The following is a 144,179-nucleotide window of genomic DNA, read 5'->3' on the forward strand; positions in this document are numbered from 1 at the left end:
TGAGACCTGACACCCCTTTTCAAACTTGAGACCAAAGAGGGCTTTCATGCCTCAACACGAGACAATGCCTGACACCCCTGGAAAATCTATACAAAATGCAAGATCCCTGTCGCAACAAGAAATGGAAGATGGAATTTCCCCCTCAACTCCAGATGCGTCCCGATTCCCCTGCCACAACTCAAGAAGAATCCCAAAGTGTCTCTGGCAATGAGAAAGGAGGCCTGACATCCCTCAGAAACCATCAGAGGTTCACCGCCGTCATCGTAGTTACTCGAGTGGAACCACGAGTTTCCTCCAAAACATGAGGAATCTCACAAGATTCCACCTTCAATGCAAGATGATGCCCGGTTCCCCTACATTGCCTCCACAGCAATTCCGAGTGCCACATCAAACACGAACAGAGTCCCCACTTCCTTTATGGTACTCCAGAGACTCCCCAGGAACACCATCACAAGTCTAGAAGAACCCCAAAGTCACAACCTCAACTCAAAAGTGGTCCATGTACCCAAAATAATCTCGAGATGAGGGGCGATTCCCTTGCTTCACCTCGAGAGGAATGCCAATTTTCCACTTGCACATCGAAAGGAGGCTTCTCTCAGCTATAGGTATGTGAGAGGGACCCTGAGTTTGCTGCCTCAAGTGGAATGGACACCAAGATGCCCTGACTCGAAATAAGGCCAGGTTTCCCTGCAGTGACTTGAATGCAGGCTCGTCTTTCATCTCACATGATGAAGGGATGTCTGAATCCCCTGTGGAGACCCTAGAGAAAGCCCTAGTTCCCCGCCTCATCTCGACAGGGGACCTCACATCCCTTTGACTACTAGAGAGGAACGCAGAGTTCAATGCTTCAAAAGGAGACGATACCTGACTCCTCTTGAAAATTGAAGGGATTCCAATATCCCTGTGCAACTGGAAAGGGACCCTGGGTCTCCCGCCTCACCTCGAGAGGTGTCCCTATTGCCCTGCCAAGCCTCGAGGAGAATCCCGAGGTGTCCTTCGCAACTAGACAGGAGTCTTGACGTCGCTGAGAAATCACGAGTGTTTCAAGAGCATCCCCATCGTAACTCGAGAGAAAACCGCAGGTTCCAACCGTGACTCGAGAAAAACCGTGAGATTTCCCCCCTCACCATGAGATGAGGCCCAATTCCCCTGCATTGCCTCCAGAGCAATTCCGTGTTCCACATCAAACATGAACGGACGCTTGACTTCCTTTATGGAACTCCAGAGAGTCCCCAGGAACACCGTCACAAGTCTAGAGGAACCCTGAGGTCACAGCCACAACCCGAGAGAGCTCTGGGTACCCCAAATCATCTCGAGATGAGGGCCAATTGTCATTCTTTGATTAGAGAGGAATCCTGATGATCCACTCACACCACAAGCGCTGCCTTGTCTCACCTGTTGAAACTCGAGAAGAACCCCGAGGTCCCTGCTGTAATTTGAAAGGACATCATGTTCCCCCTCAGCTCGACGTAAGGACTGATTCATGGCAACAACTTGAATGGAACTCCGAGTTTCCTGTCGCAACACTAAGGGAGTTCTGACTCCCTTGTTGCACTTCTAGAAAAAGCCCGAGTTCCCCGCCCCATCTCGAAATGAGGCCTGACACCCCATTTCGAACTTGAGACCAAAGAGGGCTTCCATGCCTCAGCATGAGACGATGCCTGACACCCCTGGAAAATCTACACAAAATGCAAGATCCCTGTCGCAACAAGAAATGGAAGATGGAATTTCCCCCTCAACTCCAGATGCGTCCTGATTCCCCTGCCACAACTCGAGAAGAATCCCAAAGTGTCTCTGGCAATGAGAAAGGAGGCCTGACATCCCTCAGAAACCATCAGAGGTTCACCGCCGTCATCGTAGTTACTCGAGTGGAACCACGAGTTTCCTACCAAAACATGAGGAATCCCACAAGATTCCACCTTCAATGCAAGATGATGCCCGATTCCCCTACATTGCATCCAGAGCAATTCCGAGTTCCACATCAAACACGAAAGGCGTCTTCACTTCCTTTATGGTACTCCAGAGAGTCCCCAGGAACACCGTCACAAGTCTAGAAGAACCCCAAAGTCACAACCTCAACTCAAAAGTGGTCCATGTACCCAAAATAATCTCGAGATGAGGGGCAATTCCCTTGCTTCACCTCGAGAGGAAGGCCGACTTTCCAGTCGCACCTCAGGAGGAGGTTGCTCTCAGCTATAGGTATGTGCAAGGGACCCTGAGTTTGCTGCCTCAAATGGAATGGACAGCGAGTTTCCCTCACTCGACGTAAGGCCTGATTTCTCTGCAGTGACTCAAATGCAGGCTTGTCTTTCATCTCACAAGATGAAGGGATGTCTGACTCCCCTGTTGAGACCTAGAAAGAGCCCTAGTTCCCTGCCTCATCACCACAGGAGGTTTCACATCCTTTTGACATCTCAAGAGGAATGTGGAGTTGCATGCTTCAACAAGAGACGTTGCCTGACCACTCTTGAAAATCGAGAAGAATTCCAATATCACACTGGCAACTGGAAAGGGGCCCTGGATCTCCCTCCTCAATTCGAGAGGCATCCCTACTGCCCTGCCACGACTCGAGGAGAATCCCGAAGTGTCCCTGGAAACTAGACAGGAGTCCTGACGTCGCTGATTAAACACAAGTGTTTCAAGAACATCCCCATCATAATTCGAGAGGAAACCCCAGGTTCCCACTGCAACTTGAGATAAACCATAAGATGTCCCCCTCACCGCGAGATGAGGCCCAAAAACCCTGCACTGGTTCCAGAGGCATCCCTCGGTCCCCATCAAACATGACAGGTGGCTTGACTTCCTTTAAGCAACTCCAGAGATTCCCCAAGTACACCGTCACGAGTCTAGATGAACACCGAGGTCAGCACAGCAACTTGGGAAGCGTTCTGTATACCGCAAATCATCTCGAGGTGACAGCCAAATCTCATTCTTCGATTGGAGAGGAATCCTGATGATCCACTCACACCACAAGCGCTGCCTTGTCTCACCTGTTGAAACTCGAGAAGAATCCCGAGGTCCCTGCTGTAAGTCGAGAGGACATCGTGTTCCCCCTCAGCTCAACATAAGGACTGATTCCATGGCAATGACTTGAATGGAACTCCGAGTTTCCTGTCGCAACACTAAGGGAGGTCTGACTCACTTGTTGCACTTCTAGAAAAAGCCTGAGTTCCCCACCCCATCTCGAAATGAGGCCTGGCACCCCATTTCGAACTTGAGACCAAAGAGGGCTTCCATGCCTCAACACGAGATGATGCCTGACTCCCCTGGAAAATCTATACAAACTGCAAGATCGCTGTCACAACAGGAAACGGACACTGGCACTTCCGCCTCAACACGAGATGCGTCCCGATGCCCCTGTCACAACTCGAGAAGAATCCCAAAGTGTCTCTGGTAACGACAAAGGAGGCCTGACATCCCTGAGAAACCACGAGAGGTTCACTGCCGTCCCCATAGTTACTCGAGAGGAACCACGAGTGTCCTACCGCAACTTGAGTGAGTAAAACCACAAGATTCCACCTTTGATGCAAGATGATGCCCGATTCCCCTGTATTGCCTCCAGAGCAATTCCGTCTTCCACAACCAACAAGAAAGGAAGCTTGACTTCCTTTATGGGACTCCAGAGAGTCTCAAAGAACACTGTCACAAGTCTAGAGGAATCCCGAGGTCACTGCCGCAATGCAAAAGAGCTCCGAGTACCCCAAATCATCTCGAGATGAGGGCTGATTCCCTTGCTTCACATCGAGAGGAATGCTGGCTTTCCAGTCACACCTCAAGAGGAGGCTTCTATCAGCTATAGGTATGTGAGAGGGACCCTGAGTTTGCTGCCTCAAGTGGAATGGACACCGAGATGCCCTGACTCGAAATAAGTCCAGATTTCCCTGCACTGACTTGAATTCAGGCGCGTCTTTTGTCTCACAACATGAGAGGGATGTCTGAATGACCTGTGGAGACCCTAGAGAAAGCCCTAGTTCCCCGCCTCATCTCGACAGGAGGCCTCACATCCCTTTGACAACTCGAGAGGAATGCAGAGTTCAATGCTTCAAAAGGAGACAATGTCTGACTCCTTTTGAATATCGATAGGAATCCCAATATCCCTGTGGCAACTGGAAAGGGACCCTGGGTCTCCCGCCTCACCTCGAGAGGCGTCCCAATTGCCCTGCCAAGCCTCGAGGAGAATCCCGAGTTGTCCCTCGCAACTAGGCAGGAGTCCTGACGTCGTTGAACAAACACGTGTTTTGAAGGGCCATTCCCGTCGTAACTCGAGAAGGAACCCCAGGTTCCCACCGCAACTCGAGAAAAACCATGAAACTTCCCTCTCACCACGAGATGAGGCCCGATTCACCTGCATTGCCTGCAGAGCAATTCCGTGTTCCACATTAAACATGAAAGGAGCCTTGACTTCCTTGATGGAACGCCAGAGAGTCCCCAAGAACACTGTCACAAGTCTAGAGGAACCCTGAGGTCACCGCAGCAACAAGAAAGTGCTCCATGTACCCCAAATCGACTCAAGATGAGGCCCTATTCCCGTGCTTTGGCTCCAGAGCAATTCCATGTTCCACATAAAACACGAAAGGTGCCGTGACTTCCTTTACGCAATTCCAGAGACAACCCGAGAACACTGTATCTAGTCTCGAGCAACACCGAGTTCAGCACAGCCACTCCAGAAGAGCTCCCGGTACCCCCAAATCATCTCAAGATGAGAGCTGATTCCCTGGCTTCGAATCAAGAGGGATGCCAACTTTCCACAAGCACCTCAAGAGGAGGCTTCTCTCACCTATAGGTATGTGAGAGGGACCCTGAGTTTGCTGCCTCAAGTGGAATGGACACTGTGTTCCCCTCACTTGAGGTAAGGCCTGATTTCCCTGCAGTGACTCAAATGCAGGCTTGTCTTTCATCTCACAAGATGAAGGGATGTCTGACTCCCCTGTTGAGACCCTAGAAAGAGCCCTAGTTCCCCGCCTCATCTCCACAGGAGGATCACACCCCTTTGATATATCAAGAGGAGTGCAGAGTTGTTTGCTTCAACAGGAGATGATGCCTGACTCCTCTTGAAAATCAGTAGCAATTCCAATATTCCAGTGGCAACTGGAAAGGGACTTTTGGTCTCCCTCCTCAACTCGAGAGGCATCCCTACTGCCCTGCCATGACTCAAGGAAAATGCCCAGGTGTCACTGGAAACTAGACAGGTGTCCTGACGCCACTGAGAAAACACGAGTGTTTGAAGAACATCCCCATCTTAACTCGAGAGGATACCCCAGGTTCCCACCACAACTCGAGAAAAACCATGAGATTTCCCCCCTCAAAGCGGATGACGCCTAAATCTCCTGCATTGGTTCCAGAGCCATCCCGCGTTCCCCATCAAACACGACAGGAGGCTTAACTTCCTTTAAGCATCTCCAGAGATTCCCCGAGCACATCGTCACAAGTCTAGATAAACACTGAGGTCAGCACAGCAACCCGAGAAGAACTCCATGTACCCCAAATCATCTCGAGCTCAGGGCTGATTCTCATTCTTCGGTTGGAGAGGAATCCCGATGTTCCACTTGCACCAGAAGTGCTGCCTTATCTCACCTGTTAAAACTCGAGAAGAACCCCGAGGTCCCTGCTGTAAGTCGAAAGGACTTTGTGTTCCCCCTCAGCTCGACATAAGGACTGATTCCATGGCAACGACTTGAATGGAACTCCGAGTTTCCAGTCGCAACACTAAGGGAGGTCTGACTCCTTTGTTGCACTTCTAGAAAAAGCCCAAGCTCCCCGCCCCATCTCGAAATGAGGCCTGACACCCCATTTCAAACTTGAGACCAAAGAGGTCTTCCATGCCTCAACACGAGAGTCCCGATTTCCCTGGAAAATCTATACAAACCCCAAGATCCCTGTCGCAACAGGAAACGGACACTGGCATTTCCGCCTCAACACGAGATGCATCCCGATTCCCCTGCTGCAACTCGAGAAGAATTGCAAAGTGTCTCTGGCAACGAGAAAGGAGGCTGACATCCCTGAGAAACCACGTGAAGTTCACTGCCGTCCCCACAGTAACTCGAGAGGAGCCACGAATTTCCTACCTCAATTTGAGTAAAACCACAAAATTCCACCTTCAATGCAAGATGATGCCCAATTCCCCTGCATTGTTTCCAGAGCAGTTCTGTCTTCCACAACCAACATGAAAGGAGGCTTGACTTCCTTTATGGAACTCCAGAAAGTCCCCACAAACACCATAACAAGTCTAGAGTGACCCCGAGGTCACTGCTGCATTCAGAAAGAGCTTCATGTACCCCAAATCATCTCGAATAGCGAGCTGATATGCTTGCTTCACGTTGAGAGGAATGCCGACTTTCCAGTCGCACCTCAAGAGGAGGCTTCTATCAGCTATATGTATGTGAGAGGGACCCTGAGTTTGCTGCCTCAAATGGAATGGACACCGAGTTCCCCTCACTCAAGGTAAGGCCTGATTTCCCTGCAGTGACTCAAATGCAAGCTCATGTTTCCTCTCCCAACATGAAGGGATGTCTGAATGCCCTGTTGATATCCTAGAAAGAGCCCTAGTTCCCTGCCTCATCTCGACAGGAGGCCTCACATCCCTTTGACAACTCAGAGTTCACAGAGAGACAGACACGACTGAGCAGCTTAACTGAAATGAACTGAGCTGACTATAGCTTCTCCAGATTTTGGTCACCTGAGTTTCTATCCTTGTGCTAAACTGAGTGATGACAGTGTATTGAACAGCTAGGTCATTTCCAAATAAATTAAGCTTAGTGTTTAACAGGACACCAGGACATGAATGGGGAGACCAGCATGGATGCATGGACAACAACCTTGGTAACTAGACAACCAGTGGGAAAATACTCTCTGACTCAGAGAACTCAAACTGGGGCTCTCTGATAGCCTAGAGAGGTGGGAATGGGAGGGACTTGGGAGGGAGATTCAAGAGCGAGGGGCCACATGTACCCCTACGGTACATTCAGATTGATATATGACCAATCAAACCAATATTGTAGAGCAAGAATCATTCCACTGAAGATAAATAACTGCTCGAAAGAAAGAAAGAAAGAAAACCAAACAGATGGAATGAAATGAACAGAGATACAAACTTTGCAACCTGTACCCTATGGTACATTCAGGTTGATATATGACCAATCAAACCAATATTTTACAGCAAGAATCATTCCACTGAAAATAAATAACTGTTAGAAAGAAAGAAAGAAAGAAAACCAAACAGATGGAATTAAATGAACAGAAACACAAACTTTGAAACTCACACCATAATTCAATTACAAAAAAGAAAAAAAAAAAAAAAAAAAGACTATAAACATTTAAGAAAAACAACAGACCTCTCCATGACCTTTGGTCTGGTGATGAGTTCTAACACACAACAAAAAAAGCCAACTTTTCCAATTTGTGAATATAAGTTATTTCACACATTGTCTTCTACAGTTTTGGGCATTTACTCTGTGAAGGCCCTTGTTCGAGAGAAGCAAAAGACAAACTGGTAAATGAACCACTGACCACCCACCCAGGCCAGGCGGCAGAGAAGGGAAAACACTTCCAGGAGTCATCTTCCAACAGGAGGTCCTGGTCAGGACCAAGGAACTCACAAGCTACCAGCAACCAGGATTCTAGAGTGGTCAAAAAGAGATGGGAGGAGACACCAATCCAGAGGACCTACCAGTTTCCCAGGATCCTCTTCGCTGGAATTCATCTGGGCTGAGTGGTGCGTGTGCCCCCAGGAAGGATGTCAATTCAGAGTGACTGGCAAGAGACAAGCCAGAAAGGAACCCAATGACCATAAACCCTGAGACTGTGAGCTTTCGTCCCTTTCCCTCTGGCAAGAGCTGTTTCTCTCCCATTTCCCTCACCCTCCTGCACCCTGGGAAGGATGCACTCTGACTCCGGCCCACTTCCGGTTGCACCCCGCCCCTGGCCAAGCTCACACATAGGTATGCCGGCTGGGGAGCGACCCGCCCCCCAGGCGCTCTCCGTGCACCCCGCCAGCCCACACACTTACAGCACTGGCCCGCGGGCCTGACTCCTGCCGCCAGGTCAGACCCCTGAAACACCAGCAGATCCACCCCACAGAGACAATCCAAGCTTTTCATCCGCTGATCTGTCTATAATTCGGCGATCAAACTACCTCTACAGAAAAGAAAGATGACCTGACCTAGGACGGCCGGGATATTCTACAGAACCAGAGATAGCTGGTTACAGTGAAAACTGTTTTCCTCATGGAAACTGTAAAGCTGGTTCCTTTGCATATGCAATTATTCAAAACAATTCCTTCTTACAAAGGCCTGCCTAGGGCCACACATGAAGGGAATCCTTTCCAGGGTCTTGGGAGACTTCCCTAGTAGCTCAGGCTGTATGTATGTAAAAGCTTGGCACAGACAGTGCCGGAGATCTCGGTTCGACCCCTGCCTCAGGAAGATCTCCTGGAGAAGGGAATGGTAGCTTGCCCAACCCCATCCCCCTCCCCCCACCCCAGGCCACCACCGGCCCCAGTGCCCCAAAAAAAAGGCTCAAGGGGACATTTTAAATCTCAGGCAGAAAACTAGAAGATCTCTGTCTGTCTGTCTTTCTGCATTTACGTATGTCTCTGTGTGACTCTTCTGTTTTTTCTGGATATTGCTGAAGTTGTGAGGTCTTATCGAAATGGTCACAAGAAAAGGAAGCCCTTACAAATCAAACAGCTCTAACTACAAGAAAATATTGACCTAAATGAATTTCAGATTCACATGAACTGGCAAATAGTCAATATTAAATATCTAGTGGGTGTATATATATATATATATATATATATATATATATATATATATACACACACACATTTATATATATATATATACATATATTTTTAAATCCCCCACAACTCTACTATAGCCATGTCTAAGAGTCATTAACATGAAGCCCAAAATTGTCCTTGTGCCTAGGTTTATTATAAGTTAAAGATCACCATATTGTCATATCTGTCACAAACTTGTCAACAAAGAAAGTACCTCTAAAAACAATAACAAGGAATACTCCTCAAAAATGTAAATATGATATGAGCTTTTAGATAAACTCTTAACAATAATTATACTCTAAGATACCTGTCGATAATAGACTCGACTGAAGGCAGAGGGGAAGGGGACGACAGAGGATAAGATGGCTGGATGGCATCGCTGACCAGATGGACATGAGTTTGAGCAAGCCCCTGGAGGGGGTGATGGAGAGAGAAGCCCGGTGTCCTGCAGTCCATGGGGTCACAGACAGCCTCACACGACTGAACAGCCAAACTGAACTGAACTGAGCTGACAATAGCTTCTCCAGATTTTGGTCACCTGAGTTTCTATCCTTGTGCTAAACTGAGTGATGACAGTGTATTGAACAGCTAGGTCATTTCCAAATAAATTAAGCTTAGTGTTTAACAGGACACCAGGACATGAATGGGGAGACCAGCACAGATGCATGGACACCAACCTTGGTAACTTGACTACCAGTGGGAAATTGCTTTCTGACTCAGGGAACTCAAACTGGGGCTCTCTGATAGCCTAGAGAGGTGGGAATGGGAGGGATGTGGGAGGGAGATTCAAGAGCGAGGGGCCACACATACCCCCAGGGTACATTCAGGTTGATATATGACCAATCAGACCAATATTGTAGAGTAAGAATCATTCCACTGAAAATGAATAACTGTTAGAAAGAAAGAAAGAAAGAAAGAAAACCAAACAGATGGAATGAAATGAACAGAAACACAAACTTTGCAACTCACACCATAATTCAATTACCAAAAAAAAAAAAAAAAAGACTATAAACATTTTAGAAAAACAACAGACCTCTCCATGACCTTTTGTTATAGGAAGGGGGACCCCTTCCAGGGCCCGTAGTTGGGCTCTTGTCTAACACTCAGAAAAGAATTTTCCAAGGAGACATGTGCTGACAAAGCAAGAGATTTTATTGGGAAGGGCACCCAGGTGGAGAGCAGGAGGGTAAGGGAACCCAGGAGAACTGCTCTGCCTCGTGGCTGGAAGTCTTGGGTTTTATGGTAATGGGATTAGTTTCCAGGTGTTCTTTGGCTGATCATTCTAATTCAGAGTCTTTCCTGGTGGCGCACGCATTGCTCAGCCAAGATGGATTCTAGCGAGAGGGATTCTGGGAAGTGGACGGACAGGCAGGGTCTCCTCTCGACCTTTCCCGAACTCTTCCGGCTGGTGGTGGCTTATTAGTTCTGTATTCCTTATCAGGATCTCCTGTCATAAAACAACTCATGCAAATGGTTACTATGGTGCCTGGCCAGGGTGGGCGGTTTCAATCAGTGTGCCGCCCCTAACAACTCCCCCCTGAGATACTTCATACTCAAGATGCTTTTTGGGAATTGGGGTGGAGGTCTCTTTCTTCTGTAACTTCTTCCTGCTGTGCCTGGGCATAGGCCTGCCTAGCAGAGCAGAAGTCTCTCTCTACCTGATCTAAGTTGGGGTGTTCTGTATTTGAAACCAGCTCCCACCCTTGTAGTAACATCCATTTGGCTTGGAACTGCTGGAGTCTGCTGGAGATAAACTTTGTAAGGATTTGGAGTATACAGGGGCTAAATAGGAGGCCTAATAGGATAGTTATCACTGGACCTATGAATGGTAAGAGCCAAGAAGGGAAAGAAGGAGAACTCCATACACCTGTTGAACTTAAATCCCAGATCTTTGTAGCCTGTTCCAAAAGCCCCTTGATATCTTCTTGAGCCTGCCCAGACTGGTTATAATAAAAACAGCATTCTTCCTTTAGATATAGACAAGTGCCTCCCTGCAGTCAATAAATCTAGGGCCCAACGATTTTGTAGGACCCTTGCGGCTAGGGAGTCTAACTGGGATTGCAGGCTTTGGAGGGTCCTCACTGTTTTTTCTATGGATACAGCAGTGTCACTAGAAAGCTGCTGAAATTTATGTAAAGAAGTTCCCCCCACGGCAGCTCCTGTTAAACCAGCAGTCAGTCCTAATGCCAGGAAAATAGGGGTAAGTATTACTGCATGACGTATCCTCTGGTTGGTATATACTGATAAAGGCAAGGAGGTATTACTCCAGGCCAGATCTATGTGGGGCGTGACATACCCTATGGAGCAAGTTCCTGACCAAAAAGGTGGTAGGGATAAATAAGCTTTACCCCCACATGTGAAATAGGCACCATGACTATGTTTAAGTTGGGCAGCAAAATGGGTTTGCCAAAGAGGAACAGGATTTTCATCTGTCTTACAACTGGAACATGGCATAATGGAACAGGGGCAGTCCTTTAGCAGCTGGGAGGAGACTGTCACTCCACTTGCTGCAAAACCGGCAGCAGTGAGGGCATTTAGGAACGGATTTAAGTGTTGAGGCATCCTGGGTTTTGTCCTCAAGGTAGAGAGTATTTCGTTTGGGCTCCCACCATAGGGTTAGGTTTTCAGGGGTAGGTACCCCTACAAGGGAATAACAGGGGTCAGAGTTGCCCATTCAGTTTTGAAACCAGGACGAACGGGTGTGGTTCTTTGGTCGTCCAAAACAGAACATGGATTTTTGAGACTGGTTAATGGCATCTGAGGAGAGCCTCATGTTCGGGGATAGGTATAGTGTGTCGGTTCTGCCAGAACCTCTAGTTCCCAAAATTTGGGCTAAATCGTAATACCCTAGTGAAATTTCTAGGTCCCGGTTTTTCCCATCAGTTTCAACAGTGAAGGTCACCCCACATTGTGAGTTGTCTAGATTTCCCACTGACACTCCTGTTAGGGAGTGGCTTTTTAGACAGATAGGGAAGGTCACTTGGGGGATGTTAGTCAAGAGAGAAAATAAGGGCTCAGGTGGGATTGCAGATGTCATTGAGGGGGTAAATAGAGACAGTTGTTGCTGGTACCAAGGCATGAAGTTGTTTTTTTTTTTTTTTTTTTTTTTTTTTTTTTCCCTTTTTCCCAAAAGGCCATACTGCAACCAGATGGGGTGTGCTGAGTAACAGCCCATAGCTCGGCTGGAAGGGTGGGCCATTGATACCCTGGGACAGGTTGGACATACCCCCAACTTCTGCCATTAAGGCAGATCCAGCATGGGCTGGTTAGGTTGAGTTGAGAAGCAGTGTGGTTTGCAAGTGTAAATGCCTCATTTAGGGAGAGATTAATAGCCATACAGGGAGATATGATTAGAAAGATGAAGAACATCATATGATGCATTTTACTTATCTGAGGGAGAGTTGATGGGGTTCCGCCTGAACAAGAGCCTGAGATCTTCAACAGGTTCACAGGAATAGCTGTCCTCTGGCTTTGGAGTCTCACTTTCTGTCTCCCCCTCCTGTATGCCATAGGGTTTTATTCTAGAATTGTGGACCCAGGCAGATAGACCCTTCACTTTTACAGCAGTTGAAGTCACTAGAACAACCTGATATGGCCCTGTCCATTTGTCGGACAGCTGGTTTGGACTCCCTTTTTCTTGCCGGGTCTTTACTAATACTTGATCCCCTGGCTCTACCTGGGGATTTTTCCAGTCTTCCTGTGGTTTAGGGAGGATCTGTTCTCCATACCGTTGGAGTTCTTGTTGAAACCTTCCCAGGTCAGTTATATGTTTTAAGAGTGTATTGGCATTCTCATCAAAAAACAAATCAGAAGTTAAGAATGGACGTCCATACATCATTTCATAAGGACTTAACAATAGTGGCCGTTTGGGGGATGTCCATACCCTCATGAGGGCTATGGGTAGCATATGTGTCCACTTATTATGTGTTTCTTGACATAGCTTGGCCAGAGCCCTTTTAAGAGTCTGATTGGCTCTCTCTACCTTTCCTAAAGCTTGAGGCCTCCAGGATGAGTGGAGCCGGTATTTTATGCCTAAGCATGCGGCTAGGTTCTGGGATATTGTGGCTGTAAATGAGGGCCCATTGTTGCTCTGAAGTGACTGAGGGAGCCCAAACCTAGGCACTATCTCCTTCAGCAGAGCTTTACAGACTTCTGTAGCTCTCTCTGTCTTAGTAGGGAATGCCTCGATCCATCCTGTGAATGTGTCAATAAAGACTAGCAAATAAGAAAACCCTTGGGTCTTTGGTATGGCTGTAAAACCCACTTGCCAGTCCTCTCCTGGGTATGATCCCTGATGTTGGACAGGTTTAATTAGAGGAGGTGGCAAGGGTTTGGTTTTTGGATTATTTCTTAGACAGATATCACAATTCTGTGTGACCTGTCTAACAACCTTAGCTAACTGGGGATGGTAGAGAATAGGCTTAAGCAAGATTTCTAGATTATCTCTTCCAAAATGAGTGCTCTTATGTAAGGAGTTAGTAATTTTCCAAACCTGAGAGTCAGGGAGTATTATTTGGGCCTGATCAGTCTGAAACCACCCATGTGACCCAATCTCCCAGCCCCACTCAGCATATCGGTAATGTTCCTCTGGGGTATAATCTGGAGTCAGGGTTTCCTTGGGGAAAAGGGGGCAGATAGCAGTGGCAGGGGTAGCTTCCCTAGCAGCTCATCTTGCCTCCTGATCAGCTCTCCTATTTCCCTGGGCCTCTTCTTCTTTCCCCTTTTGGTGACCCTTGCAGTGGATGACAGCTAATTTTGCAGGAAGTTTGACTGCCTCCAGGAGCCTGAGAATGAGCTCTTTGTGTTTAATAGGAGAGCTTTGGGCACTGAGCATCCCTCTTTCTTTCCAAATTGCTGCATGGGCATGCAGAATGAGGAAAGCATACTTACAGTCTGTATACACATTAATCCTCTTTCCTTCTCCTAACTCCAGAGCTCTCGTCAGGGCAAAAAGTTCAGCTTTCTGGGCTGAGGTGTCTGGAGGAAGAGACCCACTTTCCTTAGTTTCTTCTAGGCTCACTGCAGCATATCCTGCTTTCCTCTCTCCTTTTTCTACAAAACTACTGCCATCCGTGTACCATTTTTCCTCTGGGTCAGATAAAGGTGTCTCTGATAGGTCCGGGCGAGAAGAGTATAACTCGTCTATGATTTGTATGCATTGGTGATCCAAAGGGGAAGTAGGGGGATCTGGCAGTAAGGTTGCTGGATTTAAAGTCTGACTTTAAATCCTTAACTTTATTTCTGGAGTGTCAAGGAGGGCTTGATATTGGGTGATCCTTCCCCCCTGTCATCCACCTATCCCCTTTAGTTTCCAAGACTCCTTGCACCTTGTGAGGTGTATACACTGTGGTGGGCTGACCCAGGGTCAGTTTAGATGCCTCCTTAACCATAAGAGTGGTGGCTGCTACTGCCCGGAGGCAAGTGGGCCACCCTCTGGACACCTCACCCAGTTGTTTTGAGAGATAAGCCACGGGTTGTAATACAGGCCCCATCATCTGCCCTAGCATCCCAAGAGCAGTTCCTATCCTTTCAGAAACATAGAGTCTAAAAGGCTTCTCCAGGTTTGGGAGGCCTAAAGCTGGGGCTATAATGATAGACTCTTTTAGGGCATTAAAGGCCACCTTGCAGGTCTCATCCCAGTTGAGTGGCTCTTCATCTTTCCCCCTTAACTTTTCATATAGGGGTCTGGCCAGGTTGCCATAATTAGGAATCCAGATCCTGCAAAACCCGGTCATTCCTAAAAATCCCCTAAGCTGTTTTTTTGTTTCGGGGTATGGGGTATTTAAGATGAGGGATTTCCTCTCGGGGTCAAGCATTCTTTTTCTTTCCATAATTATAAATCCAAGGTATTTAACTTGGGTTAAGCTAATCTGAGCCTTCTTGGGGGATACTCGATAACCCTTTTCATATAGGAAATTTAGAGTTTTAATAGTGTCCATTTGAGAGCTGGTAAAATCTGGACTAGCTATGAGCAAGTCTTCCACATACTGTATTAGACTACTGTTTGTTAAAGTTAATTCCCTTAGTTCTCTCCCCAAGGAAGTCCCAAAGATATGAGAGCTATCCCTAAACCCTCGTGGTAGTCGAGTCCAGCAGAGTTGTATGGTTTCTCTTGTTTCCAAGTCCCGCCACTCAAAAGCAAAGAGTTTTTGGGATTCAGGATGGAGAGGAATGCAAAAGAGAGCATCTTTAAGATCCAAGACTGAGAAGTACTTGGCATTTCCTGGGACTTTGGATAGGAGGGTATACGGGTTTGGGACTATGGGGTGGATGGGAACCACAGCTTCATTAACAGCTCTTAGATCCTGGATGAATTGATAAGATCCATCTGGCTTTTTAACAGGCAAGATTGGAGTATTGCAGGGGGACTCACAGCTGATTAGAATTCTGGTATCTCGGTATTTGTTAACAAATGGTCTAAGACCCTCAAGAGCTTCTGGTTTTAAGGGATATTGTCTTTTCCAGGGGTAGGGAGCATTTGGTCTCAGAGAAATCTTTACCAGTGGAACATTTATGGCTAGACCAGGGCTGGAGACATCCCACACCTGGGGATTGACCTCATCTAGGAAAGGGACAGACTCCTCCTTTTCTACCTCTGACTGTAAATATTCAGATACTAGACAAAGAAAATTATTGACTTCTACCTTCCCCCAAGTTGCTCTGGTTTGGAGGCAGCAAAGAAGGTCTCTCCCCAGTAGGGGAGCAGGGCAACCAGGGATGTATAAGAAGGGGTGGGTTCCTTGCCAATTTCCCACCTTACAATGGAGGGGCTTAGTAAAATTCCGGCTTTGGGGTTTTCCATCTACCCCATCACCATTTTAGTCTGGGAGTCTAAACGTTCTAATCGGAAAGGAAGAACGGAGAAGGCAGCCCCAGTGTCTAAAAGAAAGTTCACATCCTTACCTTCTATTTGTGGAGTCACCCAAGGGTCGAGAGGAGTGATCTGGATCTCACCATTTGCGGGGGGTTCTCGAGCCGCTGGGCACCCTCAGTCCCAGTCGCCCAGGACTAACACAGAGGGAGCAGGTGTAGGGGTCGCCATACACCTTCCCTTAGGGCGATATGGACACTCCCTTTTCCAACGCCCATCCTCTCTGCAGTAGGCACACTGGGTGTGGCTCAGCCGCGGTGGATTGTTAAGATCTTTTCTTCTTCCTTACTCTCCCCAGGACTCTTGCATAGTGGCAGGATGAATCAAGGCCAGGATTTTAGCCTGTTGTTGGGCCAAGGCCTGGGTCTGCCTCTCTATTCTCCTCTCTTTTCAGACTTCTTTTTGCTCCCTTCTTGCTTCCTCCTCCTGGTCCCTGTTCAAAAACACCCTATTTGCCTCCTCCACCAAATTGGAAATTGGGGTCTCTGATCCTTTTCCTAGTTTTTTGTAATTTTCTCCTTATGTCTGGGGCTGCCTGGGTTATGAAGGAATGGGCCAACAAAACTCGTCCTTCCATACTTTTTAAATCTGTCTTGGTAAAGTTTTTAAAGGCTTCTGTGATTCTGCCCAAAAAAAGAGCTGGATTTTCATTCTCTTCCTGTGTAACCTCTTTTATCTTATTATAATTAACAACCTTTTGCACACCCTGGGTCACTCCCTGTAGTAGGCAAGTAATCAGGTGTCTTAAGGATTCCTTTCCTGCCCTTGTATTAGGATCCCAGTCTGGCTCTGTTGAGGGAATTGCCTCTTTGGCAGGGGCCAGACTGACATCTACCCCACTGCCTTTCATCAGCCACTTTTCTAGCCTGATCTAGGATTTGAGCTTTTTCCCCATCATTACAACACTGGGTGAGGATGACCATTATATCTCTCCAGGTGAGGGAGAAGTTAAGGCTAAGACGCTCAAATTCATCCTTAAATTTTTGGGGGTTCTCAGAATATGAGCCCAATTGCTCCTTGCATTGGGTAATGTCTTGCATAGAGAACAGAACATGAGCGTGCATAGTTCCCCCTTGCCCATCTGGTACCTCTCTTAGGGGGCAGATTTTGTCTGAGGATGACCTTTCCTTCTGTGGAGGACAAAGCTTACTTCCTGATGGTAACCCCATGGGGGAGGGGACATATGGAGGAGGAGCCAAGGCGATTGGTAGTGACTCCCCTTCGGATGCCATGACTTCCGGGCCCAGCCTCGTGACTTCTGGGCCTAGCCTCCTAACTTCCGGGCCCGGGCTCCTGACTTCCGGGCGTGTCTGACCCTCCTTTCCTCGTGGCCTCTCTGCTGAAGCAGAGGAGGTCAAGAGAAGGTCAAGGGGATCTTCTGTTTCAGACCTTGCTAAAAGGATTTTGGAAGAGCATTTATCAAAGTCCTCAAACTTATATTTTCCCTTTTTTTCGGAATCCTGGTAGAGGGCAATAAAGGCCTGGACATAGGGAACTTCCTTGTATTTACCCTCACGTTTGCAGTATAGACTGAGCTGTAAAATGGTGTTGTGTCCAAGTGATCCTGACTGGGGCCTTTTTTCCCCTCCTCCCAGGGAGTAAGTAGGCCAGTATTGAGTACAGTATTTGATAAGTTTTTTTTTTTTTTTTTTCTTTTTTAGCCCTCCAGTTGGTATCCCTCGTAGTTGGCCAAAGACAACCAAATGGGGTGTCTAGAGGGAAGCTAGGCTTATTTCCCATTTTAGTGACAGTATAGCTTATATCTCATTTCCAAGGGACAAGTATTGGAGCGGATGCCTCTATATCTGACTCTAGAGAGATTGTAAGCTCTCTCCTGGTCCCAAAGGGCCTGATTGTATATGCACCAAAGGAAATGTTCAGTAGTAAGCACAATCAACGGGGCTGTAGGGCTGGTCCCAAAAGGTAAATTAACCCCTAAGGATGTATCTAGGGTGTTAATTTTCACCCAAGGCCAGGTGCAACTATACTGAACCCCGTCAATCACTTCCACGTGGAAGCACTCAGCCAAATGCTCAATTAAATGGCTGAATTTATAGGAAATAGGGCACCCAATGGAGGGCTTCTAATGCCCGATCATCTCCCCAAGAACAGAGAGCACAGTTCATGGGGAGCAGAGGGCGTAGCCTCTCTGAAAATCTCTTACAAAGACCCAGAACTTCAGGTCCAAGTATTGACAGAGTAAGCGGAAATAACTTGGGTCTTCAAAGAGAGGGAAAAGGTCCAGGTTGAGAGTAAAGGAGTGGAAAGAAACAGAAGGTCCAGGAGTGGGGGAGAGAAAGAGAAAAAAAAGGGGGTGGCCTTACAGACGTCTCCTGCTACCTGCAGGCACCCAGGCATTAAGGGACATTTCCCTGGGCTTCCAGAGAAGGGAGGACTGGAACTCGGCCCTACCAGAACCAGAATTCGAGTTCTCTGCCAAGAGGAGGTGATCAGTCTCCAATCCTCAGCTCAAGCTGAGGCCCTTCAACCAGATTCCTGCGTCCAAGACCAGGGGACTAGAAAAATAGGATAGGTTGAGAAGAGGGGTGAGAAAAAAGGGGTCAACAAAATCTCTTGTTCCTTACCCAGTCGGGGCACCCTGGCCAGTTGTCCGCGTCAGGAGGAGACCAGGGAAAAACGAGTCCCAGTTGCGGCCACTGGGTCAGATACGTCGGCAGGCGAGCTGGTCCTGGAGTACCATAAGCGGTCTGGATGTCAGCCCCAGTAGAAATGGGGGTGTCCCTTCGTGGTCGCCAGTTGTTGTAGGAAGGGGGACCCCTTCCAGGGCCCAAAGTTGGGCTCTTGCCTAACACTCGGAAAAGAATTGTCCTAGGACACATGTGCTGACAAAGCAAGAGATTTTATTGGGAAGGGCACCCAGGTGGAGAGCAGGAGGGTAAGGGAACCCAGGAGAACTGCTCTGCCTTGTGGCTGGAAGTCTTGGGTTTTATGGTGATGGGATTTGTTTCCAGGTGTTCTTTGGCCATCATTCTAATTCAGAGTCTTTCCTGGTGGCGCACGCATTGCTCAACCAAGATGGATGCTAGCGAGAGGGATTCTGGGAAGAGGACGGACAGGCAGGGTCTCCTCTCGACCTTTCCAAACTCTTCCGGCTGGTGGTAGCTTATTAGTTCCGTATTCCTTATCAGGATCTCCTGTCATAAAACAACTCATGCAAATGGTTACTATGGTGCCTGGCCAGGGTGGGCGGTTTCAATCAGTGTGCTTTCCCTAACACTTTGGTCTGGTGATGAGTTCTAACACACAACAAAAAAAGCCAACTTTTCCAAATTGTGAATATAAGTTATTTCACACATTGACTTTTACAATTTTAGGCATTTACTCTGTGAAGGACCTTATTCAAGAGAAGCAAAAGACAAATTGGTAAATGAACCACTGACCACCCGCCCTGGCCAGGCAGCAGAGAAAGGAAAACACTTCCAGGAGTCATCTTGCAACAGGAGGTCCTGGTCAGAATCAAGGAACTCACAAGCTATCAGCGACCAGGATTCTGGAGAGGTCGAAAAGAGATGGGACACTCCAATGCAGAGGTCCTACTGACTTCCCAGGATCCTCCTTGCTGGAATCCATCTCGGCTGAGTGGTGTGTGTGCCACCAGGAAGGATGCCAATTCAGAATGACTGGCAAGAGACAAGCCAGAAAGGAACCCAATGACCATAAACCCTGAGACTGTGAGCTTCCCTCCGTTTCCCTCTGGCAAGAGCAGTTTCTCTCCCATTTCCCTCACCCTCCTGCGCCCCCAGACGGACGCGCTCCCGCTGCTGCTTCTGGCTCTGCCCAGCCCCAGGACACTCCCGCTGCCGCTTCTGGCTTCGCCCCGCCCCTGGCCGAGCTCACAGGTGCAGTGCCTAGGCCTGGGAGCGGCCTGCCCCCCAGGAGCTCTCGGCGCGCCCCGCCCGCCCGCACACCCACTTTCAGCATGGGCCCGCGAGCCTCGTTCTTGCCGCCAGGTCAGACAGCTGAAACACCAGCAGATCCACTCCACAGAGACAATCCAAGCTTTTTATCCGCTGATCTGTCTATAATTCGGCGATCAAACTAAGTCTACAGAAAGGAAAGTTGAGCTGACCTATGACGGCCTTGATATTCTACAGAACCAGAGACAACTGGTTACAGTGAAAACTGTTTTCCTCCTGGAAATGGTAAAGCTGGTTCTTTTGCATATGCAATTATTCAAAACAATTGCTTCTTACAAAGGCCTGCCTAGGGCCACGCATGAAGGGAACCCTTTCCAGGGCCTTGGGATTAGTCCCTCACAGCTCAGGGGGTAAAGCTTCCCACCTACAGTGCGGGAGATCTGGGTTCGATCTTTGGCTCAGGAAGATCTCCTTCAGAAGGGAATGGCAACCCACTCTGTTATTCTTGCCCAACCCAACCCCCTCCAAAAAGGGGGCTCAATGGCACATTTTAAATCTCAGGTAGAAAACTAGAAGATCTCTGTCTGTCTGCATTTACGTATGTCTCCGTGTGAGTCTTCTGTTTTCTCATAATTGCTGAAGTTGTGAGTTCTTATCGAAATGGTCTAAAGAAAAGGAAGCCCTTACAAATCAAACAGCTCTAACTACAAGAAAAAATTGGCCTAAATGATTTTCAGATTCACGGGAACTGGAGAATATTCAGTATTAAGTATCTAGTATTTTTTTTCTGCTACTCTTCTATAGACATATTTAACAGTCATTAACATGAAGCCCAAAATTGTCATTGTGCCTAGGTTTATTATAAGTTAAAAATTGCTATATTGTTATATCTGTCACAAGCTTGTCAACAAAGAAAGTACCTCTAAAATAATAACAAAGAAAACTAAAAAATGCAAATGTGATGTCAGCTTTTAGATAAACTGTTAACAATAATTATACTATAAAATCCCTGTCTATAATAGTCTCAATTGAAGGCAGAGGAGAAGGGGACAACAGAGGATAAGATGGCTGAATGACATCACTGACTCGATGGACATGAGTTTGATCAAGCCCCTGGAGTGTGTGATGGACAGGGAAGCCTGGCGTCCTGCAGTCCACTGGGTCACAAATAGTCAGACATGACTGAGCAACTGAACTGAACTGAACTGACAATAGTTTTTCCAGATTTTGGTCAGATTTTCCTGAGTTTCTATCATTTTTCTAAACTAAGTGATGACAGTGTATTGAATAACTAGGTCATTTCCACATAAATTAAGGTTCTGAAACATTCACCACTTTACAGGACCTTCCTCTTACACAGAAATGAGAGATTTTTGACTATCCATGAATAGCATCTGGTGCCATCCTGAAACTAAACAATTTTATGGAATCGCATTGCCGTGCTCCCCTACAGTCCAACGGACTTTCACAAGGACATGATTTCCTGAATGTTTATTTCACAAAGTTATAATTGGATGACTGCAAACAATAAAACTAATAATATTTTAATACATAATATTAATAATACAGAGTTGGTCATTTTTTTTTCTATTCTACCATAGCCTACTGACTGGAAGTCAGTTTTAGTAACTACTAGTATCATAAGACCCTCATCAGTAAATGAAGATATATAGGAAAACCCATAGTATATCTAAAAAAAACATCAAAGATACAATGATGATTAAAAAAAAATACAGGGACATCTTAGTTGATATAGATACAGGGTGATTATGAAAGCACAGCCCACGATCAAGTACAGGCCATGGAAGCCTGTGACTGTCACAAGTGCTGACTTCTCCTTCATCTGAGGTTGTCAAAAGTGCTTTGTAAAATCCTCAGGTTTGCAGCACTTGTAACCTCCTGAAGAGACTGCAATCCAAAGGGTTTCTAGAATACCCTGACGATTTGCATCTACCAGGCTGTGGTGAGTTCAAGTAATACATTCTCCAGAGGACAGAAGACAGACATGTTGGGAAGTGGGAATGACTTCTACTGCACTTAGGGAGAAAGGGCATGTTGTTACTCAGCCTCATACAAGTATAGAAGCATCACCTCAGTGATGAAACCTTTAAAGGCTCGATAAAAATGACAAAGACTGGTAGGAATAAACCTTCAGAAGTGCCTTCTCAGACCTCCCATCATAAGCACAAGTGTAATAAAAACACTGAGTTTTCATGGTCTCACACAAAATTAGACTCACTTATGACAATGGCCAGAGAGGCTCCTATAAGACATCGGGGCTGGGCTTTACTGGAGGGTGCACATCGGTTGAGTGCATTGCTATGTGTTATGGAAATATGTGTTACTGGCAGGGTGAAGGCATATTCTTGAATAACACAGCAAATAACACTACAAATTCAAGGAACTTGGCTACAATGACAATAGCTGATTTCATGATGGCTACTGCTTGGTAGAGCTAGGATTGCCTCTCCCATTCAGTACCTCAATGGCCAGCTGTGATAGTAGCCATTAGTTTCTCACTGCAATTCTCACTTAGAAACCGAACCTAATACTTTTCATGTTGACTAGCGCAAGAACAGTGAAAGCTCCTTGGAGAAGCAAGTCAGACAGACGTGCTTCTGTTTTCTCACAGAAGCTGCTTCTGGCCGGTCCTGCTCACAGACAGATTGCTAATTCCAAATTTATAGACAGTGATGCAGATATTCTTTACCAACTGAGCCACCAGGGAAGCCCTAATAGCTCAGCTGGTAAAGAAACTATAAATAGGGAAGAGTGGGAAGGAAAAATGGAAACCTGTCATGAGGCCCCTGAAAATAGGGAACTAAAAACTTTTCAGAGATTCGAAGTCAAAGGGGCTAATATGACTTAGAAATGGAGCAGCAGGCACAAGCTCTAGAATGAAATGAAGGGCAGAATAATGAAATTAGGGAATATAAGATAGATACATGAAGATAGAACAATGTCAAAGTGAAGTCCAACTCTTGGAGAGGGAATTCACAGGGCCTGGGCCCCGTCTCAGGCCTGTCCATGCTGGTCGTGCATGGCCGCCTCTCCAGTGGACTCTGAGCTCTGCGCTAGTGTCTGTGGGAACGACAAGGGAAGGATAGGACCCCCTCCGCACAGGGGGACCTTGAAGAGCGTGTCCAGGTTACTCGTTGCCTAAGAGAAAACAGACACTCATCACCCCTGTCTCTGGACCTGTCTCTGGACAGGTCATAAATTTTTCTGTATCTATCAGAGTGTAACCTTGGGCTTATTGATTATTGGCCAATTGTTTAACTTTTTGAACACATAACACATGAATGATGGGATTATTGTGACTGTATTTACCCTTCCTTTGTTTATGTAAGTCTCAAGGATTTGGGGTAGTGAGTTCGGACACGGACACATGGGGTATAAAAGATTTTCACAAATGCTGGTCGGGATCCTTGGCTAAGAGAAGGCTCTGCTTTGGACCTGCCACTGTGATAAACTGCACTCCACTATCTGCATTGTCCTTCTGAGCAGATTTGTTTCCCAGAACTCATGGCTACAACACTCTTACAAAAAGTTTAGATCAAAGAATTAGGGAAGAAAATTAAGATATACTGACTGCTTATTTTGTCTTGCACTGATTAGGAACTTTATAACTACTTTTAATTTAATCTTCCAGGCTCCCCTGGTGGCTCAGTGGTAAAGAATCCACCTGCCAATGCAGGGAATATAGGTTAAGTCCCTGATCCAAGGAGATCCCACACGGCAGGAAACAACTAACCCTGTGTGCCACAACTATGGAGCCTATGCCCCAGAGCCCAGAAGCTACAACCATTGAGTGCATGTGCTGCAGCTGCTGAGCCCTGGAGCCTGTGCTCCACAAGAGAAGACACGACAACGGGACGTCCATGCACCACACTTAAAGAGTAGCCCTCACTATCCACAGCTAGAGAAAAGCCCGTGCAGGAACAAAGACCCAGCACAACCAGAAATAGATAAATAAACTGACTTTATAGTTTAGTCTTCCAGTTTCTATTTTCTATGAAATAGCTATCTCACTAAAGGTGATATTCAAATATTTAACAGTAGACAAATATTTAACAGCATAGACAATGAACCAGTCAGAAGCTGGCCAGAGCACCCCTGCTGAGCCAGGTATTAATCTCTAATGACTGGCTCCCAAGGCCACAGTAGGGATCTTGGGAGGGGTCAGGGCAGGCCAGCAAGCACACAGGAAACAGGCTCTAGACAAAGGCCATGCACTGTTCTTAAGAGTGAAATGATATGTACCAACAGAATATCAGCTCTCAGTGGAAATGTCCTCTGGGCAGGTTTAGACTTAATCTCCATCTTTACTTTATCATCTCCTTGATGCTTCACTAGCAACTGGAGTCTTGCCTGCTCTTGCCTGGAGTCCTGCTGCTCTTGCCTTCCAGGGGCAGTACCACTGCTACAGATGGTGGCTCCAAGGAGAGCAGGCAGCAGAGACTCTTGTTATCATTTGTCTCCTAATCCCTTCAGCATCCCCAAGATTAGCACACTAGCCTGTATAAATTTAGGTACATTTCTTTACTAAAGGCCTGGGAGCAATTACAGAAGGAAATTATAATGAAGGAAAGAAAGAGTTCAAGTTCTAGTTCACTTAGAGTTCTAGAGAAGACAGGGTTTCCTAGACATTTTCACTTGGTCTGCCCAGCACCCTTTCCCCAACCCCACACCATGGTGCCTTGGTTAAAGGTGTAGATGTGCAGCCTGTGCTGTGGGATTTGCAGTTATCACTCAGTAACATTGTAGCATTTAGCTACACCTCTCAGAGTCACACCTCTCAGAGCCAATATGGATTGGTTATTAAGACTGCTAATTTTATTAGGTGGGACATTGGCAATTTGTAAGAAAAAAATTTTTTTTTTTTTGCTTTGACTTGTAAATGGAGGTATTTGGGGAGCGGGAAATGATGTGGTGCTTGGAATTTGTCTTTAAACACACCCCAGGCCAAAAAAGGGAGTGCCAGTGCAGTGGTAGGAGAGGACAGATGATTGCTGAAGCAAGGCGAGGGCTACATAGAGTGGGGTGGGGTTTCTGTGCTCTCCAGAGTTGTGTGTATGTTTGAAACTTTTCACTAAGAGTGAATGAACCAAAAACAAACAATAAGGATTTCCGAAGAGCGTGTACATTTCATAATTGCAATTTATTTGATTTTCCAGATAGATTCCAGCTCTCATCCTATCCACTAGCTTCCCAAGACATTAACACGGATATTCCCTTTGACAAGACTTGCCAGGTCCAATGCTAGTGAGCACACTGGTCTGGATTCTGTCCATTCACTTCAGTTGCTCAGTTTTGTCTGACTCTTTGTGGCCCCATGGATAGCAGCAAGCCAGGCTTCCCTGTCAATCACCAACTACCAGAGCTTGCTCCAATACAAGTCCATTGAGTCAGTGATGCCATCCAACCATCTTATATTCTGAGGTCAACTTCTCCTCCTGCCTTCAATCTTTCCCAACATCAGGGTCTTTTCAATTGAGTCAGTTCTTTGCATCAGGTGGCCAAAGGATTGGAGTTTCAGCCTCAGCATCAGTCCTTCCAGTGAATATTCAGGATGCTTTCCTTTAGGATGGACTGCTTTGATCTCCTTTCAGTCCAAGGGACTCTCAAGAGTCTTCTTCAACACCACAGTTCAAAAGTATCAATTCTTCAGCACTCAGCCTTCTTCACAGGCTAACTCTCACATCCATACATGACTACTGGAAAAATCATTGCTTTGACTATATCAATCTTTCTTGGTAAAGTAATGTCTCTATTTTTAAGTATGCTGTCTATGTTGGTAAAGCTTTTCTTCCAAGGAGCAAGCATCTTTACATTTCATGACTGCAGTCATCATTTGCAGTGATTTTGGAGCCAAAAATAATAAAGCCTGTCACTGTTTGCATTGTTTCCCCATCTATTTGCTATGAAGTGATGGGACCAGATGCCATGATCTTAGTTTTTTGAATGTTGAGTTTTAAGCCAGCTTTTTCATTCTCCTATCTCAGTTTCATCAAGAGGCTCTTTAGTTCTTCTTCACTTTCTGCCATAAGGGTGGTGTCATCTGCATATCTGAGGTTGTTGATGTTTCTCCCGGAAATCTTGATTCCATCTTGCACTTCATCCAGCCCAGCATTTCACATGATGTATTCTGCATATAAGTTAAATAAGCAAGGTGACAAGATACAGCCTTGACATACTCCTTTCCCAATTTGGAACCAGTCCATTGTTCCATGTCCGGTTCTAACTGTTGCTTCTTGACCTGCATATGGATTTCTCAGGAGGCAGATCAGGTGGTCTGGTATTCTCATTTCGTGAAGAATTTTTCAGTTTGTTGTGATCTACACAAAGGCTTTAGTGTAGTCAATGAAGCAGAATTCTCTTGCTTTCCCTATGGTTCAGCAGATGTTGGCAATTTGATCTCTTGTCCCTCTGCCTTTTCTAAATCAGTTTTAACATCTGGAAATTCTCGGTGCATGTACTGTTGAAGCTTGGCTTGGAGAATTTTGAGCATTACTTTGTTAGTGTGAGATGAGGGCAATAAAAGTGACCTTTCCCAGTCCTGTGCAGCCACTGCTGAGTTTTCCGAATTTTCTGGAATACTGAGTACAGCACTTTCACAGCATTATCTTTGAGGATTTGAAATAGCTCAGCTGGAATTCCATCACCTCCACTAGCTTTGTTTGCAGTGATGTTTCATAAAACCGGTTGATTCATACTCCAGGATGTCTGGCTCTAGGCGAGTGATCACACCATTATGTTTATCTGGGTCATTAAGATATCTTTTGTATAGTTCTTCTGTGTATTCTTGCCACTTCTTCTTAATATCTTCTGCTTCTGTTAGGTCTATACTGTTTCTGTTCTTTGTTGTGCCCATTTTTGCATGAAATATTCCCTTGGTATCTCTAATTTTCTTGAAGGGATCTCTAGTCTTTCCCATTGTATTGTTTTCCTCTGTTCCTTTTCACTGGAAAGGATTCCAATGATTCCGATTCCTTTCCTAAGGAAGGCTTTCTTCTCTCTCCTTGCTATTCTTTGGAACTCTGCATTCAGATGGGCATAGCTTTCCTTTTTTCCTTTGCCTTTCACTTCTCTCCTTTTCTCAGCTCTTTGTAAGGCCTCCTCAGGCAACCATTTTTCCTTTTTGCATTTCTTCTTCTTGGGGACGGTCTTGCTCCCTGTCTCCTGTACCATGTTACAAATCTCCATCCATACTTTCTCAGGCACTCTGTCTATCAGGTCTAATTCCTTGAATCTATTTGTCACTTACACTGTATAATTCTCCCTGGAGAGGGGAAAGGCTACCCACTCCAATATTCTGGCCTGGAGAATTCCATGGACTGTATAGTCTAGAGGGTTGCAAAGAGTTGGACATGACTGAGCAGCATTCACTTTCACTTTCACTTTTCATTGTATAATTGAGAGGGATTTTATTTAGGTCATACCTGAATGGTCTAGTGGTTTTCCCTCTTTCTTCAATTTAAGTTTGAATTTTGCAAAGAGGAGTTGACGATCTGAGCCATAGTCAGCTCCAGGTCTTGTTTTTGCTGACTGTATAGAGCTTCTTCATCTTTGGCTGCAAAAAATATAATCAGTCTGATTTCAGTATTGACCATCTCGTGATGTTCATGTGTAGAGTCATCCCTTGTGCTGTGGGAAGAGGATGTTTTCTATGACCAGTGCATGCTCATGGGAAAGGCTAACTCTGTTAGCTTTTGCCCTGCTTCATTTTATAGTCCAAGGCCCAAACTTGCCTGTTACTCTATGTATCTCTTACTTCTTACTTTTGCATTCCAGTCCCCGAGGATGAAAAGGACACCTTTTTTTTTGTTGTTGTGAGTTTTGAAGGTCTTGGAGGTCTTCATAGAACCATTCAGTTCAGCTTCTTTAGCATTAGTGTTTGGGCATAGACTTGGATTACTGTGATAGTGAATGGTTTGCCTTGGAAATGACCAGAAATCACTTTGTCATTGCTGAGATTGCACCCAAGTACTGCACTTTGCACTCTTTTGTTGACTATGAGGGCCACTCCATTTCTTCTAAGGGATTCTTGCCCATAGTAGTAGATATAATGGTCCTCTGAATTAAATTTGCCCATTCCAGTCCATTTTAGTTCACTGATTCCTAAAATGTTGATGTTCACTCTTGCCATATCCTGTTTGACCACTTCCAATTTACCTTGATTCATGGACCTAACATTCCAGTTTTCTATGCAATATTATTCTTTTCAGTATCAGAATTTACTTCCATCACCAGTCACATCCATGATTGGGCATTGTTTTTGCTTTGGCTCAGCGTCTTCATTCTTTCTGGAGCTATTTCTCCACCCTTCTCCAGTAGCATATTGGGCACTTACCGACCTGGGGAGTTCATCTTTCAGGGTCATATCTTTTTGACTTTTTTTTTTTTTTTAATGTTTATGGGATTTTTGTTTGTTTGTTTGTTTTTTGTTTATGGGATTCTTAAGGCAAGAATACTGAAGTGGTTTGCCATTCCCTTCTACAGTGAACCACGTTTTGTCAGAACTCTCTACCATGACCCATCCATCATATGTGGCCCTACATGGCATGCTCATAGTCTAACTGAGTTAGATAGGGTTGTGATCCAAGTGATCAGTTTGGTTAATTTTCTGTAATTTTGGTTTTCATTCTGTCTGCACTCTGATGGATGAGGAAAAGAGACTTGTGGAAGCTTCCTGATTGGAGGGACTGGCTGTGAGGGAATCTGGGTCTTGCTCTGGCATGCTTAGTAAATCTGTAATCTAATTTTCTATTGATGGGTACGGCTGTGTTCCCTCCCTGTAGTTGGCTTGAGGCCAAGCTATGGTAGGGGTAATGGAACCTCCTTCCAAATGGTTTGTGCCAGGACTGTTGTATTCAGTGTCCCCACAATAGCCATGTTGACCCATGCCTCCCCTGGGGACTCTTGGACACTCACAGGCAAGTCTGCCTCAGTCTCCTGTGAGGGTCACTGTTCCTTTCTCCTGGTTCCTAGTATGCACAAGGTTTTGTTTGTGCCCTCGAAGAGTCTATTTCACCAGCCCCATGGAAGTTCTGTAATCAAATCCCACTGGCCTTCAAGGGCAAATTCCCTGAGGGTTCTCAGTCCCTTTGCTGGATACCCACATTGGGAAATCTATTGTGGGCCTTAGAACTTTCATAAAAGTGTGAGAACTTCTTTGGTATAATTGATCTTCAGTTTTTGGGTTGTCTACTTGGTGGCTCTATGATGGGGCTCACACATTGTGCTTCCCCAGTCTGCTGAAGCCACAGCCCCTGTCCCCACAGCAGGCCACTGCTGATCCATGCATCTGCAGGAGACACTCAAACACTCAAAAGCAGGTCTGACCCAGACCTATAACCATGTTTTAAAAATGTGACCAGTTTGCTGTCTGCACTAACTTGAATGCAAGAATCTCACTTTGAGGTGTTATCTTCCTCTGTCCCACTCTTTCTTAAGGGCTGTTAAGGGTTAATGTTATCTCCAAGGTGAAAACAGCCTTGGGAGGAGCAGCCTACACCTGGTGCATAAAGGCAAAGTCTGCAGGAAGAAGAGTTTCAGGGTGAAGAGTGTCAAGAGAGGTTTGTAGTTTGAGTTATCAGTCTCAAGGAGAAAAAAAGAAAAGTGAATCCTCATCATTTGATCATGGTATTCGGAGCCAGAGGCAGGGACCTTGGGAAAGTGAAGAAGAGAAAAAGAAAGAAAAATGTCAAAATAAAATAGGGATGTATGGGGGCAAGAGGAGGGAGAAAGTCTGAGAAAATGGGGTTGGGTGTATGATCACATTGATTTGCTGTTGTTGTTTCGTCTCTAAGGCATGTCCAACTCTTGCAACCCCATGGACTCTAGCCCACCAGGCTCCTCTGTTCATGTGATTTCCCAGGTGAGAATACTGGAGTGGGTTGCCATTTCCTTCTCCAGGGGAATCTTTCCAACCCAAGGATCAAATCTACCTCTTCTTCACTAGCAGGTGGATTCTTTATTACTGAACCACCAGGGAAGCCCATTCACGTGGATACTGGCCTCAAACTCAAAAATTTGCTATTCCTAGTGGAAAATGGAATCAGCTCAGTTCAGTCACTCAGTCATGCCTGACTCTTTGCGACCCCATGGACTGCAGCACGCCAGGCCTCCCTGTCCATCACCAACTCCTGGAGTTTATTCAAACTCATGTCCATTGAGTGGGTGATGCCATCCAACCATTTTGTCCTCTATCGTCCCCTTCTCCTCCTGCCTTCAATCTTTTCCAGCATCAGGTTCTTTTCCAATGAGTCAGTTCTTTGCATCAGGTGGCCAAAGTATTGGAGTTTCAGTTTCAGCATCAGTCCTTTCAATGAGTAATCAGGACTGATTTCCTTTAGGATGGATTGGTTTGATCGTGCTGTCCAGGGGACTCTCAAGAGTCTTCTCTAACACCACAGTTCAAAAGCATAAACTCTTTGGCTCTCAACTTTCATCATAGTCTAATTCTCAAATCCATACCTGACTACTACAAAAACCATAGCTTTGACTAGATGGACCTTCATTGGCAAAGTAATGTATCTGCTTTTAATATGCTGTCTTAGTTGGTCATAACTTTTCTTCCAAGGAACAAGCATCTTTTAATTTCATGGCTGCAGTCACCATATGTAGTGATTCTGGAGCCCGCCAAAATAAAGTCTGTCACTGTTTCCATTGCTTCCCCATCTATTTGCCATGAAGTCATGGGAGCAGATGCCATGATGTTAGTTTTCTGATTGTTGAGTTTTAAGCCAAGTTTTTCACTCTCCTCTTTCACTTTCATCAATAGGCTCTTTAATTCTTCACTTTCCACCATAAGGCTGGTGTCATCCTCATATCTGAGGTTATTGATATTTCTCCCAGCAACCTTGATTTCAGCTTGTGCTTCTTCTAGCCCAGCATTTCTCATGATGTACTCTGCATAGAAGTTAAATAAGCTGGGTGACAATATACAGCCTTGACATACTCCTTTGCTGATTTGGAACCAGTCTGTTGTTCCATGTCCAGTTCTAACTGTTGTTTCCTGACCTGCATACGGATTTCTCAAGAGGCAGGTCAGGTGGTCTGGTATTCCCATCTCTTTCAAAATTTTCCACAGTTTATTGTGATCCACACAGTCAAAGGCTTTGGTATAATCAATATGCAGAAACAGATGTTTTTCTGGAACTCTCTTGCTTTTTCGATGATCCAGAGGATGTCGGCAATTTGATCTGTGGTTCCTCTGCCTTTTCTAACACCAGCTTGAACATCTGGAACTTCACAGTTCATGCATTGCTGAAGCCTGGCTTGGAGAATTTTGAGCATTACTTTACTAGCATGTGAGATTAGTGCAATTGTGCGGTAGTTTGAGCATTCTTTGGGATTGCCTTTCTTAGGGGTTGGAATGAAAACGGAAATTTTCTAGTCCTGTGGCCACTGCTGAGTTTTCCAAATTTGCTGGCATATCGAGTGCAGCACTTTCACAGCATCATCTTTCAGGATTTGAAATAGCTCAACTGGAATCCCATCACCTCCACTAGCTTTGTTTGTAGTGATGCTTCCTAACGCCCACTTGACTTTGCATTCCAGTATGTCTGGCTCTAGGTGAGTGATCACACCATCGTGATTATCTGGGTCATGAAGATCTTTTTTGTATAGTTCTGTGTATTCTTGCCACCTCTTCTTAATATCTTCTGCATCTGTTAGGTCCATACTATTTCTGTCCTTTGTTGTGCCCATTGTTGCATGAAATACTCCCTTGGTATCTCTAATTTTTTTTCGAGAGATCTCTAGTCTTTCCCATTGTATTGTTTTCCTCTATTTCTTTGCATTGATCACTAAGGAAGGCTTTCTTTTCTTTGAACTGATCACTGAGGAAGGAGATATGGAATAGCTTCTGCCATATCAATAAACAAAGGATATCACAGTTGTCAGCAATTGCAGCCAACATGGAAGGTGAGCTAGTGATCCCTGAGGGTATTTTTCAGGATGGAAATAGTGCCTGCCATCTAGTAGCCATCAAACTGCAGCCATTCCCTATGGTGAGCCCTGAGGAAGCTCAGGATGTTAAAACAGATTACTGGCCCCAGATAGTTGAGGGGCACATCAAAGGAATAATTTCATTAAGCCTAGTCTCTCACATCTTTCTTTACATAGAAAAGCACTAAATTTCTCAACTTGGGATATCTGGTTTTCTTTCAGTTACAAAACATTTTTGACGTTCAGACTACCTACACTTTGTTGCAAAACTTCTATATAACCTGTCCCCCAGCTCCCTGCCTCGTCAGAACAGTTCTCTCAGGGTCACTTGAGCTGCTGTCTCCCGGACTTGAAGTCCCCAAAATTCTCACCAAATAAAACATAACTCTCAACTTCTCAACTCACAACTTCTAGGTTGTGAATGGTTTCTAAGGAGATTACAAATAAATATGTATGCACATGTATTTGTGTGCTATGTTCCGACTAGCTGGGTAATGAGGTGCTCTTTAAGAAGAGTGAAGACCAGAGTTACTCAAAGGTGCTCCCTTAAGAAGAGTGAAGACCCAAGGTTATTCCAAACTCCCACCTGGATCTGAGCCAGATCCTGGAGCAATATCAGGGAGGAGATCCTGGAAGAATGCTGCAGGTAGATTTTTCCCAGTGGAAACGGTGGCTGGAGAGGAAGCCCCAGACTCCTCCAGCCCGTGCTCTTCAGCCTCAGACCTACCTCACTGGGAGCAAGACTGCCCCGCCCAGCTAGCCTGAGCTGCAGTGCCGCCCTCCGCCGCCTGGAGGCAGCATGACCTACAGAGCGGTGTCAGCTGCTATCCCCACGCCCCTCTTGGCGGTGGCGGGCGGAGGCCTGCCGGCAGAGGCCGGCTCGCGGAGCCCTCGCTGATTGGCCGCGGTGCGGCTGTTGCCATGTTGGCAGAAGTGGCTTCTCTCTGCCGGGGTAACTGGCTCTGGCTGCGGCTGCCCGGTCTGTACGCATAGGGTCTTCCTTATTCCCCTCACCCGCGGTTGGCGCTGAGAGGCGGCGTCCGGCGGGATGGAGAAAAGTAGGATGAACCTGCCCAAGGGGCCGGACACGCTGTGCTTCGACAAGGACGAGTTCATGAAGGTGTGTCCGGGGGACTGTGCTCCCCGAGCCGAGGCGGGTGGCCTGTCTTCCTTTCCCTCTGGGGCCTCCTCGGGCTGCTGGGCCGCGCATGCCCCGGATCTGCCCCCTGCGGGACCTGGCTGCCTTCACAGTGAGTCTTTTGGCCTCAGGTGGGGCCGGGGCAGCCTGCTGTGAGAAGGCACTTCTGTGAAATGGTGCATAGTGACGAAAAGGCCTGAAGTTGTGGGCAAGTGGTTTTGAGCTAGGTTATTAATAAAAGCTCCTGTTATTCCCGAGCCCATTCCCATGCAGTGCAGTCGGAATTGCCAGATCCTGGGCAGACAGAAGTTTGTCGATCGCCGCCTTGCACCTAGAAGCTCAGTACGAATGTATTGACCAAACCTCTGGACCCACGTCTCTACCCAGGGATTAGGTGGGTGGAAAAGGCACTCAATCGAAAGTTCGTCCTTAACGTTCGCCTAAAGTTTCTGAATGGGATATTTAAAAGATTAGAATCTTATTACTGATTTTGTTGCAATACAACAAAGCAAACCATTGTGCTTCTCTAAAGTTACTCTACTTTTTATAAGGTGAACTTGAGGTTGGTCTGAAGGTAGAGAGTTGAAATATGATGGATATTAAAGGTTTATCCGGCACAGCCTTGAAAGTGTCCAAGATCTGAATCGGAGCTGGGAGGAACTTTGCATATTCTTTTGGGGGTAATGCTCTGGAACTGTACATACACCATCAAGAAATACAGTGATGCTTTATTTCTAAGGATTGGGGTTTTTGATACCACTTAGTGGCTGCTTTCAGTGTTAAAAAGTTAAATCTTTTGGCTCAGTAGACACTTAAACTTTTGAGCAACTGAATTTAAGTCTTACTTTTTTTTTTTTTTTTATGACTTCAAGTCTTAGTATGTCTTTTGCTTTTTAGCTTCATTAGTTTATCTTTTTGATGCTTGCATTTCAGTTCACAGTCTCTGGTTTTAAACAGTATTTACATCTGTTCTTTTTTATTGCTGAGTAGTATGTACCACATGGACTTGAACTTGGGAAAATTTGGGGAGGTGGTGAGGACCGGGGAAGCTGGGTGTGCTGCAGTCCACGGGGTCGCAAAGAGTCGGACATGACTTGGGGCCTGAACAACACCACATCTTCTTTATCCATTCCTGTGAACTTTTAGATTGTTTCCATGTCTTGGCCATTGCAAATAGTACTGCAGTGAATACTAGGGTGCTTGCATCTTTTCACAGGATGATTTTCTTCTGATATATGCCCAGGAGTGGGGCTGCTGAATGATATGGTAGTTCTATATTTAGTTTTTAAAGGAACTTCCATATTGCTCATCAAAAAGAGCCAAATAATGCCATTTGCAGCTACATGGATGGACCTGAAGATTATCATACTAAGTGAAGTAAGTCAGATAGAGAAAGACAAATATATCATTCACATGTGGACTCTAATAAAAATGATACATGCATGCGTGTATGCTCAGTCTTAAGCAACTCTTTGAAACCTCATGGACTGTATCCTGCCAGGCTCCTCTGTCCATGGGATTCTCCAGGAAAGAATCCTGGAGTAGTTTGCCATTTCCTTATCCAGGGGATATTCTTAACCTAGGGGTGAAACTCACATCTCCCATGTTTCTTTGCATTGGCGGGTAGGTTGTTTACCACAGAGCCACCTGGGAAGCCTGAAAAGTGATAACAGATGAACTTATTTACAAAACAGACTCACAGATCTCAAAATTAAATTTATGGTTCAATTGATTAGCCGTGTCTGACTCTTTGCAACCCCATGGACTGCAGCACGCCAGGCCTCCCTGTCCCATCGCCAACTCCCAGAGTTTACTCAAACTCATGTCCATTGAGTTGGTGATGCCATCCAACCATCTCATCCTTTGTTGTCCCCTTCTCCTCCCACCTGCAATCTTTCCCAGCATCAGGGTGTTTTCCAATGAGTTAGTTCTTTGCATCAGGTGGTCAGAGTATTGGAGTTTCAGATTCAGCATCAGTCCTTCCAGTGAATATTCAGGACCAGTCTCCTTTAGGATGGACTGGTTGGATCTCCTTGCAGTTCAAGGGACTCTCTAGAGTCTTCTCCAACACCACAGTTCAAAAGCATCAATTCTTCGGTGCTCAGCTTTACTTATGGTCCAGCTCTCACGTCCGTACATGACTACTGGAGAAACCACAGCCTTGACTAGCCGGACCTGTATGGTTACAGAAGGGGAGGCATGGGGAGAGGTGATAAGTTAGGAGACTGGGATTAACGTATACACACTACCGTATGTAAAGCAGATCAGCAGAGGTTCACTGTGCAGCACAGGGAGCTCTGCCCAGCACTTCAGTGACCCACGTGGGAGAGGAGCCCAGAGCAGAGTGGGTCCACGTGTGCACACAGACGAGCTGCTCTGCAGCACGCCTGGGACTGGCACAGCAGTGCATGCCAGCTGTGGTAAAAAAGTTAAGTGATGCAGTTTAAGAAAAAAGCAGTTACATCTGGATCTTCTCCAGTGTGGCCATGTCATTTTTATCATGCAGGCCATCTAGACCCAGGAGTAATGTACTCTTGTCCTTGTACAGTGATGTTTCTGCTAAACCTCTGTAATGAAGGGCGTCATTTGAAAGGGAGTACCACGTGAGCTTGCCGATCCAGAAACGCTTTGTTCCATCCGCTGGCTGAGAACTGTCCTGGAGCAAGGGTAGGAAGAAAGAGCGTGATGAGGCGAGGTGTGCTGAAAGAAGCCAAGGCACAAGCAGAGATGAGGGGCTTTGTTCTGTTTGGGAATCTCAGAATACAGAGAGCTTAGCCTGACCAACTTTGCCTTATTCAAGGCTTCCTTCAGGCTCAGCACCAGCATTCTTTCTGACTTGCTAGCCCCACCATGTTTCTTGCCCTGAACTGATAGAAAGCCTTTGGGAAGAGAGGCTTCAGAAAGTAGAAACCTCAAAATAAGTTCTAAAGTAGAACTTGATGAAGGGGAGAGCAAACTGGGGAGGTGGCTGAAATGGCAGCAGTTTCATATTCTTTCATGCCTCCTAAGCCTCTGAATGTGCTCTGTAATTTGTAGTGCTAATAAATGTGACCACTTCACATGTAAAAGCAAAATACATGGGACAGCCACCCTGTGTTAAATGTTGATTTTCTAAGTGAGACTTGGAGATAAAGGTTACTTGCAATGTATGTTTCCTTCAGAGAGACATTTTAAAAGTTTTGGTCACATGGCAGAAGTGATAGGTAGAGAGTTTGCCTTTGGGGTTATATTTCTTAAGTCTGTCTGATTCAATGCATATTGTAATTTGTGCCTGTGAGAAAGTTAGAGAGTGTCCAATTTGCATTAGGAGAGTGAAGGTTACTCAAAAAATCCAGTCATTGGGAAATTTGTTTCCAGTCAAAGGAAACTGTGTCACACACATGATGAGGCCCTGTTAGGAAAATGGTAGCAATCATTTATTTAATAAACAGGCACTCGTTGATCACCTTGGAGAAGGAAATGGCAACCCACTCCAGTATTCTTGCCTGCAGAATCCCATGGACTGAGAAGTCTGGTGGGCTACAGTCCATGGGGTTGCAGAGAGTTGGACATGGCTGAGTGTCTATCACTTCACTTCACTGATCACCTGCTTTGTGTCCACCAGCAGTCTAGACTGGATAGTACAAGGTAGATAAGATTTAGGCTTTTGAGTATGGTCACAGAAAGATCACAGTGTGTGCTGAGAAACTGGACTTAGTCCAGAGAGGCTGGGAGGATGACCAGAATTGAGACTAGAAAAGTAGAAAGACAGCTGGGTGGGACTGCAAGTTGTTCTCGTGTGCACTGAGGGGTTTGCGCTTGATGAGTTACAGTCAGGTGGAAAGCAGGAAATGACGTTGTCATGTCTGTTGCATTGAACCCGTGTTAGAGGATGCTGGGCCACTGGTTACTTAGGTTAATATGGGGTTCTGTTTCAAGGGTAAATTAGGTTGGATTTGAACTGATGAGCTAATATTTTTATTTGGGCCATTCTTGCCCATGTATTTCAGTCCTAACTCAATGTCATAGTGGTATCTCAGACTTTTAGGAAGTTATTTAATAAATGCTTAAGAAACAACCAACTACCTTTCTGAACCTAGAGAAAAAAGGCGACTTAAAATGCTTCAGTGGTCCTTGTAAGATCTAATGAGAAATACAGAGCAGAGGACAGATTTGTGAAGGATGTAGGTGATCAGAAGACAAGATGGTAGTAGAGGTACCATCACTTGGGGACCTCTGTCACTTGGTAGTAGAGGTGGTGATGACATCATATCAATAGTTTTGTCAGCTTAAAAAATACAAAAATCCTTAGCGAGGATTGATGGCCAACTAATCCATGAAATAGGACATGAGATACTAGTAGTATGGGAGAGAAGAGGCTGCTAACAAAGATAACTTAGACCAATTCACCTAGGGGTGCTGTTGAAATCTGTCCTTCTATCTCAGCATATGACTTCTCTTTTATAGAAAAACTAGTGCCCTCAGATGGGAACTTCTTCATCTTGACTGATGACAGCTCCATTCTTGTATATGTACCCATCCCCTTTCTCCACCTCGCCTGTTTGGAAAAGGGGTTTTCCTTCCTGAGGTTGGTCCTTCCTACCCCACTCCTCCCTGTGCTTGCAGCCCAGAACCCCTGGTACTCTCCCCACCCTCTGATTCCCCTCTCCTCTGACCTCATCCCCAGTGGCTTTCAAACACGCTCCTGCTTTGGTCTCTTCCTCTTGACCCTCCTGCCTCTAGTCATTTTCATATCATTCTCTTCCACATCCCAGCCAAACTCTTGAGTTGTTTTTACTTTCTTATTTGCTGATTGGCTATTTGTATATCTTCTTTGGAGAAATGTCTATTCAGATCTTTTGCTAATTTTTTATTTGGTTGATTTGTCTTTTAACTCTTGAGTTGTAAGAGTTTTTATACTCTGGATGTTAGACCCTTGTCAGATACATGATTTGCAAATATTTTCTTCCATTCACTGGGTTGTCTTCTCACTTTGTAAATAATGTGTTTTAACACACAAGTTTTAATTTTGATTGAGTTCAGTTTATCTGTTATCTTGATGCTTTTTGTGTCAATGACTGTCTAATTCAAGGGCACACAGATTTTCACCTGTTTTCTTCTTAGAGTTTGATTGTTTTAGCTCTTCTATTTGTCTTTTAATCTATCTTGAGTTAAATTTCTGTGTATAGTGTGAGGTTGGTATCTAAATTCATTCTTTTCCATGTGGATATTTTCTAGATAATAATATCAATTGCTGGATGTTTAGTAACTCTACAGTGTAAAGCGAAACCCTCTGGGAAGTGAAATGTGGCAGTTATAACATGCCACTGTGAGTCTGAAGTCGTTTGCTGTCAGAGCAAAAGCTCTGATATTCACAAGTGTTCTCAGTCATTTTCTCTTGTGTGGGACATTTGTTTATCAAAGAACAAATATATAAATGGCAAACTGAGCACTAATATTGCCTGATAGCATTTGTTAGAGCTCAAGTTATATGATTTAGAATGCCATTATGAAGTTCAGCTCTGAACTTCATCCACTTGAAGTTCATACTTTCAAAGTAACAAGCCAAGTGCTCTGCATAGTCATACGACTGGTCAGTACCAAGGCCAAGATGCCAGGCTGAGTCCTGCCCCCACATTCTTTCTGTGATTGTTGTGTAACTGTGAGTCTAAGGTGTTATCTTAGGTAGTCTCAAGAAGTAAAAGAAACAGATGGCTTTTCACTAGCTGGTTGTGAAATTATAGTTTGGTAAGAAATCTCTTCTCTGACAGTATTATAGCAGGTATTTGGGTGATTAATTAAGAAAGTCAGTTTTTATGAGTACTCTTATGGAATGGTGCATGTTGTCCTTAACATATGTGTACATTTGTTCTACATTGATGTGGCTCGAAACTCTTTTCTCTGAAAATCTGTCTGTGAATTCAATTTTTTTGTTGTTGTTGTTGTACTTTAAGTTGAATGAGAACCCCAAGGCATTTGCAGAGAATCTGGTATAGAATCCTTCAAGATTTGTATGATCCTCCTTCCCACAGCACTACCTGGTTCATGGTCATCTCATATATTTAATATAATTCAGCAAAATCTGTCATATCAGTTTCTCAGTATCAGGTCTTTGCAAAGCATCTGCCTTAGTTTTCATGAAAACGGTTATCACTGTGTACTTATATTTTGTTGGTTTATACAATGTTTAATAAAATTATGTAATTTTGGTGACAAATATAAGTGGCCTTAACAAGTTTGGGAATCATCGTACCTGATACTTGATAACTAAATAGCTCAGTTAGTACTGAAGTCATAAGTAGACAGTAATTTGCTGTCTGTATGCCTGTGTGCCTACCAGGGGCGTCAGCATGTTATAAAGGGAAACAGGGCATAATGATTCTGTGAACAATGCTTGGAAGTTGGTTTTGAAAGATTTTGAACATCTGTTCAGTTGAATACTCAACATCCATATAAAATGTCAATACTAATTAATATGTATTATGAAAAGACATTGAAGCTATATGTAAAAGGAGAAAAATAGCTTAGAAAAGATTTATTAAGATTCTGTGTGTGTGTGTGTGTGAACATAGAAAAAGTGTGTATGTGTTTGTGCATGTGTGTGTGAACATAGAAAAAGGTCAAGAGTTTCATGCAAGGAGGATCCTACAATACTTACCTCCTCCCGTGGACACATGAAATCAGTAGCTACTCATGGAAGAGTTTCCTCCTCTGAGCAACTCCTGCACATCTGGCCAACAACACACATCAAAGTGGATAGGAGAGGCTGAGACATGGTCTCACCCTCCAGCTCACTTCCAGCATGGTGACCCACAATTGGAAGGAAGCTACCATCCCCAGCTGCTCCCTGAGAAGTGAAGGATCTGAACCCTAAACTTGGCACCCCTCCTTTAAAGACTTGCACCTGGGAGATGAGCCCCCAAACATCTACCTTTGAAAGTCAGTGGAACTGGCATCTGCGAGACCCACCAGGCTCATGATGTGAGAAACAGCTTTTGAAGGGTAGCATGAACTTGGTCACCCTCCTGGGGCCTGGCACAGGGACAGAGGCTGAAAAGGGCCCCGACTTTCTGTGAAAGAGGCTTGTTTATCTTAAAGCATCAGCCTGAGGGGCCGGCCTCTCATTTAACATTCTCTGGGGACTTGGAGGCTGACAGGAGCCGTCTTTGCCCTCTCTGCCTCAGTCCAGCTGGACAGTATCTCCTAGAAAGGAACTTGGGTACTTGTCTGGTGCCCCGATGTTTGCAGTTTCTGCCCAGAGACAACTCTAGGTCACCTGGCTTTGGTGGCCAGTGAGGCTTACACCTGTAGGTCCCCAGTGTTCACTGCAGTATTACTTGCAATAATAGTCAAGACATGGAAGCAGGCTTAGTATCCATCGATAGATGAATAGATAAAGAAACCATGATATACACACACCACACACACACAGAGGAATATTATTCAGCCATGAAAAGGAACTAAATCTGGACTCCCCTGGTGGTACTGAAAAGGAAAAGTTAAAATTTGACATAACCTCCTGCTTGTCCTGCCTGTGTAACTCAGCTTGCTCCTTGCAAAGTCCGGATCGGGTAGGTCACGCAGTCTCAGAAAGTGGGGATTTAAGATACGAGGAACTGGAGCTTATCTCACCACCCTTGTCCTGCTCTTTGCAATTCCCCAGCCCCTGTAAACCTGCTTAATCATGCCTTTCTGTATAAAGGTCAGGCATTCCCCTCCCCATCTTGACTGCTGTTCCCGTGCACACGAAACTGCTTCGTTTAAACCAGCCTATTAGCAGCTAGTGTTGCCCACTATAGCCTGTCTGTGAAAACTCTGTAACCCCTCTGTTTGGGGCTCAGAGCTTAGAGTGTTAACTGCTCTGGGCCCGCTGGCGTAGTAAACATGAGTTCTCCAACTCTCCAAGTGTGGTGCTTGGTTTCTCGAGTACTGGTTTCTACAACAGTACAGTGGCTCAGAATCTGCTTGCCAATTCAGAGGACACAGATTTGATCCCTGGTCCGGACAGATTCAACGTGCCACAGAGCAGATAAGCCTCTGAGCCACAGCTACTCTGCCTGTGCTCTAGAGTCCGTAGCCCACAACAAGAGAAACCACCACATTGAGAAGTCTGCAAACCGCAACACAGAGTAGCCCCTGCTTGCCACAGCTAGAGAAAGCCCGCATGCAGCACTGAAGATGCAGCACAACCAAGAATAATAAATAAAAATATTTTCAAAAAAGAAAGCTTGCCATTTGTGGCAACGTGGATGGACCTTGAGGGCATTAATGCTGCATGACATAAAGTTAGAGGAAGATGATCACGATCTCACTTTTATGTGAAATCTATAAAACAAAACAAAAATTAACTCAGAGGTACTGAGAACAGATTGGTGGTTGCCAGAGCAGGGGGTGGGGAATGGATGGAATGGGCGAAGGGGTCAAATGGTACAGACTTCTAGTTAATCAGTTAAATAAGTCATGGGGATGTGATGTATAGCATGGTGACTATAGTTAATAATACTGTACTGTATATTTGAAAGTTTAAGAGAGTAAATCTTAAAATTTATCATAGCAAGAAAAGGAAATTTGTAACTGTGTGATGGATGTTACCTCATCCATCCTCACAGTGAAAATATTTGGGAAAAAAATTCCAGAAAGTTTCAAAACACAAAATTTGAATTTGCTGCGATGAGTAGTTGGCAACTCTTTACATAGTATTTTCGATAATCTATATAACATTTACATTTTATTAGGTATTATGTAATCTGGAGATGATTTAAAGTGTATGTAAATACTGTGCCATTTTATTTTAGAGACTAGGACATACCTCGATTTTGGTGTCTTTGGGGGTCCTGAAAACAGGCCCCCATGGATGCTGAGGGATGGCTTTATTTACAGGCTGAAATTGTCACAGTGAATATTTGTTACTTTTAAAACTTAAGGGAAAAGGAACTACTTCTGTTCTGAGAAGAGCCTATTGAATGTGTGTAGTTAAAAACAAATGAAATCCCTTTTGGGACTTAGGCAGCAGGAGAGAATGCTCTTGGTCAGGGGTCTCCCTCTTGGCACCTTGCCAGTATGCAAGCACCTTTCTGTCCTGTGTGTTTTAAAGTGCTTTATCCTGACAGCAGTTAACCTTTCAAATGAATAGAATGGCGTTTCTCTGTTGTTCTCTCTCCTTTTATTTGTATGTGTAAAATGTGATATTGTTGCAATAATTCTTTTTTTCTGGTTTTATTTTCAGGAAGACTTTTATGTCGATCACTTTATGTCTGACTGTCAGAAGCGAGTGCAGCTGGAAGCACTTAGAGATGACCTGGAGCTCTACTATAAGCTGCTTAAAACAGCCATGGTTGAGCTCATCAACAAGGACTACGCAGACTTTGTCAACCTGTCAACAAACCTGGTAAACTTGAAATCCACAGTTCCTACCTGTCAGTGTATTTACACATGTACTGCACACTTTTTTTCTCACTCATATTTATTCTTAACAGCTCTGAGTCTTTTAAGAAACCTTTTAGTTATTTTTTTCCCCAGAAACTTGAAGGGATTGCTAATCTTGATTAATAAAGGAACTAAACTTTCTTGATACACATGTTTTGTGCACAGTTTAGTTTGATTATGTTTTGAATGACTTACTAAGAAGTGGTGAAAAGTAAAGGATAGCAATGCCAAGAGTGTTTGCTTTTGTTAGTTGCTAATTGATTCCCATGAAATCTCACCAGTTTAGACTAATTTCCGAGAGCAGATATCGACTCTTCTTAAGGAAATGTTTCATTTAATTTCAGGTACATGTGCTAGCCAAAGATAGGTTGAGAAAACATTGGCCAATATTGGTCATTAAGAAGCCTATTTTTATACATTTTATACAAATGTAGAATTGTTTTATAAGAAGCATATCAATTACCTGGAAAAATTGTTTAGAAACACTTGAGTTTTCATACTTGCGAAAGTCTTGTTCATATTTTGTTTTTAAGTCTGTTTGTCAAAAGAGGAATGGAAAATAGCCATCTCTATGGGAATTTCAAGAAGCATTGAGAATAATGAGCCATATTTGCTTTTGGGAAATACACCACTAAGATAAATGTTCCAGTAGGATTAGAGACCCTGAAAATTTTATTTCCATCCTATTTAATTTGGATTTTTCTGAAGGGTTGTAATAATGCTTAGGAGAGATGTAGTCCATCAGACTTTCATATCAGCTGGTTGAATATCATAAACAACAGAGATAGCTATTTTTCCTGTTAGTTTTTTAAGTCATTTAAAATTTCATCCCAAAGGCAAATTGTGCATAGGAATTTTTTATTTATTATGACTTTCCTCATTTTTATAGTGCTTATATATCAACAGGTTTTTCACATTCAAGGAGCAATATTTATGGCCAAATAACATTTTTGTTACATAGTTTAGTAGCATGTAATTGTACAGAAAGAATAACCTAAGTCTAATACTGCTTTGATCATTAAGCACAGGCTTCACTGTTAATCCTGGCCCTGATGTGTCTGTGCCAACATGATTTTGCCTTTAGGTTGGTATGGACAAGGCCCTCAGTCAGCTTTCTGCGCCTTTGGGACAGTTAGGAGAAGAGGTTCTGGTACGTCCCCAAATAACAGTCAACAAGCTACCGTAAAGCAAATTACACTAGTTTGCCTTCTCCAAGAATTCTTTTATTAATCTGTTAGATTGTTGTGATTGTTGTGGTTGGTGTTTTTTAATGTTCCATGATTATAGTATAATACTTTCAAAATGCAAATGATTTGCATGTGATAGTACAACCTAAGAAACATATTTGGTTTGAAGATGGCGAATTCTCAAGAGTAGAGTAGACGCTTTTAAATGTCAGGGAGGAGGAGAGTGTATTTCAAAAATTAAATTTGTTAATACCACCTCACCCATGTATAAGTGGTCTCCAGCTTAGAACTGGCTTACTTATATTTTAAAATTTGTCATTTTACAAGTATTTTCCCAGACAATATTTTATATGTAGTTAGATTCGTGGACCAGTTTATACCAGCCATTTAACCCCTGATGTAACTGAAGGATAATATAAATGTCATGTAATACCTAGTTTCTCTGAGAAAATCTCTCCCTTGGGAGTGGAACTGTCTGCCCCTAAGCCATGAGAACAGGGACTTCATCTGGGTGAACAGTGGAGAGGGAGTTTTGGTATCACCTCCAACAGAAAACTGCCGCCCTGTCCTCCCGTCACCCTCTAGGCTGTGCTAGGCACCTCGCCCTCCATCCTCCCTTCGTTGTGAAGCACTGCACCGTCACTTCCTGTGTGTGTCAGCACTGGGCCACGCCAGACCACGTGGCTTTATGCTCCTTGCCTCGAGACAGTACCTGGCACATGCAGGGTTCTCAGTAGATAATGTAATAAAGGTTCTGCTTGGATAAAACTGTAGGAAATGCAGGACAATGGGAATGTCAGGGCTGAGAAGTCCCGAGGAGAGTAGGCAAGAAAAAATTTGTAAAAGAGGTTTAGTTGTGAGCTGTGCCTTGAACTAGCAGACTGTTTGAAAGTTCGTGTCTTGTTTGAATTTCACAAAGCTTATTAAAGTGCCTTTTGTTGGAATGGAATAGAAAGAAGTTTTTGGTCTGCTGCTGGATTCCACACCAGCCTCTGCGTGGCCTTCCTGCCTCCTTTTCAGGACTCCTCTTCTCCCAACCTGTAGCCATGACATTTCCCGAACCCCGTCCTTTGTTAACCTTCCACTCTTCTCTCTGAACTCTCTCCACTCTGCCCACCTGTGCTTGAACTTCCTCGACTGCCCTCATGCCTTCAGGCTCTTGTCCTACACTGCCAGCGGCCAGCACCACCTACCGTCCCTTACTCTGCAGCTGTCTTTATCACCACCCTTCTTCTCATCAACCAAGACCTCACCTGCCTTTTTAATCTCAACTCAAGAAGCTTCTCCGAGATTCTAAGATCATTGAGGGATAAGACTGTTTCTGTCTAATTCATCATTGTATCCTATCCTCATTGGCTGATGGTTAGTAGACATTTCATGTTTATGGAATGAATTAATTCACTTTTCTATAAAATTTTTGTGATTTGTCTGGTGGTGGTGCTTTAGTCGCTAAGTCATTTCTGACTCTTGCAACCCCATGGACTGTAGCCCGCCAGGCTCCTCTGTCCATGGGATTCTCCAGGCAAGAGCACTGGAGCGGGTTGCCATGTCTAGTTTATTCTCATCATTTCTTTTACCTTTGCTTTGGCCTGACTCTTCATATTTTGTTTCATTTATTAGCTTCTGGACATGTTTCTCCACCTATGAGCTGCCTTTTCCTGGCCATTCTTTTCCTTACTCCTCGATTCGTAACATCCTTAGAACAACATGGCATCATGAAGTACCAGTGCTTAAGGATTGTTTAGTTCCTGATAGAATCTAGTCTAAAATTCTCCTAAATCTCCCCCACCCCTGTTTATTTCTACTTCTCTCCAAAATGAAGGCTGCCGTGCACCCGGGTGCACCCTCCAACCCTGAGAGCGCCCTGTCAGTTGCACCTTTCCACCCTCTGTCCTCTAGTGAAGGCTCTCCTCCACCGTCGGCCTCCACGGGCTCTCCAAGTCAGACTCGCATTCCATCCCCTGCGCCAGATTTTCCTAGTGTTTGATTCAGATGGTTCTTTCTGTACTCTGAACACGTATGATGGTGATTGTATATGTATCGGGTTGGCCAGCAAGTTCCGCTGGTTTTTAAGTAAAAATAAAAGACACAGTTTTCATTTTCACCAAGAACTTTATTGAACAGTGTATTCACAGTTTTGTTCCACTGCCTTCTGCTGTTTTTTTCAGGCAGCTTCATAATTCCATCTTCCCAAAACTTTTTACATTTTTGAGCAAAGAACTGTTGCAGGTGTCTTTTATGGTCTTCCAGGGAATTGAAATTTTTCCATTAAGGGAATTTTGTAAAGACCAAAATAAGTGAAAATCTGAAGGTGCAATGTCTGGTGACTGTGGTGGGTGAATCAGAACTTCCCAGCCAAGCTGTAACAGGTTTTGCCTGGTCATCAAAGAAACGTGGTCTTGAGTTATCCTGATGCAAGATTATGCGTTTTCTCTTGACTAATTCCAGATGCTTTTCGTCTAGTGCTGCCTTCAGTTTGTCTAATTGGGAGCAGGTACTTATTAGAATTAGTCATTTGGTTTTCCAGAAGGAGCTCATTATAGAGAATCCCCTTCCAATCCCACCGTATACACAGCATCACTTGTGGATGAAGAGCAGCCTTACGTATGATTGTGGTGCTTCATTTTGCTTGCCCCACGAGCTCTTCCATTTCGCATAATTGCACAGTACCCACAGAGGATGAGATGGTTGGATGGCATCATCGACTCAATGGACATGAGTTTGAGCAAACTCTGGGAGATAGTGAAGGACAGGGAAGCCTGGCGTGCTGCAGTCCACGGGGACATCTGAGCAACTGAACAACAACAGCAATCCACTTTTCTCTCTCCTGTCACAATTTGCTTTAAAAATTAAACATTTTTGTTACGTTTAAGTAGAGAATTATCTGTGGAAATATGGTCAAGAAGGTTCTTTTTTCGCTTCACTTACGTGGAACCCAAACATCAAAACGATTCACATAACCAAGCTGGTGCAAATGGTGTTCACAGTCGATTTGGATATTTTGAGTATGTTGGCCATGTCCCGCATGGTGTAACATTGGAAGGGATTGTTCTCAGTTAAGGTCTCAGTTTGATTGCTATCAACTTCAACTGTTCTTTTCAACCGTGGCAAAATCTATCCAGTGAGAAGTCTCCAGCACAGAACTTTGCAAGCCATTTTGACACTTCAGTCAGTCACAGCAACTTCTCCATACACTGCACAAATCTTACTTTGCATTTCAGTTGTATTTTTACCTTTCTTGAAATAATGAAGCATAATACGCAGAAAATGTTGCTTTTTTTCTCCTTTAATATTAAAATGACTACACAAAAATTCAATAGTCTTGATTTTTTTTAATGAATACTGATACGAGAGTTGTCACAATACAGTGTTACAAAATTATTTCTAATGAAATTAAAGACAGCCAAGCACTACTAGAGCCATCTTATGGTAAAAAAGTTAACTAACTTTTTTGCCAACCCAATATTATTATTCATTTGGCCATTAATCCTCTATGATCTTGACTTTCTATGTCATTTTGCCCTCGAATCATGAGTACCCTCAACAGCAGTTGTATTTGATATTATGTGTTTTTGTCAATATCTACATAATACTGGCCCAGAGATAATTAAGTTATGTGGAATTTAATGTACAAGTTTTGTAATGCCACCAAACAATTTCTGCAATGTTTTCTTTATTCTTTTACAGAGTTTTCGGTCATCTGTCAGTGAAGGAATTCGGGCAGTAGGTGAACGAATGTCTAAATAAGAGGACATTAGGGAAAAAAAGGTGTCCTTGAGTGTCATACTGTTAAACACGGGCTTGTGGTAGCACCTCGGAGCTAACGGCACTTTCCTGGATGCGGTGTGATAGACTCCTCTTGGTGCCGCTGCAGAGAGGAGTGCGGGGTCTTCCTTTCTCTTTAGGCAGCAGCGTTCAGCCCGGCTCCTGAGGGGTTCAGCCAGAGCTGGAGCCCAGGTCTTCTCACTCCTTGGCTGATTAAAGTCCTATTAATAAGAAGGGTATGGTAAAGTAACTAATTGAAGAAAAAGACAAAGAATATTGCATATTCTTCTTGTGCTTTATTAATGATAGCATTAAAAATTTTAAATGTAGATTTCTTATGCTACATGCCAGCTCAGAGCCTCATGTCTTCTCAGCTTCTCAGCATGTGAAACTATTTTTTTCCTCCCAAAACTGTTTCTGTGCTTATAATGTCATGTTAACTATTTGAAATAAAGCAGAATTTTAGAGGTGCCCAAATGGACACAAAATTAACATTCCTCAATTTTTCCAGAATAAGAGACAGTAATAACTGGTATCAGTAAAGCATTTTACAGTTTAACAGGCATAAAACTAATTTCTCAGCACCCTTGTAAAGAAGATATTCAAATTTTAGTGATTCGGGAGCAAGTAGGCCTTCTAAGGCCAGCTCTTCCAGTGTTCTGCTGCAGGTGGAAAAACTAGTGTGTTGCTCTCTTATTCTGCCACATTGCTTCTTTAGTTTCCACTTCTTTACTGTACCTCTGCATGCACTACTTTCAATTTTTAGCAGTCTCATGTTTTGATTTTATTTTCTGACTTTAATGGATATAATATTACATTATCATATAATATTACATATCCATTATTGCATATATTGTAGTACTGTAATATATAATACATATGATATATATGTCCATTACTATTGGATATAAGGGGACTAGAATGTGAGACGATTATCAGCTTGTGTCCAGAGATTTCAAGAATGGAGTGCCTTTCTGGGAAAGGCTGTCAGCCTTGTGAGAGCAGGGACTCTTTGCCTGTTGTGTTCACTCATGTCCTCCCTGCCTGGGTCAGTGTCTGGAGCACAGTGGGTGCTCAGTAACTACTCACATATTTTATTTTGTCTTTTTTTAGAGTGATTTTTACTGGAGTCCAGTGCTTTACAGTGCTTTAGTCTCTGCTGCACAGCAGAGTGGACCTGTCACACACACACGTCCCCTCGTGTTTAGATTCCTTCCCATTCAGGTCACCCCAGAGCACTAGATAGAATTCCCGGTGCTATACTACTGTATAGTTCTGGGAACTGTTTGTTTAATGAGTGCTTTATATCTTTCTGTGCTTTTAAGGGTGGGTTTTTGTATAATGCTCGACTTCTTTGATAAGGTTGTATAATAATGGCTTTAATGAACTGATGCTTAAACATATAATTGTGTCATATCCATGTCAATAGGATAAAGATGATCAGAAGCTACAGTTATAACACGAAAAAGGGTCATAAGAAAATAAATGTAATACCTATAGAGAGGTTCATTTAAGATAGGAAAAGAAATGAATGAAAGTGTGGGAAATGAGGAAACAAAAAGTCTAGTTTTCTCTTTTTTCAACTATAAACTTGCAGTAGAATATTGAAAAAGTGCTTCTTCTTGACACCTAAAATTAAGATTTGCATTCTTGGGAATTAAGTTTTATGTAGAAGTATTCAAAATATAGAATGCCCTACATACTCTAAGTTGACCTTTTGCTTTGTATGTCCCTATATTTAGAATGGGGAAATAAGATGATTAAGATGAAATATCATGATAACTTTGTTTTTTGCTTAATTATTATTTTGTAGATATGTATGTTGTGGCTTATACAGGTTATTCCATCAGTTCAGAAAATTGAAAAAATCTTAAATTCTCAACATTCTAAAGAAACATCTGCACTAGAAGCAAGCAGGTAAGTATTTTCTTTACTAAATATTACATAAATTAATACTTCACATCTAGCCTAAATTTTTTATTTTTATTTTTTAGTTAAAATTCATTTCTGAAAAAGAAGAAAAGCCAAGTCTATGGTTCAGTGTTTTTGAGTGTAGCTTGTGGAAAGTGGAGGGTGTGAGATGGTAAAGTTTATAATACATCCTTATAAAGGCTTTATGGTTCTGGGCCACAGTTCCAATACATCACTTCACAGGGAATCAGAGGAGTGTGCTTTTATTGGAAGAATTTTCGTCTTTGGAATTGCCTTAGAGAAGCACTGGCAAAATTTTGTTGATCTTCAAGATATGAAATAGCTTTCATCTTTTCTAAATTCATTTAGATCAGAGTAATGCCCAGAGTATTGCCACTTATGTATCTTACCCTAGCATTACATCATTAAGAAACAGGATAGGCACATTTAGTTAACGTTTGTCAACAAGAAAAAAAAAATAAATAAAAAACTTGTGAAATTAGAAAAAGATGACCGTTTTCTTTGTTACATACTGCAGCTGTCTTCTTATCTTTCTAGTCTGAATTTTAAATCAGCCAGGTAGGTGAGTGACTCAGAAAATGAGTAGCTCATGCCAGCACCATGGGAAGCACCGTGGTGCCGTGGACAGATTCATGCTGTATATTCCACTCTGCAGCCCGAGCCGTGGTGTCTCAACTCCTGGTGTCACTGACAGTGGAAGCTAACGGGAGCTCCTCCGGCAGGGTTGTCTGACACTGAGGTGCCGTCAGCCCATACCTGGCAGGTAGTAGGCCCTCAGTTCAGTTGAGGTGCTCAGTCATGTTCGACTGTTTGTGACCCCACTTGATGGGTCATCCCTTCCCACCCATCCAGGGGGGCTGTTTGTCTCAAACCGTTCCGAGTCTCTTGCCCTCAGCCGCCTTGGCAGCTGCTGCCAGCTTGTCCTCACTCGACGTCCACCATGCCTGCCTCCCTGTTCTCTTTCCATTTTTGTCCATCCCTACTCTTCCTTTGATAGAGATGCATCACAATGTCTTTTTCTATAATACTGTTCCTTTGTGATATTCCATCTTTAATGTAATAGATATGCTGTTTCTTGCTCAGAATCACCTTTGAGGACTTTTTAAAAATTCAGATCAGCAACTTTGAGTTGTAGAGGAGGGAAAACCAGGGCAGTGTAATGTAAATAACCGGGTAGAGCTAGAGAGAGGGAAGGGAAGTTAACAATGAAGAAGGCCCTGAATGAGAGAGGCTGGGGGAGGAGACGTAAACACCCACACTGGCCTGGGGCAGCTCTTGCTTCTCGGCTGGACCCTGTGGTCGGGGCCTGGCAGTGTCAGGGGCTTATGCTTAACTTTTCTAGTTTTCCACTGTCCTAGAACATGCTGTAAAAGTTCATGGCACAAAGGATGCTATAGCTTCTACCTTATAACAAGGGGGCTATGGAAAAGCACAATGAAAGCATCAGGATTGCTGATCATGTGATATATTCTTGGAAATTAAAAACCTTTAGGAATTAACTCTTTTTAATTGTCTCCACTAGCCCACTTTTGACTGGACAGATGTTGGAGAGAATTGCCAAAGAATTTAATCAGTTAGAGTTTCATGCTGTTCAAAGCAAAGGCTTGCTTTGAAGCCTTTTACTTTTCAAAAGGCTTGCCTCTTTTGGACAAAATAAGACAAAATTAGATTTTTCACACTTTATTATTTAGGAATTTGCAAAATAATTTTGATTTTACCTGGTACAGGCAGACCTTATTTTATTGCCCTTAGATTTTTTGTGTTTCACAGATACTGCACTTTTTTTTAATTGAAGGTTTATTGCAACTCTGCATCAAGCAGGTCTATCATCATGCCAGTACCCTTTTAACAGCACTTGCTCACTTCAAGTGCTGTTATCTCTGTATCTCATTCTGGTAGTTTTCACAGTATTTCACACCTCCACCAGCAAAATGATAATAGCTTACTGAAGGGTCACATGATGGTTGCATTTTTTAGCAATAAAGCATGTTTTAATTAAAGTAATTAAAGTCTATATCTTGTTTGTTTTACACATAATGCTTTTGCCAACTCAATATACTGTATGTAGTATGGTATAAACATATGCTTTATATCTGCTGAGAATCCAAGAAACCCCCATAACTGGCTTTATTGTGTAGTAATCAATTTATTGTGGTGGCCTAGAACCACACCTGCAGTATCGCCAGGGTATGCCTGTATTGTTCTGACAGTTGTTGATCTGCAGGATTTTGAAACTAGCTTTGAATTTTCTCTTTCAGTTTGTGTTTTCTAGGCCCCTGCCTCCTAAGTGTCACACATAGATTCTGTGTAAAGATACAGGCATATGCTCTGAGTTATAAGGGTAAAATTAATTCTAAATTTCATGTAACTTGACACACTATATGATTTAGTCAGAATTAACTTATCCAAAACTCTTGACTGGACTTTAGAATCATGATGTTTGCCAGATTTACTCTGTAGCTTAAAAGAACCTCATTCTAAAGTGATATCTAAATCCTTTGATACAGCAAAGATTAACTTACAAAGAGATGTGAGGAGGAGGAGAGATTCATTGTTCCTCTCCAGAAAATGTTAATATTTAATTTTACATATCTTCTGTTGGGATAAGAAATTTGTTATGTGTGTGTCTGGATCTTTAGAAATGATTACAACTGGAGCTTTTTAACCTGTCTTTCTTGCAGCGTATAGCTGGTATTAAAGCCATGTTACAACAGTCACTGGAAAGCCTCCTGTTAGAAGGTCTTCAGACTTCCAATGTCGATACTATTCGGCACTGCTTACAGACTTAGGCCACAATTGACAAGACACGGGATGCAGAGGCGTCAGTTGGTCAAGTCCTCATGAAACCGTACGTAGATGAGGTTTGTGTACTGTTGGATAAGGCCTCCATTCAGCAGATGTTCATAGAGCATCTGCTCTGTCTTGGATGCTTTACTGGGTGTAAGGGGTAGTTTAGAGGCCTTTCTGTAAAGATTCTCAGTTACTGTAGTACCATCAGTTGAAAGAAAAGGTTGGTCCCTGGTGGTGACAACCGGCATGCAGGAGTCAGGCACCTTCTCAGTGTTTTTTAGTGATGCTGTAGCCCAGGGATCATGTTAATTTAGTGGGAGGAGGGTCTTGCCTAGGGAGAAGGAATGTATCAAAACATTTTTAGGTCAGTTTTATGGTATGTAAATTATTTGCCACTAAATTCTTAAAGTAAATTTTTAACTATTGGTCTAGTGGGTAAAATGGAACAAGTAAGCAGATACCAAAACCGCAGTGTAAGTTCCTGGTAAGGGAGCCTGCTGAAACCCTGACCATGGAAAGTCTGTGCTGAAGGTTGTCTTCACAGAGATGTGGCCTAAGTCTTGAATACTGAGGAGTCTCTTAGCCAGGAAGGTGGGAGGGAGGAAATAGTCACTGATGCAGGACTTTCATAGGCAAATTAGCAGTGTAATACCCTAAGTCCAAAACCTCACTATCCAGTGTCCTTCATCTCCAAGGATGCAGTTACACTTTGGAAAGTAAGCATATTCTGTCTTTGAGCAGCCAGGATGTAGACTGTACCATATGAAGTTGCCAATACTCAACGTTTTCTGACACACAAAAGTGGCAGCTTCATCTGGTTCAAACTGATAAAAGTCACAGGCCCATCCTCAGTGTTTGCAGACTCTCTTCAGTCCTCTGTCCGTGTGGGTGCTCTTTCTGTCCAGTGAGTACAAAGCCTTGTTCACCATGACTTTGGGATGAAAGCCTCCCATTTATAAATGGGGGAAACGGAATCCCATTGATAAAAATGAAATGTAAGGATTAACTTCAGTAATCCTTTCAGCTGTTATTAGAGTTACTAAAAGTAAATGATCTGTCAGTTTCCTCTCTTCCTATCCTGTTATATTTCTTACCTAACTTGATAAGAATGAAAAAGACAAATTACCTATATTATTTCTGTCTCAGTAAGTGAAAATCGTTACTAACTTATGCCTTTTTCATTGAACTGAACCTAATGTGCTAAATGAGAGAAACATTTGATGTTTCAGTGGCATACTAAATAAACCAAGGCCACATTTTATTTTTTTTTTAATTCATATGCTTATCTTGTCATTAACCTCTTGACTCTCAACCTTAACACAAAAGATAAAATAATAAAGTAAAATAAAATATATATTTCCATCTTTCTCTGTCTCACACCTTCCCTTGATCTAAATTATGGTAGAAGAAAAGGCCAAGGTCAGTACAGGGAGGGTCTGTTGTTATGGGAAATTGTCATTTTATTTTGTTTTCAGTCTAGGGAGGGGAGGAGGCAAATGTGCTTTGCTTTCCGGCTTCAGGCCAGTCTCTGTCACCCAGCCTGTGTCTCCCCTGGGTCAGAGCTGTGCTTCCAAATCTGGAAACTAGTTCGGAGTATAGCTGTTACTGTTAGAAAACATGTTAGCTGGGGAGGAGGGGGCATGAAGAAGCATACTTTTGAGGTTTTCTCTATTTTTCCTGTAGTGTGTAATTCATACCTCTCTTTGAGACGCTTTTTTAAAATGCTGTTCGTTTAATAGGTGATTCTAGAGCAGATTGTTGATAGTCGTCTGAGTGATCTCCAGCTCATGTATGATAAACTCTTGGAGTTCGTTCCCCATCGCTGCCGCCTTCTTCGAGAGGTCACAGGAGGAGCCATCTCAAGGTAGTTTAAGCAGCTGTACTCAGAACTTGCGCCTGCTGATTATTGCTGCCTCCTTTGGGTCGGGTTCATATGCGCTCCCCCGGTGAATTGTTAGCATGGCACTATGAGGTGGGTGTGGGTCATCGCCTCAGAAGGAAACCGTAATGAGTAGGGCAGAGGTAAAGGGTACATCTTTGTGAATTCACAACCCATATTTTCCCCTTTTGTGTACTTTTTCCTCAATTACATGTGAAATAAAAGTTGGTTTCCTTCCATTATTCTGATGTTGTAATCTGTTTATAAATATGAATTCCGTGTAATTCAACAAGTTTTATATTAATTGTGGTTAAAGTCATCTTCAGTTTTCCCTCCTCTTGCCTGATTTCCATACTTTTCGCTTTGTTTCATAAATACCTGGCTGCCTTTCACCATCACCACTGGCCTGATCCGGGCCTTTGTCATAGTTTTATCCAGAATAACAGGATCTGCCCACCTCCTCTCCCTGCCTCCACCCTCTCCCTTCTCACCCTTCCCCTCTGCCCTTCGGCTGTGACATTGACCCACAATTCTGATATGTAGGCACTGCCTTCTTCCTAAGTCTTTAGTGGCTGCTTGTTGCGTGTGGAGGAAAGTCTAGGTGTCTTGATGCGGCGTACGAGGCCCTGCGCACTCCGGCCTCAGTGGTCCTTGTGTGTGGCACTCTGTGGGCTTCCCTTGCTCTGCTGGTCCCCGGCACACATTTGGTGGGTCTGTGTTTTTCCTCAGAGTCCTCTGCCTTTCCCTTTCTTTTTGTTGATCTGTCATCCCTTGTGAAGCCCCAACTCAGATACCACTTCCTTCAAGAGACCTCTCACCTTCATCCTGAAGTCTGGCTTTCATCCTGTTCTCTGCAGGCGATTGCGTGTTGCTCTCACTTCTGTTGAGGACTAGTTTCCATCTTAACAGCTTGCTCCCATCCTGCACAGCCCATACTCCCCACCCCTGGCACAGTGTCTTAAGACAGCAATTATCCAGTGTTTGCGAAATGAAAGACTCAGTCAATTTGCAGCATTAGAAAGGCAAATCAAGTCCCTTTCTTCATGGAGTGAAAATTATTTTTAGTCTTGAAATTTTTTTCTTTGAAAAGAGAAACCTGGGGAATAAATGTGCTGATTTACTGGGAAGTACCGTCTCTGTTTCCACTAGATGATTTCAGATGAAGCTTTGTTTTGCCACTTTTGTGTAATAATCGTCAAGATTTATTTAGATTTGGATTTGGGGTAAGAACTTAATAGAAGTCATCATGTGAAATTAAAGAGGCCACAGTAACGAAACAACCAATCATTAGATTTGACAAGCCTAGTTTTGGTCTTGAAATGTCAAGTTTCATGCCTCACATGTTTGTTCTTTTCCACAGTTGTCAGGGTGGCAGAACTCATGTAGAAAGCTCAGAAATTTGAGTATCTAGACTGTACCTTGGTAGGTCATCTGCCTTTGCTTCACACCACATCGTCTTGTTGCCTTGGACCCTCCCTTGCTCTGCATCTGCCTTTGGGTGCTCTTTATACCCAGCAACACCAGTGATGTCAGAAGTTATTTTCCAGAGAACGTAAATTAGCTTTTCTAATTGTTGATCTTGCAGATTTAAATTTTCCTTTTGAGGCTTTAATTGTATATTTAGTTTGGAAATGAGGTGATCTTGTCATTCATTGTTGCTCATATTATGTGCATTTGTATTCTAAAATCTTCAATTTTGTTCTCTCTTCCTATATCTTATTAGAGTTAGTTCTTATTGTGATTAAAAGTATATGATATGATATGTGGAATTGGGTATGTGGGACATAGGCATCTCCTTTCCCTCATTGAATATAAAGAAAATTACCTTAATATAGAGCATGTTAAGAATGCAGCAAAGTGGGTAGGTCAGTGAGATGGTGTTGCCTAAAGATATTTACAGATTTTTAAGTACAGAGAAACTTAAGGAACCCACCTTTTTAATCTATGTACTGTGTATTTAACACTATTAACATAGCACTTACTACATGCTGCTGCTGCTGCTGCTGCTAAGTCGCTTCAGTCGTGTCCAACTCTGTGCGACCCCATAGACGGCAGCCCACCAGGCTCCCCCATCGCTGGGATTCTCTAGGCAAAAACACTGGAGTGGGCTGCCATTTCCTTCTCCAATTAGTGCTAAATGCTTTACAAACTGTATGCCATCCTAAATGCTTTACAAATCTTATTCCATATAATGACCCTATGATTTTAAAGATGAGGAAACCAAAACACAGAAGTTAAATGACCCGAGATTTGAACTCCAGTGCTGTGGCTCCTGAGAGCATGATTTTCTCTCAGTGTTCTCTCTCACCTAAGTGTGTTAATTGGAAACTCAGAATTTGGCCTTTTTGCTGACAATGCAAAATAAAACATGTGCATATGAAAACCATGAATGTTATCAGTTATTTTGTATTAAGATTTGTAATCCAGATTTTACATGAAATAGTCATAGAACATTAGACCTGGAGGTAATCAGAGATAGCTGAGTTGCAAAGCTGTTAGTAATTGGTAAATTAGTGTGATTTACAGTGTTTTAGAGCTGCGTGATGTTAAGGTTGAATACAAAGATTGCTTTTCTTGTGGTATTAGATTGCTGCTTTTTCAAGATAGTGTATAAACATGGTAACCCATTTAAGGGGAGAAAACTGTGCCATGGCAAGTCGGCATAGTTTTCCATTATCCTTGACCCCAGCTGTCTGCTATGTGATAATTGTAGGAGTCAGGACACAGAGGATGTGTCAGGTTCTAGGTGAGAATGCGATCAAGGAGTGAAATAGAAGTTTGAGCCTAAAAACAAAGTAATTGACAAATACAGTTGTTAAAAGGTTGAAGTAAATTTTAGGCTGAGGAACTTTTATTTTAATAAAACACCACAGTGGAATTTTGCTTTTTGTAAGGAGATGTTTCTGGTGTATTTGACTGAAATTTTTCTCTTATCTTACAGTGAAAAGGGCAATACTGTTCCCAGCTATGATTTTTTGGTGAATTCTGTCTGGCCAGAAATAGTATGAGAATTAGAAGAAAAATTACCCTTGATTTTTAATTCTGGGAATCCTGATGCATTTCACCAGGTACCTTTCCCTCTGTTGTCTTGATTCTTAAAGGTGTTAACCTGAGATAATCATGTCTTTTTTGCACAGTCTTGGTTCTGTGGTTTATTGAAAATCACAATCTGAGTTGCAGAGCCAGCATTTACCTTAAAAATACACACATTATTTTATTCAGGTGATAGTTTCTGATACTTTGGGGACTAAGAATATTTTTTAGAATGTAAGGTAGAATTCAATCGAGAAGCAATTATGACTAGATGTGGATTTTTTTAATCTAAATTTTAAAAAAGATCTTAAGGACCATTGAAAACAAATCTCTTTATAGTTGTTTTTGGCGAAAAATTAAGTTTGTAGCACTCTGCTATATCACTTTGAAGGAAAACAAGAAGTAGTAATTGGATTGTAGTATGTATTATATAATTAATATTATAATTATTAATGTAGTATAAAAATGTCTTATATAATTTGAAAGATTAGGAGGCCTTGGTATTTCTTTTCTTTTTATTTATTTATTTATTTTTTCATTTATTTTTATTAGTTGGAGGCCAACCACGTCACAACATTGCAGTGGGTTTTGTCATACATTGATATGAATCAGCCATGGAGTTACATGTATTCCCCATCCCGATCCCCCCCTCCCACCTCCCTCTCCACCCGATTCCTCTGGGTCTTCCCAGTGCACCAGGCCCGGGCACTTGTCTCATGCATCCCACCTGGGCTGGTGATCTGTTTCACTATAGATAATGTTCATGCTGTTCTCTCGAAACATCCCACCCTCGCCTTCTCCCACAGAGTCCAAAAGTCTGTTCTGTACATCTGTGTCTCTTTTTCTGTTTTGCATATAGGGTTATCATTACCATCTTTCTAAATTCCATATATATGTGTTAGTATGCTGTAATGATCTTTATCTTTCTGGCTTACTTCACTCTGTATAATGGGCTCCAGTTTCATCCATCTCATTAGAACTGATTCAAATGAATTCTTTTTAATGGCTGAGTAATGTTCCATGGTGTATATGTACCACAGCTTCCTTATCCATTCGTCCGCTGATGGACATCTAGGTTGCTTCCATGTCCTGGCTATTAGAAACAGTGCTGTGATGAACATTGGGGTGCACGTGTCTCTTTCAGATATGGTTTCCTCAGTGTGTATGCCCAGAAGTGGTATTGCTGGATCATATGACAGTTCTATTTCCAGTTTTTTAAGAAATCTCCACAGTGTTCTCCATAGTGGTTGTACTAGTTTGCATTCCCATCAACAGTGTAAGAGGGTTCCCTTTTCTCCACACCCTCTCCAGCATTTGTTGCTTGTAGACTTTTGGATAGCAGCCATCCTGACTGGAGTGTAATGGTACCTCATTGTGGTTTTGATTTGCATTTCTCTGATAATGAGTGATGTTGAGCATCTTTTCATGTGTTTGTTAGCCATCTGTATGTCTTCCTTGGAGAAATGTCTGTTTAGTTCTTTGGCCCATTTTTTGATTGGGTCATTTATTTTTCTGGAATTGAGCTGCAGGAGTTGCTTGTATATTTTTGAGATTAATCCTTTGTCTGTTTCTTCATTTGCTATTATTTTCTCCCAATCTGAGGGCTGTCTTTTCACCTTACTTATAGTTTCCTTTGTTGTGCAAAAGCTTTTAAGTTTCATTAGGTCCCATTTGTTTATTTTTGCTTTTATTTCCAATATTCTGGGAGGTGGGTCATAGAGGATCCTGCTGTGATTTATGTCGGAGAGTGTTTTGCCTATGTTCTCCTCTAGGAGTTTTATAGTTTCTGGTCTTACATTTAGATATTTAATCCATTTTGAGTTTATTTTTGTGTATGGTGTTAGAAAGTGTTCTCGTTTCATTCTTTTACAAGTGGTTGACCAGTTTTCCCAGCACCACTTGTTAAAGAGGTTGTCTTTTCTCCATTGTATATTCTTGCCTCCTTTGTTGAAGATAAGGTGTCCATAGGTTCATGGGTTTATCTCTGGGCTTTCTATTTTGTTCCATTGATCTATATTTCTGTCTTTGTGCCAGTACCATACTGTCTTGATGACTGTGGCTTTGTAGTAGAGTCTGAAGTCAGGCAGGTTGATTCCTCCATTTCCATTCTTCTTTCTCAAGATTGCTTTGGCTATTCGAGATTTTTTGTATTTCCATACAAATTGTGAAATTATTTGTTCTAGTTCTGTGAAAAATACTGTTCGTAGCTTGATAGGGAGTGCATTGAATCTATAGATTGCTTTGGGTAGTATAGCCATTTTGACAATATTGATTCTTCCAATCCATGAACTCATGAAATCCATGAAGCTCATGAAATCCATGAAATCCATGAAGCTCAGGGCTTGATCTCTGGTCAGGAACAAAGATTCCACAAGTGGTTTGTTATGGCATTACATGAGATTAAAACAAATATCCAAAAACAAGAAACCAAAAAGGAATCCCACACAAATGGCAGTTACAAAATCAGGCAAATAATGCTTAAAATAGTGGAATATATGCATATACACGTATATATACTCATAAGCAAAGCCAAAAGAGTCCAAGAAAAATAAGGCTAATTAGATTGACCCAGCGAACAAAGGAAATCAGAAATTATATTTGCCAGTTTAGAACAAAACTAATTAAAGCATAAACTTCAAAACAACACTAAAACAAGGTGCAAAGTGTGGAGGAAAGCAATGAAAACAAAACTAACAAATATGTTGAGAGGAAAGGAAATAAAAGAAAAGAATAGATTGGCAAAGTTGAATAGAGGTAGGTGAAGAGGATTCATAAACATTAAAGATTAACTGCAAGGGGAAAAGAACCGTAGGAAAAGCAAACAAAGGAATAAATGTAGGAGAAATATAATAGGTTTAAAAATTAAAACTTAAAATTATAAAAGAGAGAAAAGAAAAAGAAAAGTGATAAAAAGGAAGAAGAACAACGACAAAAAAAAAAAAGGAAACAGGAAATCTCCACAGAACTGCAAAAGCCCAAATTAGAGGCAGAGGTTTTTAACAACAATAAGTATGACTGAATATACACATATACACTTACACACATAAGCAAAATCAAAACAGTCCAACAAAAATAAAGTACAATAAATTGACCTGGCAAACAATGTGAACCAAAAATTATACCTACCAGTTAAGAACAAAACTAACTAAAGCACGAACTGGAAAACCAAACTAAAACAAAGTGCTAATTGGGGAATAAAGCAATGAAAACAAAACTAACCAATATGTTGAGATGAAAGGAAAGAAAGGAAGAGTTATGGGCCTATCAGAGTTCTTTTTTGAGCCTCTTACAGCTAGCAATCAGAAGTCCTCTATCGGTTTTTCTCCAAAGCTCTGCCTTTTCAGGCACTTAGAAGGCTCCCTTGCCTGGGGTCCTTCTGTGTTATTTGAAACATCAGGCACATGGAGGGGCCTCCCTGGCTGGGGTCCTTCTCTGTAGATCAGCTTGTCAGGCACTTAAAGGGGCACCCTGGGTAGGGTCTTACTCTGTTCTTCGGCACATCAGTCACTCAAAGGAGCACCCTGGGTGGGTGCATCAGGTATTTGATGGGCCAGCCTCTCTATTGTTCAGCTGCTGATGCTGGCAGCTGGGGAGAGAGAAGCTATGGTGATGGTTCCACCTCCTGTGTGTGACTCAGCAGTATCGCCTTGCTTCCATGGCTGCTCAGCTTCCCGCCACAGGCATTTCCCACCACCATCTCCTTCCTTGCATCCCCTCGATCTGTCTCTCCACAGTCAATAGCAGCCCTCACCCTGGGTTTACTCCACAATCCCTCAACTCAAACTCCTACCTGCTATGCCTTCCTGGGACCTGCATCCCTGTCTGGTGTATGTATAGCTGCAGCAAGAACTGTCTGATTCTCATTCCATTTAGGCTGCCAGAGATCAGCTGTTTCACTCTCAACCTTTCTTGTTTCTCCTCTGACTCAAACAGTTGCCATGATGTGGGGATTGGACTCCTGATTCAGTTCCCCCACCCGCTGAGGGCAGGTGCAGTCCTACTAACACTCCTGTCCCCCCCCCCCTCCCCATTTCCTTTGTCCTACTGAGTTTTGTGTGGTTCTATATATTCTTTTCTGCTGGTCAGGTACTCCTGTTCATTCTCAGCTGGTGTTCTGCATGCACTTCTGTGTCTGAAGATGCATTCCTGATGTATCTGTGGAGAGAGATGTACTCCACGTCCACCTACTCCACTGCCATCATGTTCTCTTTCTAATATTTGTTATAATTCAAATTTATTATATGCAATTTTTAGTGTATGAAATTTTGTAAGTTTTTAGTTTATGAAGTTTTAGATGTACCATTATCTATAAGATTGGGGCAATACTTTACTTACTCATAGAGTTGTGAAGATTGAACAAACTTAAATGTATGAAGCATTGAGCAATGCTCAACATACAGTATTACGTGAATATTAACTGTTACTTTTTAATTTACATGGTTGCAAAATTTTGTGTTTTGTTAAACATTGTATACAACTGTATGCTTTTTCCTTTTCAGATATTTTTATTGAAAAATTTTAAACACAATTTGTAACTGGGTGAATAGTATTTCTGTCATATGTGAATGTGTCTATATATGTCTGTGTGTACATGTGTGTATGTGTGTGTGATTCAACTTGCCATTTTCCAGTTATATATTTTTGGTTTTTCCTGTTAGTATATTTTGGTTTGCCTTGTGAGAAAGCATTATCTATTTTGGAACTGGGTGCTTAGTGTAGAAATCTAGAGATGGAGTTGTTCAATTACTGATGAGGAACAATGGGTGTGTTTATACATATATGTGTGTGCACATGCACACAAATACATACGCAATGAATATATTTACTTTCAGTAGGTCTCATTCCAATTTTTACTCCAAAGATTTTAAGTTTCTGCTTCATTTCAGTTTGTCAAGACGATGTCTTATTCTTTATCTTACTGATTTTACACTGTTTTTCTTTGTGCTCCTGTCTGAGACTGGGCATTTTCCCGTGTGCTTGTTTACTGTATCATATTCTTATAAAATGTGACTCACTAGATTATGCCATTTGCCTATTTATCTAATTTATTTTATCATTTCATGGTTTCTAGATATAGCAAGTTCTATTTTCTAGGGTCTAATCAGTTCAGTTCAGTTCAGTCACTCAGTCCTGTCCGACTCTTTGCGACCCCATGAGTCGTAGCACGCCAGGCCTCCCTGTCCATCACCAACTCCCGGAGTTTACTCAAGCTCATGTCCATCGAGTTGGTGATGCCATCCAGCCATCTCATCTTCTGTCCTCCCCTTCTCCTCCTGCCCCCAATCCCTCCCAGCATCAGGGTCTTTTCCAATGAGTGAACTCTTCGCATGAGGTGGCCAAAGTACTGGAGTTTCAGCTTCAGCATCAGTCCTTCCAATGAACACCCAGGACTGATCTCCTTTAGGGTGGACTGGTTGGATCTTCTTGCAGTCCAAGGACTCTCAAGAGTCTTCTCCAAAACCACAGTTCAAAAGCATCTAATAATGTCTTACTTAATTTCCTTTTGTAATCTTTCTATGTTATCCCTTTACTTTCTTCATTATGAAAGTGCTATTGGAGAAATTTGGAAATCATTGATATGTGAAAATGTGCAAAAATAACCATACAGTTCAAAAATAACAATAAATATGCTAATTTTATTGAATAATCCAAAATTTTATTTATTTTTCTTTGCATATTTGACTTTTATACATTATTTTTATGCACTATTATACTATAAATGTGTCTAATTTCATAAAATATATCTACAAATCTCACCATTTATTGCAAAGTATTTTATCACATACTTTCAAAACGTGGTGCAGAGGTAGACTGTTGAGAGTCCCTTGCACAGCAAGGAGATCAAACCAATCAATCCTAAAGGAAATCAATCCTGAATTTGTTGAAAGGACTGATACTGAAGCTGAAGTTCCAATACTTTGGTTACCTGATTCATTGAAAAACACCCTGATGCTGGGAAAGATTGAAGGCAGAAAGGGAAGAGGGTGACAGAGGATGAGATGGCTAGACGGCATCACTGATATAATGGACATAAACTTTGGCAATCTCTGGGCAATAGTGAGGCAGAGGGAGTGCTGGTTTGCTGTAGTCCATGGGATCCCAAACATCCCTACATGACTGGGAGACTGAACAACAATTTTATCACATAGATGTATTATCATTACTTTACACTTGTTTAATTTTTTTTTCACAATTTTTGCTTTTGAAAATAATGAGTATCCCTTCCATTTTGGATTTTCTTCCCATATGTAGGTATTGTAATAAGTTCCATTGTTAAATATGTTTAAAATTATAATTATTTGGTAAAATTTTTGAGTACTTTCAAAGCTGTTGAAATATAAAGCAGATGTGCTTCTTGTTAATATTATACTACAAATGTGTCTAATTTCATAAAAAGTATCTGCAAATCTCACTGTTTATTGCAAAGTATTTTATCATATACTTTCAAAACTTGGTGTTGGGGAAGACTCTTGAGAGTCTCTTGGACAGCAAGGAGATCAGTCCAATCAATCCTAAAGGAATTGAGTGTGTTCTACTGAGATATTTCTTTGGTATGTCTTTCTTGTTCTTAAATATTTTCATGTGGTAGTTAGTAAAGAAGCATGTACTATCTAGAAGTTTCTTTATTGTGTTCCTAATTTACCCTTTTTCTTTTTCAATATTTTACTATCCCATCTGGAGTTTTTAGAGGTATCCTTGTTTCTTACTTATTACCTATATAGTAATTAATGATCTGATCCTGCTTTCCCCTCTTTCCATTTTAGCTGCATTCTTTCTGCATTGTTAGTACATGTGATATTAATGCACCATTATTCCACCAGAAGACCTAATTCTCCTTCCCATCTCCCCTTTCTTTTCTCCCTTTTCCATGAAGCACTACTTTGTTATAGCTACCATTCTGGTCTCAGACATTTCCAAGTCCTTCTCTATAATTTTCCAGGTCCTAACTTCGTCAGTACTTTTGGTGATTTGTTCTGCTTTTCTGTGTCCCCCGTGGTCCTCTCTGCTGGTACAGATTCTCTCATCTTTCCTTTCCTCCTCATCACACTCAAAAACTTGGTGGTGGTGGAAGCTGCGTGGATTTGGAATTTGGTTTATAGGTTTGGTAATCTCTTTTCTGGTGATGCTGAAGGTATATCTCCTGTGTGTTTTTAATCATGCATGTGTGGGAAGTTGTGTGGGAATATTTGATATTGGGCAGTTGCCATTTTCCTACAGATCTGAAAGTTGAGTAAATAGCAAATTATTTGTTTAGTAATGTCCTTTCTACTGTCTAGATTGCTCCCTGATTTTCCATCTCTGATAATTTTAGTCTCTGCCTTTGTTTTGATTTGCTTTCTGGGAGTTTCTTAGACTTCCTTGCAAATTCCTTTGTTTTAGTCAGTTCAGGAGGCTATAACAAAAATAACCATAGACTGGGTGGCTTAAACAGCAAACTCAATTTCTTACTGTTCTAGAAGCTGGTGTCCAAGATAATGATGCCGGCAAATCTGGTATTTAATGATCACTCTCCTTATGGTTTGCAGACAGTCATCTTATTGCTGTTTCCTCATATGGCAGAGAGAGAGAGAGAGAGAGAGAAGGCTCTGGTCTCCTTTTTCTTATAATGACACAATCCAGTCATGGAAAAGTCCCTCCCAAAGACCCATCTCCGAGGACCATCACATTGGGTGTTAAGGCTTCAAGCTATGAATTTTAGGAGGACATAAATATTCAGTCCATAGCATCCTTCATTTGAGTTCTTTTTTAAGCTATCATATTTAAATAACTTTAAATAGTTTTGCCTTGTTTTTTTAAATTTTTTTATCATAGTATTCTGTTCTTTCATGTTTATAGTGCATTTTTTGTATCTCTCTGAGAGTAATTATATCTTTTTGGAAGTTTCCCCCATCCCCGAGTTGTGATTGTTTTTCCGTTTTTCTATTTTAGTCTCTGGCCATTAAATCCTGGCCCAACCAGGATCATTTCTGGCCTGGATTAAAGCAATTGCCTCTGTATCAATCAGGGTCTAACAGGACAATCATAACTATTTGAAGCATTTCAAATAGAGGGGCTTTTTGTATTGCATAAGTAATATAGGAAATTGTGTATGCATCCATAGCTGAAAAGGTGAACGGGATTGTGGGGAAATGCCAACAAAAAATACAGTAACTGGACTGGAGGTACAAATGGTGAGCTGATGCTCCCAGACTCCAAAGCCAGAGTATCCCAGAAAATCTAGAATTATGAAGAGTCTGAAATGGTGGATTTTGGCTGCCTGGAAGAGACACAAAGGGAAAGGCAGACCTAGTTTCTCCCTTGACCTGTCTCCCATCTCTCCTGGAGCCTCTTCTGGCTAGCTGGAAGGGAGCAGCAAAGTTGAGTGTACTGAAATCCTGAGGAATTGCAAAGCCCAGGCCTCCCTGTTTTCCCTCTTCAGACAGAGAGCATAACAGAGTGTCAGGGAACCAACAGTAATTAAAAAGCAAAAGCAATAGAATATTACTCAGCTATAAAAAGTATCACATTCAAGTCAGTTCTTATGAGGTGGATGAACCTGGAGCCTATTATACACAGTGAAGTAAGGCAGAAAGAGAAAGACAAATGCAAAGATGGTACTGATGATCCTACATGCAGGGCAACAAAGGAGACCCAGATGTAAAGAACAGAGTTTTGGACTCAGTGGGGAAAGGTGAGGGTGGGATGATTTGAAAGAATGGCATTGAAATAAGGGCATTACCATATGTACAATAGATGACTAGTGGAAAACCCCATGGACAGAGGAGCCTGGTGGCCTCCACTCCATGGGGTTGCTAAGAGTCAGACACGACTGAGAGACTTCACTTTCACTTTTCACTTTCTTGCATTGGAGAAGGAAATGGCAACCCACTCCAGTGTTCTTGCCTGGAGAATCCCAGGGACGGGGGAGCCTGGTGGGCAGCTGTCTCTGGGGTCACACAGAGTTGGATACGACTGAAGTGACTTAGCAGCAGCAGCAGCAGTGAAAGTTCAATGCATGAAGCAGGGCACCCAAAGTTGGTGCTCTGGGACAACCCAGAGGGTAGGAAGGGAGGTGAGAGAGAGTTTCAGGACAGGAGGGGACATATGTATACATGTTGCCAATTCATGTTGATGTATGGCCAAAAAAAAAAAAAAAATCAAAATATTGTGAAGTAATTATCCTCCAATTAAAATAAATAGTTTCAAAAAAGTGAAAGCATAGCAATAGCAATGAGCCTGGGGAAGGCAAAGAATATAATTTCAAGAGTTACCACATTATTAGATTCAAATGTCCAGTTTTCAACAAAAATATAATAAGGCCTACAAAGAAACATGAAAATATGGTTCATTCAAAGGAGAAAAATAAATCAATAGACATTGTTCCTGAAAAACTCCTGCTGGCATATCTAATTAGGTAAAATCTTTAAAGCAGTTATTAAAACATGCTCAAAGAACTAAAGACAGATAAGAGAAAGTCAAGAAAGTAATGTATGAGCAAAATGGAAATATCATTGAAGAGACATAAAACTTTAAAAGAAATGAAAAACAAATTCTAGAGCTGAAAAATACAATAACTAAAATTAGAAATTGCTAGAGGGATTCAAAGACAGATTTGAACAGACAGAAGAAATAAGCCAAATAAACATAAAGATAAGACAATAAAATTTGTCAAGTCAGGGTAACAGAACGAAAGAATATTGAAAAAAAGTGAGCTAGCCTGAAGGAACTGCAAGACATTATCAAGGGGACCCACATGTGTGTTGTGGGAATCTCAAAGGAGAAGACAATGAAGAGTAGAGGGCATATTTGAAGAAATAATGCAAGACAACTTACCAAATTTTATGAAAAACATTAGTATCAATAGCCAAGAAGCTCAACAAACTCCATACAAGGTAAATCAAAAGGCCTATTGGGACAAATTATGATCAAAATTTCAAAAGCCAGAGACAAAAAGAAAATCTTGAAGACAGTAAGAGAAGTGAATTATCAATTCAAGTGGTCCTTGATAACAGCAGATTTCTCATCGTAAATTTTGGAGGCTGGATACCAGTCGGCTTGTATAATCAAAAGTTCCAAATGAAAAAAAAAAAAAAAAAAGTTTCTCAACCAAGGACTTTATATCTGGCAAAAGTGTCCTTCAAAATTAAGGGAGAAATTAAAACATTTCCATATAAACCAAAACTGAGTGAGTTGACCACTAGACCTGCCTTGTAAGAAATGTTCAAGAGTCCTGCAAAGTGAAATGAAAAGTCACTAGATAGTGACTCAACGTTGTACTGGAAATAAATACCTCAAATAGTCAGATAAATAAGGAATATGATTATAACAATGGTTCTTAACCACACTTTTTGTTTTATACAGGATTTAAGAGACCAGTATGTTTAAAGACAAAAAAAAAAAAAAAAATTCTTATTAATGAAAACTAGTATTGTAACTTTGGTTTGCAACTTCAAATCTTGTTTTCTATAAATATATAATTTAAGAAACTAATGCATTTAAAAGAGTTATTAGTTTATGGTTTTGGGTACACTGTGTATAAAGATAAATTTTTTTGACATTGATAACTGAGAGGGACAGGGATGAGTTGTAAAGAAGAGTTTTTTTGTGTTATTGAAGTTAATGTGATATAAATTTAAAGAGTTAGGAATGTGAAATATAATTCCCATGGTAAGCATAAAGAAAATACCTGCATAATATATATATAATTGAGAATGAATTTAAACATTTCAATGCAAAGAAATCAACTAAACATAAAATAAGACAGTGATGTAGGAAATGAAAGCCAAAAAAAAAGAAAAGAAAAAGCTGCAAGGCATATAGAAAGCAAATAGAAAAATGACAGACATCACTTCGTATCTATAAATACTAAATGTAACTGAATTATACTTTCCAATCAAAAGAAAAGTTTGGCAGAATGGATGAAAACACATGGTCTGGTTTTAAGTTGTATACCTAAAACTCACTTTGGATTCAAAGACACAAAAAATTGAAAGTGAAAGAATGGAAAAATCAATAAATTTAGTAGGATACAAAGTCAATACACAAAATCAGTTGCATTTCTATGTACTAACAGTCAACAGTCTGAAAGGGTATTACAAAACAATTTCATTTACAATAGTATCAAAAGTAATAAAATACTTAGGAATTAGCCAAGAGGTGAAAAATTTTAACAATGAGTACTATGAAACATTCCTGAAAAAAAAAAAAAAAAAAACACTAAAAAAATAGAAACCTATTCCTTGTTCATGTATTGAAAGACAATATTGTAAAAATGTCAATACTATCAATGTGACCTATGTGTTCGATGCAGTTCCTTTCAAAATCCCAATGATGGTTTTTGTGGAAATAGAAAAACCCATCCTTAAATTTCAAGGGACTCTGAATAACCAAAAGAATCTTTAAAAAAGAATAAAACTAAAGAACTCATACTTCCTGATTTCCAAGCTTACTACAAAATCACAGTCATCAAAATAGTGTGGTAATAAATACAAAATGAACAAACAAAAAACCCAGTGTGGTATTGGTACAAAGGCAGACATATAGACCAATGGAATAGAATAAAGTTCAGAAGTAAGATGTTGAATTTAAGGTCAAATAACTTTTGGCAAGTATGCCAAGACTATTTAGTGGGGAAAGGGCAATCTTTTCAACAAATGGTGCTGGGAGAATCGGATATCCACAAGCAAAAGTATGAAGTTAGACACTTAGCACCAGGTACAAAAATTAACTCAAAATGAATCAAAGGCCTAAATGTAAAACCTAGACCAATAAAACTTTCAGAAGACAACATAGGACAAAAATTTCAGAACATTGGATTTGGTAATGATTTCTTAGGTAGGAAACCAGAAGCACAGGTAACAAAAGGAAATATAGGCTCATTGAATTTATTAAAAAATTAAAACTTCACCATAAAAAGACACTATCAACAGTGTAAAGAGGAAGACAATATTTGCAAATTAGGTATCAGATAAGCAAATCATGTTCAGAATACGTAGAGAACTCTTTTGTAGACGACCTGCTTCTGGGTCGGGGTTTTGTACATAGCAGAGCAGCTCTCTTGCTGCTATCTGTTGAAAGTCAGCCCTTGACACAAGGCTTTGAAGGAAAAGAAATTTGGGTAAAAAAATTTAAAAGAAAAGTAAAAAAAGAAAGAATATATAGAGAATTTCTAAAACTCAACAACAACAAACTGATTCAAAAACAGGGCAAGGAGTTGGATAGACATTTCTCCAAAGAAGGTATACAAATGGCCAATAAGCACGTGGAAAGATGTTAAACATCACTATTTATTAGGGAAATACAAATCAAAGCTACCATGAATTGTCACCTCATACCCATTATGATCAACCTGGAACAACACACAGGCTCGAAATAGGAAAAGGAGTACGTCAAGGCTGTATATTGTTACCCCGCTTATTTAAATTATATGCAGAGTATATCATGGGAAACACTGGGCTGGATGAAGCGCAAGATGGAATCAAGATTGCCGGCAGAAAACATCCATAACCTCAGATATGCAGATGACACCACCCTTATGGCACAAAGTGAAGAAGAACTAAAGAGCCTCTTGATGAAAGTGAAAGAGGAGAGTGAAAAAGTTGGCTTAAAGCTCAACATTCAGAAAACTAAGATCATGGCATCCGGTCCCATCACTTCATGGCAAATAGATGTGGAAACAGTGTCACACTTTTTTTTTTTTTTTTTTGGCTCCAAAATCACTGCAGATGGTGACTGCAGCCATGAAATTAAAAGACGCTTACTCCTTGGAAGGAAAGTTATGACCAACCTAGACAGCATATTAAAAAGCAGAGACATTACTTTGCCAACAAAGATCCATCTAGTCAAGGCTATGGTTTTTCCAGTAGTCATGTATGGATGTGAGAATTGGACTATAAAGAAAGCTAAGCACAGAAGAATTGATGCTTTTGAACTGTGGTGTTGGAGAAGACTCTTGAGAGTCCCTTGGACTGAAAGGACATCCAACTAGTCCATCCTAAAGGAGATCAGTCCTGGGTTTTCATTGGAAGGACTGATGTGGAAGCTGAAACTCCAATATTTTGGCCACCTGATGCGAAGAGCTGACTCATTTGAGAAGGCCCTGATGTTGGGAAAGATTGAAGGCAGGAGGCGAAGGAGACAATAGAGGATGAGATGGTTGGATGGCATCACCGACTCAATGGACATGAGTTTGGTAAATTCTGGGAGTTGGTGATGGACAGGGAGGCCTGGCGTGCTGTGGTTCATGGGGTCACAAAGAGTCGGACATGACTGAGCGACTGAACTGAACTGAACTGATTATGATAGCCACTATAGAAAAGCAGAAAACAAATGTTGCTGAGAAACTGGAAACCTTGTGCACTGTTGGTGAAAACATAAACTGGGATAGTTATTGTGGTAAGCAAAGCAGTATGGTGGCTCCCCCACCTTCACCAAAATATAATTTTCATATGATCTAGAAATTTATTTTTTGAATATATATATATATATATATATATATATATATATATATTCCAAAAGTGAAAGCAGGATCTCAAAGTAATATTGGTGTACCTAGATTCCTAATGACATTATCACAAGAGCTAAAACATGAAAACATCCCAAGTATCCATCAATGGATCAGTGGATAAAAAATTGTGGTATATACATACAATAGAATATAATTCAGCCTTAAGGAAGATAACATGCTACAGCACAGATGAACCTTAAAGATATTATGCTAAGTGAAATAAGCCAGTCACAAAAACACAAATAGTGTATGATTCGATTTATATGAGGTATCTGAATAATCATACTCATAGCCATAAAAGGTAGAATCATGGTTGCCCAAGACTTGGGGAAAAAGAATGAGAAGTAATTGTTGAATGGTTATAGAATTTCAACTTTACAAGATGAAAAGGGTTCTGAAAATGGATAGTGGTGATAGTTGTACAATATTAGGAATATGATTAATATCACTAAGCTGGGTACTTAAAAATGGTTGAGACTGCAAATTTCATGTGTATTTTACTCTAATAAAACACATTGGAAAAAAGTAAAATTTCTGGATCAAAATATATGCATATTGTCAAAATCATTGATGTCCATTATCAAACTGACAGAAAGTTTGTACCTGTTTACTGATTGGAAGGGCCATTTGTCCTTTAGGAAACTTTTATGCTGAAGTACCTCTCTGATGTATGTCTTTCCCACCCACTCTTTAATTAGGTCCCCTGAGAGCTTGTAAACCACTGCTACCTTCTCGAAGGTAGATATGATTATGGAAGTTTTAGGAAGAGGGCATAACTTTAACAATCACAATGTGGAGGAGAGTACATGTACATGTGCATGTTGCATGGCTATCCTTCTCTGGCTATGGGTGCTCATGAAATTAAAATGGTCCTTAGTTTTGGGAGGTGTGGGAATATGCTGAAACAGCAGAGGTCAAGTCAAAGACCTATCTAAGACAGAAGATATGGGAAGTAGGTTATGGCCACCATACTGGACAGAAGAATGCATTTTTCAGAATAGTCTGACCATAGATTTTCCTGGCGCTCTACCTGCCATTCCATTCCTCATTAGTATTTATTGCCTTTGAATGATTTGATTGTAGGTTTGCTAATTATATTATTAGCAAGGTGAGTGGACTTCCCCGATGGCTCAGACGGTAAAGCATCTGCCTACAGTGCGGGAGACCTGGGTTCGATCCCTGGGTCAGGAAGATCTCCTGGAGAAGGAAATGGCAACCCACTCCAGTACTCTTGCCTGGAAAACCCCATGGACAGAGTAGCTGGTAGGCTACAGTCCGTGGGGTTGCAAAGAGTTGGACACGACTGAGCGACTTCGCTTTAGCCAGGTGAGCGCATCCAGTAACCTAGGCAACCATCTGTGCTGCTGGTGTGGCTTAATGTTAGCCAGCTGTTTTCTCCACTTGTTGGGATGTTCTTGACTCATTTTTTTTATAATCAAAAGACTGTAAATATTCCGTCACCTCTTCCTTCTTATCTTGCCTATTTCTTCTTACATTTTACTAATCAAACCTGGCTTCCTAAGGTCATTGATAATTCTGATATTATGTTGTTTCTACAAAAATAATACACAGAATGCTTCCAAACATATTCATTACATTCCAGTTTCCTTTTTTGCAGTTTAATTTTATCTTTAATCAATTTTGAGATGAATTTGAAATAAGGTTCCTTTTTTCTAGCTACTTAATCAATAATCCAATTATTATGCCTTAAGTATTTTTCTTTGATTTATTTATATTGGTTGGAGGCTAATTACTTTACAATATTGTAGTGGTTTTTGCCATACATTGATATGAATCAGCCATGGATTTACATGTGTTCCCCATCCTGAACCCCCTTCCCACCTCCCTCCCCATCGCATCCCTCTGGGTCATCCTAGTGCACCAGCCCTGAGCACTTGTCTCATGCATCAAACCTGGACTGGCGATTTGTTTCACAGTTGATAATATACATGTTTCAATGCTATTCTCTCAGATCATCCCACTCGCCTTCTCCCACAGAGTCCAAAAGACTGTTCTATACATCTGTGACTCTTTTTCTGTCTTGCATATAGGGTGATAGTTACCATCTTTCTAAATTCCATATATATGCGTTAGTATACTGTATTGGTGTTTTTCTTTTTGGCTTACTTCACTCTATATAATGGGCTCCAGTTTCATCCACCTCATTAGAACTGATCCAAATGTATTCTTAGTAATATTCCATTGTGTATATGTACCACTGCTTTCTTATCCATTCGTCTGCTGATGGACATCTAGGTTGCTTCCATGTCCTGGCTATTATAAACAGTGCTGCAATGAACACTCGGGTACACATGTCTCTCTCAGTTCTGGTTTCCTCGGTGTGTATGCCCAGGAGTGGGATTCCTGGGTCATATGGCAGTTCTGTTTCCAGTTTTTTAAGGAATCTCCACACTGTTCTCCATAGTGGTTGTACTAGTTTGCATTCCCATCAACAGTGTAAGAGGGTTCCCTTTTCTCCACACCCTCTCCAACATTTATTGCTTGTAGACTTTTGGATAGCAGCCATTCTGACTGGTGTGAAATGGTACCTCATTGTGGTTTTGACTTACATTTCTCTAATAATAAGTGATAGTGAGCATCTTTTCATGTGTTTGTTAGCCATCTGTATGTCTTCTTTGGAGAAATGTCTGTTTGGTTCTTTGGCCCATTTTTTGATTGGGTCATTTATTTTTCTGGAATTGAGCTGCAGGAGTTGTTGTGTATTTTTGAGATTAATCCTTTGTCTGTTTCTTCATTTGCTATTATTTTCTCCCATTCTGAAGGCTGTCTTTTCACCTTGCTTATTGTTTCCTTTGTTGTGCAAAAGCTTTTAAGTTTCATTAGGTCCCATTTGTTTATTTTTGCTTTTATTTCCAATATTCTGGGAGGTGGGTCATAGAGGATCTTGCTGTGATTTATGTTGGAGAGTGTTTTGCCTATGTTCTCCTCTAGGAGTTTTATAGTTTCTGGTCTTACATTTAGATCTTTAATCCATTTTGGGTTTATTTTTGTGTATGATGTTAGAAAGTGTTCTCGTTTCATTCTTTTACAAGTGGTTGACCAGTTTTCCCAGCACCACTTGTTAAAGAGGTTGTCTTTTCTCCATTGTATATTCTTGCCTACTTTGTTGAAGATAAGGTGTCCATAGGTACATGGATTTGTCTCTGGGCTTTCTATTTTGTTCCATTGATCTATATTTCTGTCTTTGTGCCAGTACCATAATGTCTTAATGACTGTGGCTTTGTGGTAGAGTCTGAAGTCAGGCAGGTTGATTCCTCCATTTCCATTCTTCTTTCTCAAGATTGCTTTGGCTATTCGAGATTTTTTGTATTTCCATACAAATTGTGAAATTATTTGTTCTAGTTCTGTGAAAAATACCATTGGTAGCTTGATAGGGAGTGCATTGAATCTATAGATTGCTTTGGGTAATATACTCATTTTCACTAATATACCATGTTTGTGGATTTGGAAGTAGTTTCTATTTTCTCCATTGATCTAAAAAAAAAAAAAATTCTATCATATGCTGTTATCTTGTTCTTAGATTTCTGCATTTTCTCTTCAATTTTATCAATGTGTCTTCCCATTTTGATAGTGATACAATATTGTTAATTGCATTATAACTATGCATTATGACGTCTGGCAATGAAAGTGACCTTTCATATGCTTCCTTCTGCATTGTGTGTGTGTGTGTGTGTGTGTGTGTGTGTGAGCGAAGGGCTGGCTAATTTTTATCTCCACTGTATGTTCTTTAAGATTAGCACTAACTTCATTTTGTTGAGTTACAAGATTATCTATCTGATATTTTGTGTAGAGCTATCTGAAATTTAAAAATTAACCTTGAAAAAAATTATTTCTTTACACATACTGCTTTTCCCTTCTCTTCCCTACCTCTATCCCAATAGGAACATAGTATGCTTCTCAGTTTGTATGCTTTAAAAGTACTCCTGGACTTCCCTGGCAGCCCAGTGGTTAAGAGTCTGCCTGCTTGCGCAGGGGACACAGGTGCAGTCACTGGTCCAGGAGGGTTCTGCGTGCCCCGAGACAGCTGAGCCTGTGATCTGCAGCGAGAGAAGCCACTGCAGTGGGAAGCTGTGCACTGCGGTGAAGGGCAGCCCCTGCCCTCCGTAGCTGGAGAGAGCCCATGTGCAGGAAGGAAGGCCCAGATCACTCAACGATGAATAAGTAAATCTGGGGGAAAAGTATTCCTAAGTAACTTGTTATATTATTCACTTAAGACCTGAACTGTCTTTCCTTCTTAAGCTTATTTCTACATATTTTACATTCTTGTTTCAATATTTAAATTCAATATCTAACAACAATTACTTATAATGCCCCAAACCACTCACTTATTTCACTTAGTTTTCCAAAATGCCTTATGATGTGGATATTATCTATTTCTTTTTTGAAGATAAAAAAAACCAAAAAACAAAAAACTGAAGCTTAACTAGTTTTAGTAATTTGCTCAAATTCACATCACATGTGTCCTCTTACTTACTATGTCAGGGAAACTAAATTTTAGAGAACAAAAGAATTACCTGGAAAATAGTTTAAAATTTCAGATTCCTTGGCCTATGTGCTAAGATTTTGAATTAGGGATCCTGGGGATTTTAAGAATTTGTACCGCCCTTCCCCCTGGCCTGGTGTGGATGTCATGATCTACACCTTGGGCAAGATTGCACTGAGGTTGATATCATGTGAATGTTGTCTTTTTCCATTCTGTTTTCTTATGGTTATATTGCTAGAATATCAATAGGAAATAAATGGGTGTTTGTGTATTTATTTTTTATCTTGCCACCATCTTTAACCACCATATATATTCAACACATACAAAAACTTTTCACTTTGTCCTTTTGGGATAATGAGATAGATGATCATAGTACCTGGCACAGTGTGCCAGTAGCCATTAAATAAATTACCTGAAAATACTGTACATTTCCTTTCTTTGATAACATTTATATTCACATTGATGAGGTATTTTCTGTTAGCTAGAACAACCAGAATAACTTTAACTCACAGCTTCAGCACTTTGTTCTCTTTTGTCCCTCCTTCTCAGCATTCATCACAGACAATAAAGGGTAACAAAGATAGAAATTCTGATAGACTATAGCTATTTTCCTTAATAGCAATTGAGCTATTATCCATTTTACTGAATGTGATTAATTTTTGTAAATATTTGTATAATTTAAAATATTCTAAATATTAAAAAAAACAGATCTTGAAATTTAGTTGGATATTGAAATTATTAAGGCTATAGTATCCATAAAGTATTTTGCCAAAACAAGCCATGATGTTAAGGGAAAAAAAAAATATATATAGCAAAAGATTTGCTTTAAAATGTTACCTAAGGTCTAGGTCCTGAGGTCAACCCCCTTAATTTCCCACCAAAAGACATAAACTCACCACACTATCAAGAGGCACAGAAAGGGTGATTTCAGAACCTGGGATGAATCTCAAATGGTGTCAATTCCTGTAGGTTTTACACAAAGCCTGTAGCAACATGGGGCTCATTAGCATGGAGAGGACTAAAATCTGATTGGTGTAGATATGGCAAGAATTGAAGGAGAAGAGCTGGAAATGACAAGTGTATAGTAGCAAGAACTTTTTAAGAAGATTAGTTACACAGAGGAGCTGAGAATTTAAGCAAGAGGCGAGGGGGCACAGTGGTGTCAAAAGAAGGATTTCTTTTTATGGGAGGGATAATAAAGCTGTTTAAAAATTAAGGAGTGACCCAGCAGAGTGGGAAAAAACTTGATGCAGGAGATGGGGATAAGAGACAGAGAGAGAGCCTGGGTGGCAGTAGGCAAGAGGAAATGAGATGTGGTGAGCAAGTTTAGTTGTTAGCCTCAGTGTTGTAATAGGAACAACACTGTGGGCAGAAGGAACTCTGTGGGCACAGATTCAGGTGGATGGCTAACTGTGAAGAAAGGAGCTGTGGACGGCCTGCCTTAACTGCTTTATTTTCTCAATGGAGAGAAGTCAGGTGACCATTGAGAAGGATGGGAGGAAGGCATGGGAGGTGTGAAGAGTAGGAGTCCACCAAGAGGGAGGGAAAGTGAGTGGTGAAGGAAGTTCTATATTATGTCTCATCAGATGAAGGAAGGTCATATCACGGCTTCTGAGGCTAGTGTTTGTGAACTTGATGGAGACAGAGCAGTATGACAACATGCTTTCCCATCCAACTGAGTTCCCTGGCCTCCAGTGCAGAGTAATCCTGTCAAAATAATAATGAGGTTACAACATGTAGTAAGGATACACCCTGTCCTCCAGCCTCTGAGGCCTCTTCCATTCTTCCCACTTGATAGGACACCTGCAAAAGAGCTGCACTCTTCAGCGAATGAAGAGTGTGGTGAGTCCAGAGGGAGAGAAGGGGAAAGGGACTCACCGAGGTGAAAATCCCATTCCTGTCATTAATAAAAGAATGAAAGAAAACTTGACAGGGTCAGAAAGCACTGAGACAAATGTGAAATGTGGCCAACTTGTTATATACGAAATTCAAGGAGAGGAGTATTTGAAATTGATCAAGATGCGGATTGGTCACACACAGCAGGACTGTTCTAGGTTGGTAGCATCAAGTATATTTATGCACATGTAAGCCTCATTGTGAGAAACCCTGATGCTGGGAAAGATTGAGGGCAGGAGGAGAAGGGTGCAACAGAGGATGAGATGGCTAGATGCATCACCAACTCAATAGACATGAGTTTGAGCAAACTCCAGGAGATGGTGAAGAACAGGGAAGCTTGGCATTCTGCAACTCTTTGCATGGGGTGGCAAAGAGTTGGACATGACTTAACAACTGAACAACAACAAACCTCTTGGTGTGTGCATTCAACTAGAGCGTGCAGCTTGGGCCATAAAACATGTTCAAATAGTGTATCAACAATGATGCTAACTTTTTTCACTGATCCTATAAAATCTCCACACTCTTTACCTCCATTTTGTGATCTTCTAAAAAATAGACTTGTTGTATTAAATGTTCTGAATAATCAAATAAATGTAAACAGCTCTTTCTGGGTAAATATCTCAATTAGTAAGGAAAGCTAACCAACCAAACAGTCCCCAAGGCGTGTCAGGACCTCCAGGCAATGGTGCTTGGGTGGGAGGAGGGTGTCTCTGAGGCACAACCATTCAGAATCTCTAGAGGGGCGTCTGCCATCCTCACAGGCCTTGGGCAGCCCCCTGGGAGTGCTCACAAGCTGCTGCAAGGGCAAGAGCCTGAGGGTTTGGGGCCAGCTTGGAAGAGACTGCTGCCATCCTGCCCTGTGACCACCCTTCCCTGCAGGGGAAGCTGGGGACCTGACGTGTGCTGGCTTCAGGAGTGAAGGCAACCTGGAGCAGCAGTCTCCACTGTCCTGCCATTGGTTGTCCTAAGACAGACCTGTTTTGTACGTTTTAGTTTTAACTGGAGTTCTGGACTTAACTCCCTGATGCACTGGACAAACTAGTATATGACTGTTGACTTCCTCACTTCAATTCTATCCACTCAGGTGAACTCTATGTAAAGATCATGAAGTCTATGAAATGTAGGACTTCATAAGAGCTCCTTTTGGATTCCTATTCTCCAGGAGGCAAACAGAGGGTCAGAGTAGGTGGGTGGTTTCAAAAAGAGAGGAAGCTTAATTTAAAAACAAAAATTCAAGAACAAGCCCCTGATTTGAGAACTGCAGCAAGTGGAGTGAATCTAAAAGTTCCTGTGCTTATGTTAGTTATCCACCCTGCTCCTGGATCAGTAAGGAGACCAGAGACTCCATCTTGGACAATAAACCATCAGTCACTTTTAGAGAAATCACTGCCACTTCCACACTTCGAATAAATTTAATGTTTTCAGTTCTATGGTGTAGCTTGCTAAAGATGTGCAAGATGGATTTCAAACAGATTCCAAATTATATGCAAAGCATGTCTTACAGATGTGGAGAAATAATCAGGTGCCCAAAATTCTTACAAAATATTAGTGTCCTAACTCTAGTTGAGTAAAGCCCATGTGACGAATCAAATGAAGACAGAAAGAAAATGGAAACCCTGAAAACTATTTCACACACACTCACTGAACGTTTTCTATACCAGAGTGGGGAGGCTGAACGAGTTCCCTATTTTTTTTTTTTTTTTTTCTTGTTCATTGCTGTTTTTTTAATTCCAAATTCTCTTTACAAGAAAGGTTGCTATTTTCTAATTTTTTTAGCACTCAAACATCCTTTATCATTGCCAATTGACTTGCCAGGACAAAAAAGAGAAGGCATCCTCCAAGCATGCCTAAACTTTGCTATTCTGTCACAGGCTGCTATACTGATTCATAGCAAGAGAAACACCAGCGCAGGAGAAGGGAAAGAGCCAGTGCTCATCTGTCAAGAAGATTTGTGCCTCTTTGAAAAACAGCGACTTGCCCCTCACATTATAAAAATCTCAAGCTTCATGTGAAAAATTTGTGAAGTGAAACAGAAAAATATATTCTTTTGAGTCTACTGCTTAGAGATAGTCATTGCTAAGGCACAGGGGTTTTCATTCTAATTTGTATAGATTTAAATCATTCTTCAGTTCGTTTTGTGTCATGATGTTTTTAAAACCATGTAGTTATTCTCATACTGGTAGACCTATCTAGTCTAAAGGTTGCTAAGGGCAGGTTGGTGCACATCATTTCCTCAGTACAATTTTTAGTATGGTGCAGACAATTAATAGGGGCTAAACAAGGAGCAGCTGCTATTAGTACTGCTGAAATGCAATCTTTTCCTATTCTATAGCCTGGTTCTTTGACATAGTGGGCAAATGAAAAACTCTGATACCTGGTAGAAGTTTCCACAGGGCATCATCTGTGTCTGACCTGCATACAGCATTTTGCTTATAGGGGGCCACACCTTCCAAGATGCAAGGTGTCATTAACAGTCTTCCCTGAAGGGCTACTGCAAGGGCGTGTGACCTGGGCAATGAAAAAGGGTCCCCCTCATAGTGCCCATTCTCAGAAATATCCTGTGATTGTTTTCATGCTCTGCTACAGCCATCTTGAAACTCTTAAAAAATTTCTCTCTCACTCACAGAGTTAGAGAATGAACTTACGGTTTCTAGGGGGGAGGATGGGGCAGAAGGAATAGTTAGGGAGTTTGGTATGGACATATATACACTAGAGTTTCCCAGGTGGCCCTAATGGTAAAGAAGCTGCCTTCCAATGTAGGAGATGCGAGAGATGCAGGTTTGATCCCTAGGTTTGGAGGGGAATGGATACATGTATACGTATGGCCAAGTCCCTTCGCTGTTCATGTGAAACTATCACAACATTGTTAATCAGCTATACCTCAATACAAAATAAAAGTTGCAAAAAATAATAAATTTTATACTGAAAAAGCAAAACAAAAGCCCAGTCACTCAAGATTTAACATAATCACCAATCAAGAATTCTCCACCCACCCTGGGGAAGTGATTTCATGTAAACAGGGTTTGTTCATTGACACTAACTCTAGTTGGAGGAGATGGACTCAGGCTATATTTTCCCAGGCTTCAGAGTTACCCCCTAAAGCCTGCTTGTCTGGCTGGAGTACCAAGTGGCTGTCATCATGCCCCCATCTTAGCTCAGGGTGGGTGTGGCCTGTGGTCTGTATGAGCAACATGAACAGGAGCATGGAGGCCCAAGCATCCTCAGGAAGAAAGGGTTTAGCATCAGGCCTTTCAGAGCTGGATCCACAGTCAGGCTCCCAGGAGTGGCATGCAATTGCCCTGTGGTTTATGATTTTTTCTACCACATATGAGCAGATGCACAAGGAAGTTCTCTGCAAAGACCAAGAATGCTATAAAAACAATGGCATCTTACATATTTTGGGGGGAAAAAATGAGAGAATAAAGTCTTGCCAAGAAAGATTTCAAGAATACAAAGATCACTTTGATGTCATTTTCACATGTCAGGAGAGCATCTACATCAGTGTGATAGACAATCCATGGGCCTGAGAGCAGGAGACCTGTCAGCCTGTGCACATGATCAACGTGGACATGGCATATACCCAGGAGAATGCCATCTGTGGCTCTCTGACCATCTGTGAGCTCTGACACGGTCTCTAGTAGTTGGAAAACAAAGAAGGCAGTCTGACTGAGTTGCTCCTGGCAGTAGGGGGAAAAGCAGGAAGGCGCTTTTGGCACACTGTCTGCTTCCATTGAAGATCTTGGCTAATTTGAACTCCTTTTTGGTCAATCCCCCACTCCTCAAGGAAGGAAGTGAAAGAGACAAGCTTTTCATGGAAAGAGAACATGGACAGATACCAGGAAGCATAAAAGCCTTCCAATAATAGCAATGATATTCCAGGTACTTTCCATGGAAGAAACAATTCAGTGCTCACTTTTTCCATAAGGAAGTTACCATCAAGAAGCTCCATTTCCAGATAATCCCACCATCGCTGAGCCTCCCAGTCTCCTCCCTTCACCTTGGTCACATTATATGACACCAATTTGTGTAATAGTCTTAAAGAGTTTTGTAAGAACTCTTCATTATGACCCTTCCATCTTGGGTGGCCCTGCACAGCATGACTCATAGCTTCATTGAGTTATACAAACCCCTTCTTTAAGAAAGCATGCCAGCTTTGACAGACCACCCAGAAGCCCTCACCCAAGGTCAGGGGTAGCGACCGAGAGTGCCAGGCTTCAATAGCGCCGGAGCAGCGACCAAGAGGAGCTTCCCCACGTCCAAGGTCAGGGGCGATGGCGGAGAGGAGCTACCCCACGCCCGAGGGCAGGGGCGGTGGCTGAGAGGAGCAACCCCACCTCCAAGGAGCAGTTGCTGCGCAGGTGCAGGAGGGCTTAGAGGAGCTACTCCATGCTCAAGGTCAGGAGGGGCGGCCGTGAGAGATACCCCTCATCCAAGGTAAGGAGCAGCGGCTGTGCTTTGCTGGTGCACCCGTGAAGAGATACCCCACGTCCAAGGTAAGAGAAACCCAAGTAAGACAGTAGGTGTTTCGAGAGGGCATCAAAGGGCAGACACACTAAAACCATAATCACATAAAACTAGCCAATCTGATCACAAGACCACAGTCTTCTCTAAATGAAACTAAGCCATGCTGTGTGGGCCCACCCAAAATGGTTGGGTCATGGTGGAGAGGTCTCACAGTATGTGGTCCACTGGAGAAGGGAATGGCAAACCACTTCAGTATTCTTGCCTTGAGAACCCCATGAACAGTATGAGAAGGCAAAATGATAGGATACTGAAAGAGGAATTCCCCAGGTTGGTAGGTGCCCAATATGCTACTGGAAATCAGTGGAGAAATAACTCCAGAAAGAATGAAGGGATGGAGCCAAAGCAAAAACAATATCCAGTTGTGGATGTGACTGGTGATAGAAGCACGGTCCAATGCTGTAAAGAGAAATATTGCATAGGAACCTGGAATGTTAGGTCCATGAATCAAGGCAAATTGGAAGTGGTCAAACGGAAGATGGCAAGAGTGAATGTTGACATTTGAGGAATCAGCAAACTAAAATGAACTGGAATGGGTGAATTTAACTCAGATGACCATTGTATCTACTACTGTGGGCAGGAATCCCTTAGAAAAAATGGAGTAGCCATCATAGTCAACAAAAGAGTCTGAAAAGCAGTACTTGGGTGCAATCTCAAAAACGACAGGATGATCTCTGTTCATTTCCAAGGCAAACCACTCAATATCACAGTAATCTAAGCCTATGCCCCAACCAGTAACGCTGAAGAAGCTGAAGTTGAATGATTCTATGAAGACCTACAAGACCTTTTAGAACTAACACCCAAAAAAGATGTCCTTTTCATTATAGGGGACTGGAATGCAAAAGTAGGAAGACAAGAAACACCTGGAGTAACAGGCAAATTTGGCCTTGGAGTACAGAATGAAGCAGGGCAAAGGCTAATAGAGTTCTGCCAAGAGAACACACTGGTCATAGTAAACACTCTCTTCCAACAACACAGGAGAAGACTCTACACATGGACATCACCAGATGGTCAACACTGAAATCAGATTGATTATATTCTTTGCAGCCAAAGATGGAGACACTCTATACAGTCAGCAAAAACAAGACAAGGAGCTGACTGTGGCTCAGATCATGAACTCCTTATTGCCAAATTCAGACTTAAACTGAAGAAAGTAGGGATAACCACTAGACCATTCAGGTATGACATAAAGCAAATCCCTTATGACTATACAGTGGAAGTGAAAAATAGATTTAAGGGACTAGGTCTGACAGACAGAGAGCCTGATGAACTATGGACGGAGGTTCGTGACTTTGTACAGGAGACAGGGATCAAGATCATCCCCATGTAAAAGAAATGCAAAAAAGCAAAATGGTTGTCTGAGAAGGCCTTATAAATAGCTGTAAGAAGAAGAGAAGTGAAAAGCAAAGGAGAAAAGGAAAGATATTTCCATTTGAATGCAGAGTTCCAAAGAATAGCCAGGAGAGATAAGAAAGCCTTCCTCAGTGATCAGTGCAACGAAATAGAGGAAAACAACAGAATGGGAAAGACTAGAGATCTCTTCAAGAAAATTAGAGATACCAAGGGAACATTTCATAAAAAGATGGGTTAGATAAAGGACAGAAATGCTATGGACCTAACAGAAGCAGAAGATATTAAGAAGAGTTGGCAAGAATACACAGAAAAATTGTACAAAAAGATCTTCATGACCCAGATAATCACAATGGTGTGATTACTCACCTAGAGCCAGACATACTGGAATGTGAAGTCAAGTGGGCCTTAGAAAGCATAACTACGAACAAAGCTAGTGGATGTAATGGAATTCCAGTTGAGCTATTTCAAGTCCTGAAAGATGATGCTGTGAAAGCGTTGCACTCAATATGCCAGCAAATTTGGAAAACTCAGCAGTGGCCACAGGACTGGAAAATTTCAGTTTTCATTCCAATCCCAAAGAAAGGCAATCTCAAAGAATGCTCAAACTACCGCACAATTGCACTCATCTCACACGCTAGTAAAGTAATTCTCAAAATTCTCCAAGCCAGGCTTCAGCAATACGTGAACCGAGAACTTCCAGATGTTCAAGCTGGATTAGAAAAGGCAGAGGACCCCAAGATCAAATTGCAAATATCCACTGGATCATCGAAAAAGCAAGAGAGTTCCAGAAAAACATATTTCTGCTTTATTGACTACACGAAACCTTCAACTGTGTGGATGACAACAAACTGTGAAAAATTCTGAAAGAGATGGGAATACCAGACCACCTGACCTGCCTTTGAGAAACCTGTATGCAGGTCAGGAAGCAACAGTTAGAATTGGACATGCAAAAACAGACTGGTTCCAAATAGGAAAAGGAGTACGTCAAGGCTGTATATTGTCACCCTGCTTATTTAACTTTGATGCAGAGTACATCATGAGAAACGCTGGGCTGGAAGAAGCACAAACTGGAATCAAGATTGCCGGGAGAAATATCAATAACCTCAGAAATGCAGATGACACCACCTTATGGCAGAAAGTGAAGAGGAACTAAAAATCTTCTTGATGAAAGTGAAAGAGGAGAGTGAAAATGTTGGCTTAAAGCTTAACATTCAGAAAACTAAGATCATGGTGTCTGGTTCCATCACCTCATGGGAAATAGATGGTGAGACAGTGAAAACAGTGTTAGGCTTTATTTTGGGGGGCTCCAAAATCACTGCAAATGGTGATTGCAGCCATGAAATTAAAAGACGCTTACTCCTTAGAAGGAAAGTTATGAGCAACCTGGATAGCATATTAAAAAGCAGAGACATTACTTTGCCAACAAAGGTCAGTCTGGTCAAGGCTATGGTTTTTCCAGTGGTCATGTATGGATGTGAGAGTTGGACTCTGAAGAAAGCTGAGTGCCAAAAAATTGATGCTTTTGAACTGTGGTGTTGGAGAAGACTCTTGAGAGTCCCTTGGACTGCAAGGAGATCCAACCAGTCCATCCTAAAGGAGATCAGTCCTGGGTGTTACATGGAAGGTCTGATGCTGAAGCTGAAACTCCAGTACTTTTGCCATCTCATGCAAAGAGTTGATTCATTTGAAGAGACCCTGATGCTGGGAGGGATTGGGGTCAGGAGGAGAAGGGGGCAACAGAGGATGAGATGGCTAGATGGCATCACCAACTCAATGGGCATGAGGTTGAGTAAACTCTGGGGGTTGGTGATGGACAAGGAGGCCTGGCGTACTGCAATTCATGGGGTCACAAAGAGTCGGACACGACTGAGCGACTGAACTGAACTGTGATCCATGACCCATCTCAAGACAGGCAGATCATAGAGAAGAGTTCTGACAAAACTGTGATCCAGTGGAGAAGGAAATATCAACCCATTCCACTATTCTTGCTTAAAGAACCCATGGACAGTATGAAAAGGCAAAAAGATATGACACCAGAAGATGAGTCCCTCAGGTTTAAAGGTGTCCAGTATGCTACTGGGGAAGACTTGAAGACAATTACTAATAGCTACAGTTAGAATAAAGTGACTGGGGCAAAGCAGAAATGATGGTCAGCTGTGGATATGTCTGGTGGTACAAGTAAATTCTATTGTTGTAAAGAATAGGACATTGGAATGTTAGATCCATGAATCAAGGTAAATTGGACATGGTCAAGCAGGAGATGGCAAGAGTGAACTTTCATATCTTAGGAATCAGTGAAATGAATGAGAATGGGAGAATATAATTCTGATAGTTATTATATCTATTATGGTGAAGCAAAAGTAATTACGGTGGTGCAAACGTAATTGCAGTTCAAAGGAATTGCAGTTGGTAATAATAATTGCTATTGGTGCAAAAGTAACAGATATTAAAAATTTATTTTGTGCCTAATTGCACCAAATCGAGGCTTTGAACCTCAATTACTTTTGCAGTAACAACAATTACTTTTGCACCAACTGTCAACATTTTTGTCCCACCAACCACATTTATTTTTGCACCACCAACCTCAATTACTTTTGCACCAAACTAGTAATACTGTGGGGAAGAATCCCTTAGAAGAAATGGAGTATCCCTCATTGTAAACAAAAGAGTCTGAAATGCAGAACTTGGGTGCAATCTCAAAAATGACAGAATGATCTCAGTTTATTTCCAAGACAAACCATTCAACATCACCTTAATCCAAGTCTGTACTTCAACCACTGATGCCAAAGAAGCTGAAGTTGACTGATTCTATGAAGACCTACAATACCTTCTAGAACTAACACCAAAACGTCTTTTTCATCATAGGGAATTGGAATGCAAAAGTAGGAAGTCAAGAGATTCCTGTAAGAACAGGTAAGTTTGGTCTTGGAGTACAAAATGAAGGAGGGCAAAAACTAACGGAGTTTTGTCAAGAGAAAATGCTGGTCATAGCAAACACCATTTTCCAACAACACAAGAGATGACTGTACATATGAGCATCATCAAATGGTCAATTCTGAAATCAGATTGATCATATTCTTTGCACCTGAAGATGGAGAAGCTCTATACAGTCAGCAAAGACAAGAACAGGAGCTGATTGATTGTGGCTTGGATCATGAGCCTGTTATTACAAAATCTAGACTTAAATTGAAGAAAGTAGGGAAAACCACTAGGCCATTCAAGTATGACCAAAGTCAAATCCCTTGCAGTGGAAGTGACAAATAGATTCAAGGGGTTAGATATGGTAGACAGAGTACCTGAAGAACTATGGACAGAGGTTCATAATGGAGGCATAATGTAAAGGAGGCAGTGACCAAAACCATCCCAAAGGAAAAGAAATGCAAGAAGGCAAAGAGATTGTCTGAGGAGGCTTTATAAATAGCTGAGGAAAAAAGAGAAACTAAAGGCAAAAAAGAAAGGGAACAATAAACCCAACAGGATGCAGAGTTCCAGAGAATACCAGTGAGAGGTCAGAAGGCTTCATTAAGTGAACACTGCAGAGAAGATAGGAAAACAATAGAATGAGAAAGACCAAAGATCTTGTCAAGAAAATTGGAGATATCAAGGGAACATTTCATGCAAAGATGGGCAAGATAAAGGACAGAAACCATAAGGACCTAACAGAAGCAGAAGAGATTAAAAAGAGGTGGAAGAATACACAGAAAAACTATAAAAGAAAGGTCTTAATGACCCAGATAACAGTGATGATGTGGTCACTTACCTAGAGCCAGACATCCTGGAGTGTGAAATCAAGTGGGACTTAGGAAGCATTATTACAAAGCTGGTGAAGGTGATTTAATCCAAGCTGAACTATTTAAAATCCTAAAATATGATGTTGTTAATGTTCTGCACTCAATATGTCAGTTTGAGTGCATCACTTTGCCAACAAAGATTGGTAAATCAAAGCTATGGTTTTTCAAGTAGTCATGTATGGATGTGAGAATTGGACCATAAAGGAGGCTGAGTGCTGAAGAATTGTGTTTTCAAACTGTAGTGCTGGAGAAGACGCTTGAGAGTCTCTTCGACAGCAAGGAGATCAAGCCAGTCAATCCTAAAAGGAATCAATCCTGAATATTCATTGAAAGGACTGAAACTGAAGCTCCAATACTTTGGCCACCTGGTGCAAAAAGCTGACTCCCTTGAAAAGACCCTGAGGCTGGGAAAGATTGAGGACAAGAAGAAAAGGGGGTGAAAGAAGATGAGATTGTTGGATGGCATCATCAACTCAATGGACATGAGTGAGCAAACTCCAGTAGATAGTGAAGGACAGGGAAGCCTGGGATGCTGCAGTCCATGAGGTCTCAAGGAGTCAGACATGCCTGAGTGACTGAACAACAACAACAGCAAAAAACAATATATCAGCAAATTTAGAAAACTTATCAGTGGCCAGAGGACTGGAAAATGTCAGTTTTTATTTCAGTCCCAAAGAAGGGCAATGCCAAAGAATGTTCAAACTTCTGTACACATACGTTAATTCCACATGCTAGTAAGGTCATGCCCAAAATCCTTCAATCTAGGCGTCTGCAGTATGTGAACTGAGAACTTCCAGATGTGCGAGATGGGTTTAGAAAAGGCAGAGGAACCAAAGATCAAACTACCAACATTCATCGGATCATAGAGAAAGTGGGAGGACTCCAGAAAAGCATGTACTTCTGCTTCATTGACTATGCTAGAACATGTCAATTGACTGTGTGGATCACAACAAACTGTGGAAAATTCTTAAAAAGATGGAAATACTAGGCTACCCTACCGGCCTCCTGAGGAACCTGTATGCATGTCAACAAGCAAAAGTTATTACAAGACATAAAACAATTGACTGGTTCAAAATTGGGAAAGGAGTAAAACAAGTGTGTATATTATTATCCTGCTCATTTAACTTATATGCAGAGTACATCATGAGAAATACTGGATTGAATGAATCATAGCCTGGAATCAAGATTGCTGGGAGAAATTTCAACAGCCTCAGATATGCAGATGATACCACTCTAATGACAGAAAGTAAAGATGATGATATTGAAGGAGAAGAATGAAAAGGCTGGTTTGAAACTCAACATTAAGAAAACTAAGATAGTGGCTTCTAGTCCCATCACTTCATGACAAATGGAAGAGGAAAACATGGAAGCAGTGACATATTTTATTTTCTTGGGCTCCAAAATCACTGCAGAGAGTGACTGCAGTCATGAAATTAAATGATGCTTGCTCCTTAGAAGAAAAGTTATGACCAATCTAGACAGTATATTACAAAGCAGAGGCATTACTTTGCCAACAAAGGTCTGCATAGTCAAAGCTATGTTTTTTCCAGTAGCCATGTGTGGATGTGAGAGTTGGAACATAAAGAAGGCTGAGAAGCAAATAATTGATGCTTTCAAACTGTGGTACTGGAGAAGACTCTTGAGAGTCTCTTGGACAACAAGGAGATCCACCCAGTCAATCCTAAAAGAGATCAACCCTGAACAATCATTTGAGGGACTGATGCTGAAGTTGAAGCTCCAATATTTGGCCACCTGATTCAAAGAGCCAACTCAATGGGAAAGATTCTGATGCTGAGAATGATTAAAGGCAAAAGGAGAAGGGAGTGACAGAGGATGAGCTGGTTAGATAACATTACCAACTCAATGGGCATGAATTTGAGCAAACTCTGAGAGACAGTGGAGGGCAGAGGAGCCTGGCATGTTACAGTCCGTGGGCATCAAATAATCAGACATGACATAGTGACTGGACAGCAACAACAACAGCTTAAAGAGTTGGATTACGCAAGTGTTTCTCAATTCTTTTGTATCCTCCTTTCTGATTTTGATTAGAGTTTTGTGACTGAAAGTGAGATCTGCTTGCTTAGTGATCAAAAGTCAATAAAGAGGCAAATTTCATGGAAAAAATGATCTCTGAACTTGTGTTTTGTCAGTGAAGCCTGATGGGCCAATGGAGTGTGCTTTGGACAAAAAGAAATATGCATGGGCTGTGTGTCTGCCATTTCCCTTCCCAATCCCACAGGGCATCAGTGTCCCCAGGGACTCATACGATGCCAAGCATGTTACCTCTCTGTTTGAGTAAGCAGGGTATTGGCAACCCTTAGCAGTCACACTTCTTATCTGAATTAGAATTTGCTTTCAATGTCAAAACAACGACATTGCACTCAAAAACAATGAGTCTTTGCACTCAATGAAACATGAACAACCATGGAAACCTTTCTTATTTTGTTGCTTTCTGACATTAGCCAACCACATGCGCTGCAAAAAAAGGAAATGGAAATATAGTTTATTTTCCTTTAGCCCTTCCTTTTCATCAGCAAGCTAAAGGTAGGGAGTGCTGATGGAATGTTCTTCAGTCAAGAGACAAAATAAAAGGTTTTGTGTAGTTTCCACTGTTCTGGTAAGAACAAAATACATATACATCGACAATCTAGAAGATAAAAATGTATGAATCTTGGCTACTGAGTGCATGTTTCACATGGTTTTTTCTGATAGCTGCTGCTTCCAATTATGTGCCCTGGTTTCAAGGAGGGAGATTGCTAACAAAGTTGTTTTCAGTCAAGCCATGGATAGTAACTGGTTCTCATGACCACGCTGGGTTCTAAGCTTGGAGCTTAGAACCTCTATCTCAGGCATTGTTTTGAGCACAGCATCTTCAGGAACTTTATACTCCCAAAGGAACATGTTGGGAGCCCTTGACCAAAGGGCCCTTTCACCTCAGTCACAGTCTTACTTCCAGGTCTAGCCAGATACCTGTCTGCTCCATCTTTGGATTTTGACAACTGTAATATTTCCAGTATGAAGTTTGGAGAACTAAACATTATATAATGCTTGTAACTGGCACTTTACTTAGTTTTTCATCTTCTCTATTTGTAAAGATAAATCTCCCTGGTGATATATACTTATTATATGCCAGGACATCTAAAGAATTTTCAGTCAGTGAAATGGTATACCCAAATCTTCATTCCCTTTGTGAAGGGGTTGATGTTACCTTACTAAGGTGCCACAGTAAAGTGAATTTTGTCTCTAATGGTTGATATACAGATGGTATAAAAACATCCACTGTCCAAAAATATAGTTGAAAAGGTGCATTTACTTAATTCTTTCATTACCCAAGCCACGGCTTTAGATGTACAGTAGGTGCTTAATATAGCGTTGTTCAAAGAGTGAACTGGAGATGCCATTTTAATGGTTATTGCACCTTTTAAAGCAACTTTAAAAGTGCACAACCTGTAATTGTAACTCCTGGGTGCAGTTAGGCTTTGTGTGTGTGAGTATGGGGGCAGGTGGAGGATATCTGTGTATAGGTGGATGTATGCATTCTCTGAGAAGAGAGTTCTCTGTTTGAATCCCAGTACTTTGTAAAACTAGCTTTTAAAGATTTTTCTGCCATTAGAAGTGATTAATCCACCCCCTCTTTTTCTATCATCAGTGAAATTCATTAACATGGCATGTTCCTTCCTTTGAGAGATTAGCAATTAAAACTGTTCCACCTTTCCTCATCAGCACGCACCTGAGAAATTAAAATAGGTGCCTGTTCTTAGTTGTTCCTGCTTGTGTTAGCTGTTTGTATGATGACCTTCATCCAGTTTCATTTTCATGCATTTGCATTCATCTGAAGAGTCATTTCAAATCATTTTTCTAAGGTTTTCAGAGACACTAGATCCTAAACTTTAGTAAAGTCATCATCAAATAAATTAAAACAAATACACTCCTACTAATGTATTCATATTCAGAACCTACAATGGGCACTCATTTCTTAAGCAAGGGTGTGAGTTTAAAATAAGAAAAAGCTGAATATTAGATCAGTGCTTTCTGCTTAAGGCACTTAATAAACCAGGTGAAAAAAAATAGAAAAAAAAAAAAGAATCCATTAACCTCTCCACCTTCTCTTATTGGGCATTCTCTTGTTATTATTAATAAATTCTTTTCCCCCAATGGCCAGTTGCTCACCATGGCTGCTGCTTGTAGTAATGTTGCTGTTTGTCACATTGATCTGAAAAATGATACTTAAAAATGGGAAACCTTTCTTACTTGCATCAATGATTCACTGTTTCACAAGACCTTTGGACTACCTGTGAGAATGTTCCCATTTCAAATTAATCTTCCTAAAATTAAAACTCCATGATTTTCCCCCATGGATGGTGAATTCAGGGAAGTAGTTATGAGGCATATATTTGATGATAGAGCATCATAAGACATCCTCCAAAGATACAGGACCATTCCTATCTCTTAGTGGGCTCTTAACTTGGACACCAACTGCCTGTTTGCCATCTCCACTTGGAGATCTCCAGGTTAAATTGGCCTAAATGCATCCTCACACGAAGGCATGATCATCTCATCCTAGGCAATTGTATAAAAATACAGTGTTCCCTGTCTGGGGATGGCATCACTCTACCCAACAGTAAAACCAGACACCTGGATATTTCTCTCATCTCTTCATCAGGAAAATACCCTGATGCTGGGAAAGACTGAAAGCAGGAGGAGAAGGAGATAGTAGAGGACAAGATGGTTGGATAACATCACCAATTTGAAGGACATGAGTTTGAGCAAGCTCTAGGAATTGGTGAAGTATAGGGAAGCCTGGCATGCTGCAGTCCATGGGATCACAAAGAGCTGGACAGGACTGAGCAATGAACTTGAACGGAACTCTTCATCAGGAGGAATCCCAGTCTTTCAGGTCTCAGTTTAATGCTTTAGAATCTCTATCAACTCCCAAGCTAGGTCTGTCTTTTCACTTTCTTACATTATGTAGTGACAATAGTGTTAGTCTCTCAGTCATGTCCTACTCTTTGAGACCCCGTAGACTATAACCAGTCAGACTCCTCTGTCCATGGAATTCTCCAGGCAAGAATATTGGAATGGATTGCCATTCCCTTTTCCAGGGGATCTTCCTGACCCAGTGATTGGACCTGGATCTCCTGTACTTCAGGAGGATTCTTTACCATCTGATCAACCAGGGAAGCCCACTTTCTTACATTATCCTGTACTTTTTAGGCATATTACTTGCTATTTAAGTGAACAGTTGTTTGTGTGTCTTCTCTCCTGTGTTAGAATGTAAGCAGGACAAAAGGAAGGACTGAAACAAATCTGTTCACAATTATATTCCTGGATCCCTTTCTTAGCTCTGAGAAGAGGCACTCAGGAAGTGATTGGAATATGAATGCCAAACATGGTTATGACTGTAAGTGATGTATTAGTATCAGAAAGATTCATCAATTTAACCACCCCTGCCCTGCCAGCCTTGCAACACACAAATCCATTGACACTGCTGTATTATACCAGTACTGTTGACAGGACCTTTCTTCATGTTTAAATGACTTTTGGAGAATACAGGATGCTTGTTCCCATCTTATCTGCTTTATTGTATATCTCCTGTAACCTTCTAGAGGGAAGCAACTAAACAAACTCATCTGGGGTCATGATAAACAGTGTGACCAAGATTTCCAGAGCTCTCTGTGATCTGTCTTTTTTGTTTTCCTAGAAACACAGACGAATGACCTGTGCAGTGAGTTGGATGCTGACTGTACTCTGGACAGTGGGATGTGGTGGGCATTATGTTAGCACTTCTGGGTGGCATATACAAAGCTCCTTATCCTCCAGGGGTAGGCTTGGAGCTGCATGTTGAATACGGAAATGCCACAGATAGAAGGAGCCTGGATCATTGAGTCACACTTAGAAGAGAACCAGCAAACTCTGATTGGACTGTGATATGAAGGAGAGAAACATTTATTGTGTTAAGCCACTTAGATTTGAGAATTGGTACAGCAATTAAACTATGAGGACTAATATTAAAAAAAAAAAATGGTACTCTGGAAGGCTATAACAACAAAGCTGTAATGTCTGACATTGACTTAGAGTCAGGTGGCAAGAAAGATGGTGACATATGTGGAAATATTTAGTAAAATTGTTATCTGAATATCTTTTTTGAGGTGGATTGTGAGTCTCATGTTTTGGCAACCCTAGCAAAAGTAGTTGGAAAAAAATCAAAGTGTTAATGTGGGTTTGCAACAGTTGGCTGTGTTGGCACACTATTAAAAGAAAGAGAAGAACTTGGAAGAAAACTGGCTAGTTTGTAAGCAGAGAGTCCAGAAACTTGAGTCTGTGAAGGGTTGGAAATTCCAACTGCTTCTGGAACACAAACTGTAGAAAATGAGATATTGGGGAGGGGGGGAAGCCTTTAAGCTTCAAAGCCGTATTATGACTCAGCCTCATGAACATGATCAGATTTAGAAAGTGTTTTTGCCACTATTAAGCTGATATAGGCAAGGGCATGAGAAAAAAAAGTACATTTGCAAATCTGGTGTACAAAAATGCTTAGGGTGTGGTTACAGCCATATGGAACAATTTGGAAGCAAATACATCAGAAACTTTCTAAGGTTTTGAGGAAATTATACAGTCAAAAAACTGCAAAACTAGTCTAAAAAGACTGGGCAGATAGAAAGTGGGATCCAGAGCCTCTGTAGAGCCTCTGAAATAATACCCCCCACCTCTAACACCCACAGTCAGGAAGAGAACATAATGTAGAGAGGAAGAACTCCCAGGGAGGGAAGATTCAGGGGAGGGATCCCTGAGAAAAACAGACTTTGAAAATCCTCCCAGAGAGAAGCACCATATTCTGACCAGGGGCCCCCAAAGCAGACAGAGGTGTGTGACAAAGCTTGCCCTGTAGAGTCCAGGTGTCCTTGTGGGTCAGGGACTGGTGTATGTCCTTCCTTTCCCCAAGGGCAGTGTTTACTGCCATCATTCAATGCTGGTATATCCAGCGGGAGAAGAGCATCCCTGGGGTCTCTGGTTTCTACATTGCAGCACCAAAAGCAGGCACATAAGGCCTGATGCAGTGAAATTGCTAGGAAGTCTGCAACCCACTCCAGCATTCTTGCCTGGAGAATCTCATGAATAGAGGAACCTGGTAGGCTACAGTCCATAGCTGCAAAGAGTCAGATAAAACCAAACAACTGAGCCCACATAGATGCTGCGCCTTTGTACTGGATGCAATGACTGGAAGACCTTTGGGCAGCCTCTTCATGGAGGACCCAAGAGTATCCCACAAACGGGGAGAACGTTCTGAGTCCTGGAGGGTCTGCCCAGGTAGACTGAAGTCCACTCTGAATTTTGTACTCTGAGGAGGCCTACAGCTAAACATATCCCAGACTCCTCTGTTAGCTCTGCTGTGTGGCAACTGCCAGTTACCCTCCAGGTGCACAAGACAACACATCCCGAATCATTCCTTTCTCCCTTAGGTGTCACCGCTTGGAGGCCACATTTTTGAAGGTGGCACAAAGATGGAAGGAGCCTGTGTCCCTGAATCATTTCTTGGAGTGTTCCATGGAGCATGTGAGAAAGGAACTTGTTTCAAGCCAGAGATTCAGAACCTTCTATTTCAAAAATTACCCTAAGTGTGTGGGTCAATGGATCCCTTGCTCCATCTTCCACGGCTTTGGTCACAGGACTAGACAGACAGGGGACGCCAATCTCACTCCCGAAGGAGGGCTGCCGTTTGCTCACACACTTGCCAAGAACCAGACAGTGTTGACATCTTTGCTCAATTGCCTTCTCTTTGTTTACTCATCAGCCTCACCCTCCAATCCAGCTGAGACAGTCTTTTTCACGGACAGGCTCTGGTTTCCAGCCCCACTCTCCACCCCCAGGGGGGCTCTGTGCAGCCCGGGTGCAGGTGGCAAGGGGCCAGGCGCCCAGGGTGGGGCGCGGGGGACAGAGGTCCAACTTCTGTGTCAAGTCACTGCTGGCAGCCCTCACAGCTCTCTATCCCCACATTCTCTTTGCTGGGATTTTCCCCTGTAGGACACACCTGCATGACAGGCTGAGAGCAAAACTGGCTTATATGTGCTAAGAACCCATGTCCACAGGCTCGGAGCATCGGGAAAAGCACTCTCCCTACTCAGGGCAGGGCAGGCATCCAGCGGGGACTATGTGACTCACTCTAGGTGTCCAGACCCAGGCATTTGAAACCCTGGGCATTGTGCTCAGCCTCTTGAACTCTGTCTCCTCAGCTGTGAAATGCAGTGCAACACTCGCTCTCAAGTGGTGGAAGGGGAAAATCACTCAGCACACTTTATGGAGTGACTGCCAGGTCCAGAGCAGGAGGAGAAATATCTACCTTCCTTACCTCCTCCCACGAGGCTGTCTAGGTCACCCTATCTTTACCTCGGACAATAGTTTCTAGCCAGTGTTTTCTGCATCTGCTTTTACCTCCTTTCAATCTGTTTCTGCAGTGTAGTCAGTGACCTTTAAAAACTGGAACTTGATCCTGTCTGAACCCTTTTTCATCTACCTGTTGCCTTTAGAATATAATGATATCTAGAGTATGTTTAAGGCAGGAGGTAGATGGCCCATACCCACTTCCCTGCCAAGAGGGAGAGCAATTTGAGTTCATTCTCTGTGAACAGACGCTCCAAAATATTAATAGTAGGACAATTAAGAGGAGACTGGGCCCTGCCCAGATAAAAGATAAAAGACCAAGTTTTTCTTATTCTCAAAGTCAAGGAGACTTTCCCAACTAGAAAGCTCCTTAGAGGTCAAGAGGGAGAGATGTCAACTTACCATAGGCCTCTTTGCTGGGATCCATTTTGGCTGAGAGATGAGCACACACATGTGAGAGGATCCTGAGATAAACCAAACATGGATTCAGAATCAGGAAAATCAAATTGACTGACCAAAGGAAACCCAGAAGATATGCCCCATATGTTTCAAACTACCATGAGGATACCTATGTGTCTGTATACACTTATTGTTCTCTTTGTCCTAATAAACACTTTACTTCTTTCACTATTTCCCATCTCTGTGGAAATTCTTTCCTCAAAGGTGAAGGGCCAGGGCCTTACCACTGACTACTGGTTTAGTGGCAAGGATTTGGTGCCTTCACCTCACAACCTGACCTCAATCTCTGGTGGGAAACTGAAGCCTTGTTTCAAGCTGCTGCAGGCTGAGGCCACCCAAGATCATGTTCTACAGCGTGGTGTGATTCGGTCCTAAGATTTATTTATTTCCCTGATAATGTTTCTTTTACTTCACTCTTCTTATTCATGCCTGAAGGTCACTCCCGGTTTCTGGAAATCTGCAGATTTCCTGCTTCAAGGCAATTGTGGAGACCTAGAATGTCCCGTGCACCCATAATTTTCTGTTTAAAGTCCATGCTTCAAATTGATGTGTCAACTTTTCCTGTAACCTGTCTCAGCACATTTTCCTAAGCCCCTACCCAAACTAAACGAGCCCTTGTGCTTTTAATATAGCCTGCCACCCCCTCTTCTCCCTCTGCATCAAGCACCACACTTGTCAATTCAGTTCAATTCCTCAGTTGTGTCCAACTCTTTGCAACCCCAGGTACTGCAGCACACCAGGCTTCCCTGTCCCATCACCAACACCTGAAGTTTGCTTAACCTCATGTCCATTGGGTCAGTGATGTCATCCAGCCATCTCATCTTCTGTCCTCCCCTTCTCCTCCTGCCTCCAATCTTTCCCAGCATCAGGATCTTTTCCAATGAGTCAGTTCTTCCCATCAGGTGGCCAAAATATTGGCGTTTCAGTTTCAGCATCAGTCCTTCCAATGATTATTCAGGAGTGATTTCCTTTAGGATTGACTGGTTTGAACTCCTTGCATTCCAAGGGACTCTCAAGAGTCTTCTCCAACACCACAGCTCAAAAGCATCAATTCCTCAGTACTCAGCTTTCTTTATAGTCCAACTCTCACATCTATACATGACTACTGGAAAAACCATAGCTTTGACTAGATGGCAGGAAGCAAAGAAGAACTAAAGAGCATCTTGATGAAAGTGAAAGAGGAGAGTGAAAAAGTTGGCTTAAAGCTCAACATTCAGAAAACTAACATCATGGCATCTGGTCCCATCACTTCATGGCAAATAGATGGGGAAACAGTGACAGACTTTTTTTTTTTTGGGGGGGGGGAGTTGGGGAGGGCTCCAAAATCACTAAAGATGGTGACTGCAGCCATGAAATTTAAAGATGCTTACTCCTTGGAAGAAAAATTATGACCAACCTAGACAGCGTATTAAAAAGTAGAGACATTACTTTGCCAAGAAAGATCCGTTGAGTCAAGGCTATTGTTTTTCCAGTAGTCGTATATGGATGTGAGAGTTGGACTATAAAGAAAGCCAAGTGCTGGAGAATTGATGCTTTTGAACTGTGGTGCTGGAGAAGACTCTTGAGAGTCCCCTGGACTGCAAGGAGATCCAACCAGTCCATCCCAAAATAAGTCAGTCTTGAATGTTCATTGGAAGGACTGGTGTTGAAGCTGAAACTCCAATACTTTGGCCACCTGATGTGAAGAACTGACTCATTTGAAAAGACCCTGATGCTGGGAAAGATTGAAGGCAGGAGGAGAAGGGGAGGACAGAAGATGAGATGGCTGGATAACATCACTAACTCAATGGACATGAGTTTGAGTAAACTCTGGGAGTTGGTGATGGGCATGGAGGTCTGGCATGCTGCAGTTCACGTGGTCACAAAGAGTCAGACACAACTGACTGACCAAACTGAACTGACAAGATGGACCTTTATTAGCAAAGTTATGTCTCTGCTTTGTAACATGCTGTCTATATTTGTCATAGCTTTTCTTCCAAGGAGAAAGCGTCTTTTAATTTCTTGGTTGCAGTCACCATCTGCAGTGATTTGGGAGTCCCCAAGGTAAAGTCAGCCACTGTTTCCATTGTTTCCCTATTTGTCATGATGTGATGGGACCTGATGCCATGATCTTAGTTTTCTGAATATTGAGTTTTATGTCAACTTTTTCACTCTCCTCTTTCACTTTCATTAAGAGGCTCTTTAGTTCTTCACTCTCTACCATATGGGTGGTGTCATCTGCATATCTGAGGTTACTGATATTTCTCCTGGCAATCTTGATTCTAGCTTGTGCTTCATCCAGCCTGGCATTTCATGTGATGCACTCTACATATAAGTTAAATAAGCAGGGTGACAATATACAGCCTTGATATACTCCTTTCCCAATTTGGAACCAGTCTGTTGTTCCATATCCAGTTCTAACTGTTGCTTCTTGACCTGCATACAGATGTCTCAGGAGCAGGTTTGGTGGTCTGATATTCCCATCTCTTTAAGAATTTTCTACAGTTTATTGTGATCCACACAGTCAAAGGCTTTGGTGTAGTCTATAAAGCAGAAGTAGATGTTTTTCTGGAGCTCTCTTGCTTTTTTGAGGATCCAGCAGATGTTGGCAGTTTGATCTCTGGTTCCTCTGGCTTTTCTAAATCCAGCTTGAACATCTGGAAGTTCATGGTTCATGTACTGTTGAAGCCTTTCTCCACACTTGTAATATTCTTGTAGCCACACTTGTAATATTCTTTTAAGCCTGTCTTCCTGCTTGGTGGTAAACTCTGGGAGCCTGTGGTGTGACTCTGGCTCCTGGATGTGACTCTCTGTTTGCAGAGTGAATTTACAAAGTAAAGGAAAGCTTGTGGCCCCTTGCTGAAAACATGCTGTGGCTTCCCGCCACCCTAGAGATACAGGTAAATTGCTGGTTCCTCCAGCAAGGGCCTAAGAAATCAGGCCCCTCACATTGGCAGGGGATGGAGGCCAGAGAGCTCAGCTCTATCCAGTGGCCAGACTGGTGGCCAGGTCCTGCCCATAATTCCACCCACTCTTTCTGCCTTTCCCCTCCAAGTTTGATGCTTGGAGATAGAAGACTGAAAGGCTCTGGAAACAGGTTTGGACTGTTTGGATCAGGAAGTTCCAAGTCCAGGGAACAGAGAATGCTCTAGAAGGATGGTCACAGGCTTGGGAGTGGAGGGGTAGGGGTGGAACCTTCCTTTGGCTTCCTTTGGCAGTACAAACTGCCTCAGCTTTCAAGCATGGCTGGACTTGTCCAGAGCAGGAGACCAGTTCTGCCTCCCTGACCTCACCTGGAACCTTCTCTTCTTGCTGCTGAAAGCCAGGACTCCTGGAGGCTTCTGGGACCCTAAGCTCACCTTCCCTGGGGGCCATTCACCGTGCCTGTTGTCTTGGAACCTCTCAGCACTTACTCAGATCCCTGGGCAGGAATCATCAAGACTCAATATACTTCCTCACCTTCTTCCCCACCCCTGGCCATACCTTACCTCTCCCCTGGAGCTGCTGTTAGATTTTATCCATAACACTTACCAGCACCTGTTTATAATCAGGCTTCCCTAGATAACAACTTTTGTGAGAGGTGGTGTTGTATTCTTTGTTTCTGGTGTGACCAAGGCACACAGTTGGTGCTCAGCTAACCCCACCAGAGGGAGGAGAGAGCCATAAATAGAGCTTACCTCTCAGGCTGCTCTCGGCTCTTTATTTGGATTTACATTGATTTTGTACCATGTGAATCCCTGGATAGAAAACTCACTCACGTGTTTTAAGGTTAGTTGAAGAAAAATAGTAAAATTAAAGCATTTATCTAAGTAATGTGTCCTGGCACTGAGTTTTCTCAAAACTGCTTCAATTCTTCCTTTTACTTTGATGATGACGATCTGACTTGAAAGTGCTCACGGATAATGTTTTAATTAAAATGAGCTGAAAACAGGTTTATTGCACTACTTAAATAAGTGAAGAGAAAAATGGAAAAATTGATGATTTAGAAATGAGGTAGGGAGAAATATTAGGAAAGGAAATAGAAGTGAAACAATGTTACTAAATGTTCTAAATAGTAACAGTGTTACTAAATATGTAATGTTGCTAAAGACCCAAGAGTAACTACTTTTATGAATATTCATAGCACATTCTATTACAAAATTTATGTCATGATAGCAGTGCTATTTATTTATTTACTAGATTACCTTTATTTTTCAGAAAATGTGGTAATTGTTCTACTTATTTAAGTAAAAAGAGAATATGCGAGAATAAGCCCCAATACAAATGGTTATGTTTTATAAACTGCATGGTTTTATTGATTTCAAATATTTTGTGGTATTTTCCATACTATTAATAACCTTTGCACTTGCTCTTTATATCATATTGAAAGAATAGGCAAATTTTGGGTCCTAGGGCATTTCGTCTTCAATTGTCCATACAGGATAAATTCTGACCCCGGGACAAATTGAGTCTACTGAATTTCTGAACTGAGTTCCCAGGCAGCAGAAACAGTTGTAAGTCCATTTTCTTTGTCACATGGCTTTAACTCAGCCTGCACAGTGGCAAACTTACTAATGGCAAGATGAAACAATCATTTCACACCCAGAATGGACACTCTATCAAAAGATCCTCTCCTGTCACTGAAGAGAGTTCTTTCCACTGATCATAGATAAGGTTTCAGGAAGTGTTTTGTGAGTATTGTGTTGGTTGGATGGGTGGGTGGGGTAGGTGGCATAGGCTATGTTCAGCTAGATATCAATTTATTGTCTCAAGTCCAGATTCACCCTTCGTTTTCCTATCTGTGAAAAGGGAGATGGGCCTCTTAATAGTTTTCCTCTGCCAGGAGATTTGATGATGTCAGTAGAAGGCCCTGGAGAGACACTGCAGAAAAAGGGGGTCCCTTCCTGTCGCATGGCTAGGTCCTGGGAGATACGTGTTGTCTTTACTGCTCAGCAGTGTGGTTCCTCCAGGATTAGGTTTGTGCCTGGTGCGGCTCTCTCCAGTATTCTGCTGCTGCTTGCTTTCTGCATCTCTTGATGTGAGCAGCCCTGAGCAGCCAAGGACCGCAGATGGCACAGGATATGCTCACCCAGGTTTTTGTACCTTGTGATCTCTCCTTTGCCTGAAACATAGGTGCCCTGGGCTGGCTTCCTGCCTGACCTCCGCCCCTTGGAAGTCAGAGGAAACAGGTGTTGCCCAGGCCCAAGTTGTGCACAGAGGTGTGCTGGAGTCTGAAAAAACAGGCCTCTGCAGTGCATTCATGTGGCACTCAATTCTCCCTGCCTACTGCCTGTCAGCCTCAGCTTGCCTGTGTCCTGGGGCTTGGTTTGCTGTGGCCCTGCTGACAGGGACCCTGTGGGCTTTGGGCCTCTAAGTGTACCCAGACTCTCTCTGCCCCTTCACTGGGCTTACTTGTTCTGTGCCCCAGAAATAGGTTCCCATTGGTCCAGGGGCTGTGGACCAACTCTGGCCTGGTAAGCCTGGTACAATCCTCCATCACCCAGTTGGTCATGTCCCACTTTCTTCATTGAGGTCTGAGGCCCTTTCCTCTGTATCTGTCCTTGAGTCCTCTTTCACAGCTCTAGGGAGCCCTTGAGAGTTATTTTTACATGTCAACAATCACTCTTTTGTCTTATTTCTTAAAAATAGCTTAGTGTTTTTTTTGTTTTTTTTTTTTTTTATGTTAAGTTTTATTATTTAAATTATTTGGTTTGCATATCCTGTTTGGACCAAGACCAATATATCTGTGCCTGTGTGTGTGTGTGTGTGTGTACAAGTATACATATATATGTATATGTGTGTGTATATATGTATAATACATATATGTGTATATATGTACACACATAAATACATGTGTACGGGCTTCCTATGTGACATAAGTGGTAAAGAACCTGCCTGACAATGCAGGAGACTTAAGAGACACAGGTCAGGAAAATCCCCTGGAGAGGGGCATGGCAACCCACTCCAGTATTCTTGTCTGGAGAATCCCATAGATAGATGAGCCTGGCAGGCCAGAGATCATGTGGTCACAAAGAGTTGGACACACTTAAGTGACTGAGCATGCATGCACACATACATATAAAACAGAACATCTTTTGATATTAATTTCAGACTATTTAGGCAAATGTGTGTTTTGATTCAGATTATTTGATAAATATTTCAAAAATGGATGCGTTTTGATTTTGAGTAAATGATTTGGATGCTGCAGAGAGTATTGCATTGTATTTGGCTCAAGGGAGCAGCTGAAGCCTGGGGCAGACACTGGTGCTGAGCATCTGGTGTCCTCAAGAGGCTGTCAGGACCAGGTCTGTCCCCTCTCACAGCCCTGTGCTCCCAGACACAGACAACTAGGAGGCCTCTTCTCCAACTTTGAAGATTCCCCCAAACTTTATCCCTGTGTTGCTCACCACACCCCTTTTCTCACCTAACAGCCACTCACCCATTCCCTTGAGCTCTACCACAGGCCCCTGGACTCTGTCTCTGTGGTCAGCATAACCATCATCCTCATAACTCTTGCCTTCATTCCATTCTCATGTCAGGTGGACTAACATGGACTTCTCATTAAGTATCATACATTTTCTCCATGATAAATTTTATTTTACCTTATTTTATGATATAAAGAAATTGATACTCTGAGTGGGTGACTCACAAACCAGGTAAACAGTGTAGTCTGGGTGTCTGTACTCCAGATAAGCACTGTCCAAATCTGCAGCCTTTAGTCATGTGTTATTTTAACATATTTAGAAGAGTAAGATGGGATATCGAGGTCCTCAGTTACAAGAGCCATATCCACAGGGCTCAGTGGTAGCTGTGGGGCTGGTGCAGGAAGAGAACATTTCCATTGTTGCAGAAAGTTCTGCTGGATGACACTGCTCCACACAGCTACTTTGTCAAACTATCTGTGATGAAGAACCTGTTATCATTTTCCATCAATTTTATTTTCATTCCATTCCATATGGACCCTTTTGTAAGATACAATACAAATAAATTATGGAGGAAGAGATGTCAATGGTAGTGGTTAAGGTGACAGAACAAGATGGCAGCCCCGGAGCTGCTGACAGGCTGCACCCCCTCAGCAGCCCCCCAGTTACAGAGTCAGGGCAGATTAAAATCCTGATTCATCAAGAAAGTGACTCAAGAAGAGATGTTCTCTGTAGGATGTCCTTAGGATCATCCATAGAACGCAGGTGCTGAGGGGACACATCTGGCCCGTCACTCATTTGCCCAGTGGGGTGAGCATCCCAAACGGTCACAAGGTTCAAAGTTTTTTATGCCACCACTGAAGCATCATCTGTCATCCCCCTGCCCCATGTCTTCCAGCGTGTTGGGTGTTTCACGCTTCCAGGGGCTATGAACAATGTTATGGACCTAGCCTGGTGCCAATGCAGGGAAACCTTTGGCTCCAAAGTTCCCAACACACTGTAGAGCTCTCAACTACATGGATTTTTCTGCCTTCCTCATACTGCTCCTGGGAAATGGTGACATCCCTTCTTCTCTCCATTTTCCAAGATATGCTTTAGAATTTTCTGCTTCTTAGAGGCCCTACTCCAAATCAGGTGAAAGATCCACCTGTTGAGATAATTCTCCATGGTCTAGAGTTTATGTACATCTTAAGAGCAAAAGATATTAGAGCATTGTTCAAGGATGTTTACATTAGACAGCCTGACTGTAATTAGACAATACATTCCTCAGAGAGGAGCATCTCTCCTTGGAAAAATTCCTGAGCAATAAACATAATGACTCTCTCCAGAAAGGAGGAGAACCAGGTTTGCTAGCAGCCCATATCCATGCAAGACCAGGACCTTATAGTCTTGGAGTTCTTTGAGTGTGACACACATCTGTTGTGGCATTCATCTGGCTTCCACACCACATTCCTGGGACTTTTGGGGAAAGGAGACCCAATGCATATGTGAGGCTCATGCTGCCTTCTGTTTTGAGGCGGTAATTTGTAAAACTCCAACTGGGCTCTTGTCTCCTTCTGGACTGAACATTGGAAATGTGTGGCTTGCCCACCTGGCAACTGTAGGAGGCCTCTAGCCCAGGAGCTGCTGAGTTACCTGATGGTCTGTCTGGACTCTCCCGACTTTTTTGCTCTCATCACATCTATCTTTTCCTTTCTTTCTCATTTCTGTTCCCTGATGAGTTTACCTTTGATGGTCATTCAGCCCTGATTCATCCAGAAAATGTTACTGAGAGCCTACCATGGTCAGGTACCATTCCAGATGCTACAGCTACTTTGGTGATCAACACAGTCATTATTAGTACTTCCCCAGAGAGACTTCTGATTGGAATCTTGTGGGGATGGAGCTCTTTGGAGATGACAATAAGCCAGGTAGAAGTGCAAAAATATCAGATTGTGTAAGTGCTACCTTGTTGTCCTTGTTTACTTGCTAAGTCATGTCCAACTCAGTGACTCCAGGAGCTGCAGCATGCCAGGGCCCTCTGTTCTCCTGTGTCTCCTGAAGTTTGCTCAGATTTGCCCATTGAGTCAGTGATGCTATCTGACCATCTCATCCTCTGCCACTCTCTTTTCCTTTTGCCGTCAATCTTTCCCAGCACCAGGGTCCTTCCCAATGAGGCAGCTCTTCACATCAGGTGGCCAAAGTATTGGAGATTCAGCTACAGGATCAGTCTTCCCAATGAATATTCAGGGTTGATTTCCTTTAGGATCAACTGGTTTGATCTCCTTGCAGTACAAGGGACTCTCAAGAGTCTTCTCTAGCACCACAGTTCAAAAGCATCAATTCTTCAGTGCTCAGCCTTCTTAATGGTCCAACTCTCATGTCCAACTCTCATGTCCAACCGTACATGACTATTGGAAAAACTGTAGCTTTGACTATAAAAACCTTTACCAGCAAAGTGACATCACTGCTTTTTAATATATTATCTAGATTTGTCATTGTTTTCCTTCCAAGGAGCAAGTGTCTTTTAATTTCATGGCTGCAGTCACCATCCACAGTGATTTTGGAGCCCAAGAATAGAAAATCTTTCTCTGTTTTCACTTTTCCTCCTTGTATTTGCCATGAAGTGATAGAACCCAATGCCATGATCTTAGCTTTTTGAATGTTGAGTTTTAAGCAAACCGTTTCACTCTCCTCTTTTACCCTCATCAAGATTCTCTTTATTTCTTCTTCACTTTATGCCAATAGAGTGATATGCATATTTGAGGTTATTTATATTTCTCCCAGCAATCTTGATTCCAGCTTGTGATTCATGCAGACTGGCATTTCACATAATATATCCTGCATATAAGTTAATAAGTAAGGTGACAATATACAGCCTTGACATACTCCTTTCCCAATTTTGAACCAGCCAGTTATTCCATGACCAGTTCTAATGTTTGCTTCTTGACCTGCATACAGGTATCTCAGGAGGCAGGTAAGATGCTCTGATACTCCCATGTCTTTAAGAATTTCCCACAGTTTTCTGTGATCCACACAGTCAAAGGCTTTAACATAGTCAATGGGGCAGAAATAGATGTTTTTTTCTGGAATTCCCTTACTTTCTCTATGATCCAATGAATGTTGGCAATTTGACCTCTGGTTCCTCTGCCTTTTCTAAGTGCTATATTGAGCACTGAAGGGGTCTGGCAGGCAAATGGGAACTGCTCTTGGATGGCCATGGAAGGTCACTGGGGAGGTGATGTTGAAATCTGAATAAAATAAGAAAGAATCAGTCATGATGTTTTTGAAAGGAGCGTGTGTTGGGAGGTCTGGCTGTTTACTGCTCAAAAGCCAATAAGCAGGCCAGGTTGGTGAAAAGGAAAATTTGCTTTACTTCAGATGCTGGCAGCTGTGGGGGGGAGGGTGGCAGACATCTGTCCAAAGGCCAACTCTCTTCCACTGACAAGCAGGGGGTAAAAGCATTTATAGATAGATTCAGGGATGAGAGGAATAGTGTAGAATACATGCAGAAATAGTGTAGTCATCTCAAACAGTCATCTTCAAACTGGTCATTGGTGGTCTGACCAGCATCATCTTGAATGTTTTAGGTACAGTTAATCTTCAGTTCCAGGGTCCATTTGCTTCCATTTCTTTGTGGTCAGTTCTCAGAATTGCAGAAGCTCATGTCCTGGGTACAGTCTGGTCATGTTTTAGTTAACTTGTCCACCTGGGGTTTTAGACTCCATAAAGACAGCTCACAGGATGTGACTCAGAATATTACCTACAACCCTTGAGAAAGAACTAAAGGTCTTTGACTATGTGTAATGACTGCATTATTATTACTTAGTCTCCTTAGACTGTTTTCCTGTTTCAGCATTTCTCACTTCTCTGATTAAACTTATTCTTTGATTAAAGTTTTCCCCTGGCAAAAAGCAGGCAAAGAACATGGTGGGGAGGCAAGGACTATATGGTCCTGCTCCATTTCAATGAGAATACTTGAGGAAAACATTCAGGCAGAGGAAATAACTAGAACAAATGCCTTAAAGGAGGACCAATTTGACAAGTTCCAGAGAGGCTGTAGGAAGAAGATGATCATTCCTGGTGGTGGGAGGAACCAAAGCCAGGGCAAGGGGTTTAGTCTCCATCCTCTGTGGTCCGGGAAATCACTGTAAAGTTTGAAGCAGGAAGAGATTATCTAATTCATATTTTTGAAAGATTATTCTGGATTTTCCCTGGAGTCATTGTAGAGGAGACTTGGGGTGAGAAAGGATGTGCGCCTGTAGAGTTGACAGGACTTGCTGATTAGGTTATAGATGTATGTGGTAAGTAAAAGAAGGGATGTCAAAATATCTTCTAGATTTTAGCCTTTAACACCTGGGAGTGGTAGCTAGGATGCTGTTACTAAGAGGGAAGGAGAGGTACGTGGAGATTTGTTGGAATGAGAGGCTAGAAATGCCCTCTAGACATCCATTTGGGCCTGTGAAGTGGGTAGTTGGATGAGTGGGACTGGAGAGCAAAGAATAACTTCTAAAATATATGGAACTGAGAGTCATTGGCAGAGATGATGCTTACAGCCTCAGTGCTGAATGAGCTTCCTTAGAGACTGTGTGTAGACAGGGGAGGAGACCCAGGGCAAATTTCTGTGGTTTTCACCATCTAGAGGTCAAATAAAGGGACTGAAGCCAGCTGAAGACACCGAAAGGGGTTGAGCAGTGTGGTCAAAGCCAGTCCAGACGGTACAATCCATAGAGACTGAGACAAAGGATTGTTCCTAAATAAAACTCTCCATGAAATTCTTTTGGCAGTTGGGAAATTCTGTAGCTCTTTGTAAGATGGCTCAGTGGGAGAAAAGAAGGGACAGAATCCTTACTGAAGAGAGGTGATCTAGACTAACAGGTGAGAAGGATGAGCCTAGGGAGCGTGGACTAAGCTTTGCAAAGTTCTGACGTACATGGGACTTGAGAAGCAATGTGACAGCTGGAAGGTGACGGGGTGTGGTCATTGGGAGGGCTTTCATTTTAGTAGAAGAAGCAAGATAATATTTGCCTGCTGATAGAGATCCTTTAAAGAAGTAGAATTTATGAGATAGGGAAAAGAAGGGCACCAAACATCATTTTCTTATTGGACTCAGGCTTTGGGAAACAAAGAGAAAGAGAAACAGACTATTTCTGATTTCTCTGAGATGATGAACCCAGAGAGGATTACACACTTAAAATTGGCAGGGTGGTGGGGCTGGGGGAAAAGAAGTAATAACTGATATGGTAAAAACCTTACCCAGACACAAGTATTAAACCCGTCCACTTGCTTCGTTTTCAACACCACCACCCTCTTTCTGTCGCCCTCCCCTCCTGCTGGGACTGCACTGGGCTCCCTCATGTCTACCTGGCCCTGACCCCAGCCCCTCACCCCTGCACACAGTGTGCAGCTTCCATCCAGCTGAATTTAATTCTTAAATTCAACTTTAGCTATCTATTGCTTGTGAAATAAACCCATTACCAAGGTTTCCAGGCCCTCTTTGAACATGATGGGCCGCTGACCAGCTCCCCTCACATGTCAGATCTCCTGAGCTGTGACACCCTAGCCCAGCTGGCCTTGTTCCACTTCCTCTAGCAAGCCAAGATCTCACTCAATGTAACTGCACATCTGAAACCTGCCTGGGAAGATTTCCTCACCTATCTGGTTAGACTAGACGAGATTCTCCCATCCACCACTCCAGCTCTCTATCATAGCTCTCTCTGGATTTTATTCATAACAAATCTTTTGAAATTATTTGTTAGCTTATTTTCTTGTTTTTAGCTCATTCCTTGAATAGAAGGCGAAAAGTCTGTTGTATTTGGTTCACCCAAGTATACTCAGCATTTGACTGCCTCTGGCACATCACAATGACTGTTTCTTCGACTGATGTTAGTTTCATTTTATATCCATAGTATTATCATGAAACGTACTTTAAACAAAGTCAATACTATAATGAATTATTATCATGGATGTTTACTTTTATATTTTTAGAGCATTTTGGATTTTTTACTTAGGACTTTAGCCAAACTCATCACAATAAACAAACATATGATATTTCCATGACTTTATTCTGGCATTTAGTAATTGATAGTGACTGCAATTGCCATGCTAATTAGGATTTACATAGACAAATGATGATTTAAAGTCAACATTAGCACTATTGGTTTTTAGTTATTCTCAAGCTTGATACAATTATATATTTGATGTAGAAACTGAGTTTGTGGTGATAGCAGAAATACTCTCATTGGAAGCTGCTATTTCCTATAAAGTTTGTGTAAGTATAAAAAAGCCTATGATATTATCCTCTATTTCTTATTTCCCATTGTGTAGTACTCATTCTTCAGTGTTGAAAATGCATGCTGCTTTCATTAAAAATCAACCCAGATTCCTATATTACCAGGAACTTCCTGAATGTCTTATGAACTGAGGCTCAGGATGACAACCAGAAAAAGAAAAACATAACTCCCAGCAGTTTCATTCAACACAGGGGATCACATCAAGTCTGTGGCTGTAAATAAGTCCCTTTATAAGAATGAGTTCAATTTTATGAGAAGTTGGTCTTTCCCCAGGCTTGATGGGATGTAGCATTTAAGATGTTAAAGAGCCTCTGCCCTCTGGAAGTAGGTGGGGACTGCAGGCCAGCCTTTTGGGAAGGACTTACCATTTTCCAGTAAAATATACCTGACAGACTGGATCCTGCAGATTAAAATCTCCCTAAAGATAGAAGGCAAATATGATGTTGTTGTGTTCTTATTTACTGTATATTGCTGCAACAATGACTTGACAAAAACTCAGTTCAGTTTCCTCACTCACACAGATACTTTATGATATGTAAATTTAAAAAAAATTAAAGTACAGAATGGTGTGTGATAGTGTTGACAGCATGATGGAATGAACTTAGAAAGATGGATATGAGGTAGGAGTGGTAGAACAGGCATAGTTAGAGTCTGATCTCCTAACAATGTATTTTAGTAATGTTTTATTGTCAACTCTACCAGCAACAATAATATGCTGGAAGGTTAAAAATATCCCAATAAAAGAAAAATTTATGCTTCTGAAAATCAGTTTGTATATATTTTAAGAACTTTAAAAAATAAGGTGATAGATATTTGAACACGTAAATTTATTTTATTGGTTTTTTCTTTCAGTATTAACTATCTGATTAATTTTTAAGTTTCTGTTTTCAGGACACTTATATCTATGTGCCGGTAATGTGATATTTTGGAACAAGGTCACAGATAGATGCTGACAGATAAAACCCAGAAATAAATTATTCTTAATGGCACAATATGAAAAAAGAATATTTTTTTTAAAACATTGACATCTAAGAAAGCTTAGAACAATCTCAAAATGCATTTTAAAAAATTACACTGTGCAGTTGAATACTGGCATCTTATTATTTCATAATGTCCCATTTTAGGTGATGTGCAGAGAGGACACATTACCATGTACATTTTCTCAATATTAAAAGCATTAAAGTCACCAAATATAGAATTGAGAGGTACTTTAAGAATCATCTTGTCAAATACCCTGATTGTACAGAAGAGGGAATGAAGACTCAGAGGGTGCAAAGTCCAAACAGTGTCATGGACCTAGGACAGACAAGTTCTTTCCCACCCCATCTATCCTTCTTTAAGAAAATCAGCCTCATCTTGTTACTGAACTTGGGTCTGGCTGCTCATTGCTCAAGAATTCAATACTCAGAGACAAGTATTGGGTAAAAGGAAAGATAGCTTTATTAAGGAAACCAGAGGAAAGGGTGGACTCATGTCCTAAACTCCCCACTCATGTCCTAAAGCAACTCTCCACTCCTCAGGTTTTGCTGAGAGGTGATATAGAGAAAATAAGAAGGGGCTGTGTGCTGAGGAGGGGGTTGCAAAGCATGATCAACTCATGGACATTCTTCTGATTGGTTAGTTGTGAGGTAAGTGGGAGTCAGTACCATCAAGCTTCTGGTTCTAACTAGGCTGGGGTCTACTAACATGTGGCTAATTTCTTCCACCTGGTGGGGATTTTAATAATTTCAAAACAACTCAAAGGGAGGGACTAAAGGCCCTTGACTTTTTTAATGAGTCAACTCATATTATTACTCTGTCCTATCTGAATGTATATTTTTGCTTCTGTACTTTTTCCTCACTCTCTGATTAAAGTTATTCTTTGGCTAAAGTTTTTCTACAGATAAAAGGCAGGCAGAGGGCATGGAGGAAGAACTACAGGGTCCCACTCCCTTACAATACCTTTCCATATAACTAGTCAGTGAAAAGAGTCACACACATCAGATCACAGAAGCCACGTGATTTTCCACACCTTACATTCTCTACCTAAAGCTTCCCTCCACTCTTTCCTACACAGCTTCCAATTGCTCCAGTCCCCTGTACTAACACAGGGTGGGCATAGACCTCTGGCCCTAACTATAGAAATATTGAGGCAGAGAAGACAACGAGAAAAATCTTGCCTGTGATTGTCTAATTTTTACCAAAGTGACACCAAAATTAATCTGACTCCTTTTTCTGTTAATGTTTATTTTGTTATATGCTAATAATAAATGATGAGAAAAATAGGATATAGACACCTAGGAATAAGATTTCATTTCTTTATCTTTAGAATGTGTTGAAAGTACTTATGAAAATTCTTAGTAAAGAATGAGCTGCCTAAACACTGAACTTCAAAAGGTAGTTTTAGGAGGCACTGAACACCCAGTTCTGAATTATTACAGATAAAGAAGGAGCTGGACTACCCAGATAGTTATTTGCATTATAAATATTTAAAATTTTCTGTATATTATGATGCTTGGTATCTTGAAAACCCTTTCTGGCTGGGGAGAAACTGCCTCCTGGGATAGCCAACTTAGAGATGGCAAAAGGTCCAGCTGGGAGATTGTCTTTGATTTGCAAAATTTCCGGAGCCAGACCCCCATCATCTGACCTGTTCACCCCTCAGGTCATGTTCCTTTCCCTGTCTTAATCTTCTCAGGGCCAGGTATCAGGCAAATAGCTTTGAGCTTTGAGCCCATTAAAATTGTTCAACTAGTCAGTCCTAGGCTGTTGTTCATTCTGCCTTGCCTTTCTTGCAAAAAGCCCAAGGTCATGGCCTAAACTTTCCCCTCACTCTGTCTTCTGCCTACTGGCCACTCAGGTGTCTCCCCTGAGTGTTCCCACAAGGCTTGCTGTGCTCCTCTCTTTAGGACCTGTGAGTAACATAAACTTTGTCTTTCCTTTAGCATCTCTTATGGCCACACCTGACTAACCATCTCATAAAAGAATATAAGTATTTTATATAGTATTGTATTACATATTATATAATTGTGTATGTGTTAGTTGCTCAGTTATGTCTGACTCTTTGTGATCCCATGGACTGTAGCCTGCCAGGCTCTTCTGTCCAAGGAATTCACCAGGCAAGAATACTGGAATGGGTAGCCAGTCACTTCTCCAGTTCAGTTCAGTTGCTCAGTCATGTCTGACTCTTTGCGACCCCATGAACCACAGCTCACCAGGCCTCCTTGTCCATCACCAACTGCTGGAGTCTACCAAAACCCATGTCTATTGAGTTGGTGATGCCATCCAACCATCTCATTCTCTGTTGTCCCCTTCTCCTCCTGCTGTCAATCTTTCCCAGGATCAGGGTCTTTTCAAATGAGTCAGTTCTTCGCATCAGGTGCCAAAATATTGGAGTTTCAGCTTCAACATCAGTCCTTCCAGTGAGCATCCAGGACTAATCTCCTTTAGGATGAACTGGTTGGATCTCCTTGCAGCCCAAGGGACTCTCAAGAGTCTTCTCCAACACAACAGTTCAAAAGCATCAATTCCTCTGCCCTCAGCTTTCTTTATAGTCCAACTGTCACATCCATACATGACCACTGGAAAAAACCATAGCCTTGACTAGACAGACCTTTGTTGACAAAGTAATGTCTGTTTTTTAATATGCTATCTAGGTTGGTCATAACTTTCCTTCCAAGGAGTTATTGTCTTTTAATTTCATGGCTGCAATCACCATCTGCAATGATTTTGGAGCCCCCCAAAACAAAGTCAGCCACTGTTTCCACTGTTTCCCCATCTATTTCCCATGAAGTGATGGGACCAGATGCCATGATCTTAGTTTTCTGAATGTTGAGTTTTAAGCCAACTTTTTCACTCTCCTCTTTCACTTTCATCAAGAGGCTCTTTAGTTCTTCTTCACTTTCTCCCATAAGGTTGGTGTCATCTGCATAACTGAGGTTATTGATATTTCTCCCGGCAATCTTGATTCCAGCTTGTGCTTCCTCCAGCCCAGCATTTTTCATGACATACTCTGCATGTAAGTTAAATAAGCACTTTTCCAGGGAATCTTCCTAATCCAGGACTGAACCCAGGTCTCACATATTGCATGCAAACTCTTTACTGTCTAAGGCACCAGGGAAGCCCATATAATATAGTTATAAATATATATTTTATATAATTTTGTTATGTATTTTATATTAATATAAAACTATTGTAGTTGCTTATCTTAGAACTCTGTGAAAATGGTAGTTGAAAATATTTTCTCTTAGATCATAGAATATTAACTGTAATTTTACTATATTTGGTTGAATACAATAAAATATAGATAAGGAACAGTAACTGTCCATATAATCTCCCAGTTCATTTGCACTCAAGAAGAGTGAAGAGAAAAATGTGAGATGATTCCACCATGATGTAGAGCAGAATTTTGCAACTAGGGGTAGTTTTGTTTTTAAGAGAAAAATGGAGATGTATGCAGACTTTAAAAAACAAAATTTTTTTTTTCTTTTCGTGTCACAGCTCAGCTGGGAGAGAGGTTGTAGGTGCAGTGGCATCTAGTGGATGGAGGCTACAGGATGCCTTTAAACATCCTTCAATGCACAGGACAGCCACACAGCAAAGACCCACAGCAAAGGCCATCTGGCTCCAAATGTAACGGTACTGAAGCTGAGAAGTTTCGCTGAAGAAGCAAAACAAACCCCAGTTAGGTTGGTGATATAGCTAAGGGAAAAGGGTTCAGGTAAAGTAGCTTTCCAGGTGGTGCTAGCGGTAAAGAACCTGCCCGCCACTGTAGGAGATGTAAGAGACGCAGTTTCCATCCCTGGGTCTGGAAGATCCCCTGGAGAAGGGAATGGCAACCCAGGCCAGTATTCTTGCCTGGAGAATCCCATGGACAGAGGAGCATGGCTGGCTATGGTCTATGGGGTCGCAAAGATTCAGACAGGACTGAAACGACTTAGCACACAAGCAAGCCCAAAGTAGCTTCTGTGGTCATAATTTCTGTGTCTGCAGGGGCAGAAATGGGAGAAAATAAAGAATGCCCCAGAAGGTGATCAAACCAGTCTCCTGATATCTTTTTTCATCTTCTCATACCAATCCTGGCTCCAGTGGTACCTAAAACAGGGATAGTTCAGGCATATTATATGCAAGGTAGTGGAAGCTTAGTCTGAATCCCACTAAGCATATTTCTTCTGCAGTTCCAATAATACATAAAATTGCCTAATTTCTGTAACTTTATAATCCTGAACACATGGCTTCAAGATTCAGGCACTCAGTAAGATAACAGATTTAAGTCTAATGAGTGAGGAAGACTTCAGATTCTTAGATTATTCTTTAGATGTTGCTACAAATGTAGAAGGGGTTTCCCTGGGTGGCTCAGACAGTAAAGAATCTGCCTGCAATGTGGGAGATCTGGGTTCGATCCCTGGGTTGGGAAGATCCCCTGGAGTAGGACATGGTAACCCACTCTAGTATTCTTGCCTGGAGAGTCTCCATGGACAGAGGAGCCTGGCGGGCTATAATCGATAAGGTCATGAAGAGTCAGACACAACTGAGTGACTAAGCACACAGATGTAGAAGAGAACAGTAAGGTGGTCTCAAGAAGAGTTGGGATGCATCAGAATCTTCCAGTAGATAAAGAGAAGTGATGCATAAAGAAACAAGGAAAACGAAACAAATCTTCTTGCATTTCCTTAATGCCATTACACATAAAAGCAATTTGAGGGTTTTCTGTAAAGTGATAAAAACCATTGTAATATTCCTTAACAAAATGTCAACTTACTTTTACCCGCTGACTAGTGAAATCAAGCCAGTCAAGGTTGCAGGCTGTCTCTGCTGATTGATTCAATAGTCTGTCTGCATCCTCAACTAGGGAAGGGGGGATTTAATGACTGTCAAATTATGGGCTTAATTACATTAATAATGGTTGCATAGTGCTTTCAACAACTCTCAGGTAGGTGGAGCAATAGCCTGACAGAAATCAAGAAGAAATAGGCCTTGAGCAAATTGCAGAATTGGTCACATAGGTAACAAAATGAAATGAAGTCTAAGAAAGATCAGAACACATAATTTTTAAAGGAAATTGAGGGGATTTATAGGAAGGGAAAGATTGATTTAATGGGAAATATCATATTTAAAGGGATGCAGGACAGCATTATTTAAGTGAGATCCAGAAATGTTCTTGGACATAAAATGGTCATCTCCATGTGCTTTTATGTGTTTTTCTGATACATATTATTCCAAACTTAGTTTCAACTGGGAGAAAGCAGCATATTTAAATATTAATCATTCTAAACAACCAACTCTTGATTCAAAATCCTGGCCACTATTAATGGAAGAGATAATGAGCCCCATTTTATGAAATCTGTGAGCAGACTGATTAATATGTTTTTTGTGTTTATTGAGACAGATGAAAGGGGAGAAGATAAAGACTGATGATGGAAGTGCACTGCTGAAGAATCAGTGATTACTTCTATTTCATTTCTTTGTTGGTTTTTCCCTCTTGTGCCGTTAATACCCAAATAAACAAAATACAAATGTGGGATGTAATTTGTAAAAAACTATGCAAATTGCATAAAAGATTTCCTTTTTATTTTTATACCTTTTTCTGGAGGTTTTACTGTTTTGTAAAGAACCATTTCTTGGGTTTATTGACCTATTTTAGTGCTATATAGTCTATAACAGAGTCTATAGTCTGTTTCATTTTTTGTGCTTAGATATTTATTATCTACTTCTCTCCAAGCACCTAAGGCTTTTTTTGGTCTGTAAATTTTTGTGTTGAATAGATTCTTTTATGACTTTTCCAGCTTGACTAATGTTTATTTAAGATTATATATTCACTTTGAGTATCTCAGAGAGTTTAATTGGGTATGGCCTCATAACAGAATCATGAATGAAGACCCCAGGTATCCCTTGCATTATTGCAATAATTCTCAGTGTTTGCCAGTCTTCTTTCATGCTTCCCAATTATTTTTCCTTGCAAGATATGATGTAATTTTAATCACAAATACTCCAGTTTTATGATTATTTTTATTGATCCCTTAACACAGTATTATTTATTAACTTTTCTCTTATGCAAGTAAATTTTAATATGCTTACTGTGTTTAACATTTAATATAGACACTGAGCATTTCATTTTATTTGGTCTTATCTATTGTCTGAGTCATTGGTAATGATTTCTAACTGGTGATTGCTAGATCATAGAAATGTTATTCACCTTTTCTCTTTGCATAGTTTATGGTTTTAAAAATATTTCTGATGGTGTGTGGAGTTTATTGAGAGACTATAAAGAAGCTAAATTTTTTAAATGGCAGATAGTAATAGCTAATACTTCATGATAAATTTTCCAGCTATTTTATATAGGTAAATATACATATATGTATATATTTATTTACATAAAATATATTTATTTATTTTGAAGTACAGTTGAGTTATAATACTTTTGGGAGTATAGCAAACTGATTCATTTATACACACATATATAAGTATATATTTTTTCAGATTATTTTCCTTACAGGCTGTTATAAAGCATTGAGTGTATTTCCCTGTGCTACGGAGTAGGTCCTTGACGGCTATATATTTTATGTATATACTATGTTTGTGTCAACCCTAAACTTCTAATTTATTCCCCTCTCCCTCACAGTAACTATAAATTTGTCTTCTATGTCTGCAGGTCTATCTCTGCTCTGTATTACAAGTTCATATGTATCATTTTTTTAGATTCCATATATAAGCAATATCACACAATATTTGTCTCTCTCTTGCTTACTTCACTTAGTATGATAACCACTAGGTCCATTCATGCTGCTTCAAATGGCATCATCTCACTTCTTTTTTATGGCTGAGTACCATTGTATACATTTACCACATATTTATCCATTCATCTGTTGATGGGTATTATGTTGCTTCATGTCTTGGCTAAATAGGTAAATAGGTGCTGCTGTGAAAAATAGGATGCATATATCTTTTTGAATTATAGTTTTCTCTGGATATGTGTCCAGTAGTGGAATTGCTGGATCACATCGTAGCTCTATATTTTAGTTGTTTAAGGAACTTCCATACTGGCTCTCCCATATTTCCATACTGGCCCCATAGTGGCTGTACTAACTTACATTCCTACTGACGTTGTAGGAGGGCTCCGTTTTCTCCATGTCCTGCCCAGCATTTATTGCCTGTGGATTGTTTGATTGTCATTCTGATTGGTATGAGGTGGTACCTCATTGTAGTTTTGATTTGAAATTCTCTAATAATTAGCAACCTTGAGCATCTTTTCATGTGTTTTTTGGCCAGCTGTATGTCTTCTTTAGATAAATGTCTGTTTAGATCTTCTGCCCATTTTTGATTGGGTTTTTTATTTATATTGAGCTGCAGGAACTGTTTGTATATTGGGAAGACTAATTCTTTGTTGGTCACATCATTGGCAAATATTTTCTTCCATTTTGTGGGTTGTCTTTTCATTTTGTTTATGGTTTCCTTTGCTGTGCAAAGCTTTTAAGTTTTATTAGTTCACATTTTTTAGTTATTTGGTTTTATTTTCATTACTCTAGGAGTAATGAAAAAAGATACTATTGATTAAAAAAGATACTGCTGTGATTTATGTCAAAGAATGTTCTGCCTCAAACAATGTTTTTCTCTGAGTTTTATAGTATCTGATCTTATATATAAGTCCATTTTTAATGTATTTTGTGTATGATGTTAGAAAATGTTCTAATTTCATTCTTTTACATGTAGCTGCACAGTTTTCCCAGCACCACTTACTGAAGAAACAGTCTTTTCTCCATTATGTATGTTTGCTTCTTTTGTCATAGATTAATTGAACATAGGTGCGTAGGTTTATTTCTGGGCTCTCTATTTTGTTCCGATGACCTATATCTCTGTTTTTGTGCCTGTAATATACTGTTTTGATGGTTGTAGCTTTGCAGTATAGTCTTAAGTCAGGGATTCTTTCAGCTCTGGTATTCTTTCTCAAGATTGCTATGGATATTTGGGGTCTTTTCTGTTTTCATACATACTTTAAATTTGCTTGTTCTACTTTTTTGAAAAATCCTGTGGGTAATTTGATAGACATTGCACTGAATCTGTAGATTGCTTTGGTAGTATAGTCATTTTTTTTTCATTTATTTGTTTTTTAATGAAGGATAATTGCTTTACAGAATTTTACTGCTTTCTGTCTGTCAAACCTCAACATGAATCAGCCATAGGTACACATATATCCTCTCCCATTTGAAGCTCCCTCCTTTGTCCCTCCCCATCCCACCCCTCTCAGTTGATACAGAGCCCTTGTTAGAGTTCCCTAATCCATACAGCAAATTCCCATTGGCTATCTATTTTACACATGGTCTCCATTGTTGCCCTGTAAATAAATTCTTCAGTACCATTTTTCTGGATTCCATGTATATGTGTTAGAATATTTATCTTTCTCTTTCCAACTCACTTAACTCTGTATAAAAGGTTTGAGGCTCATCCACCTCATTAGAACTGACTCAAATGTGTTCCTTTTTATGGCTGAATAATATTCCCTTGTGTATATGTACCACATATTCTTTATCCATTCATCTGTCAATGGACATGTAGGTTCTTCCATGTTCTATCTGTTGTAAGCAGTGCTTCAATGAACAATGGGATACATGTGTCTCTTTCAATTTTGGTTTCCTCAGGGTATATGCCTAGGAGTGGGAATGCTGGATCATATGGTGATTTTATTCTTTGTTTTTTAAGGAATCTCCATACCATCTTCCATAGCGGCTGTGTCAATTTACATTCCCACCAACGGTGCAAGAGTGTTCCCTTTTCTCCACACCCTTTCCAGCATTTATTGTTTGTAGACTTTTTAATGAGGGCCATTCTGACCAGTGTGATCATTATCATTTTGATTTGCATATCTCTAATAATGAGTGATGTTTAGCATCTTTCCATGTGTTTGTTAGCCATCTGTAGTCATTTTGACAATACTGATTCTTCCATTCCAAGAACATGGTATAGCTGTGCATCTGTGTGTGTCATCTTTGATTTCTTTCATCATAGTCCTATAGATTTTGGAGTATATGTTTTTTGACTCCTTAGATAGGTTTATTCTTAGATATCTTATTCTTTGTGTTTTGATGGTAAGTAGGATTGTTTCCTTAATTTGTGCTTCCTTATTTTCTTGTTAGTGAATAAAAATGCAACAGATTTCTATGTATTCACTTTGTGTCCTAAAACTATCAAATTTATTGATGAGCTCTGGGAGTTTTCTAGTAGCACTTTAGAATGTTCTATGTATAGCATCATGTATTATGTAGTACATAATGTACAGAGGTACGGGTCAGCAGTGGACTGATGCAGGGGCAGGGGTTCTGTGTGTGGTAGACCTGGGTATGGCATAAGCCATCTTGGAGGAGGTCCCCATTAACTCCACCATACAGCCCCCAGAACTTCCCAGAGTCTGGGAAACAGACTCTTGGAGGGCACAAACAAAACCTTGTGTGCACCAGGACCCAGGAGAAGTTAGCAGTGACGGACTTGCCCATGAGTGTCAGGAGTCCTAGTGGAGGCATGGATCAGCGGTGGCCTGCTTCAGGGATGGGGGCATTCTGTGCAGCAGTGTGTGCCTGTAACCTTATGAAGGAGTCCACCTAGATTGGCCTCGGGTCAAACAACAGGGAAGGAACATAGCCCCACCCATTAAGAGAAAATTGGATTAAATATTTACTGATTATGGCCCTGCCCATCAGAACAAGACTCAGTTTCCCTCTCAATCAGTCTCTCCCATCAGAAAGTTTCTACAAGCCTCTTATCCTTCTCCATCAGCGGGCAGACAATGAATGTCTCCAGAAAGAATGAAGACATGGGACCAAAGCAAAAACAAAACAAAACAAAAAACACCCAGTGATGGATGTGACCTGTGATGGAAGTAAGGTCCAATGCTGTAAAGAGCAATATTGCATAGGAACCTGGAGTATTAGGTCCATGAATCAAGACAAATTGGAAGTAGTCAAAGAGGAGATGGCAAGAATGAACATCGACATTTTAGGAACGAGCGAACTAAAACGGACTGGAATGGGTAAATTTAACTCAGATAACCATTATATCTAGTACTGTGGGAAAGAATCCCTTAGAAGAAATGGAGTAGACATCATAGAAAACAGAAGAGTCCAAAATGCAGTACTTGGATGCAATCTCAAAAATGACAGAATGATCTCTATCCATTTCCAAGGCAAACCATTAAATATCACAGTAATCCAATCTATGCCCCAACCAGAAATGCTGAAAAAGCTGAAGTTGAATAGTTCTATGAAGACCTATAAGACCTTCTAGAACTAGCACCCCCAAAAAATGTCCTTATAGTTACAGGGAACTGGAATGCAAAAGTAAGAAGTCAAGAAATACCTGGAATAACAGTCAAATTTGGCCTTGGAGCATAGAATGAAGCAGGGCAAAGACTAATAAAGTTTTGCCAAGAGAACTCACTGGTCATAGCAAACACCCTCTTCCAACAACACAAGAGAAGACTCTACACATGGACATAACCAGATAGTTAATACTGAAACCAGACTGACTGTATTCTTTGCATCCAAAGATGGGGAAGCTCTATGCAGTCAGCAGAAACAAGACCAGGAGCTGACTGTGGATCAGAAAATGAACTCCTTACTGCCAATTCAGACCAGAAATGAAGAAAGTAGGGAGAATCCCTAGACCATTCAGGTATGACCTAAATCAAAGTCTTTATGATTATGCAGGGGAAATGACAAATAGATTCAAGGGATTGGATCTGACAGACACAGTGCCTGAAGAATTATGGATGGAGCTTCATGACATTGTATAGAAGATAGTGATCAAGGCCATCTCCAAGAAATATTAATGCACAAAGTCAAAATGGTTGTCTGAGGAGGCCTTAAAAATAGCTGTGAAAAGAAGAGAAATGAAATGCAAAGAAGAAAAGGAAAGATATAAGCATTCGAATGCAGAGTTCCAAACAATAGTCAGAAGAGGTAAGAAAGCCTTCCTCAGTGATCATTGCAAAGAAATAGAGGAAAACAATAGAATGGGAAAGACTAGAGATCTCTTCAAGAACATTAGAGATATGAAGGGAAAATTTCATGCAAAGTTGGGCATAATAAAGGACGGAAATAGTATGGACCAAACAGAAGCAGAGGATATTAAGGGGTGTCCAGGATACACAGAAGAACTATACAGAAAAGATTTTCACAGCCCAGATAACCACGAATGTGTGATCACTCACCTAGAGCCAGAAATCCTGGCAAGTGAAGTCAAGTGGGCCTTAGGAAGCATCACTATGAACAAAGCTAATGGAAGTGATGGAATTCCAGTTGAGGTATTTCAAATCCTAAAAGATGATGCTGTGAAAGTGCTACACTCAATATGCCAGCAAATTTGGAAAACTAAGCAGTGACCACAGGACTGAAAAAAGTCAGTTTTCATGCCAGTCCCCAAAAAAAGGCAATGACAAAGAATGTTCAAACAACCACACGATTGTACTCATCTCACACGCTAGCAAAGTAATGCTCAAAATTCTCCAAGCCAGGCTTCAACAGTGCATGAACCGTGAGCTTTCAAATGTTCAATCTGGATATAGAAAAGGCAGAGGAAGCAGAGATCAAATTGCCGGCATCTGTTGGATCATTGAAAAAGTGAGAGAGTTCCAGAAAATCATCTTTTCTGCTTTACTAAATGTGCCATAGCCATTGACTGTGTGGATCACAACAAATTGCAGAAAATTCTGAAAGAGATGGGAATACCAAACCATCTGACCTGCCTCATGAGAAGTCTATATGCAGGTCAGGAAGCAACAGTTAGAACTGGACATGGAACAACAGACTGCTTCCATTGGGAATGGAGTACATCAAGGTTGTATATTGTCACCCTGTTTATTTAACCTATATGCAGAGTACATCATGGGAAATGCAGCGGTGAATGCACATGCTGGAATGAAGCACAAGCTGGAATCAAGATTGTTGGGAGTAATACCAATAACCTCAGATAGGTAGATGACACTACACTTATGGCCAAAACTGAGGAAGAACTAAAGAACCTCTAGATGAAAGTGAAAGAAGAGAGTGAAAAAATTGGCTTAAAACAGCATTCAAAAAACGAAGAGCATGACATCTGGCCCCATCGCTTCATGGCAGTTAGATGGGGAAACAGTGGAAACAGTGACAGACTTTATTTTGGGGGGCTCCAAAATCACTGCAGATGGTGACTGCAGCCATGAAATTAAAAATTTCTTCCATGAAATTTTTCTTGGAAGAAAAATTATGACCAACCTAGACAGCTTATTAAAAAGCAGAGACATTACTTTGCCAACAAAGGTCCGTCTAGTCAAGGCTATGGTTTTTTCAGTAGTCATGTATGGATGTGAGAGTTGGACTATAAAGAAAGCTGAGCGCCAAAGAATTGATGCTTTTGAACTGTGTTGTTGGAGAAGACTCTTGAGAGTCCTTTGGACCGCAAGCAGATTCAGCCAGTCCATCCTAAAGGAAATCAGTCCTGAATGTTCATTGGAAGGACTGGTGTTGAAGCTGAAACTCCAATACTTTGGCCACCTGATGCAAAGAACTGACTCATTTGAAAAGACCCTGATGCTGGGAAAGATTGAAGGCAGGGGGAGATGGGGATGACAGAGGATGAGATGGCTGGATGGCATCGCTGACTCAATGGGCATGAATTTGAATAAACCTTGGGAGTCGGTGATGGACAAGGAGGCCTGGTGTGCTGCAGTTCATGGGGTCACAAAGAGTCATGATTGAGTGGCTGAACTTAACTGAACTAATGTATAGTATTATGTAAACAGTGATAGGTCTACTTTTACTTTTACAATTTGGGTTTCTTTTGTATTTTTTTTTCATATATTTTTATTAGGTGGAGGCTACTTACTTTACAATACATTTTTCTTTTGTGGTTGCTGTAGCTAGGACTTCCAAAATTAAGCTGAATAAATTGTTAAGAGTGGACCTTCTTGTCTTATTCTTGATCTTAAGGGAAATGCCTTCAGCTTTTTACTATTGAGTGTGATGTTAGCAGTGGGTTTGTCATATACAGTTCTTATTAAGTTGAGATATATTCCCTCTATATAAACCTTCTGGAGAATTTTTATCATAATGGATGTTGAACTTTATCATAAGCTTTTCCTGTATCTACTGAGATGATCACATGATTTTTATTCTTCAGTTTGTTATTGTTGCATTTCACACTAATTTGTGGATACTGAAAAATTCTTGCATCCATGGGATAAATCCCACTGATTATAGGCTTTGAGCCTTTTAATATATTGTTGGATTTAGTATGCTAGAATTTTGTTGAGTATTTGTGCTTCTACATTCATCAGTGATATTACCCTGTAGTTTTTTTTTTTTTTTTTTTTTTTTTTTTGTGTGTGTGTGTGTGTGTGTGTGTGTGTGTGTGTTTTCTCCCTTTGGTATCTTTGTCTGGTTTTGGTGTCAGGGTAATGGTGGCCTCATAGAAATGAGTTTGAGAGTGTGACTTTGAAATTTTTTGAAACAGTCTCAGAAGGATAAATGTTAAACCTTCTCTAAATGTTTAATAGAATTCATCAGTGAAGCCATCTGGTCCTGGGCTTTTGTTTGTTTGGAGTTTTTTTAAATCACCATTAGAACCACAGTGCTTGTATTGATCTGTTCATATTTTATGTTTCTTCATGGTATAGTCTTAGGAAATTGTACCTTTTTAAGAATTTGTCTGTTTCTTTTAGATTATCTAGTTTTTTGGCATAGTACTCTCTTATAGTCTTTTGTATTTCTGTGGTATCATTTGTAACTTCTTTTTCATTTCTAATTTTATTGACTTTGGCCTTCTTCCATTTTTTCTTGATGAGTCTAAGTAAAGATCTATCAATTTTGTTTGTCTTTTGAAAGAATCAGCATCTTAATTTTATTGTTCTTTCCTCCATCTCCATTTCATTTATTTCTACTCTGATTTTGTGATTTCTTTCCTTTTACTAACTTCAGGTTTGTTTATTCTTTTTTCTCTAGTTGCTCTATGGAGTGGAAATGGTAACCTACTCCAGTATACTTGCCTGGAAAATTCCATGGACAGATGGTTCCATAGTTCATGGGATTGCAAACAGTTGGACACAGCTGAGTGACTGAGCACCTAGTTGTTTTAGGTGTAAGATTTTGTTGTATATTTGAGATTTTTCTTGTTTCCTGAGGTAAGGTTTTATTGCTATCAGATAGAATTGCTATCAGTTCTATTGCCTTAGAACTGCTTCTGCTGTGTCCTATAGGTTTTAGATCCTCATATGTTCATGATGTTCATGATGTTTCAGCATGTTTTCATTTGCCTCTAGGCATTTTTTAATTTTCTCCTCGATTTCTTCACTGATCTATTGGTTGATTAGTAGCATGTTATTTAGCCTCCATGTGTTTGTGTCTTTGCAGTTTTCTTTTTTTCTTGTGGTTGACTTCTAATTTCAAGTATTGTGACTGGGAAAGTTGCTTGATATTATTTGAGTTTTCTTAAATTTACCCAGGCTTATTTTGTGGTCCAGCATGTAACCTATCCTGGAGGGTGTTCCATATGCATTTGAAATAAATGTGCATTCTACTGCCTTTGGATGGAATGCTCTATAATATGTTAATTAAGTCCATCTGGTCTAATGTGTCATTAAGGCCTGTGTTTCCTTACTGAATTTTGTCTGGATGCTCTGTCCAGTGTTGTAAGTGGGGTATTATGTCCCCCAATATTATTGTGTAACTGCCAATTTCTTTTATGTTTACTAGCATTTTCCTTATGTATTTAAGTGCTCCTATGTTGGCTGCATAAATATTTACAATTGTTATATCTTATTGGATTGACCCCTTGATCATTATGTAATGTCCTTTCTTATCCCTTGTAACAGTCTTTATTTTAAAGTCTACTTTGTCTGATATGAGCATTGCTACTCCAGCTGTTTGCTTTTCATTTCTTTTTGCATTAAATACATTTTCCATCCCGCCACTTTCAGTCTGAATGTGTCCCTAGATCTGAAGTGGATCTCTTATAGACAGCATTTTTATGGCTTTTATTTTTGTATCCATTCAGCCAGTATTGTCTTTTGGTTGGAACATTTAATTCATTTACATTTAATGTAAATATCTGTTAACTGGGCTTCCCACGTGGCACTAGTGGTAAAGGGCCTGCCTGCCAACACAGGAAATGTAGAGATGAAGGTTCGATTCCCAGAGTCGAGAAGATCCCCTGGAGAAAAGCAAGGCAAGCCACTCCAGTATTCTTGCCTGGAGAATCCCATGGACAGAGGAGCATGGCAGGCTACAGTTCATAGGGTTGCAAAGAATTGGACATGATTGAGGTGACTTAACACAGTGCAGCACACACTTGTTAATTGTTTTGGATTTATCTTTGTAGATCTTCCCCCACACACACACCTTACTTCTTTTGTTTTCTTCTCTTGTGGTTTGATGACTATATTTAAAGTTGCAATTGCATTCCTTTTTCTTTTTTGTGAGTATATCTATTATAGATTTTTGATTTGCACTTACCATGAGGATTTGTTATAATAATCTCTCTCTCTGTGTATATGTATAATGGTTTAAGTAGCTGATCACTCAATTTTAAATGCATTTAAAATATCTAGCTTCTGTACTCTCCTTCTACCACAATAACTACCTTAGATATCATATTTGCTTCTGGTTCATTTCCTACATTTATTGTAGGTTTGCCTCTACCAGTGAGCTTTCCAACTTTATAATTTTGTTTCTAGTTTAGGCCAAGAGAAGTTCCTTTAGCATTTGTTGTAAAGCTAGTTTTGTGGCCCTGAATTCTTTTAGCTTTTGCTTATCTATAAAGTTTTTGATTTCTCCATCAAATCTGAATCAGAACCTTGCTGGGTAGAGTATTCTTGGTTGTAGGTTTTTCTCTTTCATCACTTTAAATATGTTGTGCCACTTCCTTCTGGCCTGTAGTTTCTGCTGAAAAATCAACTGATAATCTTTTGATAATTTCCTTGTAAATTATTGTATTTTATTTGTGAACAACAACCACCACCCTTGTTGCTTTTAGTATTTTCTCTTTGTCCTTTAATTTCTGTTACTTTTATTACTGTGTTTCTGAGTGTGTTCTCCCTTGGGTTAGTCCTGTCTGGAACTCGCTGTGCTTCCTGGACTTGTGGGAATTTTCAACTATTACCTCTTCAAATATTTTCTCAGGTCTTTTTTTCTTTCTCTCTTCCTTCTGGGACCCCTATGTGTATGTATGGTAATGGGTATGTTGGTGCATATGACATTGTCCCAGATATCTCTTAAACTGCTCTCATTTCTTTTCAGTCTTTTTTCTTTATTCTATTCTGTGGCGGTGATTTCCACCACTCTATCTTCCAGCTAACTTATCACCACTCTGTCTTCAAGTTCACTTCTTCCTTATTTATTCTGGTATTTATTTCTTCTAGTGTGTTTTTCATTTCACCTTTTGGATTCTTCAGCTCTGATTATTTTTTATATTTTCTAACTGTTTGTTAAAGATTTCTTCCAATTTCTTCCTCTGTGTGTCCATTCTTTTTCCAAGGTTTAGGCTATCTTTATAATCATTACTCTGAACTCTTTCTCAGTGTCTATTGCCTCATCATTTGGCTCTTTTATGGGTTTTATCTTATTCCTTCATCTGAACTATATTCCTCTGCCATCTAATTTGATCTAGATTTATATTTGTATTTTTATGTATGTGGTAGGTTAGTTATTTTTCTCAACCTTGGAAAAAAGGCCCTTTGTAGGAGATGTCATATGTATCCCATCAATGCATTCCCCTCTCATCATGGAAGGGCCAAGGGCCAGCAGGTCCCAGAGTAGGTTGTGACATGCTTTTGTGGATTTGGTTCCACAGGGTACCAGATCATAGTATTCTTGCTTCTGCTGTCTTCCCCCTGTTGGATGAGGCTGTTTAAGATATTTGTGCAGGTTTCCTGGTGGGAAGGACTATTTCCTGTTCACTGGTGAGTGGAGTTGTGTCTTGTTCTTCTGATGGGCTATGCCAAGGGGTTTGTTTAGGGGGAAGGTATGTGCTCAAGAAGAGTTTAGGCCTCCTGATGGGTTGGACTATGTTCCTGCCCTATTGGTTGCTTGACTTGAGGCATCCCAGCACTGGGGGTGAGCTGAGCCAGGTCTTCCTCCCCGAAATGGCAGCTTCCAAGATAGCTGATGCCAATGAATATTCCCCAGTACCTCTGCCACCAGTGTCTTTGTTCTGAAAATGAGCCTCAGCTGCCCCACACCTCCCCAGGAGATCTTCTAGACAAGAATCTATCTAAAAAAAAAAAAAAAAAGAATCTATCTAGGTCTGATCTAGGTTCCTATGAGGTCACTACTTTTGCCCTGGGTCCTGGGAAGCACAAGACCTTGTGTGCACCCTCCAAGAGTGTAATCTGTTTCCCCCAGTCCTGTGGAGCACCTGTGCTCAAGGCCCCTCAGAGTGTTCCTCTGGATGCCAGACTGTCAACCTGGGGAGCCTGCTGTAGGGCTTAGAGCTCCCCTCCTACAGAAGAGTTTCTGTAATATCATTGTCCTCCAGTTTGCAGGTCACTCACCCTTGGGGATGTGGGACTTGACCATATTGTAAATGCACCCCTCCTACTATCTCATTGGGCTTAATCTTCATGCTTTTGATGGTAGATTATCTTTCTTTAGGTTCCAGTCTTTTTAAGTGATTGTAAGTAGTTAATTCTGGTTTTGGTGTGTTCATGAGAGGAGGTGAGCTCAAGTTCTTTTTACTCTGCCATCTTCTGAGAACTCTGCCCATCCATTTTTTTCTGTCTACTTGGAATCACACTCTGTGTGCACCATTGCATTCAGGTTGAATTTCAACTTACAGTACATGGCAATCATAACATCTCATTGAAATTGTATGCACTAAAGTCATCAGTGCTGTCCCTATTCTGAATTTTTTTTTTTTTTTTTTTTTGCTATTTTCAGGCTCCTTTTATTCAAATTCTTTGATGCATGTGTTTTCGTCAATTGCCAAAGTTTGGGTCTCTCTGGCTTCCATGCATGTAGATAGCTTAGAGGACTTATGGGAACTCAAATGGACAGACATTTGCATTATAGAGCTCTGAGAGGGATACAAGAGAGAAAAGGGCAAAGATTATTTAAAGAACTTATGGCTGAAAATTTCCTTCAACTGCTGAAGGAAACGGATGTCCAGCTCCAGGAAGCTAAGAGAGTTTCAAATTAGATGACTCATACCAGTACACTTTATAATTACATTGTCAAAAGTTAAAGACAAGAAGAGAAATTTTTTAAATGACAATTGTTTTATCCTGGGGAACCTTCATAAGACTGCCTGAACATTTTTCAACAGAAAATTTGTAGGCTAGAAGGGAGTGGCATGATATATTTAAGGAGCTGAAAGGGAAAAAAAAAAAAAAAAGCCAATTAAGAACATCCTACTCATAAAAAGTATACTTCAGAAATGGAGGAAAGATACTGAGGTTTTCAGACAAGCAAAACCTGAAGAGTTCATCACCATAGATTAGCCTTAAAGGCCTATTAAAGATACGTCTTCATGCCAAAATAAAATGACTAATTTGTAACAATACGTCTTCATGCCAAAATAAAATGACTAATTTGTAACAAGAAAACATGTGAAAGTATAAATCTCACTGGCAAAGGTAAGTTTATAGTTAAATTTAGAATACTCTAATGTAATGGTAGTAGTAATCACTTATAAATCTGGTATTAAAGTTAAAAGACAAAGGTAGTAAAAAATAACTATAGTTATAATAGTTTGCTAATTAATACACAAAGTAAGAAGATGTAATTTATGTCATAAAACATTGCAGGAGAGTAAAATACAGAGCTTTTGTATGTGTTTGAACTGAAAGTTGTTATCAGTTTAAATAGACTCTTACAAATATAGGTTATTTTATATGAGGTGTATGTTATTCACAAAGAAAAAAGCCTATAATAGATACACAAAAGATACAGAAGAAGGAATCTAATCATACCACTACAGAAAATGGTCAAATCACAAAGAAAGAGGCAAAACAAAGAAGAAAGAAACAGAGGATTACAAACCAGCCAGAAAATAATAACAAATTGTCAATAATAAGTTCATACCTCTCAATAATTACTTTAAACATAAGTGGACTAAGTTCTCTGAGCAAAAGACACAGAATGTTTGGATGTATTAAACGAACAAACAAACACACACAAGACCAGTGATATACTGCTCACAAGAGACTTACTTCAGATCAAAGGGCACACATATAGGAAAAGTGAAGGGACAGGAAAAAAATGGAATCCAAAAGAAACCAAGGATATCTATACCTAACTCAGGCAAAAAAAAAAAAAAAATGTCTAGCCAACATCTGTAAAATAGACAAAGAAAGATGTTATATAATGTTGAAAGGGTGAGTTTATCAAGAGGATATAATATTCATAAATATGTTCTCAATATAAGAACACTTAAATATACAAAGCAATTATTATATACCCAAGTAGAAAAATAGACACAATACAATAGTATTACAGGACTTCAATATCCCATTTTCAAAATGGATAGATTATCCACATAGAAAATCAATATGGGAACCATGGACTTAAATTACATGGTTATCTGGATGAACTTAACAGACATTTACAGACCATTCCATCCAGCAGCACCAGATATTGTGTTGAGAAGCTGCAGCTGGTGTGTTGAGTTAGTAATATGCAGATTGTGACCTGCAGAATGAGGGGAATAAGCCAGTTACACAGATTCAGCAGGCATATCCCTCAGTTTCTGAGCTCCCACATTTGCAAAGTGAAGCCCACAGGGTCGTTTTTACTGACAGCACAACTTCAATACATTTACACAAAGTAAATAGAGTCACAAGATTTGGTTTTTCCAGATTCCAGAAGTAGCGGAAGATGGGATACAAGGAGCCGAAAAAATGGCAATCCTCAAACCCATATCACCAGTGAGAGCAAGAGATATACAGCAGGGTAGCAAACATCTATTATTTAAATGGTGCTTGTAGGCAGAGTTACTAACTTTTCATGGAACTCACTCTAAGTAGTTATGTTAAAAGGTGCTCTGGGAAAAACAAAGTGGGAACCTACAGTGGAAATACTAACTCCTTATCTAAATGCCCAGCTTTTGGTTTGAGCAGGGTTATGCCTAGACAGCAACTTAGGAAAACAAAAAGCATTTTTCTCATCACAAATACAAATTCTTCTCTAAAGCACATGAAATATTCCCCAGAATAAATCATATGTTAGGTCACAAAACAAGTCTTAAAACAGTTAAGGAAACTGAAATAATATCAAACATTTTTTCTGACCACAATGGTAAGAAGGCTGGAAGTCAATTACAAGAAGAAAATTGAAAAATTTACAAATACATTGAGATTAAAAAATATGGTCTTGAGAGAACAAGCTGGCAGAGGAGTAGGTGGATGTGACATCTCTCTACACAGATTCATCAGGAATACACCTTCAGACACAGACGTGCATGCAGAACACCAGCTGAGAATGGACAGGAGAACCTGACCAGCAGAAAAGAATGTATAGAACCACTCAAAAATCCATAGGATGAGGAACTAGGGGGAAAAACAGGAGTGTTAGTAGGACTGGCCCCACCCTCAGCAGGTGGGAGAACTGAAGCAGGGGTCCGATCCCCACAGGGGGGCAATTGTCTGAGTCAGAGGAGAAACATTTAAGGCTGAGAGGGAAACAGCTGATCTGTGGCAGCCTAAATGGAATGAGAATCAGACAGTCCTTGCTGCACCCATACACACCCCAAACAGGGACACAGGTCCCGTGGAAGGTGCAGCAGCTGGGAGCTGGAGTTTAGGGATTGTGGAGCAAACCCAGGGTGAGAGCTGCTGCTGACAGTGGAGAAACAGATTGAGGGGATGTGAGGGAGAAGATTGTGGTGGGAAATGCCTGTGGAGGAAAGCCAGGTAGCCATGGAAGCAAGGTGATACTGCTGAGTCACACATAGCGGGTGAACCCATTATGATAGCCTCTCTCTCCCCACCTGCCAGCATCGGCAGCTGAACAATAGACAGGCCTGCCCATCAAACGTCCGGCACACTGAACTACAGAGTAGGACCCCACCCAGGGTGCTACTTTAAGTAACTGATGTGCTTATCTACAGAGTAGGACCCCACCCAGGGTGCCCCTTTGAGTGCCTGATGTGCCTATCTACAGAGTAGGACCCCACCCGGGGTGCCCCTTTAAGTAACTGATGTGCCAATCTACAGAGTAGGACCCCACCCAGGGTGCCCCTTTGAGTGCCTGATGTGCCTATCTACAGAGTAGGACCCCAGCCGGGGTGCCCCTTTAACTAACTGATGTGCCTATCTACAGAGTAGGACCCCAGCCAGGGTGCCCCTTTGAGTGCCTGATGTGCTTATCTACAGAGTAGGACCCCACCCAGGGTGCCCCTTTGAGTGCCTGATGTGCCTATCTACAGAGTAGGACCCCACCCAGGGTGCCCCTTTAACTAACTGATGTGCCAATCTACAGAGTAGGACCCCAGCCGGGGTGCCCCTTTGAGTGCCTGATGTGCCTATCTACAGAGTAGGACCCCAGCCAGGGGTGGGGTGGGGGGTGGGGGGCTCTATGTGCCTGATATATTGAACAACACAGAAGGACCACAGGCAATGGGGCCCTCTAAGTGCCTGAATGGGCAGAGCTACAGAGAAAGACTGGCCAAAGAGGCCTTCTGATCGCCAACTAGAAGAGGCTCCAAAAAAAAAAAAAAAAGACACTGATAGGGCCCTAACTCCTGAAGTGGAGGCAGTCGGTGTCCCTGCACACTTGGCCCCACCAGGGTCCCTGCCAGACAAGCAGCTGTGCCATCTTCATGCTCAACTCTCAAAGTCTTGCATCTATATACCCAGAGTCCCTTCAGTTGTGTCCAACTCTTTGCGACCCTGGAGACCATGGCCTGCCAGGCTTCTCTGGCAGGGGGTTTCTCCGGGCAAGAATACTGAAGCGTATTTGCCAACACTGGTTGCCATACCCTTCTAGAGCACTATATTTCCTGCTGCCTTAGCCACCAACTCCTCTGAGTACCTGGTGCTGCCAGAACCCCTGTGACCCAAGCAGCTGCACCACCTCCTCACCTGGCCCTCACAGGGGCAAACCCAAGTACTCTAGGCCAGACTCAGAAGCAAACTCCAGTGAAAAACTCACATGCAGAGGTGGAAATAAAATCACAATTGAAACCCAGGGGCAGTGTGGCTAAGGAAGAAGACCCAAAACCTTCCCACAGGCTGTACAATCTGCAGATTAAATCCACAAGATCAACTAGGCAGACTCTGTGTCTATGGAATATACAAAAGGACACTGAGAGCTCCCACAGAAGAAAATGCACCAGTGCTGAGAGCTGTGGACACTGGAGGCAAGAACACACAGGAGGAGGACCAGATTAGAATCTGAGTTTTCCCCACAGCAGGTCCAGAGACCAGCACAGCGTTGGAGGGCATCCTAGAGAGGTGAGGTGGGCTGTGACTCCCAGCGAGGGAAAGGACTCTGACAGCAGTGACTCAAGAAAACGATTTTTTTTTTTTTTTGACTTGTTCTGTAGATTCTTTTGGATCTTTTTTTTTCTTTTTACCCCTCTTCTCCCCCATCTGTTGTAGTAGTTGATTTTACTGGCACTATTAAACCTAAGTAAGCTTTTGAGCTTTTTTTTTTAAGTCACATTTTATATTGTTGTTATGAAACTCTGCCTTTACATTGTCTTTTACAGTTCTGTGGAGTTTACCTCTTTTTTCTTTCTTTCTTTTTTTTTTTTTTTTTTTTTGTCTTTTCTCTTTTTTATAATTTAAATTTTTAAAGCCTATTATATTTTTCTACATTTATTCCTTCATTTGCTTTTTCTACTGTTCTTTTCCCCTTGCAGTTAATCTTTAATGTATATAAACCTTCATCTAACTCTATTTAACTTTGTGTATCTATTCTTTCCTTCTTTTCTTTCTTCTCTTTCCTCTAAACATGTTTGTTAGTTTTGTTTTCATTGCTTTATTCCCACTTGGCACCTTGCTTTAGATTTGTTTTCCAGTTTGTGCTTTAGTTAGTTTTATTCTTAGCTGGTAAATATGAATTTTTATTTCCTTTGTTCGCTGGGTCAATCTATTGTACTTAAGTTTTGTTGGACTTTTTTTTTTTTTTTTTTTTACTTTGCTTATGGGTGTATATATGTGTATATTACATTATTTTCAGTATTATTTGCCTGATTTTGTAACTTCCATTTGTCTTGGATTCCTTTTTTTAAATCCCACTTAATGCCATAACAAACCACTTGTGGAATCTTTGTTCCTGACCAGAGATCAAGCCCTGAGCCTTTGGAGTGGGAGGACTGACTCTAAGACCCTAGACTCCCAGAGAACTAACCCTAGGGAGTATCAAATAGTGAGAACTCACACAAAGGAAACCACTTGAATGCAAGACCCGGCATCATCCAACCATCAGTAGAACCCTGTGCGGGATGCCTCTCTAAACAACAAACAAAACAAACATACAAACCCAGCCATCAACAGACAGGATTATCACCTCACTCAGCCTTGTCCATCAAGGAAAAACAAACAAACAAAAACTTCAGCACACATGTCACCCTGTGCAAAGCTTACATAAACCACTGGACAAACCGTAGGTGGGAGAAAACCGAAAGGAAAGACAAATTTAATCTTGAAAGCTGGGAAAAGGAGACTTCAAACACAATGCATTAAAAAGAATAATGAAAAGGCAGAGAAATACTACACAAATGAAGGAACAAACTAGAAACACAGAAGTCCAAATAAATGAAGAAGAAACAGGTGAACTCCCTGAAAAAGGATTCAGAATAATGATAGTAAAGATGACCAAAAACCTTGAAAACAAAGTGGAGAAAATGAAACAGTCAATTAACAATGACCTAGGAGTCAATTAAAGAATAAACATACAGAGACAAACAACACAATTACTGAAATTAAAAATACTTTTGAAGGAATCAATAGCAGAATATATGAAGTAAAAGAATGAATCAGTGAACTGGAAGATAACATGGTGGAAATAACTTCCAAATAGCAGAATAAAGTAAGAAGAATAAAAAGAACATAGGATAGTCTCAGAGACCTCTGGTACAGTATCAAATGCACCAACATTTGATATATAGGAGTCCCAGAAGAGGAAAAGGAAAAGAAAGCATATGAGAAAAATTTTTGAAGAGATTATAGTTGAAAATTTCCCCAGCATGGAAAAGGAAATAGTCAATCAAGTCCAAGAGGCACAAAAAGCCCCATACAGGATAAACCCACAGAGAAACACATCAACACACACACACTTATCTAACTAACAAAGACTAAACACAAAGAAAGAATACCAAAAGCAACAAGGAAAAAGCAACAAGGGAAACCCCATATGCATAACAGCTGATTTTTCAGCAGCAACTCTGCAAGCCAGAAGGAAATGGCAAGATATATTTAAAGTACTGAAAGGGAAAAATCTACAACCAAGATTACCGTACCCAGCAAGAATCGCATTCAAAACTAAAGGAGAACTAAAAAGCTTTACAGACAAGAAAATTTAAGACAATTCTGTACCACCAAACCAGCTTTACAACAAATGTTCAAGGGACTTGTTTAGTCAAGAGATACAAGAGAAGAAAAAAGAAAATGGCGATAGGAACATATATGTCAATAATTATTTTAAATGTAAATGGATTAAATGCTCCAACCAGAAGACACAGACTGGCTGAACGGACAGAAAAACAAGACCCATATATATGCTGCCTATAAGAAACCTACTTCAGACCTAAAGATACATATAGACTGAAAGTGAGAGAATGGAAAAATATATTCCATGTAAAATGGGAAGCAAAAGAAATCTGGAGTAGCAATCTTCATATCAGACAAAATAGACCTTAAAATAAATAATATTACAAGAGATAAGGAAGGACACAACATAATGATCAAGGGATCAATCCAAGAGGAAGACATAACAATTGTAAATATCTATGCCCCCAACATAGGGGCACTTCAATACATAAGACAAACATTAACAGTCGTAAAAGGAGAAACTGACAGGAACACAATAATAGGAAGAGACTTTAACACCCCACTCACACCAATGTACAGATCATCAAAACAGAAAATGAATAAGGAAACACAAGTCTTAAATGAAGCATTAGATGAGATGGATCTCAGTGATATCTGCAGGACACTCCATCAAAATGAAGAATATACCTTCTTCTTAAGTGCACATGGAACATTCTTCAGGATAGGCCACATCCTGGGTCACAAATCAAACCTCAGTAAATTTAAGAAAACTAAAATCATATCAAGCATCTTCTCTGACTGCAAAGCTAAAACTGTAAGAAATACAAACACATAGAGATTAAACAACACGTTTCTAAATACCCAACAGATTACTGAAGAAATCAAAAGGGAAATAAAAAAATTTCCAGAAACAAATGACAATGAAAACATGAAAATGCAAAACCTGTTGGATGCAGCAAAAGTACTTCTAAGAGGCAAGTTTATAGAAATACAATCCTACCTAAAGAACCAAGAAAAATATCCAATAGACAACCTAACTTTACACCTAAAACAACTGGAAAAAGAACAAGAAACCCCTCAAAATTAGTAGAAGGAAAGAGATCATAAAGATCTGAGCAGACGTCAATGAAAAAGAATGAAAGAAACAAAGCAAAGATTAATAAAAGTAAAAGATGGTTCCTTGAGAAGATAAACAAATTTGACAAACTTTTAGCCAGATTCATCAAGAAAAATACTGAGAAGAATTAAATCAACAAAATTATAATTGAAAAAGGAAATGTTACAACAGACAATGCAGAAATACAAAGGATTATAAAAGACTATTTTGAACAATGATATGACAATAAAATGGATAACTTGGAAGAAATGGAGAGATTCTTAGAAAAGTTCAATCTTCCAAGACTGAACCAGGAAGAAATAGAAATTATGAACAACCCAATTACAAGCAATGAAATTGAAGCTGTGATCAAAAATCTCTGATAAAACAAAATCCCGGGACCAGATGGCTTCACAGGAGAATTCTATCAAACATTTAGAGAAGAGCTAATGTCTATCCTTCAAAAACTCTTTCAAAAAATTTCAGAGGCAGAAACACTTCCAAACTCATACTATGAGGCCACCATCACCCTGATACCAAAACCAGACAAGGACAACACAAAGAGAGAAAACTACAGGCCAATATCACTAATGAACATAGGTGCAAAAATTGTCAACAAAATTTTAGCGAACAGAATTCAGCAACACATCAAAAATTCATACACCATGATCAATTTGGGCTTGTTCCAGGGATTCAAGGATTCTTCAATAGACACAAATCAATCAATGTGTTACACCATATTAACAAATGGAAAGATAAAAACCATATGATCATCTCAATAGTTGCAGAAAAAGCCTTTTACAAAATTCAGCACCAATTTATGATTAAAACTCTTTAAAAAGTGGGCATAGAAGGAATCTATCTCAACATAGTAAAGGCTATATATAAAATATGATAAGCCTACAACAAATATTATTCTCAATGGTGGAAAAACTGAAAGCATTTCCCCTAAGGTCAGGAACAAGACAAGGGGATCCACTTTCACCACTATTATTCAGCATAGTTCTGGAAGTCCTAGCTAAAGCAGTCAGAGAAGAAAAAGAAATAAAAGGAATCCAGATCAGAAAAGAAGTAAAGCTCTCACTGTTTGCAGATGATGTGATACTGTACATAGAAAACCCTAAAGATACTATCAGAAAATTACTAGAGCTAATCAGTGAACTTAGCAAAGTTGCAGGATACAAAATCAATACATAGAAATCACTTGCATTTCTATATATTAACAATGAAAAATCAGAAAGAGAATTTAAAGAATCAATCCCATTCACCATTGCAACAAAAAGAGTTAAATATCTAAGAGTAAACTTAACTACAGAGACAAAAGAACTTGTACACAGAAAATTATAAGATGCTAATAAAATAAATCAAAGAGGACATAAACAGATGGGGAGATATACCATGTTTCTGGGTAGGAAGAATCAATATTGTGAAAATGACTAACTACCAAATACAATCTAAGGTTCAATGCAATCCCTATCAAATTCCCAGTGACATTTTTCACAGAAGTAGGACAAAAAATTTCACAATAAATATGGAAACACAAAAGACCCCGAATAGCCAAAGCAGTCTTCAGAAAGAAGAATGGAGCTAGAGGAATCCACCTTCCTGACTTCAGGTTATACTACAAAGCTACTGTCATCAAGAGAGTATGGTACTGGCACAAAAACAGAAATGTAGAACAACAGAACAAGATAGAAAGCTCAGAAATAAACCCATGCACCTATGGGTACCTTATTTTTGACAAAGGAGGCAAGAATATACAATGGGGCAAAGACAGCCTCTTCAATAAATGGTGCTGGGAAAACTGGACAGCTACATTTAAAACAATGAAATTAGAACACTTCCTAACACCATAAACAAAGGTGAACTCAAAATGGATTAAATGCCTGAATATAAGACCAGAAACTTTAAAACTCTTAGAGGAAAACATAGGCAGAACACTTGATGACATAAATCAAAGCAAGATCTTCTGTGGCCCACCTCCTAGAGTAATGGAAATAAAAGCAAAAGTAAACAAGTGGGACCAGATTAAACTTAAAAGCTTTTGCACAGCAAAGGAAACTCTAAGCAAGGTGAAAAGACAAACCTCAGAATGGGAGAATACAATAGCAACTGAAACAACTGACAAAGGATTAATTTCCAAAATATACAAGCAGCTCATACAACTTAATCCCAGAAAAACAAACAGCCAATCAAAAAGTGGGAAAAAGAAAAACCTAAACCGACATTTTTCAAAGAAGACATGGCTAACAAACATATGAAAAGATACTCAACATCACTCATTATTAGAGAAATGCAAATCAAAACTGCAATGAGATATCACCTCACACTGGTCAGAATGGCCCTCATCAAAATATCTACAAACAATAAATGCTGGAGAGGGTGTGGAGAAAAGGGAACACTCTTGCACTGTTGGTGGGAATGTAAATTGACACAGCCACTATGGAAGATGGTATGGAGATTCCTTAAAAAAACTAGGAATAAAACCACCATATGACCCAGAAATCCCACTCCTAGGCATATACCCTGTGGAAACCAAAACTGAAAGAGACACATTTATCCCATTGTTCATTGAAGTACTGTTTACAATAGATTGAACATAGAAGCAACCTAGATATGCACGAAAGATGAATGGGTAGAGAATTTGTAGTATAGATACACAATGGAATATTACTCAGCCATGAAAAAGAATACATTTGAGTCAGTTTTAGTGAGGTAGATGAGCCTAGAACCTTTTATACAGAATGAAGTGAGTCAGAAAGAGAAAGACAAATACCGTATTCTAACGCATATACGCGGAATCTAGAAAAATGGTACTGAGGATTTTATTTATAGAGTAGCAAAGGAGAAACAGACATAGAGAATAGATTTATGGACATAGGGAGACAGGAGGAGAGGGTGAAATGGATGGAAAGAGTTACCTTGAAACTTACATTATCATATGTAAAATAGATAGCCAATGGGAATTTGCTGTATGGCTCAGGAAATTCAAACAGGGGTTCTGTATCAACATAGAGTGGAGGGTTCGGAAGGTAAATGGGACGGAGGTTCAAAAGGGAATGAATATGGCTGATTCAGGTTGAGGTTTGATAGAAAGCAGTAAAATTCTGTAAAGAAATTATCCTTCAATAAAAAAAAAAAATAAAATATGCTCTTGAACAACCAATAGGTAAAGAAAAATTCAGTTGAGTTCAGTTGCTCAGTCGTGTTCGACTCTTTAAACCCCATGAATTGCAGCACGCCAGGCCTCCCTGTCTATCACCAGCTCCCGGAGTCTATCCAAGTTCATGTCCACCGAGTCGGTGATGCCATCCAGCCATCTCATCTTCTGTCGTCCCCTTCTCCTGCCCCAAATCCTTCCCAGCATTAGGGTCTTTTCCAATGAGTCAACTCCGCATGAGGTGGCCAAAGTATTGGAGTTTCAGCTTAAACACCAGTCCTTCCAATGAATACCCAAGACTGATCTCCTTTAGGATGGACTGGTTGGATCTACTTGCAGTCCAAGGGACTCTCAAGAATCTTCTCCAACAACGCAGTTCAAAAGCATCAATTTTTCAGCACTCAGCTTTCTTCAGAGTCCAACTCTCACATCCATACATGACCACTGGAAAAACCATAGCCTTGACTAGATGGACCTTTGTTGGCAAAGTAATGTCTCTGCTTTTTAATATGCTATCTAGGTTGGTCAAAACTTCCCTTCCAAGAAGTAAGCATCTTTTAATTTCATGGCTGCATTCACAATCTGTAGTGATATTGGAGCCCCCCAAAAAATAAAGTCTGACACTGCTTCCACTGTTTCCCCATCTATTTCCCATGAAGTGATGGGACCAGATGCCATGATCTTAGTTTTCTGAATGTTGAGATTTAAGCCAACGTTTTCCACTCTCCTCTTTCACTTTCATCAAGAGGCTCTTTAGTTCTTCTTCACTTTCTGCCATAAAGGTAGTGTCATCTGCATATCTGAGGTTATTGATATTTCTCCCAGCAATCTTGATTCCAGCTTGTGCTTCTTCCAGCCCAGCGTTTCTCATTATATACTCTGCATAGAAGTTAAATAAGCAGGGTGACAATATACAGCCTTGATGTACCCCTTTTCCTATTTGGAACCAGTCTGTTTCTCCATGTCTATTTCTAACTGTTGCTTCCTGACCTGCAAATAGATTTCTCAGGAGGTGGGTCAGGCGGTCTGGTATTCCCATCTCTTTCAGAATTTTCCACAGTTTATTGTGATCCACACAGTTAAAGGCTTTGGCATAGTCAATAAAGCAGAAATAGATGTTTTTCTGGAACTCTCTTGCTTTTTTGGTGATCCAGTGGATATTGGCAATTTGACCTCTGGTTCCTCTGCCTTTTCTAAAACCAGCTTGAACATCTGGAAGTTCATGGTGCATGTATTGCTGAAGCCTGGCTTGGAGAATTTTGAGCATTACTTTACTAGTTTGTGAGATGAGTGCAATTGTGCAGTAGTTTGAACATTCATTGGGACTGCCTTTCTTTGGGATTGGAATGAAAACTGAAATTTTCCAGTCCTATGGCCACTGCTGAATTTTCCAAATTTGCTGGCATATTGAGTGTAGCACTTTCTTTCTTTCTTTCTTTCTTTCTTTCTTTCTTTCTTTCTTTCTTTTTCCTGTGTGCTCATTCAGAATTCACTTCTTTTTCCGAACTTGTTTGTATTAGTTGGAGGCTAATGACTTTACAATATTGTAATGGTTTTTGCCATACATTGACATGAATCAGCCATGGATTTACATGTATTCCCCATCCCAATCCCCGCCCCCCCCCCACCTCCCTCTCCACCCGATCCCTCTGAAGCACTTTCATAGCATCATCTTTCAGGATTTGAAATAGCTCAACTAGAATTCCATCACATCCACTAGCTTTGTTCATAGTGATGCTTTCTAAGGCCCACTTGACTTCACATGCCAGGATGTCTGGCTCTAGGTGAGTGATCACACCATCATGATTATCTGGGTCACAGAGATCTTTTTTGTACAGTTCTTCTGTGTAATCTTGCCACCTCTTCTTAATATCTTCTGCTTCTCTTAGATGGGTACCATTTCTATCATTTATTGAGCCCATCTTTTTATGAAATGTTCCCTTGGTATCTCTAATTTTCTTGAAGAGATCTCTAGTCTTTCTCATTCTGTTATTTTCCTCTATTTCTTTGCATTAATTGCTGAGGAAGGCTTTCTTATCTCTCCTTGCTATTCTTTGGAACTCTGCATTCAAATGGGAATATCTTCCCTTTTCTCCTTTGCTTTTCACTTCTCTTCTTTGCATAGCTATTTGTAAGCCCTTCTCAGACAACCATTTTGCCTTTTTGCATTTCTTTTCCATGGGGATGGTCTTGATCCCTGTCTCCTGTACAATGTCATGAACCTCCGTCCATCATTCATCAGGCACTCTGTCTATCAGATCTAGTCCCTTAAATCTATTTCTCACTTCCACTGTATAGTCATAAGGGATTTGATTTAGGTCATACCCGAATGGTCTAGTGGTTTCCCTACTTTCTTCAGTTTAAGTCTGAATTTGACAATAAGGAGTTCATGATCTGATTCACAGTCAGCTCCTGGTCTTGTTTTTGCTGACTGTATAGAGTTTCTCCATCTTTGGCTGCAAAGAATATAATCAATCTGCTTTTGATGTTGACCATCTGGTGATGTCCATGTGTAGAGTCTTCTCTTGTGTTGTTGGAAAAGGGTGTTGGCTATGACCAGTGTGTTCTCTTGGCAAAACTATGTTAGCCTTTGCCTTGCTTCATTCCATACTCCAAGACCAAATTTGCCTGTTACTCCAAGTGTTTCTTGACTTCCTACTTTTACATTCCAGTCCCCTATAATGAAAAGGACACAGGACGGCTGAGAAGAGCTACTCCACGTTCAAGGTCAGGAGGTGCAGCCATGAGGAGATACCCCTCGACCAAGATAAGGAACAGCAGCGGTGCTTTGCTGGAGCAGCTGTGAAGAGATACCCCACATCCAAGGAAAGAGAAACCCAAGTAAGACGGTAGGTGTTGTGAGAGGGCATCAGAGGGCAGACACACTGAAGCCATAATCACAGAAAACGAGCCAATCTGATCACAGGACCACAGCCTTGTCTAACTCAATGAAACTAAGCCATGCCTTGTGGGGCCACCCAAGACCTATGGGTCATGGTGGAGAGGTCTGACAGAATGTCGTCCACTGGAGAAGGGAATGGCAAACCACTTTAGTATTCTTGCTTTGAGAACCCCCATGAACAGCATGAAAAGGCAAAATAATAGGATACTGAAAGAGGAAATCCCCAGTCAATAGGTGCCCAATATGCTACTGGAGATCAGTGGAGAAATAACTCCAGAAAGAATGAAAGGAAGGAGCCAAAGCAAAAACAATACCCAGTTGTGGATGGGACTGATGATAGAAGCAAGGTTCGATGCTGTAAAGAGCAATATTGCATAGGAACCTGGAATGTTAGGTCCATGAATCAAGACAAATTGGAAGTGTTCAAACTGGAGATGGCAAGAGTGAATGTCGAAATTCTAGGAATCAGCGAATTAAAATGAACTGGAATGGGTGAAGTTAACTCAGATGACCATTATATCTACTACAGTGAGCAGGAATCTCTTAGAAGAAATGGAGTAGCCATCATCGTTAACAAAAGAGTCCAAAATGCAGTACTTGGATGCAGTCTCAAAAATGACAGAATGATCTCTGTTCGTTTCCAAGGCAAACCATTCAATATGGTAATCCAAGCCTATGCCCCAACCAGTAACACTGAAGAAGCTGAAGTTGAATGGTTCTATGAGGACCTACAAGATCTTTTAGAACTAACACCCCCGCCCCCCCCAAAAAAAAAAAAAATTGACCAACCTAGACAGCATATTAAAAAGCAGGCATTACTTTACCAACAAAAGTCCATCCAGTCAAGGCTATGGTTTTTCCAGTAGTCATATATGGATGTGAGAGTTGGACTATAAAGAAAGCTGAGCATTGAAGAACTGATGCTTTTGAACTGTGGTGTTGGAGAAGACCCTTGAGAGTCACTTGTACTGCAAGGAGATCCAACCAGTCCATCCTAAAGGAAATTATTCCTGAATATTTATTGGAAGGACTTATGTTGAAGCTGAAACTCCAATAATTTGGTCACCTGATGCAAAGAGCTGACTCATTTGAAAAGACCCTGATACTGGGAAAGATTGAAGGTGGGAGGAGAAGGGGATGACAGAGAAAGAGATGGTTGGATGACATCACTGACTCAATGGACATGAATTTGAGTAAGTCCCAGGGGTTGGTAATGGACAGGGAGACTTGGCACGCTGCAGTCCAAGGGGTCACAGAGTCAGACACGACTGAGCAACTGAACTGAACTGAAATTGGTACACTCACCATGGAAAACAGTATGGCAGTTCCTAAAATACTGAAAAAAAAAAAAAGCTACCATAAAATTTCACTTTTGGGTATATCCATAGAGAAAGACAACAGGATATTAAAGTGATATGTGCAGTCTGATTCTTATTGCAGCATCGTTCACAGTAGTGAAGATACAGAAACAAAATGCCTTTCAATTAAAGAAAGCATAAAGAGAATGTGAATGGAATATTATACAGCTGTGAGAAAGAAATGCTGCTAGTTGAGACTACATGGATAGATCTTAAGGATGTTATGCTAAGTGAAATAATTCAGAAAGAAACATATAAATAGTGTGTGGTATTTTTATATTTGGAATGTTGCAAAAGTGAAACTCATAGAAACTGAGAATAGAAAGTTGGTTGCCAGTGGCTGGGAACAAGAAGTGATCCATAAAAGGGTACAAACTTATAGAAGTAGGATGAATAATGTCTGAGGATCTAATAGAAACATGGTGACTATAGCTAATAACAATATATTATATAACTGAAATTTGCTGACGGTGTAGAACTTAAATATTCACACACATATGCAAACATAAAAATATACAGTGTTGGATGTTTTAACTAGATGGTGGAAATTTTTTCACAATGTATATGTATATCAAATTACAATGACATTCACTTAGATATTTTATTTGTCAACAATTTTATTTGTCAACTATACATCAATGATATTGGGGAAACTTTATGTATTCAGAGTAAAAAGTAGTGTTTTAAATAGCCTTTACAAATCTTCCACTAAGATACCTGTGAAAGCAAGAAAATAGATGCAAACTCAGTACTACATCAGACTAATGGGGAGTTTGATGCCAGAATTTGGGGGAAAAAATCTGCCAGATGCACATACATCTTAAATAATCCTGCTCATCGTTCACTCCTCTTGGCACACTCAGGCTTCCTCATGATAAAGACAACACTAGAATCAAGATCGAGAGGTTTGATTATTTGTCCCCTACTTACTTCCTGATTTAGAGACTCAGAGTCTTGAATAGCTCAGAAAATTGCTTACTCCTCCCTATATGATGACCAGAGGGAACACTAGTCACCTATGACCTGCCCTGAGATTGTCCATTTGTGATTTTTCAGCACTTTTCTACAGATCTTAATGCAGTGACTCTTTGGTAATTTTATCTGATTTTGTTTGTTTTTCTCCCTCTATGAAACATACTCTTTGGAGACAAGGATTATTTCTTAATTATCTCTGCATTTCTACTGCCCTAGCATATTCTTTATGACACAAAAGCTCATAACAGATGTTTGCTGAGTTGAAATAATGCAGTTAAAATTGAATTAGTGTTTTTTATTATATGAAGTATTGTCATACATTTGCACAGAAAAATTTATAAAAGCACTTACTGTGATTCATAAATAGATGTTTTCAATATAAATTACTTTTCTCAAACTATAAGTTTCCAGAAAATAAACACATTCATTCAGATTTATAAATAAAACAAAGCAAAATGCATCTGTACCTGGCTGTGTTACAGATTGTATAATGTAATTTTCCAAATTAATGGAAATTACATTTCCATTTCTCTGAATAACAAAGAGTTTCTTTCTATAGTGCTGGTTTCTGTGAATGATAAGACTTTTAATAATTTCTCAAGCCAGACTTATAGAAATCTTCTTAGATTCTTGTGCTTATAATGCCTTCTCATTGCTGAATTCTATTTTGTCTTTTAAACATAGAATTAATATACTACTACAGAATCCTCTTTTCATATTTATGATATAGCAATGCCTGGAAGCCTACATCAAATTGATTTGGCAGGCATGCACACAAAATGCCCTAATAACCAGTTATTCTGCCTTCTGTTTCACTCCCTTGATGTTTAATTTAATCTCCACGCTACAATAAAATACATATATGGCCAAATCAATGCCTTGCTTAAGGTTCGTTGATGGCTCCCATCACTTAGACTTCTTATGACATAATTCTCATGTTTATGACTCATGTTTATCTCATGGCTTCTCATGATATAATTCTTGCCTACTCCCTTTAAATATTATCTGTCATTACTTCACTCTCCCTTCAAAATAATATTCAAAGAATTCTATAATTTTCAAAATCTTTAAAACGTTGTCTTCAATCCAGTCAAATCAGCTGATCACTTCAACTGATTTGTCTTCTTTTGCCTCACCATCCTTTACATGTATTTTCTCCAAGAGAATCAACAAACTAGTTATTCATTTTTGTGTGGTATCAGTATAGAATTTGCATACTTCTATTATTTTACTTATTATATTCAATTATAATTATTTATCCTCATATCTGTCTCTTCTTCTCTTTATTTCCCTGCATCCAAGCCAAGAAATGTGTGTGTGTACTCAGATGCTCAGTCATATCTGGCTCTTTGCAGCCCCATGGACTATAGCCCACCAGGCTCCTCTGCCCATGGAATTTTCCAAGCAAGAGTACTGGATCAGGGAGCCATTTCTTACTCCAGGTCATCTTCCTGACACAGGGATCAAACCCATGTCTCTTATGTCTCCTGCATTAGCAGTTGGATTCTTTATCACTAGCAGCACTTGGAAGGCCCATCAAGAATCTTGTTGTTCAGTCACCAAGTCAATCCTGTACCAGTCTGTTGTTCCATACAGGGTTCTAACTGCT

At 41.2% G+C, this 144,179-nt stretch overlaps 1 pseudogene; it reads left to right on the forward strand.

The window, feature by feature from the left end:
* The first annotated feature begins 32,404 nt into the window (after nucleotides 1-32,404).
* On the forward strand, nucleotides 32,405-92,903 carry LOC122674124 (annotated as a pseudogene).
* The last annotated feature ends 51,276 nt before the right edge of the window (nucleotides 92,904-144,179 follow it).

Source organism: Cervus elaphus, chromosome 18 (genome assembly GCF_910594005.1).
Source record: "Cervus elaphus chromosome 18, mCerEla1.1, whole genome shotgun sequence".
Classification (NCBI taxonomy): domain Eukaryota; kingdom Metazoa; phylum Chordata; class Mammalia; order Artiodactyla; family Cervidae; genus Cervus; species Cervus elaphus.